The sequence below is a fragment of the Neovison vison genome, chromosome 3 (assembly GCF_020171115.1).
Source record: "Neovison vison isolate M4711 chromosome 3, ASM_NN_V1, whole genome shotgun sequence".
NCBI lineage: Eukaryota > Metazoa > Chordata > Mammalia > Carnivora > Mustelidae > Neogale > Neogale vison.
Window position 1 is genome coordinate 129,418,360 of NC_058093.1, and position 144,179 is coordinate 129,562,538.

Here is a 144,179-nt window from a genome sequence, read left to right on the forward strand (position 1 = left end):
CAATTTGGGACTCACATTCGGATAATCATTTTAATGGTTAGTGAATAAATGACCTTTTATTTGCTGATTACTCAGTTCTACTTAAAGTCAGTAGTCACATCTGACAACACATCTGATTGCTTGGATTCCGGCCAAACTGGCTGCAAAGAAATGATAATGATCTTTCCTGTATTTAGTTTGGTCAATTAATTCTGTTATGGAAAAATGATATAATCATGTACTTTTACATTTAACTAGGATAACCAGAAGGATGCATAACACAATTTCTCTAGTCAAGCTTTGAACAAAATTTGTTTTCAGCATCAACCAATTATCTCTCAAACCACTTGTTTATATAGGTAAAATGATGTACTTATCTTTTTTTTTTCTAAAGAAATCCATAGTTTAGCTGTGTAAACAGACATATAAATGGTCCATCCTGTAAAAATGTTCTTAATGACGTAAGATAAGACAGAACAAAATGCTAACTGCCTACAGAGGAGAGAGTCAGGAACTCTGCCTGAGGGAGTGCGGTCCACCCAAAGGAAGAATTGGGCCAAGAGAGTGGGTTGTGGGGCTTATGAAACAACTGCTAGAGAGCAGTGTGGCTTGCTTGTTTCAACTGAGGGGGAAGGAGTTTGATGAGATAGTGGAGAAATCCAGTGCTCACACGTACACCGAGTCTGTACTGTACATGTCTGAATACTCCTACGCACACGTACCAATAGCAAGTGTCTTGGTTTTCTTCTATTTGTCTGTGGTTAGGTATGTGACTCTTTAAACATATAACAAAACGAGGGAAGTGTGTGTATGAGTGTGTGCGGGAGTGTGCATGTGTATGTTCACGTAAAATCATGGACGGCATTGGTTCTTTAGACGTGGAGTTTAAGAATCAAAGCAAATGAACAAAGGAGAAAAAGAGAGACAAAGGGAAAAGCAGACTCTTTTTTTTTTTTTAAAGATTTTATTTATTTATTTGACAGAGAGATCACAAGCAGGCTGAGAGGCAGGCAGAGAGAGAGGAGGAAGCAGGCTCCCCGCTGAGCAGAGAGCCTGATGCGGGCCTCAATCCCAGGACCCTGAGATCATGACCTGAGCCGAAGGCAGTGGCTTAACCCACTGAGCCACCCAGGCACCTGGGAAAAGCAGACTCTTAACTGCAGAGAACAAACGGATGGTTACCAGAGGGGAGGTGGGTGGGGTCGGGTGCAGTTGGTGATGGGGGTTAAGAGTGCCCTTCTCTTGACGAGCCCCAGGTGATGTGTGGAATTGTTGAATCACGATACAGTATGTTTGAGGTGACTATGACACTGTATGTTAATTACACTGGAGTTAAAATTTTTTTTAATTAAGCCTAGGGACCCCTGGTTGGCTCAGTTGTTGAGGTCTGACTTTTGATTTAGGCTCCTGACATGATCTCAGGGTCCCGGGATACAGCTCACCCCGTAGGGTTCCCTGCTCAGTGGGAGTCTGCACCTCTCTCTCTGCCTCTGCCTTTCACCCTGTTTGTGCTCTCTCTTTCTCTCTCGCTCACTCTCTAACATGAATAAAATCTTTTTTTTTTTTTTTCTCACCATAGCACATACCCTCCCCAATGTCCATCACCCAGCTACTCGATCCCTCTGAAACCCCTCCCCTCCGGCAACTCTCAGGTTGTTTCCTGAGGTTAAGAGTCTCTTATGGTTTGTCTCCCTCTCTGGTTACATCTTGTTTCATTTTTCCCTCCCTTCCCCTATGATCCTCTGTCTTGTTTCTCAAATTCCTCATATCAGTGAGATCATACAGTAACTGTCTTCCTTGATTGACTCATTTCTCTTAGCATAATACCCTCTAAATAAAATCTTTTAAAAATTAAGTCTAATAAAATTTAAGAAGACATAATGTTTTAATACTCTATTTTTGAGCAGGATCCTTAATATATGATTTATTTAAGGGGCTATAAATCTAGGTTCTATCATTTATCCATTATTAAAATTCAGATTGACAAGGCTTTGGTATGAAACCACAATGTTGGGGGGGGGAAGGCTATAGAATGGCTTCCTTGAAATTTAACCAATAAATGAGTCAATTTTATTTGATCTGATGCTAGGTATAATAAGTAGAACAACTTTGATCCCACTTTACAAATCTTGTATAACACCAAGTACTTAAAAGATAGTTTAAACAAGTAAACGTTTACTTGTATTTGGTGGATGTCTGTCTATATTTATAACTATTTTTCTATCATCCTTTTCTGCCATTTTCTATTTTTTTCCAAAAACTATAGTTATTTTGTTGTTAAGAAAGCATTCGTATCAAAACAAGAGAGAAAATAAAGTATTTGTAACTATCATTTTGAATTTATCATTAAAATTTATTTATCAATCCAAGGGTAGAATGAGGATGGGAAGATCCAGCAAACAGTCTTCAGATGTCAAAGGTAAATAATGATTATAGATTCTTAAAAATGCCAAAATGTTTTTTAATAATATAGCAATTTAATACTAATGACTGTAGTATTTATCATGCTAAGTATTACAAGGTTAATGATTTTGCATATTATATGATTCAATGAATACTATCTGATCTGTTTACTACTTTTTATTAAAAGTTCTCTTTCTTTCTTTTTTTTTTTTTAAAGATTTGATTTATTTATTTGGTAGAGAGAGAGAGCGTGAGCACAGGCAGAAAGAATGGCAGGCAGAGGCAGAGGGAAAAGCAGGCTCACCGCCGAGCAAGGAGCCTGATGTGGGACTCGACCCCAGGATGCTGGGATCATGACTTGAGCTGAAGGCAGCCGCTTAACCAACTGAGGCATCCTGAAAAGTTCTATTTCTTAAAAAAGATTTTATTTTTTAAAAGATTTACTTATTTATTTTACAGAAAGAGAGCAAGCCTGTGCTCAGGGCTTGATCCCAACAACACTGAGATCATGATCTAAACTGAAACCAAGAGTTGGATGCTTAACCAACCAAGACACCCAGGCGCCCCTTAAAGAAAGATCTTAACTGTAGGATCTGTATCCTCATACTAACTTCCTTCTTGGCATATGCCCGTACATGCACACACATACCCCACATATTTGACTACACAACAGGCTTTCACATTGAACTAAAACCCACAAGTAACATTTTTAGGTAGGGAATCAGATAATTATTAGCAGGTATTTTAACAGACACACTAGTACATGAGTGTGTCCAATATTCTGATAACGTGCCATATTCACAATGTTATTCTGAATATAATAATGAAGTCACACTTTCATACAATAATAAAGACATGTTTTTCACACCACTCAGAAATCTTGGAAAGTTGTCCACCTCATCATGCTTTCTTCCTATTCAATTAATCCTCAGTCTTTATGGAAATCAGTACCATCACCTGGGAAACTGACCCGAATGCACAGTCTAAGCATATTTGCCCTCTTTCTCATTAAGTTTGCTGTCTGTCTAGCTCATAATGACCCCAGGTTGGGAGCGGTAATTAAGTGATTTGGTTTAATAAAAGACCTTCCTTTTTAGCTCTTGCTAACTGGCTTTCGCTGAACAGCTCTCACGGGTTTGTAAAATATAAGGAAGGATCTCACATTTGCAATCAAAATAAATTAAATCCTGCAACTGAAAGCTGTTTCCCATGAAAGCTCCTTTTAAACTCATCAGTTGAATGTATAAGCTTAATAATAATTTATTTGCTTACTTATTTATTCACAAATATTGTGTCTTCACAGCTATGCATACACAGACTGTGCACGTCGTCTCCTTATCACGGCATATCTATACAAGACTGTGATTATTTACTCATGATTAGTAGGTGATGAACAGCTTTCAGTCAAGGGCTTCATCATAAAATGTCCTGATGCCTTGGACTGGGACTACTTGATACCGGACCCTGTAGAACATTAGCAGATGAGATCCACTAAACAAGACCTTCAGAACAGATGATACATCTCCTACCTCTTCTACTAAAATAATATTCTGTAAATTTTCTTCGCAACACATCATGGTTTAGAACCTAATTTTTGGTGTGACTGTAGTTTTCTAACCTCAGACAACTTGGCTAGGTAATAAAAAGAATTGTCAAACTTCATTAACTTTAACACACACATATACATGCACACATGCGTACACATACAGGCCACAAATGTCAAATGTGAGACGATTAGTAAATATAATACTTTGGGTCTAATTCGTCTGTTTTTCTTCCAATAGCCGTGGAAATATTCATTTTAATTTTAAAGTTATCATAATTTGTAATACCCTATATATCTATTTCAGATTTTGGAAAATGTTAGGGAACATCATTTTAGAACTTGAGTTATTTTCACTAAATGACAGATGACCATCTATAGATGAAGGGGGAAAGAGTTCCCTTGTGTAAGAATGACTTTAGCATGTCCAATTCCCAGCACACTGGTCTCCTATAGTCAAAGTTCCGTGGAAACTTACCATAGTTAAATACTCAAGACAATTCATTCATAGGCCCAAGATTCTTGCACACAGCACAACTATAGTCACAAGACTTGATCACATCTCTCCAGCAGCAACAGTGGAGAGTCTGGTACCATGATCCAGAGTCTGAAGTGGTGTAAGCATGTTGAATGTCAGTGGTACTACACCGAATAATTCCTAGCAAAAATTCATATCCACCTGGAATCTCTAGAATGTGACCTTATTTAGAAACAGGGTCTCTGTAGATGTAATTGTCTAAATTAAGGTGAGGTCATACTGGAAGTGTTGGCCCTAAATCGAATGACCATTTGTCCTTATAGAAAGGCCAGGGGAAGAGACATACTCATGGGAAGAAGGCTACGTGAAGAAGGATGTCCCAGGATCTCTGGCTGTCACCAGAAGATGAGAGAGAAAGCACCAACCCTGTCAACCTACTGATTTAGGACCCGTAGGAGCAGAACTATGAGAGAGCAAGTTTATGTTGTTTTAAGCCTCACATTTAGGGTAATTTGTTAAGGCCATCCAAGAAAACTAACACAGATCTTGATACCAGGAAATGGGATTCTGTAGTAACGAAAGCCTGTGAGTGTAGAGAGGCTATGAAATTGGACAATGGGTGAAAATTGGAAGAGTTTTTTGGTGTAAAGGAAAAACTAGTTTCCGTAGAGACTGTTGGTAGAAACGTGGAGGTTAAAGGCAGAAGGAAGTGATGAGGACAACAAAGAAAATGCCCTCTTAGAGAATCCATACATTGTCATCAAAGACTATAATCACTAAAGGTGCTGCTGGCGAGGTCTTGTAAAGAAATGAAGGGCGTTATTGGACACTGGATGAAAGGGATCCTTGTGATAAAGTGGCAGAGAACTTGGATAAGCTGTCTTCTAGTATAGGATGGAAGAGAGAACTTGTAAATAATGAGCTTGGATACTTACCTGAGGATATTTCCTGGCATCATATAGAAGGTGTGGCCTTATTTCTCCTTGATGCTTATAGTAAAATGTGAGAAGAGTTAGAGAAATTGAGGAACCATCTTATAAGCAAGAATGAAGCAGGATTTGATGATTTGGAAAATTCTCTTGTCTCTGTTTTGAAAAAGAAAAAATGAGAATATATGTTATAGAGAGAACATCAAGGGTGGACAGCCTTTTACTAAATAATAGAGTAAGTTCATGACTCTCTGATCCAATCAACCACCACAGCAGGAGCCAAGAATAGAGATGAGGTTACCAGGAAAGGAGTTGTCCTGCATAATCCCCTGACATCACAGACCAACAAGATTTTTAAATGTTGAATCAACAAAACCATGGCCAGCTTGGATTGCAAAGGAAGGAGGATGAAAAGAAGGAAGCAGGCTGCTCAGGGGCCTGGGGATAGGCCCTTCTTGAACATAAAGCAGGGGCTGACTGTGGCTTCATGGGCCCAGTGAACAGATCAAACCATAGGTAATCATTATCAGACCTTGAAACCTGAAGAAAATTGCCCTGCAGAGTCTTTTGCTTTGCGTGTCTCTATTTTTCCCATTTCCTCTCTGTGGAATGGGAATGTCTACCCTATGCCTGTCCCTTTGTTTTATTTTGGAAGGAGATAACTCATTTTCTAGTTTCACAGGTTGACAGATGGAGAAAAATGTTTCCATGGGAAGGATCATATCCAGAGTCTCTCCATACTTGATTTAAGTGATTTACATGATAAGATTTGGAACTTCTTGAATTGACATTTAGATTTGATTTGGGGTTTATTATTAATTCTGGAATGGGTTATGAGTTCAGGAAATGTTGGGATGGATGTCAATTTTGAAGGGCCAGAAAAAACACACTCTACTGGCAGAATAGCGCCTCTTCCAGTTTGTGTCCATCTGGAACCTCAGAATGTACAAAGTGTACAAAGGTAATGACTTAAGATAAATCATACTGGATTGGGTAGGCCCTAAATCAAAAGACAGTTGTGCTTATAAAAAGGATTTATGAAGACACACAGAGAATAGGACACCGCGTGATGATGTAGTGATGCTTCTATAAGCCAAGGAATGCCAGGGATGGTCCACACACCCCCGGAAGCCAGCAGGGAGGCATGGAACAGACAGATGGTCCTTCACAGTTTAAGCTTTAAGGACTTAAATCTACTGACCCCTTGATTTCAGGCTTCTGGTCTCCAGGACCATGAGAGAATCAGTTCTTGCTATTTGAAACCACTTAGTTTCTGGTGGCTAGTTATGGTGGCCCCCAAAAACTAATACATCAGTCCCTGTCACATCTACAGCTGCGACTTTAATGCTTAGGACCCAGGACTGTGAGGACACCAGCCAGGGAGGTTCTCCCTTAGGGAGAATTTACCTAAGCTTCTCCACAGTATCCCTGACTGTCCATTTTGTTGTGAGTGGCCTGCAGACCCTTAAACTGATGCTCACCTTTTGTGTGACTACAGGACCCAGACAGCAGCCTGCAGAGATATAAGCAAATGTAAGTTCCTGCCATGACTTCTCCAAAAGCCCTTGTGATCAACAGCCTCCCTTGCCCCCAAGACCCTCCCCTTGTGTTCTTCTTATCTAAGACCCCTCTGGGGCTTACCAAAACTGCTCTTTTAGGTTTGAATTGATCCATCCAGGCTTAGCTCAGGAACCTCAAAGCCCTTCACCCATGGACCCTAATAACGACATGTGCCCCAGTCTCTGCCTCTCTCTGGTTGTGCCCTGTCTTGACCTCACTGTGTGGTCCCTTGAGGGGTGGGTGCCACGTACTTCCTCTAGGACCTCTGAGTCATAAACTTGTCTATTTGTTGAATCACAGCTCGCTGTCTGGTCCCTGGTGCTCCACTTAAGAAATGTTAACTTAGCAGCATCGTGACATCCCTCAGTCTTAAATTCTGATGATCTAGATCAGTGCCAGACCCAGGGTCCTACCATATCATACTCCTGTCCAGTACCTTCTCCTGATGGGTTGTGTCCTTCTCTCTGAATTGTGGTCTGACTCTGGCAGATCTGTAAACACTGTCCTAGAAAGCTATGAACAGCAGGACCCTTTTCCTGTGTTATCCAACTCAGACAGACTTGGCTGGTATGCTGTCTTCCTTTGTTTGTTTAGCTTGACAATGGATTCTAGGAACTGGGGGGGAAAAGTTATTAATTTTTCATACCTTAGGCTTTCCCAATGTGCATAATTTCTATTTATTTCTTCTGTTATTGTGGCTAAAAAACAATGTGACTCTTTTTTAAATCATTTTGTCAGAGAGAGAGAGAGAGAGAGTAACAGAACAAGCCCACATAAGCAGGAGCAGAAAGAGAAGCAGACTCCCTGCTGAGCAAGGAGCCTGATGCAGGACTCAATTCCAGGACCTTAGGATCATGCCCTGAGCCAAAGCAAGACGCTTAACCAACTGAGCCAGACAGGCGTCCCAAGCAATGTGGCTCTTATCTTCAGTTTCAAATATATATTAAGACTGCAGAGGTGTAAGTCTCGTGGTTTCTTTCTGTAACTGACTTTCTAACATCAAAATAAAAATGTGAAAACCTCTTTATCAAAACTGTTAATTTTGGTAAATGATCTATCATTGCTTAGGAAAACCAAATAAAATAAATAGTATCAAGTATTAATGTTTATGCCTCCCTTACTTGTATAGAGGCCCCATCCCCATTTTGTAGTAAATATTTTTAGTAGCTATCTTTCCCCTTTGAATTCCCTAATTATTTTTTATGTAACGGCTTTGCCAGTGTTGCTGAGGACAAATACACATTACTTTGAGCACACACAGCAAAAATATTTTGCTGATGCTCTCTGATTTTTGTCCTTTAGATAGTTTGATCTATTTTTAGTACTTTTATTAGTCCTGTCTAGAACATTTGTTTTCCCATGGACATACAAATATTATGAAGCTGTGAGATTTTATTCCAGGCACATTTTTTATTTCTAAAAATACATCAGGACTTCAATCGTTCAAATTTCCAGGATCAGTAACACATGAAATTATTGCCTATGTCTGTGAGTCAGGCAAGAAGCTGGTTGTGCAGGGATATTTTGAACATTCTTCCCTTCACCATAAAAAATGGAATGATTACTTTTAATTGGGCAAAGTTTGATTTGATTTCCCATTTCAAAATATCAAATTAAAAATACTCATCATCCTTATACATTTCATTATTCACAACTCTGCTCCAACATGACTTTAGATCTTATCCTTTTGATTTCAGACTCTTAATGATAATATGCTTATCTTATTTGGAGCCACATAGAAATGATCACCGTTGGTATTTCTCTTTGAGATGAGTAGGAAATTCCCACTTAGATGTGGCCTAATATCATTGCTGGGAAATGGGACCTACTCCTGATCAACCTGCATTACTTTCTTCATTGATGTTATCAAGAAGCTACTTGAAGTTTTATCCTAATACACTCAAGGAAACCAAAAACATATTCTTAGATGGAATTTGCAGAAGATAAATAATACTATTATGACTGTACTTTTGATGCATGGGTCTCACGTAATTTATATCAATGCTCTCCTTTGATATTAAGAGGCAGATTTAGTGGCATTTATCAAGGCTGTTTAGACCAGAGGAAAATACAGAGAACCCTTGGTCCATAGTGCAGAACTCTTTGTATTTGGTTACTGTTTGTTTTCATTATTCTAACTTGCAGGAAAGGCATGATAGTAAGTAACTAAGAGAGTGGGGCAGTAATTCCTCTTCAGCTTTCTCCAGGCAGCAGCAGAGCTGATGCCGAGACTTGGTGACATTTGGAACCCATCACATGGCTTTGGTTTACGTACTTACTGCCCTGGCGAGCACCGCTACTGGCAGCGGATGGGTGTGTGTGTGTGTGTGTGTGTGTGTGTGTGTCTTGGCTGCGGTGTGAACTATTCCCTCATGCAGCTGAGAATGAGAAGATTGGTCTCATGGTTTGGAAGGACGTATTCTGCACTTAACGTTCTCTGCAGCTCTCTTCCTGGCATCTGCACCCACTCCGTTAACACTTCCTGCCGTGTGTGTTCTGTCCACATATTCCTAGAAGCTCAGCTGATTGGTTTTCTGGTTTACTTTTCCCGGATACTTGACACTATCACGGCAACAGCAAAAGGGAATTCGTCCTTCTTACTATATGGAAATGGGCCTTGTATTTGTTTTCTATTGATTGGTAACAAATTATGGCTTAAGACATCATAATACATCCTTTGACTGTTTCCGTAAGTCAGGGCCTCCCCGGGCTTAAATAAAGGTATTGGCCAGCGGTGTGCTTTTCTGGAGGCTCAAATCAGAGAAGAATCTTCAACAATGTTCCCTGCTTCTCAGCAGATTTCATTTCCTTGTGGTCATAGGACTGAGGTCCTTGTGTTCTTGCTGGCTGCTAGAACAGCTCCCTGAGGTTGCATTTAGGTCATCACTCTATGGTCCCCCGAAACTTGGCAGGCACCTTAGTTCTTCAAGACCATCAGGAAAACACCCCACCTTAGTCTGCTGAGACAGTCTTGTGTAATGTGGTGGTATCATGGGGAGTAAATACTGTTTCTTATTCACAGATGTTAACCACTTTCAAGGGTGTGGTTTTTATAGCTGGTACACCAAGGAGCAGAGAGTTCAAGGGTCATGTCAGAATTCGATTTGTATCATAAGTAATACACTGCAGTTTGCAATAACGCATAGATGGGAATGCTAGCAACATGGTGGAGTAACACCAACTTAGGGGATTACCCATGGGTGAGAGAAAAGTTGAGAAGTCCAATGGAGAAGGTCCAGCAAACTGCTGAAGCAGGAAACACTGAAGAGGGTGAGAGCAATATCTTCATTAACCCAGGTCCCCTCCCTCATCGTCGACAGGACTCGGGGCCAGGAGAGACCTTCTTGGCCGGTGACGTCTCCCATGGCGGGAGGCGAGGGGTGGAAAGTGAGATGTGAGTGCCAGGCTTCCTCAGCTGTGCCAGATGCTGTCGAAGAAGTCTACTCTGCAGAGTGCCACACATGTGGGGGCAAGGAGTCATAGGACAAGAGCAGCCAGGTGTCCTCTGGGAAGGCACCAGAAGGGCAAGGGTCCTACTAACCCCTCTGCGGTCTGAAGAAAGACCAAGTGAACTATAGGGTACCATTTAGAAAAACAAGCTAGGTATTATTGGAGTCCCAGCAGGAGAAAAGAAGGAGAAAGTGTACGAGAGTCATTTAAAGATATAACTCCTCAAATCTGGGAAGAGATTTGGACACACAAGTTCATGAAATGCATAGGTCTGTAAACAATTTCAATGCAAAAACATCTTCTCCAAGACATTTTATAATAAAATTATCTAAAATCAAAGACAAAGAGAAAATCTCAAAAGCAACAACAACAACAAAAGAAAAAAAAAACAGAAAACAAGAAACATAAAAACAAAACCTTCCTCATATACAATGGAACACCAAGCCCCATCGCCCCCATAACGCTGTAAGCAGATTTCTCAGCAGAAGCTTTGCCGGCCAGGAGAGGGTGGGGTCATTCTCCTAGTTATCTGGTGGACAAGACATGCTCCTCAGCTGTAAGTCAGCATCTTTGTGCAGTCATGCTTTCAGAATGAGTTATGGACAAAGTTGGCAGAGTACTTGGATATTACGCATTTGCATAATCCCATGATTCCTATCCCCGGAGTTGCTCTGACGACAACCAGCACCAGTGGAAAAGATGGCTGAGTCAGATATGTCTCCATGCCAAGGGGCCAGCCTCTAGGTGGCAGGTTGATTATGTTAGAACTTTTCCATCAAGGGCACACTGTGGTTCTTCCTCACTGGAATGGGCACTTCTTCTGGTTATGGATCTACCTTCCCTCTCCACCGTGACCAGGTTTTAATAGGTAATTAATTAGTATATTACCTTTTAAAGGAAGCCAACACGAATATGCATTTCCTATTGGCAAGGTCAAGTACTTTACAATCCACCACACTCCTAGTGCCCATCCCAGGTCTTGGGCCATTAGTAGAAGATCAATAAGTATTTGTTGAAATGATAGATACATAAAATGCATTAAGGTGTCCTAGAATAGAAGCAGGTGGGAAAGAAAAGAGGAATATGAAGTTAGGGACTCATGAAATGGATCCCCAAATGAGACTAATACAAAAATCAATTTGTAAAAACCTTTCACGTTTGCTGTGAGTGGGCCATGAAGTTAGCTTTCAGCCTTCTAGAAGCCAACCTGGAGAAGGAAATGGTGTCCATCTCATAAGTCACTGCATCCATAACTCATGGGCTCCATAGGTATTCCTGATTTGGAAACATCTGATTTTAGAACATCCCTTAATATTAAAGGTCTATTTCGATCATAAGACAACACAGCATTTCTTTCAAGGACCCTCATAAATTATACAGTATTTAATGAAATCAAAAACATCTACTTTTAGAACATCTCTCGATGTAGGTTTCTGGAATAAGTGCAAGAGACACAAATGTTTATGTGGCCATCCTTTTTCTTCTCTGATTCAATCAAGTGGAATATTTTAAAGATGCTTTTTTTTCCCCCAACTTTTCCACTTTTACTGATAGAACATTTCTTTGAATAAAAGTTACTTCAATATGTAAAGCAAATAAAAAATATACTGCAGGGGTTAAAGTACAATGGTAGTATTTCCAGGGCATTCCCTTCAAATTTCCAGTGGAGAGCCCTGAATTACCTCCGTGGCACATTTCAAGGAATACATAAAGCACAGGTATTTTGAGCAATTTTATTGTTATTTCTGCTGACTTACTGAAAGCTAACTAGCATCAAAGAGCATGAGATGTTTACTGTCTTTCAAGTGCTTGGGGTTTAGCTATCTGAGTTCAAATAAGCATAAAAAATACAGGGAAGAATAATAATATCCATTTTTGAATACGTATAAATGTGGGATACCACAACAAGTATTTTACATATATTGTGTCATTGATTCTTTCACAAAAGCTTTCTGAGGTTAAGCTCTATGTTTTTAATGTATAGATGAAAAACCGATTCCCTTATATATTATATTGACAGAGGTCACATATCTAGACAATGTAGTTACAATTAAATCCAGGTCTGTTTGACTCCAAATCTGTGCCCTTAATGTGCATCTAATATGATTTTTTCCTATATGACAATGAAACTGGTCACAATAATAATAATTTCTTTTTAAAATTAAGATGTAAGAATAAATCTGTAAGCCTGGCCAGAATTTTCTTTAAAAAATATTTTTGGCCATTTTAATTTACATATACTGGATAATTGGAAGCTTCAAATTTTATCATTCAATGCTGATAATAATCTTGCTATGTAAACTAGAATGTTCTTGGTGAGTATTTTAAAATTAATTTTTATTTTATTTTATTTATTTATTTGACAGAGAGAGAGAGCACAGCAGGGGGAGCAGCAGGCAGAGGGAGAAGAAGCAGGCTCCCTGCTGAGTAAGGAACCCAACATGGGGCTGGACCCCAGAACCCTGGGATCATGACCTGAGCTGAAGACAGATGTTCAACCAACTGAACCACCCAGGCACCCCTTAAAATTAATTTTTATTTTATGAATAGTGCAAATGGTTACACAATAACACAACATTTTACTCCAGTGGCTCACCAATGACGCAGTTTTAAGGCTTTCTGGAATTCCTTATTCAACCATTCAACGATTCTCTCTCTCACACTCAATACACACACACACACACACAAACACACACTGAGACAGTACCTTGTGTGCCTGTAGTTTGATTTCATTTTAAATACTGTTATGTTTCTGTACATAATTTATTTATCCAATGCTATGTTGATAGATGCCTCGCAGGTTTTCTGATTGCTTCTATGGCAAACAATGTGTCAAAAAATACTTCCCCTGTACACTGTTGTGCTTTTGTGTGAGTTCATCTTTAGACGAGATTCCTGGAAATGAAACAACTGGTGTTTGGAAATGAGTAATTGAAAATATGGCAGCTACTACAGTGTTCCCTTCAGTGAAGTTGAATGTATTCTTTTTGCATGTGTATAAAATTCTTATTTATTATTTTGGGGGATGAATGTCATTTTTAAAGCAAACACAGAGGTTTTTCATATATGATTTGAAAGAACTCTCTGTATTGTAAAGAAATGTATCTTTTAGCATATATATTGTGAAATTTTTTCACATTTTTGAACGTTTTTCTTGGTACCTAAGAAACAGTTGACAATTTTCGCTCTGCAAATCCATAGGTTTTGTTTCATTTCATTCCTAGGTAGTGTATATTTTTCATGGCTACTATAAATTTGAACTTGATCCTATATATCTTCCAGCCTTCTGTTTATACATTTTGTAGTGAAAGTTATTGATTTTATATATATTAAATTTATAACCAGGCATTGAATCTTAGTCCCAAACAATTTTAAAAAGATTTTTTCATATTTTCCAGAAATAAAATAACCATTTATAACGTATACTTTGTAATTTTAAGAGCATATTTATTTTAATTACATAGTTCATACATAAATACATTATTGTGGTAATGGCTTCAGAGAAAGGCCTGAAGAAAAATGCCAAAATGCTGTCTTTGAGAAAATCGAAGTTATTTTTCTTTAGTTTCTCCTACCAGTATTTTTGCTTTAAAATATATATAAGTAACTTAGAAATGTATAATTTTATTGTAAATAAGTATATAATAATAACCTGTAGATATTATACTGCAATTATCTTTTTTCCCTACACAGTTACACCTAATTTAATTATGTAAATACATATTTTTAAGTACCTGCTTAGTATTCATATTTTGAAAGTGCCATTTTTTATTAAACTTATCAATTTGACAATTCCCACCAATGGAAATTTAGATTGTTTTCAACTTTACACTCAAAACAATCCTGAGTGATCATCTCTTTGCAGACCTTCTTGCATATATACGATTTTATTCTCCACCCCACTTCCTGATTCACATGATGTAAAAAATCGGTTTGGATGTTCATTTTGAATTCCAAGGCGTATTTTCAGGTTGTCTTGTAAAATATCATTTCTTTGTGGCTGCTTTCTCTTTGGGGAAGAACCCCATCTCCACCTGGTTTGGGGCAGGGTGTCGATGTCAAGTTAGGTATGTGATTCAAATGAGAAAAATCAATTAGGTTTCAGATATACAAATGAAAGCAACTTTGACAAAAAACACAGAACTGAGAGATTAAGGAGGAGACACCGAATTTCGATCATATCATTTGAATCTCTGAGTAAGTCAATGCTAACTGCACTCCTCGGCTTCCTGATTCCATGGGCCAATACACAGTTTTGTTTAACCTGAGTTCAGATTCTGTACATGGTGGCCAAGAAATCCAGACCAATATAACCTAAGGCACATAAAAGGAAGAGTAGAAAGAGACACTGAGACATGTGGTGGTCTGAAAAAGAGGGGGAATAGGGCGTATTATTTCTTTGTCCTCAACTAGGAAGTTTGCACTCTTGTTTGTTTAACATTAATAAAACGTCTAGCAGTTTGTCACCTACAATAACTTGAGACTCATATTTTTGCATACCAAATCTGAGGCATTAGAAAATTTAGTAAAATGACTTTGACATGTGTTGACTACTTCTTGCTACATTTAGTAGAATTTTACAGGAGAGAAACTATGATCAATCTATGTTGACATATCTGAAAACAGAGGAAAATTAATCCAGTACAACCTTGACAAAAGAAGTCTTTCAGCCTGGTGTGAAGTCCAGGATGGCGGACCTTTGTATCATGAAAAGCTTTGGTTAAAAGAAACAATTAACTCCTCCCTCCCAGCCCCCCTGCCTCAAATTAGAGCCTAGAAGCAGAAAGACAGGGAAGGTCTTAGGAGTAGGGAGGAGCTAAGGGCAGATTGGAAGGCAGTGGCATCCTGACTCCTTCCCCTCTCCTTCTATAAAGAATAAGATGTCTTCTGGTGGTAAGGGAGATGCCCCCATTCTTCAGGAGACAGTTTGTGGCTTTTCCAGTATTAGTACATAAGAGGAGGGTTCTGCAGATAAACAGAAATCCAAAAGCAGCTGCTAAAATGGCAGAAGACCCCACATTGGCACCTAGATCAGGAGTGGCAAGCTGTTTTTGTAAAGAGCTCGAAAGTAAATAGTTGAGATCTTTCTGGGGCTCAGTCTCTGTCACAAGGAACATACTTCTGCCACTTCAGCGGGAAAGAAGCTGTAGACACTGAGCAGATGAACGAAGGCTACGGTGGTCCAAGAAAAGTTTCTATGGATGCTGAAACGTAAACGTCACATAATTTTAATGTAATGAATTGTAATTTTTCTTTTGATTGTTAAGTACAGTTTAAACGCCAAAAAAAAAAAAAAGAAAGAAAGAAAGAAAGAAAGAAAAAATGTTGATAGCAGGCTACATGAAATACAGCCAGTGGAATAGCTTTGGCCCAAGTTCACTGACCCCTGGGCTGGATAATCACTTTAAGAGGCAGTTGGGACCCCAGAAGCCCAGGCAGTGTGTGTGATTGCTCAGCCTCCAAGAGAAGTTTCCTAATCCTCCAAACCTGCCCTAGCAGGGGTTGAATCTCTCACACAGTGTATTTCCCGAAGAAGAAAGTGCCCCCATTTACTCTCTGTGCACAGGGTGGGGGTGTGGAGCGGGCAGGGATTATCTCTAAGGTGCAGGACCGCGGACAGACTGGTCACAATAGAAAGCATTGGATTGCTACAATGGCATCTACTCTTTGTTACCACTTTTCCGCAAATATGGCAACATAATGTGTGATTTCCCCTGTTCACCTTTTCTAACTGGCAGTTTTCATTGCAGTTATTTTGTTTTCTATATATTCCATGATCCTAGGCATTTTATGAAGTCTTTATACCCATTCTGGAGCCACAGATTTTCAGATCACAAGAAGCCAGTGTGGGAACTAGGAGAAATGGACATCATCTAGTGATCTGATCTCTGGGTTTGAACAACCGGGCTCTTATGTCATTTAACTGTCCCCACGTGGGGACGCTGTTAAGAAAAGGAGGAGGTCTGTGAAGGTTGAGCTATCAAGGAGCAGCACCTGAAACATCTCTGAGGTCTGCTGACCACTGTTTCTCCCTGCTGGGATTCTTCTGGTCTCCCTGTGAGCAGCAGAGGGATAGCAAGACAAACGTGCTTGTCTCTCTGCTCCCAAATAGTATTTTTTTTATATTTAACCTCTTTCACTTGTCTAATTGTCATGACTAATACTTCCTTCATTTACTTTCGCCATTATCACTTACCAGTAGCCAATGAGACACAGGGATACTCAAGGGATAGGGAAGCTTTACTTTCCTGAACTTGAGCTTGGAAGTTGCGTCTGATGGGGAAGCATGAAAAGACAATGAAAAAAAAAAAAAAGCACCATAAGTTTGACTTTGAGAAAAAATTCCCTTGCTTCGAGGTAACTTAATTAGGCATAAGGAAAAATAACAGGTTGTCTTGTTTTAACAAATAAAGAATCTATACAGAGGTTTAAAATGAGGCACCTTAAAAAATACAGAATAACTTTGGTTTTGAAACATATTCCCTACAACACTTCTTTTTTAAATCAGATTGCAGTGCAAATTTCTCACTGTCATATATTTTCCTTCTTGGGGATATATATCTAGATATGTTGTATATTTGTATATTTATGTATCTTGTAAAACTTAGGATCAAATACCATAATAGTTTATTGATTCACTGTTAAAATATCACATTTTAAAATAAGACTTTTTCAATATTATTTCTGTCACCAAAGTTTCTGAAGATTAGATGAATATAAATTTAATTTCTAAAAGTTATGTTTGACAATGTAAGAAAATATTTAAGAAGATAAGTGTTAGGTGCCAGTTTTGTGATCTGGCTTCTATTCAAAACAGCTTCTCCTGTGGCTGTCACTATTTTTAGTATGATTAATGATGATGAGATGCTTTTTTCACAATTTATTCATTTATCATTTATTCATTTATCTTTCAACGGAAAGCTGACAAGTAAAGGCAGGACCTCTATGAATCACTGGGTAGGATTACTTTGGGACTCCGTAGGACCTGCTATTCACGCCCCCAAATCTAAATGCAGAACAGTGTATTGTTTTTACACATCTTTGTCTCTATCTTTATCCATTGAAAATGCCTGTGAGTACCCATCCTTTGTCCTGAAGCAGAGTGGTTTGAATGAAACTCCTCTTGAAGGCAAGGTGCAAATCTCAACTTCCTCTTGGGTTTGACATTCCTTCCATCTGCAAATAAGGAATCAAATATTCTTAACAGAGAACTGTGTTCCATATAGAATTCCATATACTACTGAGACAGTGAATTCACTGGAAAACCCTATTGAGTAAAGACACAGGCACACAGGGCTGTAAGGAAAGGTTCTGTGAACACCAGACTGCAGAGAGGGACCTGATAATGATTTTTAAAGCAGCGAATGATTGCTGTAGGAGAAGTGGCAAGCATCTGTTTTGCACTTTTATGAAAGAACAAAAACAAAGGTAATAAACCAAACCTCTAATTTTAGGAATTTATATAAAAGATAAGGAACTATTTACTAAAAATTAATACTGTAAGACTCTGGGGAAAAATTAATACTGTTAAACCCTGGGAAATACTACATAGAGAGATGATATGAGTGTCTCTTGACTTTATAAAGCAGCCTCACTGGACTTTTTATTTTCTTACAGAGGGTCAAACATCTGTGAGGGTCACAATTCTGGTGGGGTCACCTCCAGTGTCACGATTTTGCATATAGGTAGGTTTATATAGAAAGTTACATATATGTCAATATATGTGCATTTGTAAAATTGGATACTATATCTCAAGATTTTAAGAACGATTACCTTTGGACCAATGGGTAATTATAAACTTATTCTTTAAAGTTTACTTTATGGTACTAATCAAAATTTTACAATAAACATAAATTACATGTACAACTGTAAGGGAAGTGTTTTAAAAATAATATTTAATGGTATATGGGGAACATATAGCAATATATTTTTGCAAAATAAATTTTAAAGCCACATAATTTTTTGCAATATTAAACATTAATATAAACATAGATGGTTTAACAATTAAAATTCCAGATCATTACTATCCTGTAACCCCTCTCGCTGGAAGGTTTCATGAAAATTTTCATAAGAGAATTATTAGCAGAAACAACAATGAAACTTGGTGCTGGGCTTGATGTGAGGTAAAGGAAAAGGGTCATGTTCTAGAGGATTTCCTCTTTCCTTTAAGGAGGTAAATTGGTAACGTTAGAGTCTACTGAAATGGGGAAGACTTGAATGTAGCCAATGTTGAATTCAAGTTGTCTTTAAGATAGTTAGTTCGAACCGTGTAAATAGTGGTATATAGGAACCTAGATTTTATAAACAATATCTAGACTTCAGATATAAATGAGATATTGGAAGAAATAAAATTATGGGAATGGCAGGAATAGACCTAGTCTCATTCACTCACTATCTTCCATGATTTCTATGTATAACATGGTCTTAGATACAGGGGAATACAGGAAAAAAAAAAAAAAAAAAAAAGGAAAAAAATGGAAGGCATTTATTTCTTAATTTTCCTGGAAAGAGAAACAAAACCAAAAACCTTACCAATGCACAACTCTGAGGGGCTGAGGGATGGGTCAGCACTTCAGAAACACACCATATTCATTAATGTCATCAACCACCAAGTTTAAGGTATCTGAGGACTAGTTAATGACACAACTTGAGTTACCATTTCCATAATGCTTGATAGGCTCCAGGTTTCTCATGAAGGGCTTTTGATACTGTAACTAACTTAAATCTTAGAGCTGCCCTAGGAAAAATTATTCTATCAGCCACATTTTTGTAGAAGAAAAACCTAAGCCACAGACAGGACTGTCCATAAATTCATGGGGTTAGCATCTGAAAAGGAATGCCAACCAGCATACTCTACTGGGCTCGGTTCTCCAGGCTGTGTTACAGACCAAATGGAAGGATGACTCTGAATAACTCTTCATCAAAAAGTACATGGAATCAGAAAACAACAGCAAAAAAGTAATATGATCATTTTATAAAGCCGTTTTAGTGTTCATTCTTAAGGTAAATCCACATGAAGTGATTAAAAAAAATTATTTTGAAGTAAGAATATGGGGGAAATTCCTCGCAAGAATCCCAGCAGAGTCAAGAAGGGGAGCGGCCTGTCAGCAGGGCTGCTCTTGCGAGAAGGGGTCGGAACCTGGAGTCTATTGCTCAGGGGCCTCTCAGTGGTATGAGAAACAGGTACCAGGAGAGCCGGTGTGGGAGGACACAGAGCCCGAATGAGAGAGCAGGGTGGGAAGGAAAGAAACCTCGTGCTCTTATTTGGCAAGCCCTCTTGCTGCCTGTCAGGAAACCTGTTCCTCTAAGAAATGCCACGTGTGTTTGGATTTCCTAAAAAATGTCGTGAAGATCAAGTTACAAATTTAGGATTTTGTGCAGGTAAAAGAGCCCAGTCTAATGTGGAATCAGAGAGATGCAAGAATTCTAGGAAATTACTAGAAACTTAGTTCTGGTTGATCCACATTTCTAAGGGGTCAGAGAGAAACTTCATACACACACACACACACACACACACAGAGAAATAAGGAAACAACAACAAACCAGTTTACAACTATGGGCAAGTCACACAGGAATCTAATGCCTGGGGAAAAAAAGAAAGAAAGAAAAAAAAGAAAAGAAAAGAAAAGAAAAAGAAAAAGGAAAGGAAGAAAAAAAAAGAAAGAAAAGAAAAAAGGAAGGAAGGAAGGAATGAAGAAAGAAACAAAGAAGCAAAGAAACAAAAAGAAAGGAAGAAAAGAAAGAGAGAAATCTAATGTCTGGACTGTAGCCAGGACATCATGTTCCTGAAAAGGGACACAGAACTGTTGATACTACATTATGTTTGCTTTTGGGGCACCAGGTGAACTTACTATTAAATATAGTTTAAAACGAGGACGTTATTTCTGTGAATTGCAGTAATTAGATAGCTAACCTCGTTTAATAAAGTTGCTATGAAATTAAGTATTTCCTGAATATCCTCTTGAATTATTTGACAAAATGTTACAGAAATTACTAAATTCACTTCTAATTCATTCAAGATAGATTTTATTAATGAAAATTTCTGAGATTTATGTACTTAGCGTGAATAGTGTGATGGCACTAATATTAAATGTAACATAATTTAATATAAATATATAAATATAATAGTATTAATTAAATAAGGTAAGATAAATAAATAAATATAAATTAAATGAAATATAAATTTTAAGTGTCCAAGGAAGTCGAAGCATTTAAAAACTTTCTTTTACATGGAACATGAAATGGGAAGGAAAGAGGACCACTAGATTCAGGAATGTGGAAAAATGCAAAGCTGTTTTTGCTTCAGCACAATCTTGCTGGGCGAGGCTTGGCATCCACGTGTCTTGATTCATAAGGAAAACAAACAAACAAAAAAAATCAGAATTGATTTCAGCTTTGCTTAAAACAGCACTTCACATTTGCCATACTTACCTGCTGCATTTTGAAAACTGCACCTGCGCGCCCGTTCAGAGTTTTCTAGACATGCGCAGAAATGACAGGGACTCTGCCCTCCCTTCAGCTGTGCTCAGCCTTGGCGTGCCCTCATTACTCACTGTGCACAAGGCAGGCCCGCTGTGAGAGTGATTCCAGTATTAAAAGCTGTTGTCACCACATTTTATTAATGCTCCCCAAGATATTCAGTGATTTCTACACTCCCTTGAAATTGTAAAAATGAGCTATCTAAACTCACGCACTTCTCAGGGAAAAACTATCAAGTCATTTATTAACCCCGCAAGTCTAGGAAAAATCATCACCCTGCCACTCCCAGCCTATAAATTCAGAGTTTAGGATTGAAATTAATATTTATTGCTGAAAGATATGCGCTGTAAATACTTTTTTCATAGGTTGAGCTAGAATGAGATATGTCAATGTCATTAAAATATGGTTAAATCTTGATATTTGATTAATATACGAGGTTCACAGAATAAAAGTTTTAGGATGATTGTTAAAATACAAAGGAAATACAAAATGCTGAAGTAAATAAAAAAGTTTCCTTTTTTAATTCTTTCAATGTGTTGTGAGTTTACATATTTAAAAGTATCCACTTATCTATTTATCTTCTATCATCGATTACCTGTCTATCATCTCTTTATCGTTCTATCATATCTTCTATGTATCCGTCTATCACCTACCGTCTAGCTCGCCAACTGTCCATCTATCTAATCTGCGCATTTTCTTCTTGGACCAGAGATCTCTGCTGGACGTTCACACACGGCGTTATCGAGAACTTGTGGTCCGCCTGGTTTTATAGCATCTTCACACTATGGCTGACACTTGTGTTTTTGCTTGTTTGTTGTATTTTTAAATTTTGACAAGTAGCCTAGGCTCCCTCGTCTCAATTTTCCAAACACAGAAATTTTAAACTTAAAGAAATGTCAAAAATAATACTACCATACAAATTAAAGAAAATTGCCGTAATCAGCCATATTTGTCTTCCCTCTCTGTCTCACCCCTGCACACTCCCCCACACACATGGTGATATATATGTACACAGAGGTCACCCCACATCCTGTCCAAAGCAGAGGTCACCCCACATCCTGTCCAAAGGCACTGGCATTCATCTATTGAAGAACGAGGGCAATGACCTCCCTTTAACAATAATTTCCTGAAGAAATTATTACATGCAGAGTTGCAAAAAGCAGGGTTTTCTCCATCTGTTCTACATTAATTAAATAGTAGTTTTCTTGAAAAAGAAGATTTTCATCCCTCCCCATTTTATCCCTTATACTGTATCATGCTATGGATACTTAGATTTTTGAATATTTAGAATATCCACCAATAGCAGTACATTTATCAAAATTAAAAAAAAAAGTTTAATGTCATTTAGTATTGAGTTCTCATTTGAATTTACTCAATTGCTGTGAGAATATTTGTTCTCTTTCAAATTCAAATCAAGATTTAATCTAGTTTTAATCTTTTCGAGTTTTGGACTCTTTCTTCTCTTTTAGCCTTGAAGGGGCCCACACCTTGCTTAGGACACTGACTTTTTAAAGGTTTATGAAAGGTTATTTTTCTTATAGACTCTTTCTCACTCTTTGTTTGATTCTCTTGATGTTTAATTCCACGGTTCATGCCTGACTTTCCTACAAACCGGAAAGAAGTCTGGAGGCGTGACTATATTTCATGAAAGTATTGGGGATTCAGGGGTGATTTTATGCATGACTTCACTGCATTCCGTCAGGGACTGCTCTAGTAGATTTCCGCTGTGTGTGATGCTCCATTTGACCAGTTGGCTGATGGTGGTAAAGGGCAGTTCCCTCCGAGGATTCTTTGAGAGTATCACGCATCTGCATTTCCAGTTCTTCTTGTCCTCTCTACTTCAACAGCCCGCTGATGCTCTTAAAAGGTGACTTTTGTGTGTTTTATTTGTATTTCTTCTCATTCCCATTAGGACCTTTGGCGTGCTGCAGGCTACTCTGTTTCACCCAGATCAGCAGGTTTCTTTCTTTTGATTTGCCTCTTTAAATTTTGAGCCTTTTCTCTGATTTCTGGCATGAGGAGCTATCACAGACTAGTGTTGGCTCTTCCCCAGACTTTTAATCAGACATTTCCCTTGGAGCTCCTGATTCCTTTTATGGGGAGTGGTAGATAGAAGTGAAGCCGCAGTGTTCTCATCACAAAGAGAATGTTGTTGCTTCCAGCCTTTTTAGTGCAGGGTTTTGATTTTCCTGCTTCTAAATACCTCTCAGATATGTTACTGGCCTCCATGTCCATCGTTTGGACCATGCCTCATCTACTCTGCACACTTCATGAACTCCCACCTTGTTTGCTTTCTGTGTATTCAAGAGGAAAACCCCATGTCACAGTTACTCTTGGATCTAGATGAAAATGTGCAGCATGGTCATCAAATGTCACACTTCAGGCCTCTCCCAACCCCCCAGGTTCCAACCTTATCTAGGGTCATTTTCTCCTCCTTTTCAGACTCTGCCATGATGTTCATTCATCATTCATCTTGTCAGGTACTATGAAGTCATTACTGATGGAGCTTCAAATCAGTCGTTCTTTCTGATTGGAATGCTCTTTTCTCTCCCCACTCCCAACCTTTGCTTTTTGGATACAGGACATGTAACAAACAAAAGCATATTAATTATGTTTGCCCAATTTGAGGGATAATTAGAAATGACTACTGGGGACTCACCACCTAACTTGTCACGGGGAATGCTGGGCCTCCTACATAACTATTCATCACCATGTTGGACTTTATGCTGGAATGTCTTTGCTTTATTTGACTTTGTTATCATAAGGGTAAAGATCCTATACCTGATTGTTTATATATACATATTTATAATATTTATATGACCAAAGTCATTCTGTTATATGTATTTCTCTGCAACCTCCCTTCATTGGAAATTTTATTTTTAAGATTATTTTGTGTAATTTTGTTGCAGTTTATTTTCATTGCTTTATAATGTTCTGCTTCATAAATTAAATTATCTATCCTCTTGCCAATGGAGTTGTCATTCCCTAACATTTTCTTTCCTTCCTTCCTCCGTTTCTCTCTCCCTTCCTTCTTCCTTCCTTCCTTCCTTCCTTCTTTCCTTCCTTCCTTCCTTCCTTCCTTCCTTCCTTCTTCTTTCCATCCTCTTTCGTTCTTTCATACATATCCCATGGGAGGATATCATGTTTCTGTCCAGCACATTCTTATGAGTGAAATTGTTGGTTCATAGACAATGGAGATATTCAACAATGTTAGATGATAACAAAACCTTCTAATGATTTAAATTATTTATATTTACAGAATTTTAAAATTATTCTAATTTTCTTGTGTTCTCAAAAACAAATGATGTTGCCTGACGTTATTTTTAGAAATACAGTGTTCTTAAAAATCATATATTATTATGTATTTAATATGCCTTATATACATTTTCCTGATTACTAATGACAGAAGTCAACATTTCATATTTTTATCTGCCATCTATGTTTTGTTTTTTTTTTTATGTCTGAAATGCCTATTCATGTTTTTATTTTATTCCAATGAGTCATTTGTCATTCTCTTACATTTTTTTTAATCTAACATATATCTGGGATTCTGTACACTGATATTTCACTGGCTATATTACATTTTTCCCTCACTTTGTGTATGTGTGTTTTCATCTTATCTATCATGACATGTGATAAACAAAAGCCTTAAATTTCTAGTTACTTTTATTTATATTCTACTGGGGCACCCAGGTGGCTCAGTTGGTCAAGCGTCTGCCTTTGGCTCAGGTCATGATTCCAGGGTCCTGGGATGGAGCCCCTCATCAGGCTCCTTGATCAGCAGGGAGCCTGCTTCTCCCTCTCCTTCTACCTTTTCACTCTGCTTGTGCTTTCTTTCTCTTAAATAAATAAATCTTTTTAAAAAATCTTACTTATATTTTCCTTACAGTTTGTATTTTCATTTTTTTTAAGATTTGTTTATTTTTTTAAGATTTATTTATTTATTGGAACGCCTGGATGCTCAGTTGGTTAAGTGTCTGCCTTCAGCTCAGGTCATAATCCCAGGGTCCTGGGATCGAACTTGAGTGGGGCTCCTTGCTCAGCGGAGAACCTGCCTGTTGCTTCTTCCTCTGCCTATTGCTCTGCCTACTTGTGTGCTCTGTCTCCCTCTGTCTCTGATGAATAAATAAACTAATTAAAAAGAACACATTTAAAAATATTTATTTATTTATTTTAGAGAGAAAGAGAGTTTAAGGAGAAGCAGAGGGAGAGGGAGAGAATTCTCAAGCAAACCCCATCCCCTACCCCGCTGAGCAAAGTGCCAGGTGTGGGGCTTGATCTCATGGCTTTGTGCGTATTTTTGGGCTCTCTCTTCTATTCTATTGTTCTATTTTACTATCTGTATCCATATATATGTATAATCTTAATTACTCTAATATCTTAATTCCTATTTGAATATTTAGGTCTGGATATTTGATTGAAGAAGATCATCTGATTAGTTATTTTTCAGAGTTTTCATGACTTAGTCTTTTGTTTTTCTAAATACATTTTAGGATAATCTTATAAACTTTTCCAGTGGGAGGGATAAACTACTCTACTAAATTGGGATTTTATTAACTCTATAGTGTGTTTGTGGTAAGTTGACATCTTTACACTTTTTTTTTTTCTGTCCATAATTGCAATTTCTTTTATTAAAGGCTTATAATGATCTCTGTAAAATCATGTCTACCTTTACTCAGATTTGTCCTTTTGTACCTTATATATTATCTTTTATTTGTTGGTGAACTTAATTAACATTTTCTCCCAGTTCAATACTATTGAATAGAAATACAATCAACTTCTATATTGATATCACAACTCAAACTAGTAAAATCTATTTTTTTGTCTAAAGATCGTTTGCGGCTTGGCTTCTGTCTACATAGTCATATCATCTCTGAACTTCCCAGAAGCACTTCTTCTTCTCTGATCTTTACACTCATGTTTTTTGTTTTTTATTTTATATATTTACTTTACAAAAAATTTCTACTGCAATGTTGAATGTAATTTGCTACAGTAAACATTCTGTGAAGTTTCCCCTTCTTTACTTTAAAGTTAACTACTTACCTTTTCTCTGTAAGTACCATGCTTGCAGAAGACCATGTTAGAGCCCCATTTTCAGATTAAGGAATTTGCTTATTGCTTATTTCCTGCAAGAAAAAATTACTCATATTCTTTGAATTTTTTCCAAATACTTTCTCTGCATCTCATTAACGTTTGGTGAATCTTGGGTTGTTGATGTTCATTTGTGTCACTCATTTTTTAAATTAGTAGTGACAAAATTTTCTCAATTTGTTAATATTTTGCAAAAACTGACTTTAGTTTTGTTGATCCTCATTTTTTCTGTTTTACAAATTTCTGTTGCTCTTATTTTACTTTCTGTGTTTTAAGATTGATTCTCTTCTTTAATTTCTTAATTTAGATGTCCTATCTCATTAGTTTCAGGAATTTATTTTCTGCTGAAGATGCTTAAGTCTAAAGTACTTCCTCTAAGGTTTTAGTTATTTTAAAAAATACATTAAAATATTTTTTTGTTCCCTAAGTTTTTCAGTTATTAAACAGTTATCAAAATTTAACCCCATTGTACATTTTATTAAATTTGCCTACCTGATTCTAATTCTTTGAAATGTGTTAAGCTTTGATATGTGTCCTACTTTGATCAAAATTTATATATGTTATCTGTGCTGAAATGTATTTACATGCATTGAAAGAAATGAGTATTTTCCAATTGGTGGTGAAATGGTTTTTGTATGAACATGTGTGAAGCTAATTAGCTATGTTGTCCTGACTTCTTTATAAACTGTGATTTTTTTTTTTCTGGTTGATTTATCAATTATTGAGAGACTGCAAGACTGTTCTCCACCCTAGATGCCAATGGCAAGTTCAGGTTTATCTCCTGTTCTTTTGATCTACTGGCTAAAGGTTAGAGACTGCCATGACCTCCTCCTTGAGCTCAATTAATTTGTTAAAGTGGCTCACAGAACTCAGAAAACCTATTTGTTCACTAGAGTAGCACTTTATTACAAAGGATTTTGAAGGGTATCAATCAATGGTCTGATGAAGAAATACAGAGGTGAGCAAAGGGGGTTCTGAAGCTTGTCTTTTATGGATTTTTATTGAAGCTTTATGGAAGAATTGATTAAAGCATTGGCCATTGGTGATTGGTCCAACAACCAGCTCTTGTCCCCTCCCCAGAAATGTCTAATCCTGTAATCACATGGTTGAGCTTCTTAGGCAACCAGTCTTAATTCTTAGGTGTTTTCCAAAAGTCACCTCATTAACCTAACAAAAGATACTTTATGTGTTCATTACTTGGGAAATTCCAAAGGTTTTAGGACATCAGTTCCTGAAAAGAAGGATAGAGATAAAATATATATTTCTCGTTATGAAATCACAGTGTTGGGATGTGTAAAGTTCTTCCTAATGAATTGAATCATTAATTCAATTGTTAGTTTCTAGCAGTGCTTTTAAAATTAATAGCTTTTTCCCTCCATGTGTATAGTTTCACCCTCTCGACCCCCCCTTTTGGGTCTGTGTTTAGTAGCTGTATATATTTTGCCATTTTTTTGCTCCCAACTTTTTTTGTCCATAGGCTTATAAGGCTCTTGTAAACTGCATAAATTGATGTTATTGTTATATATTGACATATATCAATCATTTATATTTATTGCGATCATAATATATTCAAAATTACCTACACTGTTCTCTTTTGCATATTCAGCTTGTTCCACTATTTTGCATCTTTTAAATTTTTATTCCTTTATATTACTCTGTTCGGGTATCTTAAAAATTATTTTTTCCTTTAACAAATTTAGAAAAATCACAATTGATTTTTCCTTTAGTGAGTTTTTCAAGGAATTTTTGCATGCACGTTTAATCTAAAGTATAAATAATATTTACTTTCATGCGAAAAATACAGCCTTCAAACGCTTTGAATCGACATCTCCCTCCTGAGTTTTAAATATCACATTTTAACACTTTACATCTTGAGCTTTTCATGTTTATGTTTCCTTAAAAAATGGAACTTGTTGCCTTAATCACTTCAGGAATATTTCATCTAATATTTCTTTTAATATTGCCCCCCCCCCTTTAAGTTATTCCTGCAATCTCAATTAAGTGAACGTGTAACTTCCGGTTCTCTCTTCCATTTCTTCAACATTCCTCTTTTTTATCTGTTTGTTTCCCTGTGTTGCAAATTCAATAATTTCACTGAGATTTGTCTTTCAGCTTACTGTTTCTCTCTTTAACTGTGTCTAATCTATTGATACACTCAGGGGACTTCTAATTTCAATTAATAACTTTTATCTCTAGAACTTCCATATTTTCTCATATTTTACAATTTGAAAATGACAAACCAAATTTGGGATTATTTAGCGATATAGTCATGTAAGTTTAATATTGTTAACAAACTTGCTTTTTATGTTGTCTCAATCACTAAGGCCTATTTTTCATGAGGATTCTATGATTTTAGTTAGTTTATTTTTTTAATGTATGTTTCTTCAACTTTATCTGTGGGACTCTTTCAGAAAATCAATTAAAGTTTGTTTCCTTTTGAATTCCTGCTCTGTATCCACTTTGGACATTCCAGATTTTCTTCCCTTCTCTTTCCTTCCCTCCTTCCTTCCCTTCCTTCCTTTTGTATTTAACCATACATTTGTTTAAAAGAGTATGTGATTCTTTTAAGATATGTGATTATTTGTTGATATCAGTTGCCACTTCATAACCAATTTTTTAGAAAGTTTTGTTTTCTAGAATAGGACAGTACCAGGCATATAATAAATGTTTTATAAATATGTATGACAAAACATAATCACATTCATATAGGAGTCTTTTCATGACATGCTACTCCTTGGTAACAAGAAGTGACAATACCTCCTCATAGAAGAAAATGTTTACTTTCTAAGTTAGCTATGTATATTTCAGTTTTTTTTTCCCAATTTATTTATTTTCAGAAAAACAGTATTCATTATTTTTTCACCACACCCAGTGCTCCATGCAAGCCGTGCCCTCTATAATATCCACCACCTGGTACCCCAACCTCCCACCCCTCCCCGCCACTTCAAACCCCTCAGACTGTTTTTCAGAGAATTGAGTCTCTGTTTTCTTATCTCTGGAAAGATAGAGAGGTCTTCTTTAAGTCTATTAATTTATTACAAATACATAACATTTGGATGATAGGCACAATAAAATGGATATTAAAAATTGAGGATGTTTTGGGGCGCCTGGGTGGCTCAGTGGGTTAGGGCCTCTGCCTTCGGCTCGGGTCATGGTCCCGGGGTCCTGGGATCGAGCCCCGCGTCGGGCTCTCTGCTCGGCAGGGAGCCTGCTTCCTCTTCTCTCTCTGCCTCTCTGCCTACTTGTGATCTCTGTCTGTTAAATAAATAAAAAAAATTTTTTTGAAAAAAAAAATTGAGGATGTTTTTAGTTAATATAAAAGATAACAGTTGCTAGTAATTGTCATTATGCATGCCAATAGCAGGTACTGTGACAGCATAATACATTCTTGTCTCTGTTCTTTGGGGCATCTAATTTAGGTACTCTAGAAAGATTTAATATAAGAAAAAAATCACTGGTATTAAAACTGATTACAGTAGAAGACAATATAAATTCTAAGAAATAGTTCAGAAATAAACATTAATCTCAATTAGGTAAGTAGGTCCTTACAGGGGGAAAGCACCAAGTTCTTCTTTGAATTTAAGGAGTGATAATTTTCAAGGAGACCCAAAAATGAGTTATTATCAATAAGCACTTACAATGGTATTCCTTTGGCTCTTTCAATAGACTTAAAGCACAGACAGTCTTTATTTGAAAATGCCCACTTCACTAGTGACATAGAACTGTCTCGGGTGATACTTCACTCTCTCACTAGGAAACTCCTTTGAAAAATCTGCCGTCTCTTAGACTCATGTGAGCTCAGAAGTGAACATTCAGAAATGATGGCAACTCCTGGGGTTTACAGAAACTGAAGGAAGTCTCTTAGATAAGTCCTGGTTAACACAGGAGTGAGGCCCCCCCAATCAAACATAACTTTGTCCAATTGCTGGTTCATTTTCTAAACTTGACTAAAATTTTAATGATGGAATGATTCTACCTTAAGTATTACATAGTTGCCTTGAATAGTTAAAAAGTTTTTCTAGTCTCCATGAGAAGGAGATCATGTATAATGAAATAACAAGGGAAAAAAATATTGAGTTAGAGGGAGGTCCAAATAATACACAGAGTTCTGGGGGTGACTAGACACCCTCACAGTCATATGTACAACGTGGCTGGGCCATTTGAAGTGCTCACTTCAGTAGTGAAACTTTAATGGAAGCCACAGGAGAAACACAGGGACAGGTGCAAGACTGGGGCGCGAGTAGGGCTTGAAGAATTGAAGGTGAGCATCCAGTGTAATAGACACAGAGGCGGTCCTTGGGCAAACAAGCAGAGAAGACTCACTTTATTTTTTTGAGTGTGAGCCTCAGTGTCACAATAGAAATCTCATCATTTAATAAAGAGGAATGATATTAATGCACATTTAAACATAAAATCGATTTAAAATGTGACTCTAAGGTGAGAAGCAGTATAAAATAAAAGTTAATTTGACAGCAGTGTTAAAGAGATTGAAATCAATGCCAATCATCTCAATCAAAGGCTGTTTTGTGACGAGCTGATTAATACAGAATATGCTTGAGTTGGAAAATTCTACAAAATGAAATACATCAATTCTATGAATATGTTAAAAATATGATTGCTCTCTTGCTTTAAATTTCTCAGAGAGAAAGGACAATATATGACTATAAATAAGCCATTCCTAAAAACATATTTAATCTATGGTTTTAATTGAAAAAGGAAAATAAACTGCAAAAGTCAAAATATTTTTCTACTGTTCATTTCATTTTTAGAAATATAATTGCTATCTAAAGTTCTAGAAGTATTATTATTTTTCTGGAAAGATTTCCAAGTAATTGTATGAAGAAAAGCAATCAAAAGAAAAAAAAAAATAATCCAGAGAAAATTGAGTGGAGAAGTTTTAGTTTTCCAAAAAACTAAGTGATATATTTTTATATACTCTGACTTAAAATTAAAAAGCAAAATATAGAAGTACCCAAGCAATTTTGTCAGTATTTGAATCTGTGGAGGCGTAGGGCATGGCGTGAGCTGCTAGAGAGCCAGAGGACAGGGATACATTCCCAACAGGCATTTTGCTCATCTCACACATTTTCTGAGAAACAAGTTGAATTCAGAAAATGTATGTATATATTACAGAATAAGTCATGTTAAAAAAAAAAAAAAGGGAATAATTCCTGTCAAGAAATAAACAATAGGATAAGAACTGAGAACAGACAGCTAAGCAAATAACATTTGTTAGAAATACACTTGTGCTTATTTAATTAGAAATAAAACACAATTCACCCCAAGGTCAAAGCATGGCAATTGTTTCTGGGTTAACCATTAACCTTCCACGGCATGGGCTTACATAAAACTTTATGATTGATACACTGAAGAGCTAAATTATTCTAAGAACCTAAAACAAATAAAAGCAGGATCAAGAAGTTTTGTTATTTTTAAAGTTTATTCACTCATCTATCAGTCCCTTCGGAAAACCAAGACGGGGTTAGGGAGGCCTCTCAGGGGCCCATTAGGGGAAAGGAATGCTGAGTATGTAACTGCTAGGATTAACCCACATACATCTTAAAAGACAACCTAAGGACAGATTAACAAAGATGTAAAAAATATAGGATGGACTTACAAATGAAATTAGAAAGATTTATGATATTTACTTTGGATAAAGAGGAGACAATCAGCAGATATAATGAAGCAGATATTCTTAAAGAAGGTATAAAAGCAATTACAAAAGGCTTTTCAAAGCATCATTAACTTTTTTCAATTGAATTCTTGATTAGTAATTATAATTTTTGTGGACAAAAGTGTGAATTAGTTATAGAATTAAGTAAATAAACTTAATTTTAACTTCTTTTTTCTTTATAATTTCCTTCATTGTGAAAAATAGACCTAACTGACTTTGGCACATGGAAAATACTCTTCAACATGTAAAAAATCAGAATGTAATAGAACAGAATTCTCTTGCCTACTTCTACTTATCCTGTCTCATCAAGAAATTATAAAGCAATGAATTTAAAATGGGTCAGATGAAAGCTATTTAAACTGTGATATATATAATCAATTCAAGTAAGTTAGTGCTACAGGCTTATTGAGACAAATCCTTTATCAAGATATAATGCACTAATAAGAATAGAATGTGCAGTTACTGTAGATAATGCCTTGAAGGCAATATAATTTACTTTATGATGTTCCCATCATCAACACGTTTCCCTTTGCCCACTGGGCACACACCACTGCAGTGAACAACGCTGGGTAGGTAGGGAGAGAGGATCTATCTTAAGTGTGGATACAACTTCCAAGGATTTACAATCTGGGGAGATGCAAATCCTTTCCTTGAAATAATAAAAAGCATTTCCATATGAATTAGTCTTCTAGATGTAATAAGTCTCCTGGAGATTTTTCCCTTGCAATATGAAAAAAATGGGTTTGGAGAGGGCTTTCTACTATGATTATGTGTTTGTTCGTTTGTTTGTTTCAAACATAGGTAATCAAAAGGCAAAATTCTGACACCTTAATTCTGTCACATGCCTTCACATGTCATGGAAGGGGACTGAATGGAAGATTCCGAGGTACAGCGGTACACAGAATGGTATGACACAACAGTTTGCTTCGGCTGAGGAAAAGTTTTGAATGGTGCATGACAAGGTTGAAAAATCGAATTTTATAAAACAGTGAGGATGAAGTGACACAACAGTGTATTGTCATAAAATTTGAGTATTTATTCTTTTCAGAAGACAAATTCTTATTAATTTGGAAAGAGATTGTGTTCTGGACATGTAAATTGAAAGTTTTTTTTTAATTTTTTTTAAATAAACATATAATATATTTTTATCCCCAGGGGTACAGGTCTGTGAGTCGCCAGGTTTACACACTTCACAGCACTCACCATAGCACATACCTTCCCTAATGTCCATAATCCCACCCCCATCTCCCAACCCCCCTTCCCCCAGCAACCCTCAGTTTGTCTTGTGAGATTAAGAGTCACTTATGGTTTGTCTCCCTCCCAATCCCATCTAAGTTTTTTTCTATAAAAATATTCACACCATAATATAGGTAATGTTTTGGTGATAAGAAATAGAGCCCCCTTCTAGTCCTTCATGGGTACCTACCATTGTCAGAAGTGAAACAGATGAAGAGTGGCATTTTGCTCTTTACTTCAGTTCAACATGTTAAGTTTTGTGTCAATAATGTGTGATATAGGAATTCAAAATAGTTGCTGAGCACTATAATGACATTGGCACTTTTCAGATCTTGGGATACATCAGTGAATAAAATGGGCAAAGATTTCTGCTCTTTGAAGTAATATTCTAGCAGAAGACACGGATGAATTAAAAATGTGCCCAATAAATACATTTGTTATGCAGTATGTTAGATATGTGCTATGGAATAATAACAAGAAGAAGGAAATTTGGCTAAGAAGGATCAGGAAAGCCAAGGGAGAAAAGGGCCATTGTATTATCTTAGATGCTTAGGGAGCCCTCATGCAAAAAATGACCAAAAACTCAAAAGTGAGGATATCTAGGGGACATTGTTTCAGGCAGAGCAACAAGGCAGTGCAACCCAGCTAGAAAGGGAGAATAACCAGTGTTTGAGGAATGGCCAGAATGCTGTGTCCCTGTGGTCAAAGAGAGGAAGGAGTGATTGATGCGTGGGAGAGAAGATCAGAGAGCTTTGGTAGGGGGTGGGGGCTAGATTGTAGGACTTCACACACCTTGGGAAGGATTTGGGCTCTACTCTGAATTAAAAGGGAGGCATCAGAGAGTTCGGAGTGGAGAAGTGACAGGGTCTGACTTATCCCTTAAAAGGTTCATTTGGTTCTCTGTGAGGAATAGATTGTGGGGCAAGAAAAGCAGCAGAGATGAGGTGATTGCCATAATCCAACAAATGATGACTGATGATGGTGCATGTCCCACGGGGTAGCAGATAAGTTAGTTAAGAGTGTTCAGGGTCTACACCTACTCTGAAGATTGTTCTCTACATCTTTTGGACCATCCTTTGCCTGGTTGAGGCTAGCCTAAGAGAAGGAAGACCAAGAAGAGCTCTAATATTTTAAGCTAAACAAATTTAAGACTTGAGTTCTGTGGGGGAAAAATGGAAAGATCATCAGTTTAGTTGAGGTTATCTTGAGTCTGAGATTATCTCTGTGAAGATGTTAAGCAGTGGCTTGGATATATGAATTGAAGAGGATGCTACATTGAGGCAGAAGTATAATTTTGAGAGACATGAGCATGAGGATGACCTGTAGAGCTGTGAAACTGGATGAATTGTGGAATGAGTATACACTGAGAAGAAAAGTGATATTAAGACCAAGCACTGGGCACTACAATATGAAGAAGTCGAGTCAAACCTTTAAATAAACCAAGGGACAGTAATCAGTGAAGTAGGAATACAACCAAGAAAATGATGTGCTCTGGAAATCTACTGGAAGACTGTGTATCAATGAGGAAAAAGTGGCCAACTGTGTCCATTTCTATCATTGGGTCAAATAAAGCATGATAAAGAACTGAGCATTCATTGTAGCTGCATCAAGGCCACCGATGATTGTGTTGAGAGCAGTTTTGATGGAGTGGTGGGTTGAGAGAAAGTAAGAGGAAATTGAAAAAGAGAATATAGAGAATGCTTTCTAGAATATTTGCTGCAAGGGGAAGAGATACAGAGTGGAAGTTGGCAAGAAATAAAATTAAAACCTTTGGGGTATATTTTTGTTTATAAAGAAGAAAGTACATTTTGTAACATATTTTTGTACTGATGGGAATGCTTTAGTAATGAGGTAGAATTTGATGATGTGGGGATAGATCTGAGAATTGCTGGAGCGGTGTATCTAAGAAAAGTTTCCGCTCCTTTCCTTCAGAAAGGAACAGGGGTATCTCATCTACTCTTGGAAGCATATAGGGAATATGAGAAGCCCAATGTTAGTAGATGTTTCAATATGGTGGTGACAGGCTATGGGATTTCTCTTCTGATTGCTTTGATTTTCTTGGAGAAGGAAAAAGCAAAGTTATCAGCTGAGAGCAAACATGGGAGAGAAGATATAGAGGTTTGAGAAGAGACAAGATAATTTGAATAATTGTAAAGAAAGACCAATAAAATGGAAACATATAATGTAATTTGCAGGTCATATTGAAAAACCATATAGGTCTGGGGTCATTGATTTTTATTTAATTTAATTTAATTTATTTATTTACTTACTTAGTGATCTACTTGTCATTATATTTTAAACCTTTTATTATGTACAGTTAGCCAGCATATAGTACATCATTAGTTTTTGATGTAGTGTTCAACAATTCATTAGTTTTTAAAATGAGGTCACTCAGAGTGATTTTGATCTTCTCTATCCAGCTTCAATTTTAGGAATACAGGTAGAATCTGAAGATTTTTGCCAAGTGAATACAAACAGGAAATGGGGGGTGGGGGACAGAAAGGCACATCTAAGGAAAATGTGTAAGAGCTGAGTTGAAATTTCAGTGAGACTCTTCACCCTCCTGGAGACGGACAAAGAATGATGGAAAGATAGTAGGAATAACAAATTCGATGCCCTGCTGGTGTAGAAAGTGTGTTGGGTTTAAGAGACAAGTGGAAGTTAGCAGGAAGGACAGGTGGTTAGGAGGCAATGAGGGATGCTTTGAAGGTTTTAGGTAACAGCAATTTCTAGGATATGGCCCTGGAGCAAGGGTAAGGATGGTAGAGGAGAGGAGAGCAAAGAAGCCACAGGTCAAAGTGCAGGAAAGACCTTCTATATGTAGAGTGAAATAACCAAGAACTAAATGTAGCAGCAGATGTATTTCTTGTGTTGTACCAGAATTATCCAGAAATGGTGGAATTAGCTGTGACCTAAGAGTTAAGAGATGACAGAAACAATGCAAGTAGTAGGTAAAATAATAATGAAAACAACAAAGACAACAGTAAGAATGTTATTTGAAGGGAGGAGGGCGAATTTTCTGGAAGCTGTTGTGAGACTCTTGGAAACCCTTACCTCACCTCCTGGCCCAAGGACACACATCATTGGGAAGCAAAACAGCCATGGTTAGAAGACACAAGGGGAACAGCATGTGTGGGGCAGAACCAGGTTGTCCTCAGAACAGAAAGAGGTGTATTCCAGAAGAATAAGATACAGGGCTTTGCTGAAAGTACCCTTGACTTCTACAGGGTGCAGGTTTTCAGAGGCTATAGACAAATAGAGAAAAGTAGCAAACAGAGGTAACAAGTGCTTTACGGGGACCGGAAGTTGGAGCTCCCCTGTTGGCTGCCCTGAACTGGCCTAAGGTCTTACTGAATTCTTGACAGGGAGCATTGCAAAGGCTCTGAGTATTAGGGGCAGGGACAGTGAGTGCCTGTGCCTTCGTGGTGGACAATGGGGTTGCCAGAATGCATGTGTTGGGCTCACTCATGACCTCCTTTGGGGAAAGTACATTCTTCTTCTAAATAAATGTTTTTCATATTGATCTCTGCCAATAGACTTGAGAAATTTTATGAAGTTAGATTATAGTAAGTGTCTCATCTTTATCTTAGACAATGTGGCTAAATGTTTCGGAGGTGTTATTTGAGATCCTATTAACATGAAGTGATTCTGTAAGGAACTCCCAATTTCAAATTCTAAGGAACAAAAATAGTGAAATGCAGACATCATTTAAATTTATGTGTAACTGAAATTTTATCCCTAAGTTTTAAATTATAATTCTGGGAGGTCAGGCATAATGATGTTTTAATAAAACATTCTATTAGGTTTTAATCTGTATTTTCAAATTTTCCAAGTTTTTAACCAATTTATTTTGTAAGTTGTTTAAATAGACATTAATTAATTTCATAGAATGTTGAACTCTGAATAATTCCAGGGATGCCAGGAGTTTATGTCAGTAGCACATACTTGAAAATCAGAAATATTTTATTTAAAATTTCTTGTTTAAAAATTCATCACGTAATAATTAATTCAACTCATTTGGGATGAAATTTTCTACAGTAATTGAGAATTAACAATCTATTATAAAAGAAGGCTATGAATTATACATGTGGAAGCTTGTATGATAATTCCTTACAAGAATTTGTAGGAGTGCAATGTTTTGTGTGCCCAGGCACTAAATGCCTTTTTTAAGCATGGTTGGGCAGAAACTCATCCCCAACTATAGATACACCAAACTGTACTTTCCAATACTTAGAGCTACATCAAAGTGGTGTGATCTACATTAGATCTGGCAGATATTCTGCTCTGGAAATAGAATGCAGAAAATAATAGTGCAGAAAAGACGGGGGTGGAGATCGAAGCAGGAGAAAAGAGAAGGGAGAAGACAGAGGGGAGAAAAGAAAAGAGGCAGGAGGACAGAGGGGCTCTTTTAAAATTGCGGCTGGTTGGAGGTCATAGGCACAGAAGATTTCAAGAAGCAGTTGTCAAAAAGGTCGACTCCAGGATCCCAGTGGTGCCAAGATTGAGGTCTGCCCATCTTGCAGGGGAGGCTTGTGATGTGAAGGCACAATGATGGTGTTCTGACCAGACTGTCATGGGGCACGAGTTTTTCACATGCAGGCTTGTCCCTTTTCTGAGCCAGACTGTCCCTCCTTGACCTTAATTCTGAGTTACTCAATATCACGAAATGGAAAAGCGGTGAATTAAGTTATCACACGGCCTAAAGTACAGAGTTCACGTCAAGGGTTTAGGAGAAGGCAGGGTTGTCCCCCTTCACCCCTGCAGACAAAACCCGCATCCCTTCTCCCTCCATCTCAGGCTTGCAAGGCTGGCACCCAGGGCTCCTTTGTCCTCTGGCTTTGGGTTGCTTTGTACCAGAGGAAGGCACGAGCAGAAGGCTGGACCCCAGAAAATGGGGTACTTGGTTTCCTCCTTGCTGAGCTTTCCTTTTAGCTTCTACTGGGGCCAGCAATCCTGGTGCCCCCTGGCTGTATAGACTCATCACCCCAATCCCTTTGTCATCACAGGACTCCCTCTGCATATCTCTGTCCCTCTGTGGCTTCTGCTCTTCTTGTAAAGACAGGAGTCTTATTAAGACCCCACCTCCTCCAGTGTGAGTCTATCTTCATTTATTAATTATATCACTTGATGAATTGTATCTGCAACGACCTCATTTCCAAATAAGATCACGTTCTGAGATACAGGGAAGGGCATGAAGTCTGGGGCCACCCTACCTATCTCGACACTTGTTAAGAACAGCTTTCCTGCTCTTTCTAGCCTGAGATGGAATGATTCATCTGGCTCACAACTTTTAAAGCACTCCCTTAATTAAACTTTCCCTTTTGGCCCTCTGAATGTTCTCTTTCCGGTTGGGATCCTGACTGATCCAGAGACCCAGTGTTAAGGACTTGAAGAATCCAAGGCCCTTGTACTGAAGGGTGGGGATCCCATTTTTAAAGAGAACTAGGAAGCTGAAAAAAGAAGGAGAATGAAACCCTCAAAATCTTAAATCCCTCACTCATGTAATAGACCAACCCAAGGGCTTTTCTGTAACCACTGAAATAATTTCTGATCCCTTCCAGCAGTGGCAGAAGTACTTAAAAAACAAACTCAAATATTGATTTTGCAGGGGGCTGAGGAAAAACAGCATAGTTCACAATCTTGCAAGGTCTCATAAAAATTTAGTACGTTGATGATGAACTAGTCAGAGCCTTGAGCTTGAAAATGACAAAATACAGGAAGATGAGGGGGCTCATCAAACTCGAGAAATCAAACTCGGCACCCTAGTAGACCCTGATGCCAGACCATACCTCAGAGGCCTTTATAAAGGACTTATCTCGTTGATGGGAGAATGACTATATAGAAGGAGTTAGTTATTTATTAGTGCAAGTGTCCTTACTAGAGACTCTAGATTCTAAGTGCAAAGTAAGGCACTGGGAAACTTCTAGTTATTTCCATGACACTCAAAATTGTTGTTACAGTGAAAGAACCCAAAGACTTCGAAACACTGTAAGACTGGAGTGGATTTAGTAAGTGCAATCAAAAGTCCATCTCCTGGGGTGCCTGGGTGGCTCAGTGGTTAAGCCGCTGCCTTCGGCTCAGGTCATGATCTCAGGGTCCTGGGTTCGAGCCCCGCATCGGGCTCTCTGCTCGGCAGGGAGCCTGCTTCCTCTTCTCTCTCTGCCTGCCTCTCTGCCTGCTTGTGATCTCTCTCTGTCAAATAAATAAATAAAATCTTTAAAAAAAAAAAAAAAAGTCCATCTCCTGGGGTGCCTAGGTGACTCGGTTGTTAAGCAGCTGCCTTCAGCTCAGGTCATAATCCCAGGGTCCTGAGACTGAGCCCCAAATCGGGATCCCTGCTCAGCGGGGAGCCTGCTTCTCCCTCTCTCACTCCCCCTGCTTCTGTTCCCTCCCCCTGCTTCTGTTCCCTCTCTCACTGTGTCTTTCTCTGTCAAATAAATAAAATCCTTAAAAAAAAAAAAAAAAGTCTGTCTCCTAATGAAGGGCATCATTTTCCACATCCTCCACAAATGCACAGTGGCAGAACTGTGTTCCCAGGAAAGCACTGCTGGGCTGTACTCTGCACGGAGACTGGCTCTCTGAAGTCGTTGGGAATGGGTGGGGCAGGGGTGAGATAAGGCACATGACTTTTTACATTAAGCAATACTGCTTGCAGGGTGATTACAGAGTTTTGAGGCAATGGTTAATTGGTGATTGGTTCCTTGGAATAATCATCTTGGGTAGTGCACTAAGGTTACATTATGCTTATATAATTACCCAAAACTCTATGTCTACAGGATAGATCAGATGCACCAAAATAGAGGATCCCATTTTCTGATTCTTTCACAATTCTGAGTTGATTGAAAAACGCTGAGCTTCTGGGATGAGTGGTAGAGCTTAGTAATCCAGTTGTTTGGGATGGTGGGGGAGGCTGTGCATGTGTGTGAGGGGAGGGTATATATGGAAACTCTGTACTTTGGCCCAACTTTGCTGTGACATGTAACTACTTTAAAAATATCTGCTAAGGGGCGCCTGGGTGGCTCAGTGGGTTAAGCCGCTGCCTTCGGCTCAGGTCATGATCTCAGGGTCCTGGGATCGAGTCCCGCATCGGGCTCTCTGCTCAGTAGGGAGCCTGCTTCCCTCTCTCTCTCTCTGCCTGCCTCTCTGTCTACTTGTGATTTCTCTCTGTCAAATAAATAAATAAAATCTTTAAAAAAAAAAATATCTGCTAAAACCAAACAAATCGACCACCTCCTGGAGTATCACAGTTACTTCCTGTGGTGCCACTGGGTGATGCCAGGTGCCCCCACCTGGCCCAATGCTGCCCCTGAGACCCAGATGACACACTGAACCCCTCCCAGGAGAGTAATAAATGTGTTATTACTATTGTTTTACAGCATTTAATCCAGTCATCAACCTCCCTCTCTCTAGGACTCAGACATGCTTCTTCAGGAAGCTGGAGGTTCTACTCACCTGAAGGCTTACACAGGCTCACGAATGTCAGAACTTCAAATGTGTCTATTGCTACCGCTTCTGGAGGCTTTTGATTTTATGTGAGGATTTGTCCCTTGTCTAGAGACTCCAGTGGCCGACTTCACACCTCACTGGAGAGTTGGCACACTCCTGAACTGCTCTGTACTTCCCCTAACCATAATGAAAACCCGGGCTAAGGCGCATGAGTCCCTCAAGACCAATAGACTTCTGTGAGGTTTTTGCAGAGGTTCTGGTTCTTTCCCATGGAGCCTGAACCTGAGAGATGTGTGACACCACAGCTCTCCTGTCGTCGTATGGAATCTGAGAGACACCAGCAACTCCCCAGGAGCTCACGGTTATGTAAGCCCACAAGTTAACTGTTGAAGCTACTGACTCATGTCTCCTAGCTGGTCATCACTGGATGTTCTATTGGACTCATGTCTCCTAGCTGGTCTCCGGTCATTTCAGTTTTCATCTTTTGCACAAATACAGGTCTCTATTAATTATTTCTTTGTTGGAACAAAATACAACTTTAAATACATATGTACATTTATATCTGTAAGGGTATATAACTTCTGTTTCATACTGAAATGTGTCAGAAAACCAATTTAAAAATTATAACCTGGGGTGCCTGGGTGGCTCAGTCCTTAAGCAGCTGCCTTTGGCTCAGGTCATGATCTCAGGGTCCCAGGTTTGAGCTCCGTGTCCACTCCCTGCTCAGCGGGGAGGCCGCTTCTTCCTTTCCTTCTGCCTTTGCTTCCCCTACTCATGCTCTGTCTCTCTCTCTGACAAATAAATAAATAAATATTTTTTAAAAAATAAATGAAAATAAATAAACATTATAATCTGTAAAAAAGCATCTATTCATCAAAGATTTAAATATACAGGAAATCTAAAAAAATTTTCAACCTTCAAAACTCTATTTTTCTATTTTGGATGGCTCAGAACAAACCAGTGTTATATCACTGTGTTCTGCATATAGTAGATACTTTTGTTATCAGTTATGATCCGAGAATTTTTGCTAAACTAACCATCTAGAAATCAATGCAATATTTTTAACAAAATGCATCCAAGTTTTCAATTTAACTAAGTGGTTTTTAAAAAAATTCTACTACATGAAAACTAATAAGCAATTCCTATATGTCTCATTCATAAATTTTATGCATTATTTATCTTAGAAATATTTTTTATAATATAGCTGACATAGCTATAATTTATAGTCTGTAAAGTTTCAGTTTATGAAATGTCGTTTCTGACTGTCCTTAAAAAATATTTAATAACCAAAACTTGCTCTTGAAAAAGAAGCTATACTTTACTTCTCCCTGGAGAACCAATTTATCTGTTTACAAAGTCCTTTGAAGGAACTTATTTTGTTTAGCTTTCAATTTACCTGAGCTTTATGAATTTTGATTATCAACTGTTTTTTTTATTATTATTATTAAAATAATGACCTTGTTATTGAAGAAATTCATGTATTTCTCTTTGTTTTTCTAAGGTTGTGCTTTCCTCAATACCTTCTCTTAGAAAAATCCTGACATCTTAGCATATCTTCCCCCAATTTAAAGTTTGTTTATATATTATTAATAAAATCCAGCTTTATAATTCTGAGGAAAGTCTAAAAGTCTTACATTTAAGATTTGAAAATCAAATATTTTGAAAGTCAAATACAACTTCTCCTAAACAGTTTATATGAGTGAGGTAGAAACTGAAAAAAAAATAATAGTTTCAATCTCTTCAAAATTAAAGGTGAATCATAACAATTATATGATTCACCTGAAGAGAAGGTTTCTGAAGAATTTTGTCTTATTCAAAAAATCTAAAGTTATACTGTCCACAGTGGTGGCCAGTATCTACATGTGAATATTTAAATTTAAATCCCATGGAATTAAAGCAAAATGAAATAAAATCCATTTGCTTCACTGTCTTTGAGTGTTCAACCTGTGGTTACACAACACATGTTGCATCATCATCGGATGTTCAACTGCACAACAGTGATCTAAAGTATAATGGGTTTGAATTTTTCCAACAATAGCTATCAGAAGGCATTTAGATCTTGCTCTCTTAAGTCATACTACATAATACCATAATGTCATTAACACTTTCATTACAATTTATATGAAATCTCAAAAGAAAAACTCATTATAACCTTCTGAAAGCACTCAGTGTATAATTTCATAAGAAGTGGATAAAAGCTATAGGTTAAAATTGAAGGCTCTGGGGGTGCCTGGGTGACTCAGTCATTGAACATCTGCCTTCAGCTCAGGTCATGATCCCAGGGTCCTGGATTCAAGGCCTGCATCGGGCTGCCTGCTTGGCAGGAAGCCTGCTTCTCCTTCTTCCACTCCCTGTGCTTGTGTTCCCTCTTTCACCGTGTCTCTCTGTCAAATAAATTAAAAAAAAATCTTTAAAATTCAAGGCTCTGTGTGTTCTAGGGAATAGCACTGTGATGTGTAAATGTATCAGTCACTCAGGTCTGCCCCTTTGGTAGTGTGCCTGTGAATCTCTGTAGTGTCTTCAGCCCAGCGTTTCAAGAACTAAGGTGTTTCTGGAAGATGTGCAGTAGCGTCTGAGGACCTCTATTAACCAACAGGACTTCTGTGGTTTAATAAAATGAGAAGGATGAGCACCGATTTCATCCACAGTTTTGGTTCATACTTACCCTATTGTATAAATAATCTTAAGACCTATAGGAAAATCCCTATTTTGCTACTAGATTTAAATAACTTTGAAGGATAAAACAGAAAGTCACGTCATTGTTTGGAAATGACAGGGGCTGAAAGAGGAATTAAAGGGCAGATGACCACCGTCATGCAAGTAGTGTAAAAGTTGGAACTGAACATGAGTTCACGACTATCAACAGAAATCAAATGAAATCCAGTGTAGGTGGTTGGAGGAACACTGCTGTGTGAGAAGATGAGGGAGAAGAACATTCCAGGCAGAGGAAGAACCAATGTAAAGACCTTAAGGCAGAAGTGAGTTTGCTTTTGTGACGGAACAGGAGTGTATCCAAATGCCTAGAGCACAGTGAGCTGGAGAAGAATGGCATGAGAGTAGAGATAGACGCAGTCACTAAGTGTTGACAGATTATAAAGAAAGGAAGCGTCGTAATTTATGAGTCAGCCGATGACTGCGGGGCTTCCTCATCTCTAACTAGGTGCTTTCTATCGTCTACGTCTCTATTCTACATCATACGTGTGTGTATCTATGTTGAGTCTATCTCATGTCTGTATCTGTTATCTATCTACATCCTGAACATCCTAAAATTCCAGATATTGAGCACCTAACCACTTAATTGGCAATAACAGATGAACTTCTAGTAGATATCTCAAATCTTTAAAAAACAGATTTTCTCTTCTCCTGCCTAATAATCTCCTCTCCGATATACCTCGCTAAAGTACTTGTATCTAACTCCAGGCGTTACTCATGAATTCTCTCACATTTAATTAATTAGCAAGTCATGTCAAATCTATGACGAAGTTATATTTTAAATGTATCAGCATTTGCTTTTTCTTCTCATAATGCCCTAGGCCAAGCCACTTTGATTCCTTTTAGTGAACCTAGGCTTGTGCCCATACCCATCCAGTCTGAGCCTCTCTGGCCTTGTGGCATCCTGTCACAGATTTCCACCTGAACTCCTGCGTACGCCATTCCACCTCAGCAGCCTCCATAATTAAACTTCACCCTGTCGTTCTCTTGCTCATGTGGTATTCGGGCCAGGGAGTTCAGTGAATCACTGAAACAGTCATAACTTTGTGGCCATATATCCAAGATGGTGGGGGAATTTGCAGATATGGTGCAAAGCTCAGCTATGTTGCGCCAGAGAGAAGTGGCAGGAGAAAGAGAGAGAAGAGTCACATGTGCAACAGCAGTGGGCTATGCGATTCCAATGTGCACTCTCACTGGGAGACAGGCCGTGAGATCCACACTGGGCAGGACACCTGCCGGCTTGTCTCCATTCGTGGAGATAGAGAATGCATAGAGAGGGCCATATGCAGAAACCCTATTAGGTCATCATTTAGCTTTGGATCATCAGCAGGCACCGCACATCATTATCACCTGTGAAATTCATTGTTCATACAGGGCCTCTCCATAAATTCTGACCTAGTGCATTTGTGTGGGTGTAAGTATTTGGGATTTTACAGTGTGTCATTCCCAGTAATTATGATGTTCACATTGCTGGGAATTATGAAGAAATGATCTTCTTCTTAATTATATCATCAGGTATAAATGTTTTACATTCCCACTTAACTTACATTATTATCTGTATGATATTGGATGGTGCACACTCTCCTTTACATAACCTAATTATAATTAGCTGAAAACATTTTTATCAGCTGTATTTTCAGTTCTTCCCCTAAAGAGATAAAGTCAAAATCCAACACCCAAGGTCACTTAAGCTTTCAGTGTTAGACTGAGAATCTCAAATATGGAGTGGGTAAAGATCTAGTTACACTTCTTCCTGCCCAAAACGTCATTCAATTAATTGGAAATAATCAATTAAAATTATTTTTAACATTTTTTTTTATCAAATCAGACTCTTCATCGAATTTATATATTGGCATTTGGGGATACCAAAGACCCCCTCACTCCAGCATAGAAGAAAGGTAAGAAGTTAAAAAGCCAGAAACTTGTTGTGGGATCTACAGTATATGGAGGCAGCTTCTAAGGTAATCCCCACAATCCCTGCCGCTGACCCTGAGTAGTCCTTCCTGTTGAACACCAGTGGGTTTCCTTACTGGCTTCTTACTAACAGCATGTGGCAGAAGTGATGGGAAATGACTTCTGAGAATAGGTTCTACAAAGACAGTTTTCTGAGCTTAGATGATAAGAAAATTGTAGGTTCCATATTGGGATATTTCCTTTCCTCAATCATGATTTTCTATTGCTCACTTCTGGGGAGGCCATCTGCCCAGATGTGAGGTACCCCTGCAAGAGTCCCACATGTGACAGCCTAGGCCTGCCTACCGCCAAGAGAAGGAGCTTAGAAGTGCATTCACTTCCCACCAGTTGAGATGTTGCATAAAAGTACAGCCCTGGTCCATAGCTTGTCTGCAGCGTCTTGAGGGACCTTCCCACAGAGGCAGCCACAGCTAAGCTGTACTCAGATTCCTACTGTTTGAAGCCATGAGATAGTGAGTATTGGTTATTTTGCACTGCCAAGTGTTGGAGTAATTTTAAGTTGTCTAGTAACAGACAACTAATATCCATTCTATGAAATTAGCATTGCATATTATGTACTGCTTCCTGGAAATCATCTTCTGTTTATAAAACTTTGTCAATAGTTTTTAAATATTATGCACTGACAAAGAGCAAATTCTGATTCAGTGAAATAAATAGTGCTGACATTTACACAGATCAAACAAGATGGTATACATATGTACTTCTTTTTTTAGGCTGTTCATGGGAGAGATTTTTGTGAAAGCATTGTGTGTACAATTCGAATTAGAGATGCATCCAAAATTTCCCACATAGATAATGATTTTTTAAATTTTTTGTTTCTTTTTCCACCTAATATCTTTCTACTGCATGTATATATATATACTTCTGTACTCACACTTTCCTTCATCTATATATTCACACTCTGTGTGAAAAGAGCAGTTCTGTTATACTCATCCCTTATCTCTGTAGTCACAGAAACAATCATGAGTCAAATTCTAACAATTCAACACCAGGAATATTCACATAATCACTGATTACAGATGTTATTCCATACGCTTGAGACAGTGGGTCTAGAGGTACCAGGCTATCAGCACTGTTAAAACAGGAATATTCATGATATACACTTAGTGTCTAGTTTGAAATCTGCACAATGGCTGGCCATGTAGTTACATGAATAGATCTATTTAAGACTTATAGATCTTAAGATGTGAATGAGCTGTGCTCAGAAGAGAGACCTTGCATGTGTCTTTGCTGTTTGAGGCTGGAGAGAAAAGTGTGTCATGTGGTCCTTACAGAAAGGAGGCTTTAGAAGCCTGGGAAGGACCCTTCTGCCATGTTCTCTGTATATATTTTCCCTGCTTTCTTTACATTATGTGTCTGCTGTAATAACATGTAATAACATGGATGTAATAATAACATCCATGACTTTAATAACCAAATCACTGGGTGGTCATGAGACCCCATTCCCTATTACAAAATTTGCTACAGATAATGAGACTTCTTAAGCTTGGAGTTGGCAGTCTAAGTTACCGAAATATTTTATCATTAGTAGCATGACAGTTACTTTGCTTCTAGGACTGCTTAGACCAACCTTTGCTTAAAAGGCATTCACATAAAGGCACCTGCGTGGCTCAGTGGGTTAAGTGTCATCCTTCAGCTCAGGTCCAAGGGTCCTGGGATCCAGCCCCATGCCAGGTTCCCTGCTCAGCAGGAAGTCTACTTCTCCCTCTCCTTCTACCATTCCCCCTGCTTGTGCTTTTTCTCTCTTTCTCAAATAAATAAATAAAATATTTTTTAAAGGCATTCACATACACATTAAGATGGTTATCATTTTTAAAAAGTGAAAATATTGGTGAGGATATAGAGAAATTGAAATCCTAGTGCATTGCTGGTGCAGATGTAAAACGCTGTGGCTGCTGTGGAAAACAGTATGGCAACTCTTCAAAAAATTAAGCATGGGATTACCATATAATTCAGCAGTCTTACTTTGAAGTATATACTCAAAAGAATTGAAGTCAGGAAGTCAAGTGGATGTATGTCCATGTTATAAAAGCAGTATTCAAAATAGTTAAGTTAGAAGCAACCCAAGTATACATTCCCTTCCCTTAAAAGGGAAGAAAATTCTGACACATGTTTCCATATGGAAGATTTTGAGGACATTATGTTAAGTGCAATAAGCCAACCACAAAAAGACACACACTGTCTGATTTTACTTACATAGAGTTCTTAGAGTAGTCAAATTCATAGAAGCAGATAGTAGCATTGTAGTTGCCAGAGGATAGGGGAGAAGAGATTGCATAGCTATTAATGAGTTCAGACTTTGTTAGAGAAGATGAAAAAGTTCTGGAGATGGTTGGGGTGGTGTTGGCCCAACAAAATAAATGTACTTATTACCACTGAGTTGTACACTCAAAAATGGTTGAGAAGGTACATTTAATTTTATGCATATTGAAAACAATATTTTTAAGGGTAATTTTATTCTGGCCTGGAAGTATCCTTAAAGTATCCTTAAATATATATATTTGATAACCCTATCAATCCTATCTGTCCTATCAAATATATATATATATCCTATATTGCTATCTATCCTATCAAATATATATATTTTTTCAAATACGTATTTTATAAACTTTACAAACTGTGCTAATAGGCCAAAGAACACTAAGATTCATTGTTTAGGTTGTCACCTTCAGCAGCTCTTTGACTCTTTAACTGACTGCACCGCGCTCATAACTGATATTCCAGAGATGGGCGTTCTTCTTGCTACAGGCACCCAGTTGGAGGAGAAGGAGGAGCTCCCAGCTGTTTGGATGCCTAATGTAATCAGAAGCAAACATCAGTATGCAGAGATGTAAGACTGGAAAAGTGCTAACTTACTGCATTTCTGAGAGAGGCACAAATGTGGAAAATAGGTATTCATGGGTTGAGACTTCTATGATGCTATCAAAACGATAAATGTCAAGTCCTTCCCCAATTATTCATACCAGTATACAACCTCAAGACAAAACATGAAGATCAGGGTAATAAGTTCTCAAAATTTTTGAGTCTCAGGAACAAGATCTGAATGAATATGTAAGGATTAAATTTTGAAGACTTGATGAAAACCACTGGACCTTCACTTACCTTGAATACATATGGTCAGGCATCATGAAGAGTGTAATTGCAATGACGGATTGGATTATCCTACTTCTCTTTAATATTTTTTCTGCTATTCAATTTTTTTAATTAAACAATAGACTATCTGGATATACTTAACCATCTGTGGCATTCACTGCTTCCCTCACCCACAACCAAATGCTTTCGAAGTTACATTAACACGTCTCCAAAATTGTTCTTTAATGAATCCTTCTCTCTGTGTTACAAATGCTTTTAGTTGAGAGCATTAAAATCTTTTATCTGGAATATAGAGAGGCAATTGTTATTTTTAATTCCTCGTAAATCTCATCCAAATTCCTTATTGCTCCTAAAGTTGTCATTTTAAGAAGAAAGATCTAAACCATTCTTAGTGGAAACCCTCCATAACTCTCCATAACCACTAGGCAAAACCAAAACTCTTTGACTTGTTGAAAATATGCCCACTTTATGGTCTCACTTATTGACACTTTATTAATTTTACCCTAGATTCTGTCCATATTAAGCTACTTGAGCTTCTCTGAGCTTATCATGCTTTTTATGTCATTATGATTTGACTTGCTGTTCCTTCATCCTTTATTCCTTATATGCTTGGAAACCTTCTTTTCAAGTATTTATTCCTGTATTACTTATATGAAGTCTTCCCTGACTCTTGTCCTATTCTTTTCCCTTTTAAGCCAAGCACAGTGTGTTACACTCAATTGTGGCCACTTCTCTTAATAGCCATCACAATGGAATCTAAGCATGGGAACACATCTTGTCTTCATCATTACACTATGATCCTGTACAGTGTGCGTGTATGTCTTTGTATCTCAATGTCTAGCATAATGTTCATATTATGGAAAGTAATAGGTATTTAAATGTACCACTGCATTCCTAATTTGTTGGCAGAGTTGATGAGATGTTGACTTATGATGAGAGTTCACTCATTCATGATGGAATAGAATTATCAGGATTGCTCAGAAGCATATAACCTATCATCACTCAGTAGATTCAACCTGTAGGAATATTTAGAGAAATCCCAAAATGCCAGCTTAAGAACATGCAATAAACCAATTGCCATTGATTGCTGCTCTTCCTGGCTTCCTAAAAATCAAATTAAAATCCATCCATTGTTTTGTTCATTCAGCAAGTATTTATTCATGCATTACTATGTTTTAAGCACACATGATGACACTGAGATGACAAAGATGACAATACCGCCAACAGTACAGAGGTAAACCATACCCTCACTTAGGTTGTGTTCCAGTAGGGAAGATACAAATGCTCAAATCAATATATAATATAAATACATAATATAAAGTTCTATGAACCACAGAAGCTGAGTAATAAAGTTTGTAGGAGGGAAGAAAGAGGTGTATATAAATACTCATAAGTGCAACTGTCAGTAGGTGATGTTTGAGGAAGGACTTGAACAAATAAGAGAGAAGCTGTAAGAATCTGTGGAAAGAGCATCCCTAGCAAGGATACAAAGAGCAAGTACAGAGACTTCCTCTTGAGGTGCCTTAAAGTGGTTTCCTGAGAAGAGAAGCCCTCGATGAGGATTCTCATTCCATGGAGAGAAAAGGGAAGTGAGGGAAACAAGGGAGGGGAAGCAGCTATGAGAAAGTGTGAGGGTAGCTAGAAAGGAGCTTCAACCCAATTCCATAGGGAAGCTCAGTTACAGAAAGTGGACCCCCAGGTTAGTCCCATCTTGAAGTAGTCTTTGGTATTTCTCTGTCAGTCATGAATGAAGAATATGCTCCCAGACTGCAGATTATTAATTTGTAGGAGAGGCGTTCCTGGGCTGGTTGGGAAGTGGAAGGGAAGCTATGTAATGCCAGCCAACATATCACTGTTGGGGCATGGGTATACCACTTACACAGTTGAGAATGAGTTTGAATTTTTCAGCTAAAAGCAGAAAGGCAACTTGGCTAGAGAGGTGAAATGTATGCTTGAGTCATCTGGGAAGTTATTTTTCATGTTGGTTTTTAGTTTTATTGATACATAATTGATAAATTACAGTCATGTATGTCTAAGGTGTACAAAATGTTTTAATATTCATATACTTTGTGAGATGATTACCACAATTAAGTTACTAACATACCCAAACCTTATACAGTTACCATTTGTTGAGGTGAGAACACATATCTACACTCAACAAATTTCAAATATATAATACAGTCACATTTTTCTTCACGCTTAACAAATTTCAAATATATAATATAGTCACATTTTTCTTCATTGCTCAGAGGTTCTATTTTTCATTTTCTGAGGAACCTATATTATTTATTGTTTTCTCTAGTAACTGTACAACTTTCCATTCCCACCAACAGTGGGCAAGTGTTCCCTTTTCTCCACACCCTCACCAATCCTTGTTACCCCTTGTCTTTTTGATGCCAGGCTCTGTATTAGGTGTGGGGTGAGATCTCACTGGAGTTTTGACTAGCATTTCCCTGATAGTGAGTGATGCTGAGCACTTTTTTATATACCTGTGAGCCTTTTGTATGTCTTCTCTTTTGAGATTTGTCTGAGGGCTTTTTTTACTTAAAAAAAAAAATGGGTCATGTGGTTCTTGCTATCAAGTTCTTTGAGTTTTTTATGTATTTTATGTATTAACCCCTCATTAGATATGAGGTCTGCACATTTTCTCTTATTCTGTAGGTTGTCTCTTCAATACAAAAGTTTTTTTTTTTAGTGTGTTGCAACATGTGTCTGTTTTTGCTTTTGTGGGCTGTGCACCAATCTGAGAATTGAGTGTTGATTATGAAGGGGGGAAGAAGGAGTCAAGAATTTAGGCTTCATCATCCAGTGATGTTATCTATTCAGAAGAGGAAAATGAGGGGGGGGGCATGTTAAAGACAGTGAATTAAGAGTTCAGCTTTGTGCATGTTAATTTTAAGCTACTTACTAGAATTCTAAGGTAAAAATCCCATCAGGCAATCAGACACAGAAGTTTGAAATTCAGAGAAGTGGAAGCTAGAGACAGGAATATGGCAATCACTAGCATTTAAATGATGGATGAGAACAGCATCGCCTCTGGAGCAAGAAATCATTTTTGAAAGACAAGGAACCAAGAAATACATTCTGGGGCACTCCAGATTTTGGAGTTGCTGGAAGGGAATGGAGAGTCAGCCAAGGGACTTAAAATGAGACACTCCTGGTTTCTGTGGAAAATCGGCAGTGTGGTATCCTAGATGCTAGCAGAAAGGAAACATTAATCATGGCCAATGGGGCTGAGAAACAAATATAAAGATTAAAAATAAAGAAATGGATTTATTGAAAATGGCCATCATTTGTGACTTCAGTGAGAACAGCTTCAGTGGAGAGCACCTGGGTGTTTCAGTTACTTAAGTGACCACCTTCAGCTCAAGTCATGCTCCTAGAGTCCCAGGATCTAGTCCAGCATTAGGCTCCCAGCTCAGCAGGGGGTCTGCATCCCTCTAACTCCCCCCGCCCCATTTACTCTCTCTCAAATAAGTAAGTAAAATCTTTTTCTGAAAAAAAGTTTCCATGGAATGTGTTCTTATCACACACTGGAAGAAATATCTAGTTTCAGGGAAATGAGAAGAAAATGGGCAATGGTAGGTGAGGCTTCAAGGCACAGAGAAATCCTCAGGAATTTTACAGTTAAAAGGAGCCAAGAAATATGAACATGGCTGAAGGTCTTGGGCTTTTGTTTATTTTCCCCAAAATGGGAGATATTAGGATATTGTGTTTTGAATAATCTATTTTTTTTTTTTTTTTTTTTTTTTTTTTTTTTTTTTTACAAAAAGGAAATATTGGTGGCAGATGAGAAAGGAGCTGTTTATCCTCAGGAGCCAAGTGCAGACTTCTGGTCCAGACAAGGTGATGCGGACTCACTTCTCCCTGCTTCTTGCCTTGAAGATAACTGTGTATCCTGAAATAATGCACATGAGGAATGGGGGCATGAAGACGTGTGAGCTCACAAGACAGGATGGTGGCAAGAAAATAGGGCACTCGGAATTAAAATCTTGGATGTATTTGATCATCAGTAATAACTCAAGTTTTGCTTGAATAAGGAGGCATGGGATAGCAAAAAAGATTGTTGAAAAGTAGTAGGGACAAGAACTACCGGATCAGGAGATGCAATCCATAATCTGTGTGGATGTTGAAATGATCATAAAAGTGGAGCTGGAGAAGCAAACAATACAAACAATTACGGTCCAGATGATTTGGTGGCAAAATCATTATTTTGCTCTGGAAGAGTCATCTTCATCTCTGTTCTCTGAATAATGAACATCATCATGAGGTCATACCTATTCTGGTAACAGAACTAATATTGTAGATGAGGTTTCTAGTTTTGTTGAATACAGACTTTATGTGTAATTCTGAAATGGATCCAATTAACAGTTTCCTTTGAAGGAAAAATTTTAATGATTTAAATATTCTTTAAAACAGGAAAACTAATGTTTAATTCAGAAATTAAGACTTTTGATCATGCTTTTGCAATTCGCTATGTCTGAAAAATGGATAGGCATCATGCTTGTTTTTACTCTTTGCCTATCCACTGTTGCAGAATATAAATGTTAACACATTGTCATATCAAGTGCTTAAACAGAAATTAGATATGCACATTTGGGACACACAGTTCTGAAGTGATAATGAACTCGGATGATTTGAGAATATTCACATTTATTACTGGTGCTGACCATATCTTGGCATTTCCTCTAGCCTCTATTTTGTTCTCTATAGCATCTGCTGTTGCTCTATTTCTCTGCCCTTTATAATTTAAACAACACAAATACCTGCTTTGCCCTGTACTGCATATTCTTTGTCATGCTCTCTTGTCTCTTCACACTATTCACATTTTCTGGATCAGAACTATTCTCCTTGTCTCTCTGGCTAATTCATCCTTCTAGGCACAGCAACATCTGAGGTCCTCTCAAGCAATTAGAACATCCCTTATATTACATTTCTTGTAATGTAATATAAGGTGCTATTTTCTGTTAGTGTCTTTTTTTTACTATTATTATTAGCATCTGACATCTTTAAGGCATGGATTATGGCTTAATTATCTTTTGTCCCTGAAAAACTAATACGGTGCCCGAAACATAGTCCTGGGATCAATGAGTGGATGAATAAATACATGAATGAATAATACTGTTCTTTACCAGAATCATTTCTTTCACTAAAGTAATTTCATGCAAACATTTGAACTGAAGTTGGAAGGGAACTTGGAATTTATAATGACAAGATTAAGAACAGGATGTTTAAAAGTGAGTAATAAAACATGAGTATATGGAAAGGGTAAAAATAAGATGACAGTACCATGGTTGATGAATAATTCTATTTTTAAAAGTAGATCCTTTAAGAAGTATCTTTTAAGTAATGGAGAGTCTATCTTTAAGTTGTACATTTTTTTCTAGTGACTTTCTCTATGATCACTAGATGGTGAAATAGGAATAAAACCTGTCAATGCACAATGTTATAATTAATTGCAGGATGTCACCCATACGGCATATCTAATTTCATAACTGGTTTCAAAAAACATTACTGTAGGATACTCTGATATTCACAAGATACAGGTTTTATTTTTTTTTAATTTTTAGTATTCCCAGCTTCACAAATAGCACTTAATCAGGCCCCAAATGGCATAATTAATGACCAAAAATTAAATTATGAACCCCTGATTTAAATTTTGCACCCTTGCGCATGTGGGTGTCTCAGTGGTTTGAGCATCTGCCTTCAGCTCAGGTCGTGATCCCAGGGTCCTGGGATCAAGTCCATATAGGGCCCCTTGCTCAGCAGAGAATATGTTTCTCCCTCTTCCTCTACCCCTGCTCACGCTCTTTCTGTGTTTCTGTCTCTCTCTCTTAAATAAATAAATAGAATATTTTTTAAAAATGTACCCTTTTTACCTACTAGTAATCTTGGCCCCATTGTTTCATTGTTCTCTCTCCAGTTTTCTTATACCTGTAATTGGCTCAATAGCATACCTTCTAATGATGCATCTGTGATTCGTTTCCTTCTCTGTTTCACTTCTCCATCCCCTTCTCCATGCTTCCTGAGCTCATACTCTAAGTAAATCAGCCAAGCTTATCCTTTTCTCAGAGTCTACTTTTGGGGAAGTCCAACCCAAGAAAGCTAGCATGGTCAGATTTAGTGTGGGTTTTGCAGACATCATCAAGACCTCCTCAGGTCATTGAAAACATGGCTACTTGAGGAAGAATCAGATTGCAAAGCAGAATAAACATGTCACAGTTTCATCATGTATTTGGTCATGAAAAGCAAGCTTCCAGTTGAGTAAAATAAAGCTGTAGTTATTTACATGAAATAGAAAACAAAGAACTTTGTACATATTATAAGGGGATGGGTTTTAACTCATGTGCAATAGAAAATTATGTAAAATAATGTAATGGAGCAGCTTGATCTTATTCATATTTGTGTGGGTAGATGCATGGAGAGATGCTGGGGGATTATTTGCACAATACATCTACAAGAGGTTGCAAGATTGATTGCAGCAGTCCCAAAAGATGGGCAAGATGAGACTAAAGAAAGTTTTGGAATTTATTAGCAATGGGACTTAAAAAAACTGGATATTGTGATGGATATTCTTTTTTTAAGATTTTATTTATTTATTTGAGAAAGAGAGTGGGGGGAGTGGCAGAGGAAGAGGGAGAGAATCTCAGGCTGACTCCACACTGAGTGGGGAGCTCTTCGTGGGACTTGATCTCAGGACCCTGAGGTCATAACCTAATCCAAAATCAAGAGTGGGATTTCTAATGGACTGAGCCACTTGGATGCCCCTCATGGATAGATATTCTTGTTTTTCTGCTTGATGGAGTGGGAGTAATACTCAGAGACATTTAATAAAATATTGCTTATAGGAAGAGAAGTCAACTGAAAATAAAGTGGGTTATGAAGAACAGTAGAGTTCGGTTCAGGGTTGGCCACATTTAAGTTTGAGCTGTTTGTCTATTACCTTGTAGATGTTTAAAAGAAACTCATTTTGAAACTCAGTGGTAAGGTCATTATAATATTTCAAAGTATTGATGGAAACAGTTGGAAAAGCATCATAGTTTTATCTTTGTTTATAGATGTAGGAAAAGGAGTTAAACTGCTTAGGGCATAGAAGTGCAGGACCACTTATTCCACATCTGAGAATAGGAAATGTTAGTTCCAAAGCCCCCCTGTTTTTCACTATGAGAGTGATTTTGAAGCTACAGTCTGTGGTGCCTTGATGTTCAATGGTGCTACTTCCAGGCCAACATCCTTACTTCACAAAGCAGCTCTACCCTTGCCTGACTTACCTGATTGACTGTGGCAAATTCCATTTAAGTGATTCTGGAGAGAAGGGGTAAATCTGCTGCTAGTGAAATAAAAAATTAAAATACATTAAAGCCCACTGTACTTTTGCAAAATACTATTCAGGAAAGCATAGTAGAAAAGCATGGATAAAACTCTTGAAAGTAGAATTATTTAAAGGACAACTTTAGGAGAATGGTCTCATAGTGATAATGAAGTTGTGAGAAAATTTACTTTATGATGGAGATATTTGACAATTGACCATTTATAAACATGGATAAAAACACGTATTTATAAAATTTTCCTCTTCATCCCCATTTACTTTCTGTATATATGCCTATGCATATATATGTATACAAATGAAGAAATAAAATGTATGCTGAGAACATAAAATCAAATAATAAGATATTATTAATAGACCAAGTGCATTAATCAACAACTAAATCTGTCTGTGCCTCAGTAAAAATTAACAATGTTCATTTAAGTGATTAAACTACCAGAGTTGTATAGGATGTAGTGAAGAGTGGATATTGTTGTATTCGTTTCTTATCAAGTGATCTTGTGATTTTTCACAAATATTAAATGGTTTTGTAATTCCAAAGAAAGATGGGAAGACTTCATTTTTCACAGGAAACAGAATGATCATTCAAATTGGATACTACAGCACTTTATTGCAACCCTTGATTATCTTCCATCTCATTAAAAAGCTGTTGAAAAATAATTTATTATTTTGTTGCTAACAGATAATAAAAAATTCATTTTTGCTAATGGCACAATCAGATTATATTTTATTGCTCAATTTTTATTGGTCTTGAAAGGATAGTAGATTAATTACATATATATTTCACTATCTCAGAAACAGAGAAATTATATTTGCTGAAACAGGGCTTACTTAGATTAAATAGATTTTGCCGTATTTCAATTGAAGGATTCCTGAGGCTGAAAAGTAGATGTAGCAACTCCAGTACTTAATACTTCCTCTTGAATATCATATCCACCTAGGCAATTCATATAGAAAATATAATTATGTTCTTCTTAACACATGCAATGGAACTTAGATATTTTAATATTTGTAGTAGTCGACAAATTAAAGGCAACCTCCAAAAAAATTCATAAACAGACAAACAAACAGATTATTAATAGCCTTCATATAATGAAAGAAGAACCTTTGAAGGGTTCGCCTGAGGAGAATGGAGGACAGACAACAAAAACAGAGGTTTTACTAGTATTTTCTGAAATTAATTTTCCTGGAATTTCCCACTTGTTTATCCACACCATTTCTATAGTACACTCAGGAAAAGCATGGCAACTGAAAGGTCTTAGTAAACTCTTGACCTGCAAAGCATCCTTTAGAGCATACATGATCTCCTTAGTATCAAGGAGACCAAGATGGAACATGTAAAGACATGCTCAAAAAAAAGGAAAGAAAGACAAAAGAAGGAAAAGAAAGAATACTCATTATGACTACTATTTACCTGTATATTTTACTAGAATGCCTCTTTCCTGTATCTTCAGATGTCTTCTGGGTAGTCAAAATAACTCATGGTGAGGGAAGAGGATCACCTCCAAAGAGATGTGTCTCAATGGTATTATACCTGTGAATATGTGCTACAGATTGATTTCTGTTCTCCCAAAAGATGTTAATTCCCAATTCCTTGTATCTGTGAATATGGCCTTATTTAGAAATAGGTTCTGTGTAGACTATTGTGTTAAGATGAGGATACTAGGTTACGTCCTAATTCAATATGATCATGTCCTTATAAAAAAAAGGCTCATGGATGGATGGATACCTATGGAGGGAAGAGGAGGTGAAGGCACTGAGATGAATACCTTCCACAAAACATGGAAGACAAGAGGCCACCAAGAACTGGAGAGACACCTGAAACAGAGCACTGAATTGCAATCCTAAGCAATAAATCCAATGTTTCTGTCACATAACAGAGAGAATCAATTCCAGATACTTGAAATTTTTGAATGAGCTCACCTTAGAATAGGATTACCTGGATTATGTGGCTGGGCCAACCTCATCCCTTGAGCTCTTAAACATGGAAGAAGACAATAGAAGAGCCGGCCAGCAGAGCACAGCATGAGCAGGACAGGACCCAATATTTCTGACCATGAACCAAGGAACTGTGCAGCTTCCAGTGCTGGGAAAGGTGAGGCACCAGGGAAAAGAACGAGCATCCATAAACAAATGTGGTCGTGCTGACATCTTATTTTTAACCTACTGTGGCTAACGCTGGACTTCTGACTTTTCTAAGATAATGAATTTTCTCTATTTTAAATGACAGAGTCCATGGTAATTTGTTACAGCAGTCACAGGCACTTAATATCTCTCTGTAAACTCCTGCTGCAGAGATCTCACGGTGAGGTTTAGGGAGAGCAGCAGCATATATAACGACCTTTGGCTTAGCTTTTTTTCTGTGATAATGCTCATAATGAACAGACCACAAGTCTCAGTGTCTTACAAATAATTTTTCTTTTCCTTAGTTCAGTGGATTGGCTGAGGTAGGTATGCTTCAGTCTGTGGGTGTATTTCAGACTTACTCACACTTATTTATAGGACCTACCATCCCAGGATTCAGGCTGAAAGAGCGTTAGTCACCCAGGGGAAGGCCTTCTCATGGTCAGCGGCAGGAGTGTGGAGAGAGAAGCAGAAACATGTGCCTCTTACAGTCTTAGTTAGGAACTGGCAATTGTAACTTCATCCCACATCCACTGAGCAAGATAAGCACGTGGCCAAGACTCACGTCAGTGGGGTAGGGAAATGAGCCATGACAAAGGCAGGAAGAGAAGAAACAATCACAGACAAAAATAGGATCGACCACACCTAGTTTTGTCTCTGGAACAGGGATCTTCCTCAGAAATGCAACCTGCACATTTGCTTCAGGAGAAAAATCAACAACCCACAATTATGCCATGGCAGGCTGGATGGGGGGAATCTAGGGTGAGCAGGTTAGTCAATAGGGGTGCTACGGACTGAATTATGTCCTCCCAAAACTCAGATTTTGAACCCTATCCCCAAATACAGTTACAGTTGGAGATGGGGCATTTAAAGACAGAACCAAGACTAAATGAGGTCATAAGGATGGGTCTCTAATTGCACAGGATGATTTGTATTCTTATAAGAAGAGGGGGAACTACCACAGGTGCACACACACAGAGGAAAGGGCACAGCAGGAGGAAAACAAAGGAGAGAGGCTTCAGGAGAAAAGAGAATTTCTTTCCAGCCTTGAAAATTGTGAGAAAATAAACTTCTATTGTTTAAGAACACCCCCCCGCCGACCCCCTGCCCCACCAGTCTGCATTATTGCATTATGGCAGCCCAAGAGGGCATACAAATGGAATCTATTTGTTGTAAATATGGAATTTTTTTAAAAAATCAATAAAGGTTAGTGTGCTTTTTTTGTTTGTTTATTTTGTTTTTATTACTGTGGGTCAGCAATACCAAATAACATTAGTGCAAAACTGATCCTTCTCTCTAGCATGGAATTCTCCCATCCTGTGATACAGCACTGGTAGTATGACCTGAAGATGTGACTTCTCCATTTCAATCATGATGGATGTAGAATTTGCTGGAGATTTGTTCAAGATTTATGCAAAGGATCATTATTTTATCCTACCATGGTTTGCACTCAGACTATAATTTTCTGAAATAAATGGAACGGTTTCTTTCGACACTGAATGACATAGCATAATTACTTGGAAACAAAGGAGAAGTGAATTAGGGAAAATGGCAATACCAACAAACATCTTAAAATAAGAATATATTTTGTTTTAAAAAGTGATATAATTTACACACATATAATTTAATGTGTCTACATAGAAATGTTTCCAGCAACATATTGTCAAATATATTTTAAAACTCTGTTTTCAAATATTACAGATAAAATAACTTCTGGTTGCTTGTCTTAAAATTTGGTAAAACTCAAACATTTCATGTGTTCTTATTATTCAACATTGCCATTTCCTTTCATTAATTCACTTTATATTTCTCTTTATCTCTTTCAACACTGATGACAATTTGTGCATTTTTCATAACTCTAATCTTTCTTCTCAACCACAAATAGAACAACTGATGGGTGATTGTCTAAAGAATTACTCATTCGTTGCTACTGTCTTACTTCCATTTCCCCCTAGCTTGGAAATAAATGTATTCCATAATTAATCCCTTAGGCATGTTATTTTCCACAACTCTTTTGTCATATCACTTATTTATAACATTCATATTCAATCAGTATGGTTAAGTATTCCAGATATTATTTTTTCATATAATTTTTGTAAGAATATATAATATACCCAAAGCTACAATTATTGACCCTGCCCATTTCTACTCCAACATAGTTCATTTCTTAGTTTCCTCTATCTTTACAAAACTATTTGAAGCTGAGCTCCCCTTAATGGGCTGCATTTTATTAAACAACAGATAATATTAAGTCTTTGTGGTGTTCTTAGCAATAAAGGAAGAGAATGCTCCACCACACCAGAAATCATCAGAAATATTTAAGCCTCTTAAAAACAGATTGCAAAAAGTTAACATAATTTTTAGTCATTATCTAAAGCCAGATGATGTTATGGGAAAAAATAGCTTAGGAAGTAGAACAGTGTTAAAAAATAATTCCATATAGCTCTTAGGACTTCCTGTTTCAGCTCCCACATGGAAATAACTTGGAAATATTGCTCCTGTCCTTACAATGGTAAAAACTGGAGAAACTGAAGATCAGTGAGTCTTTTGTATCAACTGTAGAAAACTGACTGGCAGAGTCATCATCCTGCTATCTGCTGTGACAGGTACCTTCAAAAGGACTAAGCTGAGATTTGCTTATACCACCAGCTGACTCACTAAGTTCAGCCTCATGAGACCAGAGGGTGAGCCCACTGGAAACAGGCTGGATTCCTGATCCGTGGAAACTGTGATAATGAACCTATTTGAGCCCACCAAATTTGTGGTAATTGTTACACAGCAACAGAAAATGAATACAGAAATATACAGACATTATATTTCACTTTTCATACCATTTCATACCACATTTCATATAATAAATATACCATTTGTTAAACTATACAATCTATATAAAAGAAAATTGTATTAAATGTACTCTGGTGCAACAGAGATGTTTGTTTTTACAATTACTACATTTTATGTAACATTATTGAATTAAAGTATAAAAATAAATCATTTATGTTCTGATCTTGTTTTCCTATTTGATAAACTCAATTGTCTCTATGAGCCCTTTGAAATAGCACTAAGATAAAATGCTTTACTGTTACAGCTTTAAAAGAAAACATTGTTAATTACTAAAAGGCATCATATGTCTTGGAAATAAATGATTTGACTTCCATAATTGTTGCCTCTGCTCTGATTTTGACATTAATTTGCCAACAGAAATCACGATAACATTATGTAAAAATAAGCACTGTAAATGGAAGTTTCCTGAAGCTTTCTCACCATTGCATTTACCACTACAGAAGAGTAAGAGAATAGCAGTGATTTTCCCTAAGATATAAATGCGGAAATGAGGGGTTTAGCCTGAGGACGGCAAAATGATTTGTGCTGATAGTAGTTCAGCAAACAGTAGAATTTCAGTCATAGGAAAAATAGGTATCTAGTATGATCACCAATGAAAAAGGGCAATTCTGTTTTTATAGGATTGTTGAGTGGATTACCAAGAATTGTCATGTCCACTGAAAATTATGTAGAGCAGTGGGTTCTTCAGAGCACTCTGGCCACTCCGCAAGCATTAAACCCTAGGTATAATGGCAGGTACTCCACATTTAGCTACAAGGATACAGTTAGAACTTTAATCTTCATAAAAGTCTCATCTCTCCAAGCAGACTCCAGTAACAAAATGAAAACCTTTGGATAAAGGTCAGTTCCTTTAGGTAAATTTCAGTTACTAAAGAATTACAGTGGTAATGAAGCATTCTTGGAGACAAAGTAGGAACTGAATGCTAATGGATAAACATTTGAAAAGAATATTTTGTTACGGATGCAAGTGGTAAGAATATCTACATGATAAAGTGGAAGATGGGATAATTGTATTCAGGGCAGTAACATTCACAAATTGTTTCTATTACATCCCTTCTGTTGGGTCAAAATAGGAGACATTGTGAGAATACAAACTTGAGAAAGGTAGAGAAATTAGCCCACACTCGACTTCCATCACCCAACCCGATGACTTGGGGAATTGGTTACAGGAGGTCAGTGCATTGAAAATCATTCCAGGGTCTCCTAAGAGGAACCTGTGAGGTTTTAAGGGAAAAGGAGTAACAGGAGGGAGAGTGAGCAAGGGAGAGGAGAGAGCTCCAGCCCTTTCTCCATGGGATAGGACATTTTTGTGTCTTAGATTATGAACCATTAAGACTTGTGTGAGGAAGCTTGGTTTCAGGGGAGCCTGGGCAAAGGTCCTGAGTGTTTTGTTTTTAACCCACTAGTCGCTGACCCAACCAGGCTGTAGAGCCTGTTAAAGCAGGAATAATTTATCAGTCTAAACACAGGCAGTCCCCTCTGTTTGAAAGTTCATGCTATGTTCTTTCGCTACATCAGTACCTGCTTTTGTTAACTGCGAGAAACCAGAAGAGGATTTTTAGTTTCACCGAAAAAGATTAAAAGCAAAAACAGCGTTGGGCCTTTGTTTCCCAGGGGAACAGGTACAGAGGCCGCATTAACCCAGCCGCGGGAGTGGCGCCCCCAGCGCCTTCCACGGGAACTACACTCAACACCTCAACTTCAAGCCCCCAGAGTTTGGAACTTTGCGAGCATCTGAGCTTTATCTTCATTGATTTTGTGCATCTGTTAGCAAGATGTGTTCTAAAATATCAGAAAAACAAAAACAAAAACAAAACTAAATGAAATATAAGAGAGGTTATTTTTGAGGGTCTGGAAATGCCCAAAACGTTTTCCATTTAAATTAATGGTGACTACTTCTTCACTTTATGCCACTTTGGTTTATCAAAGTTATCATAGGAACGCTCTACTTTTGGATAGCAGGGGAAGCCTGTATGCCTGCACAAATGTCTATAGACTGATTCCAGCAAAGGTGTTTAGAACTTGAAATAGCACATTAAAAATAACTAGCTAGCTCTTCATATACATTATCTAGGCCCTAAGTCAGTACTAGGCTTCTAGACCTCCCTGGAAAGAAACCCAGGTGTGAGAAAACCCTTTTACACACCTGCATTTTAGTTGGGTTCCACTTCATGTTCACTTACCCTTACAACCTTAGCCATACATCTCCCTCTAGTCCCTAATTTTCTCTGGAATTCCAGATATATTTTTGATAATGTGCTAAATATACACATCGTTGTCAACTCTCTATATATCATATTACAAATATGTATACACATATTGTGCATTCCACAAAAACACTTCAAATCTACTTTTCTTAAATATAATATCTTTAGTCCAAATGACTTCTGTCATCTTGCCCGGTTTGGCTATATGGCAAAGCAGGTATTGTCTTAGCTCATTCCGTAATAACAAGAAATAACAGATGTAGTGACTAAAACCCACAAACATTCATTTTCTCTCCGTTCTGGACACTGGATTTCTGAATCAGTGTGTCAGCACATTTGGGTTCTGGTGAGAGCCTTCTTCCTGGTTCACTTCACTGTGTACGTACGTGGCCTTTCCTCTGTAGAAACAGAGAGAGAGAGAGAGAGTGAGCTCTTTCTGGTGTCTCTTCTTACAAAGACATTAATCTTCTCAGATGAAGACCTCAACTTTATGACATCATTTAAACTTAATTATATCCTTAAAGACTCTATTTCCAAATGCAGTCACACTGTGGGTTAGAGCTTCAAAATACAAATTTCGGGGGTACCACAATTGAGTTTATAACAGGTATCATGCATGAAGAGTTGTAGATAGATAGATAGATAGATAGATAGTAATTCCACATATGTGAATGCAAAAGAGGAAAGGAGAAGGGAAAAGGAAGGAGCAAGGGAAATCCCCCAAGTTTCATGTATTAGAAGTAACTGTTCTGTTTTTAATTCCATTCTGTTCTATGATGCTTAATAGAAATGTATTTTATCCATTTCTGCTGCTTTGTTTCTGTATCAGTTCTCTTTATTACCAGTAGATTCTCTCCTGGTTCGAAGAAGAGCCAACCTCCAGCAGCAGAAACTTGATTTTCCTGGATAAGTGTCCTTGTCCTCTGGCTCGTGTCTGCATTTCGTGGCCGAGACATATGGCTTCTCTGTGTACAGTTCTTTGTCATCAACCCCTCAAGTTCTCTCTAATTAAGACTCACCATGATTCAACAACCTGACATCTTAAAAGTCGTATGATTTTCCAATGGAGTTGACATCATTTGGTTTTAAAGACAGTTTTTTCCCCCAAAATAGTGTCCTAATTTTACAGAGTGATGAAATCGTTACATAATCTGTTATTTACCAACATGTCATATTGTGTTTTTCATCTTTCAACCTTTAAGGAAACAACGTTAAAATAGTTTTCATAGTGTATGTACACTGTAAAATTATGTTAAAATTTGTGGAGGCATCTCAAGGACTCAGTGAATGGATTCTATAAGGGATACTCCTGTCTTCCTGAGAAAAAGTGCTATGGGGAGTGGAGGTTCTGCCTGCCACTATGTCTGTGACTAAGGACGCAAGGTGAGGGAGACTGATGATTTCTTGGGGGTAACAGCAGCTTCTGGGTTTGACTGGATGAAAACTGATGCATGAAAAACCCTTTGCTTCAGACTCAGGTGAGGCCCGAGTTACAAACAGGAAATCCTGAATAAGAGAACTCAACTACTAGCTTAGAGGGCAAGTGAGGGCTTCAGTTCTCTGTGGAAAAGATCTGTCAAGTGAACCAAAGCAGCCCCTGCAGATTTGGACTTGTTCCTCAGAAGCCCGGGTGATTAAACTACAGAGAGCATTGGGTAATCATTGATTCTGGAAGTGAGGGACAGCACTAAACGCAAAGTGAGAGAATCAAGTACTTTCAAAGTGGAAGAGAGGAAAAATGTTAGCGTTTAAATCCAAATGTTCTATGGACAGATTACTTTCCACACAACATTACGTATTCATATTGTCTTTTAATGCATTATATTGTATCATTTTAAATTTCATAGAAACTCATAAACATACTATATAAAGCGTGTGTCTAGAACACTTAAATATCCATCTTTGAAATGGTTAATAAATAGGTATCTAATATTTTTCCTGAGACTGAGAAAATAATTCCCTCTGTATTATTCCTGCTCATTTCTATTTTTTTTTAAAGATTTTATTTATTTATTTGAAGGAGAGATAGTGAGAGAGAGCATGAGCGAGGAGAAGGTCAGAGAGAGAAGCAGACTCCCCATAGAGCTGGGAGCCTGATGCAGGACTCCATTAGGGGACTCCGGGATCATGACCTGAGCCAAAGGCAATCCTCCAACCAACTGAGCCACCCAGGCATCCCTCTGCTTATTTTTATATGGTTACGGTGATGTTCCCTCACTGGAGCTCAACCTTCCTAAAAATGTGCTCTTTTTCCTGTTAAATGAACCAGGTCCAACTTTCACCAAAGACAGTATAAGCAGATATGTGTTGTATCAGCAGATCACTGAAAATATGTTAGCATTCCCAACCATTTTCCTCTGGATGATAGACATAAGAAAGTAGAATGTGCTTTTGTGGCTAACAATGAGTATATGTTAAGTCTATAAGACATTTTTTTTTTTTTTAATTTTCCTTTAGTGGTTACAGTCATACCTTTGCAATTTCTTTTAACAGCATTGGCAGGAGTCACGTAGAATGTCACGACAAACAAAAGCAGCAGGGGTACTAGGATTCTCCCCTTGAGTGATGACAATGAGACAGAGGCCACGAAAAAGCCCTACTTAAAACAACTTTCAGAATCTGGGTAACCAAACTGTCAAACACCATTACCTTATTCTATATTTTTCTAAAGATAAGAAAAGAAACTGCAGTCCATCTTCTAAGTTAAACTATTTATTTTTATATGTTTAGAGATTTGCATGCCAGCTATAAAAATTATTAGACATTTCCATTTGTTCTTTACCTCATTTTGTCCTACAGAAGCATTTTGCAAAATTATTGTGCAGTATTATGAAGATGGCAAGGTCATCCATAGAGTCAAACACAGAAGTGACCACCCCCACTTGTATAAGGCGTGCACCTGCTTCCTGGGCCCCGGGGATGGCGGGTCCCTCCACCAGCATCCTGCTTGCTTGGTCACCACAGTGACACACAGTAGGCTTTATATCCTGTAGCTTTCTTCACTTACTTTGGTTCAGGATCATTTTTAGCTTTCCTCAGGCCCATGTCTTTCTATATACATTTTAGAATAAGCTGTACTATGTCTACAAAAACCCTGCTGAGATTTTAATAGAATTTGTTTTAAATCTATAGATCAATTTGGGGAGAATTAACATTTTTACTGTGTTGCGTCCTCTAATACATGAACATGCTATGTCTCCATTTATTTAGGTTTTCTTGGAATTCTTTCAGCATTTCGAAGTATTGGCATACATATCCTATAACATATTTTCTTAAATTTATCCCTAAGCTTATGGTTTCTTCTGAGTGATGATAAATGCTATTGTGCTTTTATTTTCGGTTTCTCCCTCCTTACCATTAGTATATACAAATGTTTCTCCTTTGCTCCTTGATTTGTACTCTGCCACCTAATAAACTCACTTATTAGTTTTAAAGATCTTTCTCTCTTTCTTTCTTCCTTCCCTCCTTCCTCCCTTCACTTCTCTTCCCTTCCTTTTCTCTTTCTCCTCCTCCTCCCTTCCTCCTCCTCAGGGGTATCTGTGTCGACAACCAGGACATCTGCAACTAGGGACAATTTATTTCTTCCTTTTCAATATGTATGTCTTATATTAATTCTTTTGTTGCTCCTTGTAGTTTTTATTACTTATGGTTTAGTCAGCTTTTTGAATTTGTGGGTTTATGTCTTTTTCAAAATCTGGGACATTTTCAAACATTATTTCTTAGAACACTTTCACCCCAGTCCCTTTCCATTTTCTCTCCGGCAATCTAATGAGCTGGATCTTTTGTTCGTGTCCCACAGTTGCCTGAAACTCTGTCTTCCCCTTTACTTTTCCAGTCTAGTTTTTCTCTGTACTCAGATGGGAGAAATTATTTTGATGTTAATACCTTCATCCTTGTCTTCTCTTCTTCTCCACTCTACTCTTAAACAAGTCTGACAAGTTTTGTTTTGCTTTGGTTTTTTTTTTTTTTTTTTGACAGACAGAGATCACAAGTAGGCAGAGAGGCAGGCAGAGAGAGGGGAGGAAGCAGGCTCCCCGTTGAGCAGAAAGCCCGATGTGGCGCCCGATCCCAGGACCCTGAGATAATGACCTGAGCCGAAGGCAGAGGCTTTAAACCACTGAGCCACTCGGGTGCCCTGCTTCATTTTTTAATCATAGCATTTTTCAGTTCTGTAATTTTCATTCAGTTGTTAATTTCAATTTTTGGTTTTCTTTCTTTCTTCTTTTTTTTCTTTTGCTGAGATTGTCTTTTCATTTCTTTCAAGATCTTTTGCGATTAGTTGCTCAAAAATTCTAGATGGTTCATCCTTAAAAATCCTGCTCAGGGGCACCTGGGTGGCTCAGTGGGTTAAGCCGCTGCCTTCGGCTCAGGTCATGATCTCAGGGTCCTGGGATCGAGTCCCGCATCGGGCTCTCTGCTCAGCAGGGAGCCTGCTTCCTTCTCTCTCTCTGCCTGCCTCTCTGCCTACTTGTAATCTCTCTCTGTCAAATAAATAAATAAATAAATAATCTTTAAAAAAAAAAAAAATCCTGGTCAGAATTCCAGCACCCGATTCATCTCAGTGTTGGCATCAGTTAACTGTTTTGTTTTTGTTGTGCTTTTATTCAGCCTACAACATTCCTGGTTCTTGGTATAATAGCTGACCATTTGTTTGTTTGTTTGTTTGTTTTTAATTGTATCCAGAACAGTTGGGCTATTACATAAGGAGGTTCTGGGTCCAATTTAGATTTTTATTTGAATGTGTGGTCGCACCGTTGAGGTCTAGTATCCAGATCCTAACCCATTGCCAAGTCGTGGGTCCAGTGACAATCTAATTATCAGAAACTTGGAGGAGCAATTTGGGTTTGATGCAGTGTTGTGTCCTTGGGCCTGTCCCTGGGCTCTGCTGGGGGGTCAGAAAGGACTTCCTCAGGCTAAGCTACCTGTCTCTAGCTGGAGAAAGAGTCTCTTGCCCAAGAGATTAACGGAGCTTCTTTGGAGGCACTTCTGGTGGGACCCCTTGCCGAAGGCTCGGTGAGGAGTACAGTCTCTGGTCCAGTGGTCTAGCCAGGAACACACCTTCCCTAGACTCTTTGTCAGGGGCCCTCTGATCAATCCTTCTTACCAGTATTCCCAGGCTCCCCTGACGTTGTTGATGGGATTCCCACCTGAACTGCTGGAAGCATGAGTGTACTTGGTCCATCTTCTGTCCTTTGTTGGGGACATCTGGAAAGCTGGGCCCGGGTCACTTCCCTCTGTGGGAGGCAGCTGTAGGATTCTCTGTTCCTATGATGTTGCTCTAGTCCTAATGTCCCTAACCATTTGCTTTCCTCTTTGCACACGGCAGGTTTAACTTTGGTTGTCTCTTACATCATCTTCTGGGTTTATATTTACTCTTAACAGGGAGGATCAGGGAGAAAGGAGTCTCCACTATTTTCTACAGACAGGAAGTCCAATGTTATGTTGCAAGGTACTTACATTGAGCCTTGCTAAAACATAATCACACACTGTACAATTGTCAGTCTTAAACATGTTTTCAGACAGGATTTCTCTGTGAAATATCACATACAAATCCTTATGATTCTAAAATATGGTCTTGTACTAGGAACTTTAGAGTAAATGCTATAGAAGGTTTCAGAGTATATGCAAATGTTCATTTTGCACTTGTGAAAATTATGTTTATTAATACAGGTTCTTATATAACTGTCCTTTAGATTTTTACATGTTTGATGATTCATCATTGTGACATATCACAGCACAGCTGGTTGCCAGGAGTGACATTATAGCAAAGATTTATATAAAATATCTGAAAGTTATGTAGCTATAATACTTATTCCACGGATAGCACCATCAATACCCACATTTAGGATAATAGCTCAGGCAGAAAAAAAAAAATTCCACAAAGAAAAACTCTATTAATGAAACCACTTGTATTCAACATCTTTGCAAATGAAATGTGGCTATAAAATTTGCATCTAAAAATATCCAACATCCACAAGGAGTTAACATTTGAAATTTGAAAGTCAAAGATTAGTTTAAAATAGGTATTGGTTGGAAGGGCAGAAAGTGTATACATTATCTTAGTGACTTAGTAAATCAGCTTTTTATTTTGATAGTTTTAGACTTATAAAAAAGAATGCAAAGACAGTATTTGTTAGTAATTGCAAATTAACTTTCTAAACTATTAAGTTCTTGCAGTTTATTGTGTTATAAAATTTGGTTTGATTGCATTTATAATTTGGCTGATGACTAGAAATTATTAAATTCATGCTACCAGTGGATGTAATCTTGCATTTATGATATTGTAGAAGTTAGTCAACATGTATTTTGCTCTCTCTGTATTACTTCCAAGTAAAATTTTGATTGGAAGACTTCTTTTTAGTATGAGTGTATATATGCATATTGTTGCTCTCTTGTGCGTTCAAAGTTTACAAAATAAACAAGGAAGACTCAATCCTTAACATACTTCTAGCTTTTAAGGGTTTTTTCTTTAATGGCTCCATAATGAATAATATATAAGATCTTATCAGAGAGATTTTTTTAGTCCAGAAATTCCACAAGAAACTTGGAGAAAAATCAGTTATTTTTATTTTTTACATACACCTAATGAGGATTGGAGAACCAAAGGGAATGGCAAGAGTGAGACACACTATTTAGAGAAGCAAAGAGCACAAATTGTATTTCTTTCTTCTTTATGTTATTTATTACTTTAAATGCTTGCGGCCTTTAGCCTTTCTTGTAAGATATTTCAAATGAAGTGATTAATCATTCTATTGCTTTGACTTAGAATTCTGTGTTGGAAGTAATGATATTTCTCCTTCACCTTCGTTAGTACTCTCAGTCTTCACTTTGCTGGCCATTGTTGGCATGTCTGTGCCTAGATAGGACCAGAAGAAAGTGTGAAACAATGAATTTTGGAACACTGAAAAAAAATTAAATACAATTTTAGAAAGAAGAAGGAAGTGCGATAGTATAGTCCCATTGAGATTCATTTCATTATCTAAGCAGTGACCTTCTTAAAAAATAATGTATTTGCTAAAGTGTACAAGGAATAGTCAGATGTTCTTTAATGTAATTTCTAAATCTCTCTCTATTTTATTTACAAGAAGCTCAAAACTAAGTGGCGTAAAATGTACTTTCCATGATCACACGATAAATAACACGGATGAAGCTTGAGGGCATTATGCTAAGTGAAATAAGCCAGTCAGGGAAAGACAGATACATACAATTTCACTCGTATGTGGAATTTAAGAAAAAAATCAAAGGATCAAATGGGGGGGGGTGAAGGAGAGACAAGACAGGCAAAGAAAGAGACTCTTGGAGAAAAAACAGTTGGTTACCAGAGGGCAGGGGGGTGGGAGGGATGGGAGATATAGGTGATGGAGATTAAAAACACTTACCAAGATGAGCACTGAGTAATGCATAGAAGAGTTAAATCACTGTATCGTACACTTGAAACTAATCTAACACTGTATGTTAACTACACTGGAATTAAAATTAAAAGCTTAATTTAAAAGAGTAAAAAAAAAAGAAAAGAGATCACACAAGTAAGTAATGAATTTAAGATGACCTTTACAGTGTGTAGCTCTGAATTCTAGCCAATAAAACAATAATGCAATGAAAAAATGATGCTTCTGTTCTGCCAGAGCAGTCTAGGGTCTCCTTAGATTAAGGCCACAGCTTGCAGAACTAGCCCTGCAGATATTACTTGGGGCAGAGAAGATATTATTATATTATGGGTGGTAGTTAGGTAGCAAGAAAAATTATGTAGTGAAAAGAGCCCAGCATTTGACTTCCAACAATGAAAATATTTTATCCTCAGCTTTCACATCGGTAAAAATGGCATAACAATTCTATATCTACCTGACTGTCATTGAAAAAAAAGCATGTCTAAGTATTAAATTATGGCTTATAATAATAAACGTGATCTTCAATGTGAGGTCCTACAATTATTTTATATTATGATTGGCGCCAAGTCAACCGTATTTTATACAACCAAATTACTCGAATTTTACATTTAAAAGCATGAGTTTTGATCAAAACAGAATGAATGAATCTAATAATTTAATTTGCAGGTCAACCTTCTCATATCAAAAATGACAGTTTTTAAATATCTTTAGTTGAATTATTAGTTTTTATTTTAATCTAACAAATGTGATTATGTGTATTATAAAATTGGAAAAGTACAAAATATTTTAATAATATCTGGAAAACAAATTTTGAATCTATGCAATGAAAATACATATTATAAATGTGATATATATATATATTTTTTTTTTCAAGTCCACATTCAAGTTTATTGTCAAGGATACATCACTGGCAGTGGAGTGTCCTTCTAATTATTTCCTTCTTTGTAACATTCTGTCCAGCTCGGCTGTCTCCCTTCTTGTGATGTGAATATGGACCAGTGAGTTCCTTTAGTATTAATATCTCCCCGCTGTCAATTTCACATCACTTTACAGATGTCTGCTTAGCTGTTGCTATTTTTCTTTAATTGAGATATAATTGTCATACAATATTTTGTCAGCTTAAACTGTGTGACCCATTGATTTGATACATTTATATATTACAATACATTCCCATTGGAATGTTATCTAACACCTTTATCACCTTACATAATTACTGTATCTTTTTTGTGGTAAGAACAACTAAAATTTAATCCATTGGCAACTTCAGAGTTTATGCTACAGTATTATTGTCTGTAATCTCTATGTTCTGTGTTAGAGTTCCAGGACTCATTTACCTTCTTGTTGCAAGTTTGTACCTAAGCAACATTTTGCCAATTCCCCCAGCTGCCAACCCTAGATAATCACCATTCTCCTCTGTTTTCAGAAGTTTAGCTTTTCTAGATTCCACTTATTAGTAATAAGGTACAGTGTTTGTCTGTTTGACTTACTTCATTTAGGATAATGCCCTCAAGGTCCATTCATGTTGTCACAAATGGCAGATTTCTTGCTTTCTCGTGGCCAAATAGTATTTCATTGTACTTATGTACCTCACGTCTTCTTGATCCGTTCATCCTCTGACAGACATTTAAGCTGTTTCCATATTGCAACTGTTGTGAATAATGCTGTGATGCACATAGAAGTGAAGATATCTCTTTGAGATCCTGATTTCATTTCCTTTGATCTATACCCAGAAGTGGGATTCCTGGATAATACGGTAGTTCTATTTTTACTTTTTGAGGAAACTAGATTTTGTTTTCCAACGTGGTTAAAGCAGTTTATGTTCCCACCAATAGCCCACGGTCTTTCCTGTTCTCCACATCCTCGCTCATCAACACCTGCTATCTGTTTTATTGATGAACACCATTCCAACAGGTGTGATGTGGTACCTCTCTCTGATTTTGGTTTGCATTTCCCTGGCGATGAATGAGAATCTTTTCATATACCCATTGGCCATTTGGATGTGTCTTATTGGAAAAAAAAAAATCTGTTTAAGTCCTCTGTCATTTTTTTAATCAGATCTTTCTTTTCTTTATTGAGTTGTATAAGTTCCTGATGTATTTTGAATTTTAATGGTTTATGCAGTATACCTTTTGCAAATTTTTCTCCTAGCCCATAGGTTGCTTTTTATTTCTTTCTTTTAATTGTTTATTTTGCTATGAAGAAGCTTTTTGACTGATGTAGTCCTACTTGTTGATTTTGGTTTTGTTGCTTATGCCTTTCCGTGTTGAGTTCCTTCAAAATTGCTATTTTAAATCCTTTATCAGCTGGATTGCAAAATTATTTTCCTTTGAGCTTGGTTATAGAAACATATTGCTATTTTGGTGTCCTTGATTCATCACGTTCCTTGTAGTTTTGTGTTGTTGGTTTCATATTGGAGGCAGCAGACCCCTCCTGAAATCTTTGAAAAATAGATTGAAAGCACAAGGATAATATCTGACCTAATTATTACAAATGGGAGACTACACATAAACAAGGACAGATCCCCTCCTATGAATATTTATAACTATTGAAGTTGGAATAGCAAATTTATTCAAAATCTTTAATTAAACAAGAATGGTAATGGACATTCTGCACCTGTGTAGATAAAGATATAGGTAGATAATAGATAGGTAGAGAGACAGACCTGATACCAACACCTGATAAGGATGTTGAAGACTAAGGATTGCTCTCTTTCATGTATAAAATCCAGGAATATAGGAAATGATAGAAATAATAATTGTTTTAAACTGTGGTTTAGTCCAGGAATGTAAGGATGTTTGAAAATACTTAGGTCAATGAAGTAGTCACCAAATTAACAGAGAATGCAGGAGAAAAATGCAAAATAGATTATCAATTTGTTAGATCGGGGAAAGTGCATGTGATAAAATTCAACACAAATTCATTATTTATAAAGATAAATGCATACAAAGAATAGAAGGATTTATCCCTAATCTGAGAAAGAGTGTATACTAACAACTATATGTAGCATAATACTTAATATTTCTTAATTGGTCATATCTCAAAAAATGTATCCCTAAGATTGGGGAATGATACAGATATAGACTATCTTCATGTCTCTTCAGCACTGCATTAAAATAGTAATATGGCTAGAAAAAGGCACAAAGGGGATTAAGAATTGGAAAGAAAAAATAAAATGTCAATATTTTGCAGATGACAGCTCTGTGCTTCTAGAACCAAAGGAGGGGTGTCTGGGTGGTGCAGTCAGTTAAGAGTCTGACTCTTGGTTTTACCTCTGTTCATGATCTCAAGGTCATGGAATCAAGCTCCACATTAAGCTTCACAGTAAGCATGGAGCCTACTTAAGATTCCATGTCCCTCTCTACCCCTCCCTGACAAAATAAATAAATAAATTGTTAGAAAATCCAAGGGAATCTTCTTTTTTGGTTATTTTTTTAGAGAAAGAGAGAGCATGAGAGTGGAGAGGAGACATAACAAGGGTCAAAGGGTGAAGGAGGAGAAAGAAAATATTAAAGCACACCTCCGCTGAGCACAGAGCCCAATGCAGGGCTCCATCTCACAACCCTGAGATCATGACCTGAGCTGAAGTCAAGAGCTAGATGCTTCACTGACTGAGCCACCTAGGTATGGAGAAAATCCAAAGGAATCTTTGAAGTATTAGAAATAGTAAGTGAATTTGCAATGTTAATAAACACATGGTTAATTTAAAGTTAAAGAAACATTTTATATAGCTTCATCAGACATAAAGATAGTGAGCTATTAAAGTTATAGAATTTACAAAAACACCAAGAAGCATTGGTGACATTCTCCTTCTGCTTAAGGTACAGCAAGCTCAAAGGGACACAGCTCCCACTGTATCTATGAGAAGAACTCTGATAACCCACAGAACATTAACTTTTCCCGAATCCATCAGAATCTTGGGGTCACAAAGCAAACAGGTAATCTAAATTTTAAAAATGGACAAGACCCTCTGGGGAAACACTAGAAATGGTTCAGCTTTGGCAAATACAAGAAATAGAGGTAACCACCATATAAATAGGTAAGAAGACTGCTAGAATTTTTTTTTTTTTAAAGATTTTATTTATTTATTTGACAGAGATCACAAGTAGGCAGAGAGGCAGGCAGAGAGAGAGGAGGAAGCAGGCTCCCTGCTGAGCAGAGAGCCTGATGCGGGACTCAATCCCAGGACCCTGAGATCATGACCTGAGCTGAAGGCAGCAGCTTATCCCACTGAGCCACCCAGGCGCCCCAGACTGCTAGAATTTTAATGAATCATTGCAGATCATGTGGGGGTTATCTTGACACCTAGATAAACACTTGGGAACTCGTACACAAAGGATGTTTGCAGTGAACTGCAAGCTCTTTTTGAAGGATGCTCATGAGAAGTCTGGGGCAGTGCAGGTGAGTCAAAATACTCACACTGGTGGTACGTGCACATGAAGTTCCGCCCTCTTCTGGATCATTCTCTAGTGTTAGGTACAGCACTAAGGGTCTGGATGGTGGGCGGGACACATATCTTCCCTCAGAGCTCAGTCAAATAGCCCCAGCTTCTCCGGGAGAAGAGGGGAGCTCATGGGGCATGCCTTCTGGCCCTGAGGCAGGGTCAAACACTCCCCAGCCTGAGGACTTGTCCATTACCCAACACATCATTGTAGACAGATGTACTCTGCCAAACAGGAAAAGTAGACGCAGAAACCTCTGTAGATATAGAAGCTACAGAGCTCTGGCCCCGTAAATTGCTCAGACCTACAGATCTGTCCTGACAAGAAGCAAAATTGGGGGGGGGGGATATATATATAAAATCAGAGTTTGTCATATTCTACTTTAGCTAAACATGATCCAAGTTATTTGTATTTGTTGACATAAAATGAACAGGTAATGATTAGTCTGAAAAAATTTCTGGGGAAAAAGAATGATTCTACTTTTATAAAAGAAAACATGATCTTTACTGAAAATATGCTGCACTGGGACTTTCGCTAATGTATCCATATGCAATGAACCTCAGGCATATAATTTTGGCAGATTTAACTAAATAGAAATTTCTTTTGTGAAAGACCAATTTTCAAAATTGTAAATGCACTTTGTGACCTGATACAGATAATCAAGCATTTTCCCGGATATCAGTTCTCCAGTGGCTTTTGGCAGGTACCCCTGTCAATTTCAAATGCGTCAAACGCAAATAGCAGGGACCAGCTATGGTGCTACCTTCTGGGGGAGACAGAGTGTTTTTGCATGTCTGAAAAAAAAAAAAAATCAATGCAACCCTAACACAGAGGTTGTTGTGATCCACCTTTTCCAAGTCTCATATTACCTGTGGAGAAATGGAGGAAGGTTTTGCTTTATGAATATAGGTAATAAGACCAAATAGAATTTACTGGAATTCTTGGACAGAGGTCAACAATGGACCAGCTCTAACAGCCATAGTGTGGTTCTGCTACACAGAACTCTGTAGACAGTGTCCCAATAATTGTGCAAGTAAGTTATTCATTCTCCATGTTTTCTCTAAAATTTAGTTCTAAAATTTTAAAGACAGCAGTCCTTTTCCAGAATGATTTTACTGAGACCATGTACTTTATGGGCATAATTGACTATAGACACCTTCTACTTGGTATAGGGAGTTAAAGACCGTAGCATTTTCACATGCATTGTATCGCATGTGCTTTCCTCCCATCCAAGTACTAACCAGACCCGACCCTGCTTAGCTTCCGAGATCAGACGAGATCGGGCGCGTTCCGGGTGGTATGGCCGTAGACTCGCATGTGTTTTCCTAATAGTACTGGGAAGTTGTCCCCTTAACAATACAAAATGGGACTTGTAGAGATATTAGGTGAGTTACGTCAGTTCACAGGACTTGAAAAGCATAAAGGTGGGAAGAGTGTCCATTCTTCTCCCTCTTAACCACTTTCCCAAAGCAAATACAGCACTCCCTGATGTAGTGCCTAAAACTCCTGGGATTTGAACAGATGTGCAGTTGGAAAAAGTTAAGCAGGTGACTTATATCAGTTACATAATGTAGACCTCTCTGCCTTTCTGTGCTAGCCAAAGTTATTTACCAAAATAATTACTTTGCCTTCTGATGCACTTTGGTTTCAGTTACCTTGGAAGAAATATCTGCAACTGTGTTAATGAAGATATCCAAGTATAATCTTTTGCCAGGACTTTGGATCTCCAGACCAATTGGGTTGGCCTCATAAGTAAGAGGATTCTTTATACATGATTACCTTCTTATACATTGTCCTCATTCTTTATATAAGTGAATGTAAAGTAAGTGTACATGCACAAATAGACCCTTGCTAAGGATCAAAAATTGTCTTATTTGTAAAAAAGTGCAAGGACTTTAATATTTATAGTTTGTGACATTTTCAGCTTAAAAATATACTGCAATATTTGCTGCTATATGGTCCAAATGAGTTAAGGATACCAATTTTCACATTCATTCATTCATTCATTCATTTTTCACTTTCTTTTAGATGAAAATGAAACCATAATGTCATTTCTGTATTTAGCAACATTTTGTATCTCTAATATGAAGTATTTCTATGGAATAAAAATCTTCCTAGAGAGATGATGTCTCAATCAATGTTATTTAGAAATTCAAAGCAATGAGTAATTGTCAGAGGAAATTACTTTGTGGCACAAAATGAATTTTAACTACAACCTCCATACCAAGACCGATAAAAATACTACCATAGAATATAATGCCTTTCAAGTTAGTGAATGCATAAAAACACCTGTATTTGTTTAATAAAAGCATACATGTCAGTTAATATTTGTTTTTAAAAAGACATAGAAATCTATAATCCATTGCAATATGATACCCCATGACATAACAGGTATTGATAAAAATCATTTTTCTCTAGTTAGGTCACCTTATGCACTTGTAGATTGGTAACTGTCATTGCAGAAGTAAGATAAAATAGTCCAAACAGAAAAGCACAATATTAAAAATAAATAAACACAAGAGTCTAAGAATAATGATTATATTTGGTGATAAAAATATGCCATTCCCAGACTTCTGTATTTCCTAGAGGTATAATATACCGCCTAGAGACAGGTCCACGGCACGTGGAATTACAGCAGAGACCTGAGGATTTTAGCACTGACTGTTCAAGTGCCTAGGGATGAATTAGCACTGTGTTAATGTTATAATAATGAAATTAACCCAGTGGGGATTTGAAGACATACTTTACAAAACAATTGTCATTCTTTTTTTAATGAATAGTTTTATTAACATCATCACTGTTATTATTACATTAAACTGTCACTATCGAGAGCTTCTTTTTTTTAGATATGTATGAAAGTCGAGGGCTATTTGAGGTGCTAAGTCTGCTGATAACAGTCTTTCTTGATTTGGGGGTCTCCTGACCACTGTTGAAGAGAATTTTGGGTCTATATTTCCAGAAGGATCATAGGGGAGCTCATTAACTATTAGTTTCTAGGTTTCTTAATCTCTCTTTCTTTCTTTGTATTCAAGGGATTCCCCCCAACCCCTGAGGCTTACTTACTTATCTCAAAATGTACCTGCGATGTCACTTGATTTGTTTTTTATCCTAGCAGTGTTGAAGAATGTCTAGTCGCTAAAGAGGAAAAATGGTCCAAATACTGTTACCACATTGGTTGGCTCAGGTCACGTGTTCTGCCAGTAGATAATGGGTCCTTAGGACAGTCTCTGGTTTATAAATGAGGAAACATACAATGAGCACGGTCAGAGTGTTTTCCTCTCTTTTTCGAGACAAGTCTTTCTGTTTTCATTCAGAGGATGGCGACTCTAGTCGGAGACTGTGACCCTTGCGTGGATTAGGGGAAATGTCCCTCTCCCCTCACACATAAATAATCAGAAATTACCAGTACATACTGAATTCTGATATTTAGCTCTAAAATGATCACTGATTTTGTCTTTTTTAGTAGACTCTCAGGGCTATTGTAATGGTGCCTTGGAGAGGACTCATGAGGCTCAGCTTGTCTGGAAACATCTCAGAAATACCTTTTTCTTTTTTCCTAGTTAGGGATAGCATTCTTTCTTCTCTTGCCTCTTTCCCTTTGCACTAACTTGTTGCTCCCTTGTGATGCCGCTTTTATTTCAAGAAGAGCAGGTTATTTTAAGTCATTGCTATTTGTATTTATTCAAAATAGCACTTAAAAAAAAAAGCTTAAACTATTTTTTAAAAGATTTTATTTATTTGACAGACAGAGATCACAAGCTGGCAGAGAGGCAGGCAGAGAGAGAGGGGGAGGCGGGCTCCCTGTCAAGCAGAGAGGCAGATGCAGGGCTCGATCCCAGGACCCTGAAATCATGACCTGAGCCGAAGGCAGGGGCTTAACCCACTGAGCCACTCAGGCACCCCAAAAGAACACATTTTGAATAAAGTCCAAAATCCCCAAAGTTACTTTACACTGTTATCCAATCCACACACATTTCCTTACTTAGAAGGGCAATCTGAGGAACTGTCTCATTATTTGATTCAAGTTTTCATATTGAAGGATTTTAAATTACTGTTTCCCAAAACACAAGATCACTTATGACATATTAATTGTATCTCTGCAACATGCAAAAACAGGTCTAGTGTTAAGACAATTGCAAGAAATGCTGAGTTGGATTTTTCACAATAACCATTTGTTAATCTGTGTTGTTCTCCAAGACAATTATATATAATATAGTTTTCCCAAGATTATTTGATCATGTAACACTTCTCCCCCTAGAATATCCCTGGAAATAATGCGTTAGTGGGGTGCCTGGCGGGTTCAGTCAGTTGAGTGTCTGCCTTCGGCTCAGGTCATGATCACCCGGTTATGGGTTCAAGCCCCTTGTGGGGCTCTCTGCTCAGAGGGGAGTCTGCTTCTCCTTCTGCCCCCACCTGTCTCGTGCTCTCTCTCTCACTCTCTCAAGTAAATAAATAAAATCTTGAAATAAAAATAATAAATCAAAGCTGATATTCAGTGATCCTTTATTCACATTTTTAATGTTTTGAAGTCAGATATTTTAAGATTATTCTAGAATAATCAGGTGAAATGGGGCAGTTAGTCCTGTGACAACTTCAGGTTTTCATGGCTTAATACTCAATATGTTCTGGATGATTTCTGGTACATTTCTGAAACCTGTTAAAAATTTGTCCATTTCTAGTCATTTGGCACCTTTAAAAAAAAAAAAATCCTTGTTTCGTTTGTTTTTAAATCAACGGTTGGTTTGAATAATAAAGAAAGGAACTTGGGGTGCCTGGGTGGCTCAGTTGGTTAAACATCTGCCTTTGTCTCAGATCATGATCTCCAGATTCTGGGTTTGAGCCCCACATCCGAGCTCCCTGCTCAGTGGGGAGTCTGCTTCTGTCTTTCCCTCTGCCCCTTCCCCACAGCTCGGGTTCATGCTTTTTCATTTTTCTCTCTCAGATAAATAAGTATAATCTAAAAAAAAAAAAAAAAAGACTGAAAAGAACAACTTTCCTTCTTGGAGATGTAAATCACCTTATGAAAGATGGTGAGCAAGTTTGGAAGATAGAAATTAGCAGTCATAATTTCCACACTATAAAGTTGTGTCTCTTTATTATGTAATCTTTTATCCTTCATAACCAGAACCAACCCAGTGCCTATAAACACATATATACATATAAATATATTTATGCATAAATGCATTTTATTTAATCAGGAAATTCCCATAAACAAACAAGTTGCACATACATAGATATTTTTTGGAAAGAAAACACTTTGAATTATCCAAAAATAATTTACCCCCTGCATAGTTCCAGTACAGAAATTAATGACAGTAGTGCCTATTACCATCTGCTCTATAGATGCCTTGGTGATGCAGTCATAAAGAAAAGTAAATACTCCTTACTACTGCAAAATTATAATTTTTAAGTGGCTTTCTAGATATGTTTTTCTTCTTATTCCCCTTCATAACATCAAATAGTCTTGGTATTAAAACAGAACAAAGAAAAGAACAAATGTCACAACAAATGCCTCTATTATATAAGCAATAGAATCTGCTTGATCCTATGATCTTTCATATACTAAAAATAAACTTATTTTAAAACAATTTCTCTTTTTTGATTATTTTCTTTGAAATTATAAATCGTGTGTTGATTGCTTCTAAAATCACGTAAAAAAAATTGAAAATAAATTTTTAAAAAATTTATGTAGTAAAAAATACACCTCTATTTGTTTGTTTGGTTTTTTTGTTTTTGTTTTTGTTTTATCGAGCAGCAAGGTTTATGCCTAAAAACATAGCCAATACCTGAGAAAGGAAGAAAAAATAGAAACCAGGAGCAATTCTATTTCCGTTTTTTCCTTCCCCATAAGACTTCAAAATTATTGGGGCACCCGGGAGTTTTAGTGGGTTGAGTGTCTGACTCCTGATTTTGGTTCAGATCATGATCTTGGGGTTGAGGGTTCAAGCCCCATGTTAGGCTCTATGCTGAGCATGGAGTCTGCTTAAGATTCTTTCCCTCTCCCTTTGCCCTTTCTCTCCATCTCTCAAAAAAAAAAAAAGAAGAAAGAAAAAAAAGAATTTAAAATCACAAGGTACATAAAGAAGTAAGAAGCACATTTCTCTTAACTAGGCCATGAAGAAAATGTGAAGAACAAAGTAAAAAGAAAAAAATAGTGTTTTATTATATTAACCCATTTGAGTATTTTTCTAAAGGTTTTCTTTAATTTATTTGACAGAGAGAGATGTTAAGATCTCACAAGAAAGTAGAAAGGCAGGCAGAGGGCAAGGGGGAAGCAGGCTCCCTACTAAGCAGGGAGCCGGATGAGGGTTTCAATCCCAGGACCCTAAGATCATGACCTGAGCTGAAGGCAGAGTCTTAACCCACTGAGCCACCCAGGTGCCCCTTGAACATTTTTTATAAAAAAGCATTTTTTTTGCCTATCTACCTATGGATAATCTACTGTGGTTAGTGATGTGCCCTGGGGGCTTAGACTGATCCAATCAATCCTAGACAAGTTTGCCTTTGTTGTAAGGGTTAGATAATGTTACTACAGCTGAAGCCAGGGCTTTGATTTCAATCACTATATTGTATTATAGAAAAAAAGACTCCTTATTTCTCATGGGCTTTGGCATCAGTTATATTAGTAATAAAATCAAAACTTATCAGATGGGTTAAAATTTGGGGGGGAAACCAGTTTAAACATACAAGCAGCTCATCATCTAATCTCCTCCCAACAGATAGACTGGCTTGATCTCCATTTCTGCCCATCTTTCCTCGAAGTACAGTGAGGTGCTTGATGTTTTAACACCTGCCATAACAAGATTAATGTCATTGCTCTGGACTCAGATTTCTGCATTCAAATCCTAACACTGTTAGGAGATTCGTGATATTGAGAAACTTACTCAACCTTTTTGAGGGTAGGTATGTGTGTTCTACTCTGTAAAATGGAGCTATAAGCAAAGACAATATGACTCCACGCACTCGAAATACCCAATACAGGCAAATCTACAGAGAGACAACAAATTAATAGCTGTTTCAGGCTGGGTGTGATGGTAAATTGGGGTAAGGAGGATAAATAACGGGTACTTGGCTTCTTTCTGAATGGCAAAAATATTCTAAAATTGACAGGGTTGTAGTGCACACATATGTGAACACCCTGAAAATGCTGGATTGCTCACTTGACAAGGGTGAGATATATGGTGTGTGCAATAAAGCCATTCAAGAAAAAAACTTACTTGTGTCTACTTCTTTTGTGTGTGTGTTTTTCTTTTTAATATCACTGTCTCTCCAAAGAAAAACGTCCGATGATCTGATAAGTTAGGTGCATATAATAGATAAATTTTAAAAATGATGATGGCGCAAGAAGATGTGGTATATATACACAATGGAATACTATGCAGCCATCAAAAGAAACGAAATCTTGCCATTTGCGACAACATGGATGGAACTAGAGCGTATCATGCTTAGCGAAATAAGTCAAGCGGAGAAAGACAACTATCATATGATCTCCCTGATATGAGGGAGTGGTGATGCAACATGGGGGCTTAAGTGGGTAGGAGAAGAATCCATGAAACAAGATGGGATAGGGAGGGAGACAAACCATAAGTGACTCTTAATCTCACGAAACAAACTGTGGGTTGCTGGGGGGAGGGGGGTTGGGAGAAGGGGTGAAGGTTATGGACATTGGGGAGGGTATGTGCTTTTGGGTAAATTGGAAGGGGAGATGAACCATGAGAGACTATGGACTCTGAAAAACAGTCTGAGGGGTTTGAAGTGGCGGGGGGGTGGGAGGTTGGGGTACCAGGTGGTGGGTATTATAGAGGGCACAGCTTGCATGGAGCACTGGGTGTGGTGAAAAAATAATGAATATTGTTTTTCTGAAAATAAATAAATTGGAAAAAAAAAAAGAATTTAGAAAAATCAAACAAACAAACAAAAAATGATGATGGCGTAGACTGCATAGATTCAAGGGAACATGGGTTTTAAGGGTGGTTGAATCAACATTGATCTGGTGTTTTTCCTGTAAATGTAAATCCTGATCCTGAATCGGTTCGTGGGGAAGTAGACTATCGGGTCAATGGGCTATCTTGTCCTTCCTTCTCCAGAGATTATGGCTACTAGGAGTGTCTGATGTATGTGGCTTTCTGGATATTCAATTACAAATTATTCTAATTCAAGGAATGAAAGCAAAAATTGAAATGCATGAAATGATCACTAAACTTTTTTTTATTTGGGGTTGATTTCCCAAGATTTCTTTTAAAAAAGGAAAATTCAAGAATAAATGCTTTTTGACTCTTGAACAATTTCTCTTTATTTTTTTCCTTTTCAGTTGTTTGTGATTGGAAAATCAATTGTAGAAGATGTTATTACATGATACCTGAAACCCTATCCTCACACCTCTTATGACACAAATGGTTTTCTCATCTTCCTCCAGGGTTCCCGGTAAAATGTCACCTCTGATTCCTCTGATGACTCTTCTGATATTTTTCTTTTCATATAGTTATTGGTGTTTCCCTTCTACTTCTGTGACCATCCCATTACACAAGCAGTTAACTCAAAATTTCTTGATAGCAAGGGCTGGATTTGACTGATCTTTGAATCTCTGCCTGGAGTAACTCAAATGTTTATGTGAAATTAAAAAACAAAATAGAAGAAAAATTTTTAAAAAGCCACACTTGACATCAGTGTATACAGTTTTTCTATTCATTCTTAAAATTAATGGGTGCAATATTAAATTATTCTGTTAAATTCAATAACAGTTGATTGGAACAATTGCTTTATAAAATCAGACGTCAATAAAGGTTTGGGAAGATTAATTCATAGAAATATGAATTATATATAAAGCCATGCTTGTTAGCTTCTACAGAGTGTTACCAGAAATAACTTAGAATTTCATATTTAGAGATTTTAACTCTACATGTAGGTATTATCTGTTCGAATATCCTTTTGCTTTAAGAACTAGGTCTCTCACTTGCCCACTTTTTCAGCTTTTTCTTTTTTTCAATTAAGCAAAAAAAGTACCTATTTCATAAAGGTAGCAGATCTACATATGAAATAAACATATAATACAAGTGCTCTGTTTTAGGAAGAGCTACTGTTCCCTTTACTATTATAGTATCAATATTGTAGCTCATAACCTGAAAAACGGAGGGGGGTGCAGTCCTCTCTCAAGCTCATTTGAACACTGGGTGGACACCTCCTCCCTTTACAAGGGCTCCAGACTTTTGTCCTTGGTTCCTCATGCTGGTGGCTCTGGTTCTTTCCTACTTGCTATTAACCCCTCATAATATTTGACTTGAGAGCATTTTATTTTTTTTAAGATTTTATTTATTTATCTGTCAAAGAGAGAGAGCAAGCACAATCAGGGGAAGTAGCAGGCACAGAAAGAAGCAGGGTCCCCTCTGAGCAAGGAGCCTGATGGGGGACTCCATTCCAGGACCCTGTGATCGTGATTCCAGCCAAAGGCAGATAGATGCTTAACCCACTGAACCAACCATGCCTCCCAGAGAGTGTTTTATTTAGCAGACTTTGCTCTGTCCTCAGGACAACACAAGTTAGATCAGGTCAACAGAGAGCAAACACTGGTAGTCCTTGGGCTGTGCCTTCTGCAGGAGCTCCCGGTGCTGGAGCCTGCTAAACCTGCACTTTGCTGAGGACCACAGCTCCCTCTTGCTGACTCTCCTAAAGCCACAAAGAGCAGTTGTTTGCTGGGACATGTTTCTGCAAACGATGGGCTAACTTCATCTAAAACTAAATTTTGATGTGCACTTTAACACAAATACAGTGTAGAAACTTGGAAACTTTGAAACTTTTGATGGAAGGATGTCAAGTCAAAAATTACATTTGCAAGCAGAGGTGGTGAAATACCAGGTCTGTTGCTTCGATGTCTATGTAAGTGGAAAGCTTCTCCTAAGCCAGATCCTCGCTCTAAATGGGGGCAAGAAGACCCAGGAGAAGTCATGCCTTCTTAACGTCCTGGGAACGAATTTCTTCTCCTCACAGATGATTATTGAGTTTTCCTTGTTGCCGAGTGAGTCTGTGACTACACAGCAAATTGCTACTACAAAAGTAATCATATTGACCAAATCATGTACTTTTTCACTTAAAATAAGTTACCTGATAGTTTGGAAATGATCATGAGTTTTTTAAATGGCTCTAATGTTGTGTTGAATGGGGATATTTGAAATTATTCATCCAAACATAGCACATGAACTAAGAGGTGTTTTAGAAATATGATTTTATTTTGCCCATTTGTATGTGTTTATCCAGCTCCTGTCATTATGGTCACATGCATCCATGGAGAGTGTATGACAACTTAATACTTCTATTCCACTTTTTTCGTCTTCGTTTTACTTCTGCCAACTCACAGGAAGTTGGATATTTTAAATATATGTTTTCTATGCTCCTTTTTTTTTTTAATCCATAGAAGGGAATTTTTAGAAATCCAAGCTGTGATGAGAAAGTGATCCTTGCAGTTAATAATGCTATACAAATAAAAATTTGTCTGAGCCGAATATTGTCTTACTTTTTAAATAGTATCAAGGTTTGAGAAAATTGGATATTCAGTAACTTGTCATTCCCTACACATGGACCATTTTTTAAAATGGAGAGGCATTTGACATTTTATCCAAAGTCTCCTCGAAGGATAGACAGAGAAATGTTCTATTTCTCAAAAGAGAGTCAACAGCTTTCTTTTAAACACCCTGGCTCTTGTTATAGAGGAATTTAATATCAGATGTGTAGACACATACTCTACATCCTTCGAAAAGAGGGCTATGGATTGCCCTTTGAGATACCAAGTGTAAATTTAGACAAAATGTAATATCAAAGAGATAGACAACATCATCTTAAAGGCACGGCAACAGCAACAACAAAAAATGACAGCAAGCCTGTTTCATCTTGTCAAGGAGATGTGAGAGTTACCTGATACATTATAATGAACATATCTAAAATATAAATGTATCAGTCACTAATGGTGCTTAATGATCTATGGAAAGTTCTTAAAGGTAAATCAAAGAGGCGAATGCTGGTGATGCCCATGCACAGAGGTTTAGGTTGAAAGAAATATCCATCAGTCTTTGTGAATTTTAATCTATTATGTAAGAAGAATGAGGAAATGCATACCTCCTTTAATTCTGATGACCTTGAATATTTGCAATGCACAACTAATTTTCATTGTTCTTAATCTCTCCCCCTGGAAAATTTGACTTTTTTTTTTTTTTGGCAACTTGTGTATCATGAGGGAATTCAATGGTGTACCCTAGTTTATCTCTCCCTGCAAATTAATATACTGATTCTCTGGTGTTATGAAGCACTCTCTTGAGATGTTTAACTTATATCTGTATCATAGATAAGGATAAATTCTGAGTGCAGAATTTTTAGCTGAATAATGTTAAGCCTGGGTATGGGTGAAGTGAACCAGGAGTAAAAGCACCACAGGGACTGAAAAGTCTGTCTTAATTTTCTCTCTGTTTTTCATTAATGTTTCTTAAAGTTGTTCAGGCTTGTACAAACTGAAAGCTGCAGAAAGGGACAAGAACAGTCATATCAAGTGATTCAAAAGCTGAACGCATATGTTGTGGGTCTTTGAGCTCAGGTGGAGAGAGAACCTCTGTGCAGTCACTCTTGTGGTTCCCTAGAATGAACTCCCACGAGACCATGATATTTTGATTTCTTATTCAGAGCAGTTCAGATATATATATATATATATATATATATATATATATATATATATAATTAACACTGTGTTTCCTTTCCCCTGTCAACTGCTTGTGAGAATTATCTAACTAGATAGGAAACAGAATTCCCTCAGGAGATAACTCCTCTCTGCTGTGGTCAGTAGAATTTCTATGAGGATATCTTCTCTTCTCTGTGGTTAATAGAATTTGTACCAATATAAACTACAAATGATCTATAAGACTCAGGGGCCTGGGATGTTCCTCCGGTTTTATTTCAATGTGGAAAGTTGTTTTATATATGTCAAGCCTACTACTGCACTGTCCTGTGTGGTTTTAGCAAGTAAACTTTTCTCCCAGCTTCATGACATGGGGCAGCTTTGCAACTTGGAGTGAGGCACCCTTTTGGAAGTCATCCTTCCAAAGAGTCTGGGAGATGATCTGCTGTCTCCCTTAATGACTACCTTTGAACAGAATGGTTCCCGGACCCTTGAGAGAATCCTGGGTTGTGATACTGCCAAGAGGCTTTTAAGAACATTGCAAAGGAGTAGAGACATAATTCACAACAAATTTTCTCAAATAAATGCTCTAGGAAAAGAAGAGGAGGGATCTCTGTAATTAGGACATATGGAATCTGTGAGGACAAGCGAAACAGAGGTGAGGATTCCAGCGGCAAGAAAACACTTATCTCCAGTCTAATCAAGTTGGTGGGAAGGTTAAGGCAGTTTGGATCAATAGAAATGTGGATCTTCTTCCTTTAAAAGCCTCAGTGTGAATCCTGTGTACCCCACCCTCCTCAGACCCCATAAACAGACAGCTGCATAAAGACTTCCTGTAGTCACCAGCCTTCAGAAACATCTGAGCCATTATCTCCACTTACTGGAGCACACTTTCCATATCAAAGGTACTCATGCTTTTGTGTGCAGATAAACTGCGATCCTACCTCCGTCAGACAGAGGACTGTGGAGTTTCTGTAGTTACAGCTAAGATGCACCTTGAAAATATTTATTTAGTACTAATTTTGTGCTCTCCACCTGGAATAGGGTTTCAGTATGTGCTGATCAAGAAGGCCAGCCCATAACCTCTAGGTACTTAGAGTCTAGTGGGAAAGGCAAATGGGTAACAGGCAATTACAATACAGATTGATGATTCTGCAATGTGGTAAATATAAGGGGCAATGGGAGACCACAGGAAGACCACAGAAGCCAAATTTCAGTATCAAGAACTATTAAAGGAAGTATTAGTATTGGACAGACAAGTCAATAGTAATGACAGCAAGGACTCAAGGCGTAACATATGCCAAGAAGAAAGAAGAACAAGTATTACTGCATGAGATAATTTTCATTAAATAATGAAACTCACATATGAAATACAAACAGTGTGCGAAGACGCTTAAAATCATGGTGGCACATTTATACTGAATGGAACTGTGACCCACTGACGAGCTTTAGGAAGGAGATGATATTGATGGTCCCATTTACACTGTGGAATGATCACTCTGGTGGAAGAATGGGAGGGTATATCTGATGGATCAATCCTGGTAGCATGGGTACCATTACAAGTATTTTTCAGTGCATTAAAGCAAGAGGTAGAAACTGCACATTTTGCATTTCTGGTCAGTTATCAACCACCAAGTTTTTAAAATTCAGGACTACCAAGGGTGATCACAAATTTGAGTCCATTGCTCTTCTGTCAAGTTAATAAATATTCAAGGGATCCTCTCTCTTTTCTTCCCTTCATTACCTTTCCTTCCTTTCTGACAATGTAATCCCAAGTTACCTGGTGAGACAGCATGAGGTAGAATGTATTTCTCTGTTGGGTAGAGGGTTCCATATTGTCAAGGAAGTTCAAGGGGTCAGTATTGTTGTGTATCCTTAACTGATTTTCTGCCTTGACCTTTACCAAGCATTAAGAGAATGGTGTTGAAACCATAAATAATGATTCAGGTTTTGTCTATTTTTTCTCACACTTCTGAGTATCTCATGTATATTAAATATTAAGGCTCTTTTATTAGGTCCACAAACATTTAGAATTGTCATGTCCTTTTGAAGAAAGAGCACCTTTATCATGAGGAAATGGCCTTCTTTTTGCCTATAAGTCTCTTTGCTCTGAAACACATTTTATCTAGTATTACTATAGCCACCCCAGCCTTCCTTAAATTAGAATGACATGGTTTATAGTTTCCTTTCCTTTCCTCTTGTCAGATTTGTATCCTAACATTTAAAGTGAATGCTTCTTGTAAGCAGCATGTAGCAGACACTTTTCTTTTACTCAACCTGACAGTCTTTTCCATTTTAGTTGGAGTGGTTTTAATCCTGTTAACATTTAATGTGATGTTTCATGTTTTGGGGTTCAAGTCTACCAATGTGGTATTTGTTTTCTGCATGCTTCAACTGTTCTTTGTTCCTTTCATGGACTGTGTTTTGACAAATGGTGACTTCTATTTTTTTAATGATTTTTCCCTCTTTATTTTAACATTTGACTACTGATTTTTATAAATTCTTTATTATCTCCATGGCCGACTTATTTTGTTTGTTTTTTTAATTCACCTTCTCTTTGTCATCTAGCTAGCTAGCTAGCTAGCTGTATGTTTATACTAGTGATGTTCTCTGATGTAGTTTTCTTCATGAGTCTTGTCCTTTGAGTTTGTTGAGGCTCCAAAATATTATGTGTTTTTGCCTTGATAAATTTGGAAACATCTCAAGCAATATATCATCAAATACTATTTCTGGTTCCTCCTATCACCTGTCTTTCAGGGTCCCCAATTCCATAAGTATGCATATGTCAAGCTATTCAAGCCTGATACTCCTTGCTGGTTTGCTCCTTTTGAGTTCACAAACTTTCTCTTTGATCATAGCTAATCATCTGTTTATTACATCAAGTGCATTTGTCACCTAAAACAGTATATGTTTTACAGGTATTATTTAGTTTTGTGTGTTTTTAATATCTTTCATATCTCTGTCTGTTCATTCTTCTTTCTGTACTTTCTGAACATAAGGAACAAAGTATTATAGCTATTATAGTGTTCTTGTTTACTAATTCTATCACGTATATCATCTTTTGGTAAGTGATATTTTTTTTTCCTGGTCAAGAGTTCCTATTCTTTTGCATACATAATCACTGTTTGGGTGCTGAGTATGGTTATATTTAGGTAAATATTCTTGAACTTTATTCTGAGATTCACTTAAGTTATTTAGAAACAGTTTGAGCTTTTCAAGGCTTTTAAACATTGCTAGGTAGAATTGTATCACCCTTTATTCTAGGACTGATTTTACCCTACTACTAAGGCAAAGTAAGTTCTTCTGAGTACTCTACCCACTAGTCTTTTTATTAAAATACTTTCTGCTCTCTCTAATAAGAAACATGAATTATTTAGAACTCTGGTGACTCTTTCTTCTATCTGGGAGGTTTTTTGTTTGTTTGTTTGTTTGTTTGTTTTTCCTAGCCATGAGTAGTTTCCTCACAGATATGCATTAAAACCTACTCAAGGTGGGGAATCCAGGTATTCCTCTGCAAATCTCTAGATCTCAATCTCTCTCTCTCTCTCTTTCCTATTGAGAAGCTTGCTCCTTTTTGGTACTCTACTTGGCAATCTCTGGTTACCCTGGCCTCCCTGCATTCCCAGCTCTATCTCCTCAGCTCAGGAAGGCATCAAGGACCTGCCTGCATTGCCCTGCCTGTGGACTGGAAATTGTCTCTGCAATAATCTGTGCATTATAGCACTCACCTCATTTGCTTCCCTTCTTTCAAGGACTTGCATTGGCTGATGCCCAATGTCTGAAACCATGGTTCCATATATGTTGTCCAGCTCATAGGAAGGTAAATCTGGTCCCTTAGACTCCATTTTGATCAGGTCCAGAATTCTGTGCATCAAGTCCCATTTTTCCTTAATTTTATAACTTTTAGTACCTAGCCATGACTTCGTTTTATTCTGTCTCTGTCATGTTTCTTTTTTCCTCCTACAATTGACTTTTATCTGCTATTACCTATTCTAATATTTTAAAATCAAAATTATGCTTTTATTAACAAAACTTGATTTATTTAATTTTTAAGTAAGAAACATTTTATGTTATACTCCATAAGTATTTATTGCATGAAATTTATATGTATGTGATTTTTTTTCTTTCTGTTTTATTTTGAAGAGAATAAATATGTGATGGTGGCATGCAGACTGAAATCCACTTTATAAACACTAGAAGAGGGTAATTATTATTATCATATTTCCCTTTGGGAACTTCATTCCAAACCAGGTTTAGAATAACAATGTTTTCCAGAGCCATGACTTCTTACACAATATCTAATGTTCATTGAACTCTTATTTGTCAGACACTCTTTAATAGCTTTGTATATTGGGTCACTTATTCTTCAGAACAAATATATGGGATAGGTGATTGTATTAATCAGGGCTCTCTAAAGCAACAGAACCACTAGGATGTGTGTGTGTGTGTGTGTGTGTGTATGTGTGTGTGTGTGTCTGTGTGTTTAACAGAGATTTATCATAGGAATCGGCTTATGCGATTAGGGAAGCATGAAAGTCCCATGATCTACAGAGGGAGTCCTCAAGCTAGACACCCGGGAGAGTCAGTGGTTTGGTTCTGGTATGAAGGCAAGAGAACCATTGTGTAGTTCCCATCTCAAGGCCATCAGTGTGAAGACTCAGAAAGAAGTGTTGTTTCAGGGTGAGTCTAATGGCAGGAAAATAAACAAATGTCCTAGTTTGAAGGCAGTCAGGTAGGAAGAATTCTCTTCCTTCAGGGTAGAATTTTTGTTTTGTTTAGCCCTTTGACTCATTGAATAAGGACTGCCCATATTCCAGAGAGCAATCTGCTTTACTCAGTGCACCAACTCAGATGTGGATCTCATCCCAAAACAGCCTCACAAGTACATTCACAATAATGTTTGACTAAATATCAGGGCACCCATGGCCCAGTCAGGTTGACTCATAAAACTAACCACAGGGGTTGTATTATCTCTCTCATAACCGAGGAAGCTGACTTTCAGTAAGGTAAATTAGTTGGCATTAACAGATGAGTTTTAACTCTGCTGGTGTGTCCCTAGATTATACACTTAAATTATTCTGCTGTGCTCCTTCCCATAGAATTTCCTGGATATTAATTAAAAACAAAACAATAACAATAACAATAAAATTTTAAGACGTGTCTCTTCAGAAGTTAAAAAATAGGAATTTGAACTTCAGTAATAATCATGAACAGTCTTGATTTTATTTCTTGCATGTAAAGGGACATCAGAAAATTTAAGTTCTTATTTCAAACCTGATCTAAAAATCTTTAGGTGATGTTTTCTACTTAAGCATGAAGGAATCTATTGCACATTCATTGAAAATAAAATATCTACTATCATACTCAGTCCACATCTCTAATAAAGGTAGGAATGAGTAGAAATACCAGTAAGAAATGAAAAAAGAAAAAAGGGCCTTAATTAATGAATCAACAACAAAAATAACAAGAATAACAATCCCTTATGTTTATCCAGAATACATAGTTCTAATTTTCATGGTAAGTTTCATTTAGACAAAAGATGAAGAGGTTATTTCATCTTTTTAAATCTAAAATAACACACTCTATTATTAGCATATATTCAAATTATTATTACAATGGACATCTTAGTAAAGGCTACTATTCTATATATGTTGTTCTCATGGCAATAAATAATAATAATTTGTTTCAAAGGACAGTCTATTCTGTGTTGTTTAATATTAAGAGAGACTAAGCTCTATTTTTTAAATTTATTTATAAAAGATCCTTGTTAAAATAGAATAGCTGTGTAACCTAGTTTAAAAAAAATAGCACAAAAAAATGAGGTTTTACTAATTAGGAAAACAAGGAAGAGTTGTCTACTAAATGGCACATTCCCAGGTGAGATAGTTCTGGCAACAATACTGTATATTCAAATTATCATGAGGACATATGGTTTCTATCTTTTGGCTTATGCAAGTGTTGATCTTTTACATTTTACCTGCAGCTATACCTATAAAACCAGAGTGTTTTGCTTATGAAATTTAGCTTCTTCTCATCATTTTCCATTGGATAGGAACTGTCATAAATTTTCCGTTCATGTATGTACTTAGGAAAAACTGAACTTAAATGAATAGTGGATATACTTCAGTTTGGTTCATCTTATTTATCTTATTATGATTTATACGTATATTTTCATATTTTTGAGCAAAAATCATCTTCATATTTTAATGAAAATATTATAATTTTCTTAGTTATGTTTGGATAATTACTCTATTGTTTTTCTTCTACTTCTAATGGCTATTTGCTTTGACATATGTGCCGGCAGGCTACAAAACAAAAAATTAAGTAAAATATAAAAATATAATCACCTTACATCTTTCAGAGGATTGCTTTATACAGAAAGCATCTGATTTTGTGATCACCTTTCACATATTTAAGTGAATTAATTTGCTCCAATCTCTATGCTCTGACCTAAAGTATTGAAAAAATACTAATGTAATGAAGTTAACGGGAAAGTATGACATAGAGAAGTTTGATGCTCTTCAAATATACTTAAAGACTGGAAAATCTAAACAGCAGAAGGGAAAATTCGTGATTCCCAGGGATCTGGCCTCAGTTTAGCTCCTTAGCTAAAGAAGGAAACTTGTTTCTAGACTTCAATGAACCCGTATGGGAGCCACCCCCTCTGTTGTAAGCACCACCCCATCCCTGCTGCTGGGGAGAAACCAAAGTTCCCTCCTGATGATGCCCAGGAACATTGAAGTCAGCACCGGCACTTTCCTGCTGAAATACACACTCACCTGTGTGTCAGTAAGGTGCTGAAGCCACCTGTGGAATAGTGACTTCTACCTCCTTCTTGCCCCCACGCTCCTGGGCAGACCCTCAGTAGGAGGACACAACAGCCAATCTGCTGTCAAGGAAATCTGGAAATGTAATTTGGGAGTTTCCAGACTCAGGCAGATTACAAAGGAGAAAACATGGGACTGAATACCGATGGACGATAATGGGCAGCGTGCTCTCCGCATAGTTAACCCAGAACGACTGTCGTAGCAACTTAATTATGCTGCTCTCGACACTTTGTTTTGTTGACACGTAGAAAATCTCAAGGTTACAAAACAGTAATCAAATCAATCAGTTTTAATGGTGCTTCCAAATCTGGTGGCAAACAGAATCAGCATGTTGTAATGCATTTTTGATTTATCTTTATCATAACATTTGGAAAGGTCATCAGAAAATAATTCTTATTTGAACATTAAGCATATGTAAAACAGAAAGCTAGGATTTGACTCTGATTCCTAGCAATGATCTACTTTTTTTTTTTTAAAGATTTTATTTATTTATTTAACACAAATATACACAAGGAGAGAAGAAACACAAGCAGGGAGCCCGATGTGGGGTTGGATCCTAGGACCCTGGGATCATGACCTGAGCCGAAAGCAGACGCTTAATGATCTATACCCCAATGATCTACTTTCTACCAACAAAAATCACATCATATCATTTATTTCATTTAAATGCTTCACTAACGCCTACCACATTATAATAAAATCCAAAGGCATCCCCTAGCCTCTAGGCGCCGCGATACCTGGCTTGGTGTATAGTTTGGATGTCATGTAATGCCCTTGTGAGCTTATACACCATGCCCTCCGACGTTATCCCCCACAGTAAGACACTCCTTAGGGGCCATGTCACTAACTCCTTGAAGTCTACATGCTTCTTTTCTGATTGTTAACATGATTGGATCCTTCTTATGTCTTAAATGTTGTCTCAAATCACCTCAGAAAGGCCTTCCAGCCAAGCTCATTGTGATGCGCTTATCCCACTACGAAAGGCTGTCTTATTCCTCAGCTTTATTTTTAATATCACTGGCCATTATCTGATTTACTATCCATGCTTATGCATTTGGCACATGTATTGTCCCCCACCCCTTACTCTAATGCAAGTACCACAATGGCAACAATTTGTTTCTCTTGATGACTGTACTTTGTTAAGTATATCCAGAACAGTTCTTATTGTGGGCAAACCACAAATGTGTATGAAGAATGATTTAAGAAGACAGTGAATGTGTGACTCTCACCTTACTCAAACATTACTTGTGATAGACAGCACCATCTGAGTGGCCAAGAAACATTTTCTTTTCTCCCTCTTTTCTTAAAATCATGGATGAGTGTGATAATACTCCTAGCAAAATAACACTTAATTTTCCAGACACCTTTGCAATTAAGGATGATGATATTTCAGAGTTCTGACTAATGAAATGTAAAGTGGAAATCTGTATGTCTTCTTAATTTCTAATTGTGTCTGGTGATACCTGGGAAAATTTCTTTCCATGATTAAGTGCTGCCTATTTTTCACTGATGCCTCATTTAATCTCCTCCTACGTGATCCATGGATAGGAGGTTGAATGATATGATGCAAATGGTATATGTCTAAGGACTTCCATATTTGTAATGACTGGAATCTATATTTCCATGCTCCAATCTCAGAGCTCAATGCCGGAGCATATATATCAACATCTAGCATCACTCCTTGGACCTTTCTCTGCTAACTCTATAATAAGGATCCGCTTAAATCTTGGAGTGGGATATGCTACAGACTAAGTAATAGAACCCATTCAAAACCCTTTCCTCTCTCCTTCCTTTACTATGGATGTTATAAAACCAAAATAATCACCTTTCTAGACTCTTTTTCCAAATAACATTGGTCATGTGAAGTGTACCTCGCTGAGGAGATATGATTGAAAGTTCCTAAGAGTAGTTTTCCCTTCCTATCAAAAAATGCAAAGATCCAGAGCATAAGTATTAAGCCCTTCTAACCAATTTTTCCTGCCTGAGATATAGTTGCAACTCCTGGATGTACAGCATTCATTCTGTGACCAGGCGGATGAGTGCCATAAGCTTAGGATGGTAGGTTAAAAAGATAAAACTTGGTCCCTGGTAGCACTGGCATCTGATTGAACCCTGAACTTTAAACCTGCATATTTTTTTATTGTTTGTTTCATGGTAGAAAACTAATTCTATAATTGTTTGAGCCAGTTTTTGTTGAGTTTCTTATTATTTACACCCAAGCTCCAACTTAACTTCAATAGAGTTTATACTTAATATGATGAAGAATAGGAGTCAGATAACTATGGCCCAAGGACCAAATCCAGTGGGCCATCTCTCTTGGGAAAGAAAGTTTTACTGGAACATGGACCACATGTATGTGACATCATGGATATTTTGAAAATTCCTGAAATTAAACTATGAAATACTTGAGAATATAAACATCTTTTTAGTTCTATAGCCTTGTACTAGCCATCAGGTCACCAACTAAATGTAGTGACTCCTGTTTATCTAAGTTTCTTTTCAAGTTTTATTTATTTAAGTGATCTCTACACTCAGTATGGAGCTTGAACTCAAAACCCCAAGGTCAAGAGTCAAATTCCCTTTCAACTGAGCCAGTCAGGCACTCCTTTCTAAGTTTCTTCCTCTCTCAGTCTCTCAATGTGTGTTAACAAAAAAGCAATTAAGTAATTTCCTTCAGTTAGCTAAAGAAAAGTCAGAAGGCCATGGTGAATAAGAGGCATGTGGTAGTTAAGAAAGTTCACCTGTTAATATTTGAAAACCACCTTGAGAGTGCTGGATGTTTCCAAATCCCAATGCTAGGTTTTTACCTGTCAGACCATTTGGGTGCACATACTGGGAAGGTAAAAGGAAGCAAAAGATAAAAAAGTTGTATATCAAATACATAGGAAATTGGGAACAAGACTGAGTTTGCACAAACACCAAACTGAACAGCCATAGATGATATCTGCTATTGATTTTGAAGGCAGTGAAGAATTACCATAGTGGTACCTAAATGAGCCGTTGTTTCTGTTTACAAGGCGGTGTGTAAGGAGGGCCACTATTCATTCCTTCAACTCTGCATATGACGCAGTTATACATCACAAGAGGCTGAGACCCTAGCTCCTCCCCTGGATTTTAGACTGGTCTTGTGACTTGTTTCAACCAATGTAGCTCACTGGAAATTGTGATTTGACCCTTTTGGGCCCATCCTCTAAAAAAAAGTAGCTTCTTCCCTCTGAAGAGAAGCCAGCTATGATGTAAGAAATCCATGTACCTCATGCTGTGAGGAAGCTCAAGGTAGCCCCAGGAAACATCACAGATGGAGAACACCTGAGAAATCCAGCTGACAGCTCAACTCCACTTCTCAAGACTATGACCCCATTCAAAACATTCCAGTGAGCTCTCAGTCATTTGAATGGTCCAGCTGCAGGCCAGGGCATGATGAAGTGAAGAAAGCCCTTCCTGCTTCCCTTGCCCAAATTCCTGGCCCAGAGAATTGTGGGGGAAGAAAATGACTGTTCTTTTAATTCACTAAGTATGGGGTAGCTTGTTATCATAATAGGTAATTGAAACACCAAGTGATCAGTTTTGTTTTACTATATCCACTGCTTCCTTTAGTATAAATGAAATCCAAGTGACCATGTGAGCCTTGACATCTCACGTCCAGGAGCCCAGATTCAGCTTCTGAGCTGAAGAAGCTCAGCTTCTGAGCTTGAGACTGTCCATCTAAGCCTGTGTGCATTATTTCTGAGAGATATTTATTCAGAAACTTGAATTACTAGTAAAAATTTATTCAGATGCTTTGCAAAACATTTCTAGCAAGTTCTCAAGATATTACCCTGGTGGACATAATCTTCAGGGACAACACATTGCATTCATTCTAATTCATTCGAATTTTCTTAATAACTTACTATAAGCTTGCTTCGGGCAAAAAAAAAGAATAAGCTATGATCCATACTTTTACATAGCTTATACCTTGTCAAGGGCAGCTACCTTATTTACATATGATGCATTAAGAGCTATAATAGTGAGAAAATAGACTATAAATTGTTACTGCATTTTTTTTCCCAGACACTTTTTCAAAAATTTCAACTTAAAATCTGGTTACATATGTACTGAGAGTCACACTAATTGGTCAAAACTTTTTGACAAGCATAGACACCTAACCCAGGGCAAATGATTAGACACTTGTACTTGTGAAATTTGTTTTAGGACCCAGGGATATGTGTGGGTTTCCTGTGAGTTCATTAATGTGAAGGTTTTGAGTATCTGTGAAGGCTGTTTGGCTGTATTCTCAGACCTAGAGAAAACTGGTGTTCAGAGAGAAGAAACAAGGGAAAACACACACACACACACACACACACACACACAGAAATGCACAGACAAAATACTACATGGACCTTGAGGGAGAGAGAGAAAAAGAACATGAAAGCTAAAGCTATCTGCGCTTCCATCTTCTGATCCCTCTTGAGATCTGACACTAAATCCAGCTCTGAGTCACCCAGTGTCCTTCCTGTTCATTCTCCTTGGTTTCCTAAGTTATCTTGAAGTTAACATTTTTGTGTCCTAAATTTTATGCAGAAAGTGAACACAAAGAGAATGAAGAAGTCTGTTTCTTTTGAATAGATGGGGCTAGGATAAACATAACCAAGCCCTTGAAGGTGAATTAGGCAGTCTGGGAAAACTAGAGGAAGAAATGGAGGATGAGGAAAAACTGGAGTAAGCCTTACCCCAAGCAGTGCAAGAACATGGCTTGTTTGGAAGACACAGCTGTTTCTGTATGATCGGCTGCACATCTGGGGGCAGAATGGCCAGAGGTTAGGGTGGAAAGGAGCGCGATAGCAAATTTGAAATGGATTATAAAGATCATGCTAATGAATTCAGCAAATCCTTATTGGGTTTGAGGATCCACAGAAGACATTACAAGGAATGTAATGACAATGCATCTTCTATTTTCTTGTGAGTATAGGCAAAGGCAACTTTTGAAACTTTATCACTCTAATTGGAAGATGCAATAGCACATGACTTATGATTTGATTATGGGTATATGTGCTTCTTGTTGGCATTTGCATTCTGGGCAGAGAATGGCTGCTGTAGGATATAAATATTATGCAATTTCTCATGCAATATGTATAAACCAGTAATACTGCATTTTCTACACAAAGGCATGGTTGAAGGTCTTATTTATTTTTTAAGTGACTAAAGGGAATAAAGACTGGTCATATTTCTAATGAATTAACTTACATGTGCCGATATACTAGACTTCTTGAGAAATATCTATGATTCCTAATGGTAGCTATATTTTTAATGTCTATTATTACTTTTCTTTTAGTAGAAAGAGACAAAAGGCATACAGTCTCAAGGACATGCACACACACACACACGCACACACACACACACACACACCAGATAGTAACTAAGGATGTGATTTTGCCGAAGCACTTATTGCCTGACGTGTTAGAAGTTATTTGTCATGTACTACAAAATAGTATTCTAAACCAGTGTCCTACATTTGCATATTGTTCAACACCCATGATGGACAACCTCACTGCAAACTGGGCTAAAAGCACCATTTATCAACTTCATCATACTTTGCATCATCCCCTTTCTCTCTTGCAGTTACAAACTTTATGAAAGGAAGAGTAACTTTTTTTTTTTTTTTGGGAAGTCTCAACATTAACCTCAATACAAATGTCTTCATTAGGCGTCAAAACAAAAGGCACTGCAGAGTTCTTAAATCAAATCTAGTAATGTTTTCCATATTTCTTAGATTCCTGGCCAAGGCTCTAGTCTTTTTCAAGTTTGTACCAATGTCAGCGAAAGAACAGACGAGGTAGACAACTTAGAAGGTCAGCTTCTGCTTATGCTTATGGTTAAGATGTATTATACACAGAGATAAATTTTTGCCCCTAATGATACCAAAAGGCTCTGTTTGGTTCACATAATAACCCTTTAAAAGAGAAATAAAGTCTGAATTTAATTTTCTTTACTCTGTTCTTTTCTATGTCAGTGTCTCTAGATTTTCCTACTATTCACACAAACTCTAAATCCATTGTTGTTTGTATTACTGACTTTTCTTAGAGTTCCATATTTTTCTTTTACAACATAACAATAATTTGGTTGATGAGTAACTTTTTTATCTTCATTTATAAGTGGTTGTGTCTATCTAAATAATATGCATTTAAAAACTTATGCAAATAAATATTAGTTTCCATTTTTATGTGTGTATTCTAGTATTTTGTTTCTTCTCATTTTGCCATGTTAACAAGCCCATATTTCTCAGAGATAAATTATAGTCTTTACACATTTATCTAGCACAATATTTATGGGGGCATATTGTTGCAATCCCTTCGATAATATTACAACATATGTTAAATGATATTTGCTATAAGACTCAACTGCAGAAAACTAATGCTAATACTAAAATTCAAAATAGCATGCATTTATAAAGTTGTCTGAACATATTTTTATGATGTATCGCAAGATTATTTCAATCACACTTTTTCTACTAAATTGGTGATTAAGAAGGTATCAAAAAAAAAAAAAAGAAGAAGAAGAAGATATTACCTCTATAGGATTCTTGACTGATTAAGACAAATTAGAACTGTCTACAAAAGGGTTAAATAATGTTAATATAAAAACACTGCATATAAAAATAGCAATAATGAATCTAATTCACAATATGCCTCAAACTCTGAAGTACAGTAAATAATGTCTTTTCTTCCCAGACCTCTCATGGGGCACGATAAACACCAGGCAAAAGCAAATCTAATACAATACTTAGGACTTATTAAAATTCTCATTGAAATTCACTGATTATCTACAAAAGAATGTATGCTATAAGATAGTATGTGGTAAATAGACATTATTTGTAAAGTAATGGAAAAATAAAGCAGGGTCTACTTTTAGCATTGATGGCCGAGGAGCTCTGGGTATTTTCATTTCAATGAAGAGGAAACATGTTATTATTAAAGATATTTGAAACTCTCGTTATGTAAGTTTATTGCTTTACCTTATATAACAACAATACTGCGGCTGACACTGAAAAATGTCATAATAACACAAGAGGTTATTATAATATCACATTAATAAATGATAGCAATGTGTTGGACACTGCACAAGACAAAATTTATAGGCATATTTTCTGTAGAAGGAATTTTTACTCTGTACAAAAAATAGCTAAATTTCAGTTTCTTAGATGTTGTTCTATGCTCTATATGCTTTATCTCATTTGTTCATCACAACAACCTCTTTTACATATGAAGAGTCCAAAACTCAGATACATAGTTTGCCTTGAATTGCACATCTAAGAAATTGCCAATAGCAGATGAAGCCTCAGGTCTGTGTGGGTTCATCATAATTAGACAAAAAAGATAGTTCTGCAAACACCTGGAAGAATAAAAGATGAAACAAGGTAAAACCAATAAGAACTTTATTTGATATTCAGTCTCATTATCAATCACATTTGAAGATTCTAAGTGTCTTAATGGAAAATACTATTTGTGGAACACTAAACACAAGAGCTCACTAGACAAAAAGCCTGTTATCTACATCATGGAGAAACTTCCAGGGGAACATAAGCTAAATTTTATATACAGACATAGAGATTCTAACATATGGGGTCTAGAGTTCTATATTTTTATAGAAAAAATAACCTTTAATAGTATTTTTTGAATATCATAGATGTCTAATAGACCAAAACTCAGCATTTTTTAAATGCATGAGGGGTGATCTGTTTCTTTCCTAAGAGAGAGGCTCAATCATGTCTGAATGTAATCAGTAACTATCACACCATCTTGCTACCAACCTGAGCATGAAGCCAGAGTATCGGAATAGAAGGACATGGAGCTCTCAAACTCTTTGGTAGCGATCCATCAGAGTTCCCATTATAACTCTTGTAGCTGGAATTGGTCACACACTCAATACTTGGGGCGATCAACGGGAATAAGTTGCCATGCTGGGCTCAGTCCAAACATGCTAAGCTAGAAGCTCAACACCCTTCCTGGAGTCAAAGGACCTCCTTTGGTCACCTGAAGAAAATAAAGCTTGCTTACCAGGGAAGCAAGGGGCTTGAGGGAGCAGATTCTCCCTGGAGGAACAATGCTTTGTAACTGCTGTGGGCTTCGTTTACATGAAGGGAAAGCTTTTAGCACATTGCTCATTATATAGTAGCCATTTCATAGATGCTAGCTATTATTATATCAACATAATTATTACTATTATGACCAAATCAGTAGTGTATTCCTCTTTAGTCCTATGAACATCACAGTGATATTTTCTTTCATTAAACACGGAGAGAACACTCCCTTCTCCCACTACTACATGTTTCTTTCTCCCTCTCTCTCTCTCTCTAAATTGTCTATCTATCTATCTATCAATATGGCTTTTTATTATAATTAAATAATATGAGATCTATTTTCTTTAAAAAATGTACAGTACAGTGTTGTTAACAATGGGAACTATGTTTTACAGTGGATCTCATAATTTACTCATCTTGCATAACTGCAGCTTTATACCCACTGAACATCTCCCCATCACCCTACCCCCATGGGACCTGGAAATCACTGTTTGACCCTCTGCTTCCATGAGATTGATCATCATGGATTCCTCATGTAAGGGATAGTCATGTAGTATTTTTCTTTCTCTGTCTGGCCTATTTTGCTTAGCATAATGTCCTCCAAGTTCACCCATGTTACAAATGGCAGGATTTCCTTCCTTTACGAGGCTGAATAATATTCATTTTTAAGGCATAAATACATATATACATTTAAGAGATGATAGGTAGATAGAAATTAAAGTTTTTTCCATGTCTGCTATTGTAAAATAACGTTGCAATGAACATGAGAGTGAAGTTCTCTATTTGAGATCCTGATTTCAAATCTTTTGGATGTATCCCCAGAAGTGGGATTGCTGGATCATTTTGTGTATCTATGTTTAATAGTTTAAGAAAACTCTATACTGTTTTCCATAAACGCTGTATTAATTTACATTATCACAAGGGTTCTCTTTTCTCTTCATCCTTCCTAATAATTGTTACCTTTTTTTTTTTCTTTTAGGTAATAGCTGTTCTAACAGGTGTGGGGTCATAGCTCATTATGGATAATTACTGGATGCTGATTATCTTTTTACATATCTATTGGCCAGGAATTAAATGGTCATTTCTCCAAAGAAAATGTACAATGACCAACAGGTATATGAAAAGATGCTTAATATCTTGGCTTTCTTAGGTCTACAGAAACTCATATAGATTCAGTTCCTCCCAAGTTCTGCAGCTGCTCCATATTCAGGGCTAAACCTGGTACAAACTATCGTACTATTGACCTTGTCTCTCGAATCTTATTCCACAGGCGCCACGCAACAAACCTCTAGGAAAATCTCTCTCTCCATGAAAATGTCCTTATAGCCCTGCCTGTCTTCAACATGCTGTTGCATATCTAGACCGTCTGATTTTCAGTTTGGAGCCCCTAAACCATGGCTTTCCTGCACATATCTAAAAAGCTCTACTCTCACTGTATATCAACAAAGGGGACAGATTCCTCCCTCCTTGATTAGCCTGACACCTATTGTCCCAGTGAGATGCATTTTTCATACAAAAGTGTTTTCATAGTTAAAAGTGAATATATACATAGGATACATAATAACAATTAATACTTTGCTGCATTCAGTTTAGTGAGTTTTCTTGGTCACCTTGTTTGTCATGACAGATGCGTTTTGATGGAAGAGAAGAGGCAGGACTGATGTGAAATTTTTACCACCATTTATACAATGCGAGCCAACTCAGGGCACTCTGTGGGAGAGCCCCCCACAGCCAAAGGCTCAAATTTACAGGACATGATCCCGCGCCTAGGAGGAATCATGACATTTGGGTCTTCTCTGAATAAATTTTTTAAGTCATCCTAGGTTTGCCTCCAAAAAAGGAACACTTCATGTTGGTTGATAACTCTCCAATTCATTCCATTTTACTTTGAATAATGGGATTCAAAGATCCTCACAATTCTGAAATGAAACACATCTGAGGCCGCCTAGTATGGGGATGAAACATGAAAAAGCTTCTGAAACTTTTGAAATGGAAAATGGAAAGGAAAAAAATGTGCAGATCAAAATGCATTTCATGTTCAAAATTTTCCAAAGAAACATACTTCCTGAAACTACTTTTCATAAGTTAGTTTCTGGTTTCAATTGGTCAGTATAGGATAACAGAATCAATCAAACATTACAGTGTTTATTGCAACTTTTGGGGAAAAAAAGTACTCTTTTCTGAGTTTTTAAAGATGAAAATTATCTGTGGCACTATTACCATCTATTTTACGTAAAATATGCATTTTATTTTTCAACAATTGAAAGTTCTCATTTATTTGTTTTTTGAACACCTCTGGACACAAAAGTGACTAGTAATGCAAATAGTGAAATAAAGTAGAGTGTTAGAACTCTCATACGATATCATTGTGATGATTAATTTTATGTGTCAGCATGGCTGGGCCGTGGTGTCCAGCTATGTGGTCAAACACTGTTCTGGATGCATCTGTGAAGGTATTTTTAGATGAAATGAAAATTAAAATGGATGAACTTTGGGTAAAGTAGATGGCCTTCCCTAATGTAACTAAACTTCAACCACTAGGATGAAGGGAACTAGAATAAAAGCCTGACCTCCTCCCAGAGAGAGGCAATTGTCAGCAGACAGTCTTTGGACTTATGCAGCAGATTTTGGAGTTGTCAGCCTCCATAATCTCATGATCCAATTACTTATAACAAATCTGCGCATATGTGTGTGTATGTGTGTGTGCACACGTGTGTGTATCCCATTAGTTCTTTTCTGGAGAATCCTGCCTAATATATTTATGTAAGTGGCTTTGGTTTTTGCAAACAAAAAAGGGGTAAGGTTTAGAAACTGACATTATTTCCCATATGAAATCAGAACTTAGGTGAAGTCATTAGTATTCAAAGATGCTTGAAGTAATGTCACATGTTATATTTTTAATTATTGAATTTTTACAGTTCATAAAGAAATAAGCCATGTATTCTTCTAGAGGGAATATAAGACAAATTTTTCCTGGTAGTTTACCTGATAGTACGTATAAACATAGTATAATAAAAAGCATATTACCACATACTTATTAGAATGACCTAAATCTGGAACACTGACAAGACCAAATGCTGGCAAAGATGTGGAGCAACAGAAACTCTCATTCCTTGCTGGTAGGAATACAAAATGGTACAGTCTCTTTGGAAGACAGTTCGCTAGTTTCTTACAAACTCAACATACCTTGTGATCCAGCAATCACAATTCTTGGTGTTTACTCAATGGAATTGAAAGCTTACATCCATATGAAAATCCGCACTTGGATTTTATAGCAGCTTTATATATAATTGTCAAAAGTTGGAAGCAACCAAGGTGTTCTTCAATAGATGAATGTAAGTAAATTGTGGTCCATCTAGACAATGGACTATTAGTACTGAGAAGAAAAGCACTACCAAGGTTTGAAGGCTGTGGAAGATGAACTCAAAGGATTACAAAGCAGATATCTGCAAAGTTAACTGACACCATCAACTTCCAGAAAACAAAACAAAACAAAGAATCATACTACTATTGTTGATTAAATTAACATATTTAAAAGGAATGCTGTGAAGATCAGATTAAGAGGTGTGCAACTAAGAAGTTGAGGAACTGAAATAACATTTGTTCAGAACTGAAAGTGTTTCTGGGGCACCTGGGTAGCTCTGTTGGTTAAATGACCCTTGGTTTCAGCTCCAGTCATGATCTCAGGAGCCTGAGATTGAGCTCTGCATCAGGATCTGACTTCAGTGGGGAGTTTGCGTCTCTCTCCCTCTCCCTCTGCCTCTCCCCCCACATACATGCAAATGCATGCTCTCTCTCCTGCAAATAAATAAATAAAATCTAAAAAAAAAATATGGAAGTGTTCCTGTAAAAGAATTCATTAAATTTGAAAATTATCATTTTCTATCTGTTCCTTCTGTAAGAATTTTCTATCTGCAAGAGTTCTATTTCAAACTGATATACATTCATTTCACTTATAGCTTCTGAATTTAAGAATAACTAAATGAGAGACTATGGACTCTGAAAAACAGTCTGAGGGGTTTGAAGTGGCGGGGGGGGTGGGAGGTTGGGGTACCAGGTGGTGGGTATTATAGAGGGCACAGCTTGCATGGAGCACTGGGTGTGGTGAAAAAATAATGAATACTGTTTTTCTGAAAATAAATAAATTGGGGAAAAAAAAGAATAACTAAATGATAAAGATAAACATAACTTGTTACTATACACTAATACATATTCAGGTTTTTTTAATGCACATTTTATGCAGTTTTTTCATTTTTTTATGCACTCAAGAGTGGGTTTCTAAATAACTTTCTGTATTTACTGCATTAAGTGGAAACTTAGGCTTAATGCTTCAATTAGCCACATTTCAGGATTCAACTTGAAATTCCCTGAACAAATAATTTACCTTGAATGTGGGCAGGGAAGAGTTAGCAGAGGGTTTGCAAGGTTCCCCCTGATTCTTCAGATTTGTCTGTGACCTGTGGCCTTCCTGTCCCTCATCAGACATCCGAGAAACATGCCACTGGAGTTGACTGGCTGGAATAAAACTCTGAAGACTGTAGGCACTGTTCTGTACTTAGCTCTCATGTGGGAAAGTATTCTTGTCAGCTCTAGATTGGTTATTAGAAATCAGTTTGAAATTTATGGATTTCTGGTATATAACTTTCAGGAGTATAGACATAAATCAAGTAGGATTTGTAGCTATATAACTATCAAGTTATAAAAACAGAAATACTTTAAAATTAAATGATTTTCTTGTACCAATCTCTACCACATGAATTTTTATGTCATCACTCTAAAAAAGGGACTTTATGAAACTACAACCAGAAAAGTCAGGGTATAATGTTTCGCTATTCCTTACCATTGTTAGTAAATTTTTTTTTTGTTGGGTGAGATCTGTAATTACACATGAATCTGTCTTACACTATAGCCATTCATAGTAGTGCAAAAAGTGCATTTCAAAAATATTTTATTTATTCATTTGCGAGAAAGAGAGAGAGTATGAGAAGGGAGAAGGTCAGAGGGAGAAGCAGACTACCCGTGGAGCTGGGAGTCCCACATGGGACTCGATCCTGGGAATCTGGGATCATGACCTGAGCTGAAGGCAGTCACCCAGTCAACTGAACCACCCAGGTGCCCCAAAAGTGCATATTTTTGAATGCTAATCTAAGATGATCACCTAAGTGTGTGTGTGTGTATATATACATACATATGTATATATATGTATATGTATATTTCAGTATAACTTACAATATATAAGTGATGATTATAATTATGATATATAATTTATATTAAATATATAAATATAATATATTTATATATTATTTGATATATAAATTTGATTTCTAGAAGCATGGGGGCTTTCATTTTTAATGTGCTGTAATTTGACATGAATAATATCATGTCTTATTTTTCATCAAGAATAGTCTGGTTTGGGGCGCCTGGGTGGCTCAGTGGGTTAAGCCGCTGCCTTCGGCTCAGGTCATGATCTCGGGGTCTGGGATCGAGTCCCGCATTGGGCTCTCTGCTCGGCAGGGAGCCTGCTTCCTCCTCTCTCTCTCTCTGCCTGCCTCTCTGCCTACTTGTGATCTCTGTCTGTCAAATAAATGAATAAAATCTTAAAAAAAAAATTTTAAGAATAATCTGGTTTGGGGGTACCTGGGTGGCTCAGCGGGTTGTGTCTCTGCCTTCATCTCAGGTCATGGTCTCAAGGTTCTGGGATCAAGCCCTAAATCAGGCTCTCTGCTCAGGAGGGAGCCAGCTTTCCTTCCTCTTTCTCTGCCTGCCTCTCTGCCTACTTGTGATCTCTCTCTCTCTGTCAAATAAATAAATAAAATCTTAAAAAAAAAAAAAAGTATAGTCTGTTTTGGCAGTTGAGAAAAGGATATTAAGCATTTTATTGTTGTTGTTTTTCCCTCATTTGGTCTAGATATTTTTTTAATTTTTTCTTGGTTTGGAGCCTATTCCTGAGCACACTATTTCTTAGTAATGAGTAGTAGTCTATACATATTTTACTCCAGTTACTAAGCTTACACCATCCTATTATATGTTATTAAATGATCGGTCAGCATTTCAGATGCAACAATAATCACATATCAGTAGGAAACATGAAAATGCTGTTTTGCAAAGGAGAATATAATGACATTTTCCAGCTGTGCCAGCACTTTCCTGTAAATTATTGAGTTTTATTTTACTTTTTAATATTCCTGAATTAAACATTGTCATATAAACAAATAGCAGCTAATCTTTAGCAATAATAAACACAAAGTAAGAAGAGTTTTTCAAAGTCATCTAGTAAGAAAGTGTAAGTGGCTCTGTTTAAGTAGGTAATTATTTCCTTAGATTCAAGGGTATCTAATAGATTTAAAAAAATGGATTTAAAAAAATTTTACTTATCTCTCAAGCTCATTTTAGCTGTTCCTCTTAGCAAATAAAGATAGTACAACAGGTTTCAGCCAAAGTATATGAAATTTACTATTAAAAGTTAAAACTATATTCTACCTATGAGGAAAACTTTTTAAAAATGTTTTCAATTAGATATGGAGTACAGTGATAGGATATAATTTTGTGCTATTAGTCTGTGAATAGAGACGTGTCTTGATTTATTTTATAAACTCTCTCTTTCTTTCATATTTATACATGTATTATATATTTATATAATGTAAGTATAAATTAATATAATTTATATAAATTATGTTTAATATATATAAAACATAATATATATATCTCCAACATACATATATATAAACATTATATATATATATATATATATCCAACAAGAAATACTTGGTTTTTTTTGAAGAACAGCAATATGGTGGTGGTATTTGAGCAGGGCAGTTTGGTTGAAGGAATGTGTGTGTGTTATCTAAAGTTGATCCATTATCCTTCAGATTTCATTGTTCAGATGATATTTTGTTAGAATCATATTTATACCATTTTTTACCATCATTGAAAATAAGTGCCCAGCATAATCAAGCAGAAGATGGATTAGTAACACAATACTTTATATCACCTGCTATATCCATCCAGAAGAAAAAGAGGAACCATGTGTATATCCTATTTTGTGACCAGGAGTAGAGGTCTAGAGATATTATCATATGTATCTATTTTGTCCATGCTATCTCAATAAATATGCATCCTGTTTGTGTGAAATATATACGTAAACTAATATTCAGGTAAATTAGTTTGATATACCTCAATTTAACTCAGAAACCATTATGTTACAATATACATATATATATAAATATATAAATATATTTATACGATATTTTGATAACAATGATTTAAGGTTGGCTCTAGGATTGCAATACACCAGCTGCAGTTGATACTGTGTTTTAAAGTTTTTAAGCTTTATCATGTACTGAACATGATTATTAATATCTGGTTTCATGTTCAAATTAAGGTTTTTGAATAAGCTCTTGAAAGGGTACTATTGCTATGTCAATTTATCAAAGAATAGTTTGACAAAGGAAATATATTCTAGTTAATGCAGAGACCATCAGAATTTAAGAAATACTAATGTTACAAATTATTTTGCACTATAGGACTACTAAACTAATGATTTTTTTCATAATGTAACAATTATTTTTTATGTGGTTATTTAAAACATTCATGTTTTCTTTCTCTATACTCAAGTGTTTTATTGTCTTCAAGTATGTGCTCCATGATAATATAGATAGTACTTCTGCTTTCCTTTCATTCTTCCCTTTATGTAAGCCTTCCATTTTTCTCTTTTTAACTAGAAATATTTGATCATTATTATATTCATTAACTTAAAGTGCCAAATTCTTTGGAAATTTTACAGATCTTTACTGCTAACATCCATGGGGAGGGAATAAAAAGGACAAAAGAACAGAACACACACCTTTTTTTTTTCCTACTTGGGGCTGAAAAAATCATACGTATGCAGAAAATTTTTATTTTAGAGATAGAAATGAGCCAAGTTTGTGCTTGCATTTTCACTACTGGGGATATAGTAGAGATTTTAATTCAAGCAAAATCTCAAATTAAACAGTTTCCCAGAAGAAAAATCAGAGAGAATTAGAGGAGTAGCAATACCTAGGAGAAGCATTTCTCTGTGTGAGATTTGTATGACTATTAATGTTTTGTTTTCCTTTTGCTGTTGTTTCCAATATTTTATAAAATGTTACATATATAGTTATTTTATAATTTATATCTAAGAAATTACATTTCTAGGGGCACCAGCGTGGCTCAGTCTGTTATGGCTCCAGATCTTGCAGGTTATGATCTCAGGGTTGTGAGATGGAGGCAGGAGTTGCACTCTGCACTTAGTGGAGAGTCTGTTTGAGATTCTCTTTCTCCTTCTCCCTCTGCCCCTCACCTGCTCATCTTCTCTCTCTCAAATAAACAAATACATTTTTTTTAAAGAAAAAAAGATTCCATTTCTGTTATCCTTAGTATGTTCAACAATCAAAGTATATGGTTGTTCTTTCTGTTGTGTAGCCTATTTCCTAGGTGTTTCCTGATGATAAACTAGGAATTCATATTGATATTCTCCTACTGTGTTGAAAACCTGGAGGAATAAATAGAGGCTGTTTCCATGCAACAAAGATTTGTAATTGCCTGTAGCCCAAGGCAGAAGTTGATACCAACATGGGTACATTACCTACTTCGTGGTAAGTAGGACCCCCTTGCTATCCCAGCATTAATCGTCCAAAGCCACCTTCATCATCAAGCATCCTTCTTCTCTTGTTACAACAGGCAACTATTCTCAATTCTACTGGCCAGAGCTGGTTTCATTCAGAACCCTTCATTGTCCTGTTCATATATTGTTATTCTTATGTCCTATAATATCAAACTTTTTCTCTCTTTTGGGTCATTTCCCCAGCCATTATCTATTGAACCAAATCTTTCTGGAGTCATCTACTTAAAAAAAATGATGCAAATCAATCTCAATAATACATTCTTCTCACTTGATCTTGGCCAAAAGGCTGAGAAGCTCAACAATAAATTAATCTTAAGATGATGCTTTTACTTTCTGTCATTCCATTATTTCTGCTCACCATAACGCAAATCTATTATAATTGTTTGATATCTACTTATTTCTGTTTGCTCCTCAATCATTCAGTCTTCTATATCTCAGTTTCCTTTACACTAGGGAAGACCATGTAAATAACTATGGACCAATGACATGCAAACAAGAATGATGTGACATCTCTGTAAAGATTAGACTCCCAGCCACTGACTTTCTGTTTTTCTCTTCTTGAATGCTAAGAGCAAAAACTCGAATCTTGAATCCCTCTAGCAGCCCTTGGAATGTTCATCTCTGCTATTAGATAGACTAGTTCAACTTTCATGGCATTGACAGAGGGGTTTGTGCATGGCTTGCACAAGTTCAAATTTCTCATCAAGATCTCAAAGTTCATGTTCAGTTTGCAGACAAAATAATAACTGCCTAATTTGTTTTCAAAATACAAGTCTACTAATGTTTTGATTGATTGATTCACAATGTGAAATGTAAATGTTCTGTGCAAATATGTTAAGAAGTTTTATTTTTTATTGGTGGTTGTAGAAAACACTACATTACATATGTTTTTACAATGACAAGAAGAGTTTCTTCCCTGATTTTCTAAACACTTAATAAAATATCTCTCTGACAGTTAAGATTTGTTTCTTCAACAAGTCATAAAACTGTATCTCCCCTGAGAAGCTACCTAAATGATTTGGCTAATTCAGATTCTGTTTTAGTTTCACTCATATGTATTCCTTGAACAAGCAAAATTTTATTATACCCTTAAACTAAGAGAGTTTCTTAAGAGATACATAAATAGAATAATAGTTTTTTTTAAAAGAATATAGGTCATATAATGCATTGAAATTATCTTATTTGTGTATATTTTATGGCTTTACATGTGTCTAGTGTCCCTTTATTGAATATTTTACTAAGTCTTAGCTACTATACTATACTTAAGACTTATAATTATGGGGGTACCTGAGTGGCTCAGTCAGTTGGTTAAGCATCTGATTCTTGATTTTGTAATCAAGAGGGCATGATAAGTAGTGTGAAATGTTGCTGAGATAGCCAACCTTGTGGACTGGCATATGTTCATTAAAAAATGGGGCACAGAGATCATTAAACATCTTATGAAAAAGATTTTTTTCAAAATGATGTGTTTACCAGATGGGGTAGGATTAAGGAATGAGGCAAGCCTGGGCATAAAAACAGCTTCATCAACTCTCTTTAGAAATCTGTCTATCAACAGTGTAAAGAAAGATAAGGTAGGAGAATATAAGATGCCAAGTATGGAGCAAGAATGTATTTTCAAAGATGGCAGGGATTTAAACATATGCCACATATTTAAATGCCACAGGATGAAGATGAGTGTAAGTTTCCTATTCATTTATTACCTACTATATTCCAAGCACTGTTCTAGGCACCTGGGATACATCAGTAAACAGATACTTCTGCCACCATGAGGCTTATCATCTAGGAAGAGAGAAACAGCAATGAAGTGGATTATCATTAATAAAATTTTCTCAAAACTGTGGAGGAAGTTTGTTTCTGAAACATAAGTAACAACAACAACAAAATGCCTGTAGAAAGTAAAAAACACTTACTAATACTGTAATAGGAATGGAAGAGAAAAGGATACATGTAGATACAAGTGGGCTTAAGGACTATAGCTCAGGTATGCCGACATATATTCCTTTGCTAAAGAGCAAGATGGTGGGGAGAGGTGTTCTGAATAGTGCAGTGGGCCAGCAGCCTCCAACTGCTGGACTTTTGAGATCTATGGCCATGTTCCCACCAAGGCCACACATTCCCTGTGCTGTCTCCAGTTAATGACTGGCCAGAGGCAGATGATAAATCTGAGCCCTTTCCAGCCATAATGGAAAGTTATGCAATCCTCCTTATTAATCCTTATTGCAATAGGCAATCCTCCAATGGGCAGTTTTCATCCATGGGCTCCCCATTGGTCTGGTCAGTGTTAAGATAATAAGGACAATGGGGGCCCACAGCAATAGAGACCAGGTGGTGGGTTTAACTGCTGAAAGTCAATAGCCCACAATATCTACAAGGTCAGTGAAGCATCCTTGGAGCAAGGCCCACTAAGAGTTGTGGAGATGGTTCATAGGATATGGCATTATCAGAGGCGGAGAGTAGAGATGCTACTTCACATCTAAAAATCAAATTACGACAAGAATCGAGGAGACTGCAGGTGGTCACCCTAACAAGAAGTCATGCTCCGTTGCTCAATTAATGAATCTGAGCCCCCCAAATAAAAGGATCTTGCAAAAATCACAGTAAGTAAAGATTCGCGGTAATGTAAAGATTCTCTGTCTAGCAGTGTCAAGCAGTATGCTAATTTTGGGTTAAAAACAAAAAAGATGCCGGTCATATTTACATTTTTATCAATTTGCTCAAGATGTAGTAATAAACACCAATGTGTAAGTGTCTATTTAAATGTGTGCCACCCTAGACTTCCAGCTGAACTTAGGAAGACTTCATAGAGGGTTTACCATTTGGCATGGGTTTTAAAGGATAGTTATGGACTCACTAACGAAATACGAGCAGAGGTTAAGACCTCTAGCAATACTGTGTGGGTGACATTTTGAATGTACAAATGGCTTATGGAGATCGTCTATTTCTGGAAATATTATTTTAGTTTTCGATAGGCCCCAGATACATTTTGAATAAGAAGGAAAAAACATAGTATATTCCCTGAACGCAGAAACTTTACCAGATTTCTGGGTCCTCTTCTCAAGTGTCCTACTCTATTGTATACACAATATCTCTCCAGCACACTTCTTTATCAAAGGTAGCTGTTTGTTCTTGCCCAAGGGTGTTGATGAAAAGTGCTATTTACGTGCAAAAGAAAGAGCCAGCATTATGCAAAATATCTTTTTCACAAACTACAAAAGGCAAGCCAGATTACATCGTTTAACCATTAAAAAAATAGTGTTCCTTCTTTCCATCATTGAGTTACAGGAGAAACCATTGTGTAGATTCTGTGCAGAATCTGAGGAAATATCACTGTACAGTATTGTTAATACATCTTCAAATTCTCTGTTCGGCAAGTGTTTAGCTACTAACATAATCTAAGAAAAGTAGGCCCTGTTGTATTTTTCCATTGGTCATGCTTCATTGCATTTCCAAATATATTTTTCTAAGATGATAAATTTGAATTCTAACTCCAATAAAACTTTGGAATCTCCACTAACCAAAAACACTGTAACAAATTATCCGGCCCAAATTCTCTTCTTCGATGGGTCATGGGGACCTTGAAATTTCACATAGGGTAGTCTCCAGTTCTATTAAGAATCTCTTGAAACAAAAGTAAAACAACGTATATGAAAAAACAACTGCTGTATTTAACATAGAAGATGCATTGATACCAGCTATCTATAAAAATTCCACCAAAACAAAATGTAATAACATTTTATTGATATTTTTATTTAAATTTTTACTTTATTCTATTTTTATATTTATGTTTAATTTATTTCTAATCTTAATTATAATTTATCTATGCCATTAATAGGATAGGGCTGGATTATATATGAATATACACATATAAATACATATATATGTATGTATATGAGTGCACACACACACACACACACACACACATATATATATGTAGGTCTGGATGTTAAAATAATAAACTTATTGAAATAATACAAAAATAAGACTTCTAAATATGATTTATTTCTTTGTTTTCTTGATGCCAGTATTAAAATGGGAATGGTCCAGGCTTAGATGGATTTCCCTGAAAAACATTCTGTGTTCTGAAGAGATGTAAACTTCACTTTTGGCAATAAACTCCAGGAAGGATTTATTACTCACATCCTTATAAACAGGTAACTATGACACAAGCCTATTAAAATCCCAGTAAACTATTTGTAGATATTGACAACCTGAATCTAAAATGCCCACAGAAAGGCAAAAACCTAGAATAGACAGTACAAACCTTAAAAGTGAACAAAGTTGGAGGACTCATGCTATCTGATTTCAAGAATTATTATAAAGATACAATAATCACACAGCATGGTATTGGCAAAAGAATAGTACATAGATCAATGAGGCAGAATAGAGAGCCCAGAAATAAATCCACACAAATATAGTCAACTGCTTTTTGACAAAGCGTCCTCAATAGAGGAAGGGTAGTCTTTTCAACAAATGGTGCTGGAACAATTGGATATTCATATGCAAAAAAATAAGCCTAGTCACAGACCTCATATCTTCCACAATAAGTGACTCAAAGCAGATCTATATCTAAGTGTAATATGTAAAATAATACAACTTCAAGGAGAAAATGTATGTGAACTTGGGATTGGTGATGCATTTTTTAATACAATGCACAAAGCATGTTACATGAACAAAAAAAGATATTATTTGGAAGGTATTAAAGTTAAAAATCTCTGCTCTCTGAAAGACCCTCTTGAGAGAATGAAAAGGTAAGGCATAGACTGGGAGAACACTGTCAAAACACATCTGAAAAGTACTTGTACCAAAAAAGTACTACGAACACTTAAAATTCAACAACAAACAACAAACATCCCGATTGAAAAATGGGCCGAAGGTTTCAGCAGGCATTTCACCAGAGAAGATACATAGATGATAGAGAGTGCATGAGTAGATATTCGATTTCATTTGTCACGAGGTAAAGGCAAATGACCTCACTGAGGTACCACTATACACATTAGAATGACCCATATTCAAAAACTGACAGTACTACTCGCTGGTGAGCTGTAGAGGAACAGCAATTTTCACAGCTTGCTGGTGGGAATGCAGACTGGTACGGGAATTTGGAAAAAATCTGGCAATTCGATGCAAAACTAACCCCAGCCATGGCATCCGGTGTCCTGAGCACTTGCCCAACTGATTTAAAAGCATAGGTCCACAAGAACCTACATGCAAAGTTTATGATAGTTTCATTCATAATTGACAAAAACTGGAAGCAACCAAGATGTTCTTTGACAGGTGAATGGGTGCAATACTCTTCAGTAGTATTGTATTAACACTCTTCAGCAATCAAAAGCAGTAAGTCAGCCTGAAAAGGCTGCATGATGGCATTTATAGGGCACTCTGCAAAATGCTAAACCATAGGAGGGTTAACACCTCAGTGGCTACCAAAGATTCAGGTGTTGGGGAAGATAGTGCAGAGTCAATACAACTTGGAATCTTTGTAAAGTGATGAACATATTCTGCAGGCTACTGTGATGATGTGTATACTTCAGTGTGCATTTGTCCAAGTGTATAGAAATTTATGGAAAAAAAGAGAATAAACCCTAATATTTGCAAGTAATAACACTAAGGAAAAAAAAAAAAGCATTTAGGAAGGTAGAAAATCCCATGATGCATTGCAGAATATGTCAAAATGGTCTTACTGGTTTTAAAAATGCATGAAACAATATCACTGAAGTGATGAGGGAGTGAAAGCTGCTCACCGAACATCACAAATGAGTGAAATGTGTAACATTAAATGTGAAAGAAACCTGACCTAAGCCCGGTATCATGGGTTAGAAGGCTGTTTCTTATGGCAGAGACAGGCTAACACTACTGGTGCTTCTGGTGTGTATTCGAACCCAACAACAAAGTTGAAGATGGCCCCAAGATGGCAGCTACCAGTCTTCCTACCACTGGAATGACACACCAGGTAGTAAGCATGGGAGGCCAGTTGTTGTGTGATAGCTATTAATTGTTTTCACATTTTTAAAATTAAAAAAAAAAAAAAATCAGGAGCAGCAGCAGGGTATGTGGCCGTGACACCTAAAACATTTATTATCTGGCCTTTAACAGATGACATTTGTGGACCCCCGACCTGAAGACTGGGATTCATTTTTCTTGTTATTAAATCATGACAGCTTTGCCTATGAAGACAGAATTGTGGTTTCAGAGAAACGAAAAATGAAATTGGTTGTAACCGAAAGGGATCAATTTGTGAGCATCACACCTCAGAAAACGGCAACACTGGAAATGCAGCAACAACAAGAAAGTCTTGGTTACAATGAGGAGAAATTACACTTGGGACTTAGAAACTGTCAGTGTAGGTAGACATAGAAGGACAATTGGAAGAAGTACTAAACATTTCCCTGAGATGTCTCATGGATGTAAGCAGATGCAAAAAAGCCTTAATTGCATTCAGAGAAAAGCTCCAAAATGAGTCATAAAACATCTTTCTGGGAATAATCCAGAGGTTAAGATGGCTCTTTCATTTCCTCTTGGTAAAGAGTCCCTCATGATAATTACGTGTCCTCTCTGTGGAAAAATTGCCTGTCCACGGGGGGCAGTGGGGAAGGGCAAGAGAGAGACGGTGTGAGGCATTTCTGTGGTGGGGTCCTCAGCTGCGATCTCAGTTGTGCTGATCCTTCCCTGTGCCGGTCCTTCCCACTCTGCTTTGAGTTTGGTTGTGTCATGGTTTTCTTGCTTTATTTCACATTTGATTCAATGTGAAAGTCTTTTTATTAACCAAATATTTTACACTCTTCTAATTTATAGACATTGAACCGTGGTAGAATAATTTACTGTCCTTCTTTTAGTCTTTGATGAAGTTCTAGAACATAGGTGAGGTTTGGTGGGGTGAGGTCTTGAGACGATGACCAAGAAAGAATTCTTGAGACATCTTTGGTGCAAAATGGTGGTTTATTAAAGCACGGGGACAGGACCTGTGGGCAGGAAGAGCTGCTGCCCCAGGGATGTGAGGAGTGGTCTATTATATACTTGTAAGTTAGGGAGGGGATTAGGGTTGGCATAAGTCTCTAAGGGATTTTGGAAGCAAGGTTTCTAGGACCTTGAGGGGCTAGCTATTGTCTGGGGAAAAGGTTATTTATTACCAGTAATAAAACCTTCTGTGAGACCCTTCAGAGACCCTTTAGAGACCCTTCAGTGGGCCATATGCTTGGGAATGATTCTTGATACTATTCTGGAGGTTTAGAGATAAAGTTTCTTAAAGGAATTGTTAAAGTAGATTTACAGGATACTGGTTGGGGGTAGGGCGTTGCTCAGGCTAGGATTGTCCTTTGCCCTTAGCAAAACCTCAAGGTGAGGGCAGTTGAGTCCCTAGAGGAGAGCCACTCTGCCTGTTTCAAGGGCTTGCTAGTACGTAAGGAATTTTAATGATTTTCTTCTGCCTCTGTTTCCCACATCATCTTGACTGTCCTACTTTTCTCTCAAATGTTTACTTTTGTATTTTGGGGGGATTTTTTAAAACCTGTAAACGAAGAATTGCCATTAATAATTTTTTCAGGTGTTTTCAAACATTATTGTGATTTTTTTTAAATCCAGGAATAAAAAAAAAAAATATCATCTAAGCTTTCAAACAAAAAAGGAGGGATTAAAACAAGAAATTTACTTCCGATTTCCCTAAGATGTTAATAGAGTTAAAAGATACAAGGAAACATTTGTAATCCAGTAATTTGTTGCTCATTCGGAAAAGTCACATAAGGGAAAAGAAATCCAGGGGCATTACCGCACATATGCAGGATTGTTAATATTTACCTACCCAGAACCATGAGCATATTTCTCCCAAAATGTTTTTTTTTTTTACTTGTTTTAATTTTTACACTTACATTAATGGTTTAATTGGTTGTCTTACACATTTAGAACTTAATTTTCTATATATCATGTGAAGAAGTAAAAAATCACTTTTCTGTGTGGATAACTAATTAACTCATTAGCACTTATCACTTAATATCATTTATTAAAAATATCATCTTGGGGCGCCTGGGTGGCTCAGTGGTTAAAGCCTCTGCCTTCGGCTCAGGTCATGATCCCAGGGTCCTGGGATCGAGCCTCACATCGGGCTCTCTGTTCAGCAGGGAGCCTGCCTCCTCCTCTCTCTCTGCCTGCCTCTCTGCCTACTTGTGATCTGTCTGTCAAATAAATAAAAACCTTAAAAAAAATAAAAATAAAAATAAAAATAAAAATATCATCTTTTCCCAACGAGACGATAATGTCTTCTTTGGTAAAAAGCAGAGGAGTGTTTTGGTCTCATTACCATGTTCCTTTGCTCTTTCTGGTTTCTTTGCACTATTTCCATATATTCAAAAATACTATAGCTTTATCATTAGTGATGAAAATTTAAGTTTTCCAAATGTATTCTTCTTTCTCAAGATTGCTTAATTTTTTAGAATAAAATTATTAATTTCCAAAAACCCTCTTTGGATTTTAATTGAAATTGCATCAGGTCTACAAGGCAATTTGGAAGACATCTTATCTATTTAAAGTACATAGCATTGGGAATGAGCAAATGGTCTTAAAAAAGCAACGCATGGGTGGGTCTTGCCTATCCAGTGAGGGATGAAACTGGATCAGATAGGAAAGAGTGCAAGCTCTCCATGTACATGAAGTTCAAAATGAGTGAAAACTCATCGGGGCAGTGGTGAAGGGCAGTTTTGGATTTCTGGTGGCAACCCTATTAGTATTCATCATACAACCTGCCTGTTTGTTATGATTTAATGAGATATTTGAATGTGTGAACTTTGAAAATAATAGTAATTTAAAGCATTGACAAACCACCCTGATGAAATATAAAATGTTCGTCAACAATAGTACCTTCTAGAGAATTTAGGTACAAAAGTAAGATGAAAAAACTGTTTTCCTTTTAGTGAGGTTTTGAAACGGACTTTATAAAGAAAATTATTAAAAAACCATACCAGGTATTCTAAGGTATTGAAAATTATTCTACGGCCTTGGGAGCACATATGTCTAATACAACGGGAAAAGTAACAGAAATAAAATATGAAGATATTTCACCGTTCCTGGCTATCATCTTGTTTGGCTTAGGTTTGGGGCCTCTTGGACATCCCTGAGCTAAACAGGAAATGATTTTTGCATGTTTCAAACACACTTGAGTAATGTAGATTCCAAACCTAGAAATGAGTTTAAACTCCCCGGGGTTTGAGTTCCATTTACAGTTGGCAAAAATGTGCCTTTCAAAAAAAAAAAAAAAAAAGCAAATTCCTACTACCTGAGCTGTTGGAAAATGTGATAACTGCTCTTTTGAAAGATCTTGAGCCGACATAAACCACCTGCTGTGGTGCTCAGCAGCGCCAGGAGAAATGGGATAAAAGAACACAGAGGACCCGAGGAGCACTAAAGGCTTCAAACTCTGCAAATTGAAATCTGGATAAGAAGGAAGGAAGACAGTATCCGAGATAAAACATTTTGCTTTTATATGTCTAATTCCCAGTTCCAAATTACCTTCTAATTTATTTAAAAGTTCGAAATTGTCCTCTCTGCCTTTGGCTGGTTAACAAGTTTAGGTAGGAGACCCTATGTCTAAGAGAATGATAGACCTGTGAAAACAGATTTTAAAAGCTTGAGAAGTGAAAAATGAATATTCTTCTGCTTTCAGGAATGATCACTTACTCTGGAACAAGTACGGGAGATAATGCCGAAGACACCAGTGATGGGGTTTTGGAATGTAGGTGAGGTTCAGTGGAGTGAGGTCCAGAGCCGACCACCAGGAAAGAATTCTTGAGACGTCTTTGGTGCAAAATGGTGGTTTATTAAAGAGAGGGGACCGGAACCGAGGGCAGGAAGAGCAGCTGCCCAGGGGTTGCGAGAGGTGGCTGATTCTATACTGTAAGACTCACAGGATTCTGGAGGCCTTGCATTGTCAAGTTGAGGTGGTTTTTCCCTCTGGCAAGGCATTAACACTGAGATAGTTGGGAGCTTCTGGGAGGAACATTATACTCTGCCCACTTCAAGTATCGATCAGTGGCTGTAGATTGTTAAGGACATTTAATCGTATCTGCATTTCCTTTGGGAAGCTTTGTTCTCATAGATTGGAAAAAAAAACCAAAAAACCAAAACAAATATTTGTAAACTGAGGGAGACTCCTGTCATGCAGGATTGTGATCTCCGTAAATTAATGATTTGTTTATCCTTTCCTCAGCTTTAGGGCAGCCAGGAGTGCCTGGGGAATGTGGCCTATATCCATCCTATCTGCAGGGGAAGGGATGGGATGGCTTGGCAGGAGGGATGCCAGCTTCTGCTTTGTCCTCAGTTTGTCTTCTGCTCCCTCATCGCCAGGAAGACCAATTCATAACTACGGGGACGCCAAAGACTAGTTTCTGATGGTACAGGAAGCAGTTCTGAGGGACATCAGCCAGCCTGATGACAAAAAGTACTGGCTCTGACTGTGCTAAGCTGTATTTGTTAAAACACACAAGAAAAAAACATATTATCAACTCTGAATACCCTTAGGCAGGGCTGGTATTCGACTGTGGTTCATTTGCATGTCCTCACCAATGGTTAATATTCACGATTTTCCCAATTATCAAGTCTAATATTGATCCACTTTTAAAGCATTTTAAATATTACCTTTGCTTCCTGGCAAGTCCATTATCATAGATATCTACTCCAGATTATAAATTCCTTGATTGGCAAAAGCCTTCCTTAAAAATGTAAGGTTACAATCATTGAAGAATCCCTCTAATACTTTGAAAAGATTCAAATTTAAACAATATATGAACTGCTTCCAAAGGAAAAAAAAAAAAAAAAAAGAAAAAACTCAATGACTCCTGTTATTTTTTCCTTCAAATGCAATGTAAATATATATAAAGGTAAAATTAGGAACAAATGCTTGTTCTTAAATATTCAAATATTGCTACCTGATACTTCAGTGCTTTCCCCCATAGGACTCTTTTGGCCTTTTAACTGTATAGTCTCCTGTGTAGTTGCTAGCCCCTGGGGACCTTGTTGGGCAAGACCGCCTGGAGCCCAAGCCCACCAAAAGATAAGTTTTGCATAAAATAAAGCGTCTTACAAAAATGTGTTTTTTTGTTTTTTCTTTTTTAGTTTTTTTTAAGATTTATTTATTTACTTGACAGAGATCACAAGCAGGCAGAGAGAGAGTGAGGAAGCAGGCTCCCTGCTGAGCAGAGGGTCTGATGCCTGGATCAGGACTTGAGACAGAGGCAGAGGCCACCCAGGGGCCCCTCACAAAAAGTTTTGATGTGTGTTTGTATTTTCCTGTAGAATAAGAAAAGTGTTCACAGTGAGGGCTGTACACAAGAGATTGCAGGGCGGGGGGCGGGGGTAACTATGTCTCTAGAACTTTGGAGACTTCCACTCAACATTTTGGAAACACTCTCGGGAAACAGAATGACCCCCAAATGGAATTTCTAGGCGGAAAAAAACCAAACGCATAGAGGATCACATCCTTCCCTCAGTGCACTGCAGAGGCAATAAGGGCCTTTAGACCTGACCAAAGCATCATTTCCACACCGGGATTTGTATATCATTGTTGGTATATTCTTTATGGGTAATAATCCCAAACTGGAAGTATTCTAAATGTCTCCCACTAAGTGAATGAATAATCAAAGTGTGTATAGTCACTTGATGAACAATAATCAATAGTACCTCTTAGAACCAGATTTTAGAATATTATATTGAGAAGAAAACACATATAGTCAGAAATGCATGGGTTTAAATCTAAATTCCACAATAAAAGAGCTGCATGACGTTAGGCTAGGTATTTAAATTCCTTGAGGGGTGCCTATGTGGCACAGTCTGTTAAGCAACTGACTCTGGGTTTCAGCTCTGGTTGTGATCTCGGGTGGTGGGAGGGAGTCCTGTGACCGGCTCCACGTTCAGCAGAGTCTGCTTGAGACTATCTCCCTCTTCCTCTGCCTTCTCACCCTACTGTCTATCTCTCTTCTTGCAAATAAATAAATAAATCTTTTAAATCAATCAATCAATTCCTTGAGAATGGTTATTTTTGTCTGTCGATAAAAGTAGTATTAGCTATCGCGTGACTTTTTTTGTGAATATTAAATAGCATAACTTTAATTACATTAAATAATAACCATTTCTAGATTCAAATATATTCACTCATGTGTAAATTAACACTGAATTATAATTTCCTTTCTAAAATTATATATTGATTTAAATAAAAGATTCAAGAGAATTTGTAAGGCGGTACTATGGCTCATCTAATAGCAGGGGGCTTTTTGTGGTCCCTTTTTATTCTGCTTTATATTTAATGAATAATGGAAAACTGAGTTGCAGCCTCAAAATCAGGAATCAGGATTTGTCAAATAAATTTTGATACTCAAATTGTAAACAAGCTTACTCTTTCTCATTTGGGGGCATTAGTGATATTCTTAAGTGTCAACATATTCTTTATTTTTTCTAACTTAATTTTCACATTGTATGTTTTTAATCTAGAAAGTGAAGATATTTTTACTATATAGAATGTTCTTTGCAGTTCACATGAATAGAACTACATGAAGTGATTTATAGAACACAAGAATGTTTTCCCTTCCTTTTTTTTTTTTTTTTTTTAAGATTTTATTTATTTATTTGACAGAGAGAGACAGCAAGAGAGGGAACACAAGCAAAGGGAGTGAGAGAGGGAGAAGCAGGCTTCCCACTGAGCAGGGAACCAGATGCGGGGCTCCATTCTAGACCCCGGGATCATGACCTGAGCCAAAGGCAGACACTGAACAACCGAACCACCCAGGAGCCCCACTTCTTTTTCTATACTGTGTGAAAAACTATTAAAAATAGGATAGAGCATTTTATAGAGAAAAGCAGCTGGTTTCCAGAACTCTACTTATTTCTGTCATTTGTTCTGTGCAGTATTGTTTTCAAATGGTGCATCGGACTTCAAAATGGACATAGAGAACCAGAGAGAAAGAGTGAAGGTGACGTTAGCTTCTCATTTGCTGGCTCAGTGGAAGGAGGCACTATTGAATGAATTTGTATTTAAGCTGCCTTGAAGTTTGGTGCAACCGTTCTTGGAAGCCTAATATTTGACTGTTTAATAATATTGACTGGTAAGAAATTACGAAAATATCCTTTTGATAATGTCATCAGCGGGAAATTGTTACACATAATGGTCATGCACTAAAATAAAAAAAGTACTTATGATTATAAATATATTTAAAGGGTTAAAAAATATAAAAATGATTCTATTATTTAGGATCTCTATAAACAGGGATGGAGTCCTCAGTAGGGCCTTCTGGAGTTTCTATTATGTTCCTTTGGGCAATGACACCATAAGGACTTGGTAGCAGTGATGCTGTCTTATCACAAGAGCAGTGGATTTTCCTCCCAGAGGTGATGTGGACATCACCCATCTTCAGGACACAATTTACCTGCCGCCTACAGTTATATTTCATTAGTACCAGAATCAAAATAAAATGAAGGGCCAATTGGTGTAATTAGTCTTGCTTGGATCATTTCAATAACTGTCTTTACTAGGAAGACTCATCCAGCCTCTCCAGACCTTTTTGTCCCCCTTGACCACGTGAAATGAAATGATTTCTAAGATCTCCTGTAGATCTAAAAACCCTGATTACATCAAGCAGTTCCTCATGAAGCTATTCTAAACAATGAATGTTCAACCCAGGCCTTCCCAGAAGCGTACACCAAGATTAAGAAATAAACTTACAAGACCTTTTCTGGGGGGTATGTGCCCATGAGTTGAAACGGAGAGGGAAGAAGAATTGGGGGGGTGGGGGTTGTGGCCTGGGGCAGAGGGCAAGATATTGTTGTAACAAGCATGCAGGAGAGAGGGCTTGTAGATTGGAGTGACTTCTAGAAAAGTCTTGCCAAGGCTGGTGGAGAGTTCTTGTCAGAGTTTCCAGTCAGAATGTCTTGTCTCCTAGAAGTGTTTGCCTCAGTATCCCTAATGTGCTCAGTGGTTGTCTGGGAGCCATGGCCTGTGGGCAGTAATGAATCCCAGAGCCCAGTAACTGTACCCTTACGTGTAGTCTTCACAGCAGAGAATATCAACATGTTTTCATTGTTGCCATAATCGCTTTGAGTGCAGAACAGTTAAAGAATTACAACCTAAATGTACTAATAAACATATAAAGAAATAGAATAAATGAAATATAGATACTGTTCTATATTCATTATAAATTAGTCTTTAGTGACTTACTGACCATGTGAAACACCGTAGTACTTCTCCTTACAACAGTGCTCCTTTAGGTATGGTGCGTGAGACTCTGATGTGCTAACTGCAAACCTACACAACTTTAAACCTTTGTGATTCACGTTCAGTAAACCCTGAGTGACTAGCTAAGAAAGTTTTATGATACGTGGTCTCAGTTACGAATTCCTAGTTAGATCTTTGCGTATTTTATTTTGAAATAGGGTGTCCTTGAAGTACAAAATTTTCACCTCAATTATGCTATTTGGCTTGCTTGGCTGACGGCTGGTGCTGAATCCCTAGACGTGCTTTATTACAACTGTTGTCACACAAACCATAGGAGACTCTTAATCTCACAAAACAAACTGAGGGTTGCGGGTTGGGGGGGATAGGGTGGCTGGGTGATGGACACTGGGGAGAGTATGTGCTGTGGTGAGTGCTGTCAAGTGTGTAAACCTGGTGATCACACACCCGTACCCCTGGGGCAAATAATACATTATATGTTAATAAAGGAGTAAAAAGAAAAAAAAAATGTTGTCATAGCTTACTTTAATAAATTTGTGATGTTACATTGCCCAAACTAATTTACTTGAATAATGTGGGTAAAAATGAGTTTAACTATGAAGATGAGATCTCTTTATTAAACATCGTCACAACTAGAACTTAAGACAATACCTTCTCTATTAATTTTGACAAGTTTCCTAAATGCCAGTTCATGGGTTTGCAACTATTATTCCAACATCTTTGAGAACATTTTGTATTACTTTGCTCATTAAGCAGCTACCAAAAAAGTGATTTGACCTAGGTCAGACACTAATTGGGACTACTGTCTGTATTTGGGTATATCTGCCTTTGGAACAGCCACAGCTATAAAATAAAGAGCCTTTTTTTTAACCATATTTTTCCAGAAAAATTATCCCTTGGAATAATCTAATAATGATACATGCTTATCAAATAAGTTTTGTAACACAATTAATTTTATTTTTTATTTTAGTGGACTTGTATGTCTAGTTAGATTGTAGTGTTGCTAAGGACTTTTCTTATATGTCATTGTACAGTGGGTATGTGCATAGTTGCACCTGAAATAACATGGGTCTGAACTATGTGGATCCACTTATAGGCAGATTTTTTCAGTACAGTATAGTACCATAAATATACTTTCTCTTCCTTATAATTTTCTCAATAATGTTTTCTCTTCTCTAGCTTACTTTAAGAATACAGTGCATTTTATATGTATATAAAATGTGTATATATAATATATATTTATTTTATATAACATATAATATAATATATCATAATAACATACAAAATATATATCAATTGATTGTTTATGCTATGTTTATGTTATGTAAGGCTTCTGGTCAACAGTAGGTAATTAGTAGTTAAGTGTTTGGAGAGTCAGAAGAAATATGTGGATTTTTGATCATCTCAGGGGTTGGTGCCCCTAATCTTCACATTGTTCGAGTTGAGTATAATATGGGTGATGTAGCTTTTTCTTTCTTCCTTTTTTTTTCTTTTCTTTTCTTTCCTTTTTTTTAACAGAATTCCCTCCATTGACTACCACACAAAAGGATAATTCACAGATTTTAAAAACATATATTAAACAATTTCAAATTATTTTTTCTATGGTGTCTAAGGATATTTTTGTTAACTTTTAATAATTTGAATAACTTACACTTTTTAAGGCAGTTTTATAAAATACTGTAACCAGACTTTTCTGAAGAGCTTCCCATAAGCAGCTCTTTCCTCCATTTTCACATGTTCATTGACCCACTCAAACTGACCATCATCTCTCTAACAAACTGCTCCCACTGGGCTGAATATTTTCCTTCCTATATGTAAAGCCAGCAGTCAACTTATTAGTCAGGGTTTTCCAGAGACACAGAACACTTACTTCCTTATTATGGGAATTTATTATGAGGCATTAGCTCCCATGATTACGGAGGGTGAGAAGCCCCACAGGTGGCCTTCTGCAACCTGAGAAGCCAGGAGAGCTGGTGGAGTAGTCCAGGCTGAGTGTGAGAATCAGGCGAGCTGGTTGTACATCTCAGTTCAAGGGCGGGAAACCAATGTCCCAGCTCAGGTAGGCATGGCAGGTACAATGAAGCCAGCTTCCTCTTCCTCTGCTTTTTTGCTTTATTCAGGCCCTGCATGAGTTGGATGAACCCCGTCCACATGAAGGAAGTCAATCTACTTTACTGAGTCCATTGATTCCAAAGTTAATATTTTCCAGAGATTCCCCCTGCACACACAGCCAGAAATAATGTTTTAAGGGCTATTTGGACACCATTTGGTCCAGTCTAGTTGACATAGAAAATTAACCACCATGGTCACTTTTCTTCTAAATAAATAGTAGAATAGTATGTGCTCAAGTTAACTATACTATCTTTCTCTTTTTATTAAAAAAAAAAGAAACTGAGAAATATTGAGAAAAATGAAACCACGAACAATTATCTACCTTTTACCCAGATTTATCAATTGTGAATTTTTGACACATTTTTTTTTTATTTGCCCGCTTTAGTTTTTATTAATGGATTGATTTTGTTGTTGTTGTTGTTGTTGTTGTCACTGAATGACAACATTCATTATCAGGCTTTAGCAGGGTTTGCTCAAAGTACACACGTTGGGCATCCTTGACCATTGTTTTGGGCTGTTTTCTCATGTGGCTCTAACGGAGCCTACCAGGCACACTGGTGGCTGCATTCACAGCCAATAGGCAGAAGTACACCTTTGTGTCTCCAGGCAAGACCTAGCCACCAGACTTCTAATCCATGGGCTCTTCCCACCAAGCTCAGCCTATCCAAGGTGACATCTGTGCTATGTTCCGCAGCCTGGTCTAGCCTGTCTTCCTTCATCAGTTCTATCACATGTTCCTGCTGTCACATCAGTTTTCCTTCTGCTTTCCCCAAATCCAATCTGCCCTCGAGTCTTGTTGATTTTACGTCATAAAACTTTGTCTTTTTATGATCTCTCAACTTTCCAGGAAAGCTTATTTGCCTCAAGGAAGGGAATGATGTTTCACTGCAGAAACGAAGCGCCAGGAGTCTGACATCACCGCACTGACCACAGCCTCAAAGCCAGTCCAGGGAGGTGCAGGTTGCTGATAGGTCTGTATCTTCTGGCAGCGGCGGACCCAGCTGCATGAGGAGATGATGTCTGAGTAGGGCATGGAGGACAGGAAACCAGAAGATGGTAACTTAGCGGCCTTCTTTTCCTTGGTCAAATTTTCCCCCAGGTGGCTTTAACTATGCTACAATTTTAAAATACACCATGGAACAACGTTCAAAGCTGCTTAGGAAGCCAGCCAGATCTCATGGACAGCTTTTAGTCCGTGTTGGGACGTGCTGGAGAGTCGGCTTGTCGTCCACTGGCCTGAACGTTGGCTAGTCAGGGGAGGCCCAGCACCAGGGAGCCGGTGACCAGAAGCTGTCATTCATTCTGCTGTTTCAAATGCTCTTTTCTAATTGCAGGTCTGGTTATGGTAAAATCTCTGCTGTAATACCCACTGTTCTTTGATTGGGGATTTAAATACCAGTGCAGCTTTGCCGGCTGACAGGTGCCACACCCTCTCCAACACTCCTTCATACATGGCCCGTCTGCTTTCCTTGTGCCCGATGGATCCTTTCCCAGTCCTTGAATTACCTGTCATCTGTCTCTTCCTGAAACAGTTCACTTCCCATTTGCCTGGTTACCTCCTGCTCCTCTTCCTACCCATTATCACTTTCTCAGAGAAATTTCCCCCCAAACTTTCTTGTCTTGAGTCCAAATTATCTCATTATATGGTCTCATGACATAGCATAACCATCTGGGATATTATTTTCAGAGTTTAAATTTTATATTTATTTGTCATCTTCTCTGAGTGGCTGTTTTCTCCCCGGATATATATTCATAACTAAGAAGCCAAATGCATCTATTAATTCCTCTGTTTAATTCAACAGGGTCTCACTGCTGCACAACCTAATCCTAGAATTTGATGTTTTTGAATGAATAACTAAAATTCTCAATTTCAAGATTAAAAATTGAGATAAGACCTTTGACACTTCCTGGGGAAAAAATCCTAAGAGCAAATATCTTCCTCATAACTACTTATCTAATCCACCAAATAAATAAACAAAATATATTTTAGATGATTTTGCTAGATTTTTCTGATGTCACAAAAGGCAAATAAGGTCGGGATCTAAATGTACCAATGATTAAGCCACTGAAGTAGTCCCTGTAATCCCCACTATTGGTTTAGAGCAGGATGAGCAATGTATTTTGGTTTCCTTTCCTTCAGAGTGAATGTTCCAGCTAAGGATTTTAATTGAAGCTGGTGGTTGGTCAAAAAAACATAAAATAAGAGTATTCTTTTCCTTTGACTTCAGAAAGAAAATATCAGACCGCAGAGGTGATTTTTAATGAAACTATTGTAAAGAGTTGGTTGCTGCCATTGATTTTTCCTAGCAAAATACCAATATACGAGTTGGTATAATTTGAAGCAATTGTGCTATATTGTATTCCCCATAAGAGCTTTTTCTCTATCTAAATAGGAATTGAGTCTCAACAAGAAAATAATCTTTGAGCAAATCATATTTGGAAATATATTCAAAAGAATAAAATTGATAATATTTTGGACTTAATATAGTTCATCTTGCTTTTGAGTACAATTTTATATGCCTTTTCATATTTGTAGCTATATTTTCTCCCCCAAAATTGGCACTTAACTCACTTGAAATAACAATATATTGAAAAATAAACCTTTTTTGTAAAGTGTGCTTCCTTCAGACAACTCTAAACATTTGGAAAAATTCATGACTATCCTCTGAAATAAATACAATAAAGGATAAATGTGTTAACTGCATTTCATATGGTTAAAGATTATGTGTTTGGAATTCATATTTAGCTTTTGCTAGACTCAGAAACAGGTTTTCTCTAGTTAGGAGAGGCATTTCTTGCTATCTTCCACTCATGTTCATATTGTCCAAACTTAGACCACTGATGTACGAACATTTTAAAACACTCAATTCTACAGGAAATATTTTTTTGTGATCCAGTGTTTGTCAAACTTCAAAAATAGTTTTTGAAATTAATTATTTTGCAGAAATATCTTATTTTGTTGAGCAGGCTATTAACGCTATGCATAGTAAGGAATTATGGGTAAATGTGATTATCTCTAATATTTTGTAGTCTTTAAAATCAGGGTGACATGGGACATCCTTCCTCATTTTGTCTCTCATAAAGTTTATTAAATTGGAAGCAAAGAAGTATCCTGCCTTATTCAGTCTCACCTACTTTGTGTGGGTTATCATATTTAGAAATGATAGGGAATCAGAATTACAATCTGTGGAGCTAGGATATGAGTCAGATAGGAAACGTACCCATACAGATACAAGTGTCGGGGGACAGAATGCTGTGTCTCTGTCAACATGGATTTTCACAGTGGGACCACCGTGACCATCATTACGAGGGATGTGCATATGAAAATATGTTAGAGCTTTTAGTACATATTGTCAACATAGAGTCCTGCACTTATCTAAAGATGTTATAAATAACGAACTAAATGATGTTTATGCAGCTACCAGTTTCCTGGTTTCTCCTTCCTTTCCTTACACGCACTATTGCTGGTACCCTCCTGATTTTTGCTAGGTTACGATTGCTGAAGTGACCTCAGGGCAGCGTACGCACGCTGTGATCTTTATCCTGTTAAAGGGACAGATTTCTGACCTCTAAGTTGGAGGATTTGATGGGATGGTCACTTGCAGCTATTCCTCTGTATTTCATCATCTTGGTAGAAAAATTAAGAATACGTATTTTTGTGGAGTCAGGCAGGCCCAGGTTCAAGCATTTGCTTACTTACTATGTGGGAGCCAAGCAAGTCAAGACATCTAAGAAAACCAGGTTCCTCATCTGTAAATTGAAAATAATACTTCTCTCATTGGATGTTGCAATCCTAGGAGGATAAAAATATACCCTCAGAATACTGTCTGCCACGGCAAAATGACTGAATGAATGATACTGAATCGACAAGAAGCCCTGTATGTGTGGCAACAAGATTAACGTCTGACATGTGCCTAACTCTACTAATCGGGCCAAAGAAGAGAATGGTGGAAACTGTGGTTAATGGAGGAAACAGACTCCTCAGATTGTCAGGTGCTATGGAGGCTGGGGTGGGGAAACACAAAGGCCAATGAAAAATAGGTACATATATTATATACAGGCAAGTATATATATGGATATATACGTATATATAAATTATGTATAACCTTGACCTTGAACAGCATGTCAGAAGTGCCACACCCTCCCGCACAGTAAAAAATCCATGTGTAAGTTTTAACTCCTCCTTCCGTTGACCTAAAACCTTACCGGTAATGTCAACAGTTGATTGCCACATATCTTATATGTTATATGCATTATGCACTGTTTTCATACAATAACTTAACCTACAGAAAAGAAAGTATTATTAAAAAATCATATGAAGAAAAATAATACGGAACCCCTGGGGCTAATAATACATTACTTGTAAATAAAAAATTAAAAAAAAGTTAAAATCATATGGAAGAGAAAATATATTTATTGTATCATACTGTGTTTATTAGAAATCTGCATGGAGGTGGATCGGTGCTGTTGGAATGTGTATTGTTGAAGGTCAACTGTCCTTACAGACTTACGTATTTCATAGTCTTTTCTGCATATATACATACAGAAACTACAAATAGATATTTAGTATGTGAGTATATATTTTGTATTAATTGCATAAATAAAATAAATAAATACAAATACATATATGTGTGTTTATCCATAGATTTATTTTTTTTCCTGGGTACACGTCTAAAAAATAAACAGAATGGACACTGACCATTGTCCATCCCCTCAGACCCGCAGTTCGGACCACCCGCTGGGGATTTCCAAATAGCTGTCATTATGCAATACCCAACATTTTAGAACTAAAAATACATTTTTCCAATGATGTAAATCACATTACTCTTCTTTATGGACCTGATGGGTTAGACTGCCTTCCATTTACCAGGTTTTACAGTAAAGTTAATACTTCCAAGGTCTTCAGGCCTCCAACCCATCCACATTGTTCAGTTTGGTCTCTGATAGTAATAAGGAGGGTAGTGCTGAGAATTTTGCCTCTGAACGCCCATATTTTGGACCACAGTCTTTAAAGTTTTCAAGTCTTCCCAACACGCCAGAAGCACACAGCTGTGCCCTCGCTTGCATCACTCGCTCTGGGCTCCCTGCTCCCGGACACCTCCACTGTCACGGTGCTCAGGCCGCAACGGCCTCCTCACCTTTCTTGGAACCCCCAGGCGCCCTCCCCTTGCCAGGTGTTTGCGTTTGCTTCTCGGTTAGCCCAGAAGACCTCACCACACCCACTCCAGCTTCACACAGCAACAGCCCCAAAGGGCTTGGAGCATCTGCAGCCAAGTCCCGCCCCCGCTGGATCTTCCCTTACTTGCGTATTTAAAATCCCCGTGGTTATCGCAAGACCTTCCCCTCCCTTCCCCTCCTCGGCTCCGTGGAGCCTACACTGACAGCACAACGCATTCGTGCACCTGCTTTTAACCACACGTGTTTCCTCCCAACCGTGACCAGCTACAGGCAGAGCTGTGTGCTGATCTTGTTAGACGCTTGTCCCCCAGACCTGGAGCAGTGACAATAGCCCATGATAAACAAGTACCTCTTGGATAAATGCGTTCTTGTGGTGGCACTGAAAATATGGATTTCGGCACCTAGTTCAGAAAACTCTAGTTCAAATAGAAGGACAGATGGGGAGTGTCATTGATTACACTGAGCCCTGGGCCATGGCTGTTGAGAAGGTGTGGATTCCAGCCCGGGTCGTCCCGAAGCCCCGAGTTACCGCCTCGTGTGGCTGAAATTGCTCTTCCGTTGTGGTCAAAAGAAGCGCGGTCAGTGCCTGGCCTGTGAGCCCAGGACCGAGCACCTTTCCTTTCTGGCTCGCATCCTTCGCTGACTGGAGAATCATCAGAAACTGATCAAACGTCAGAATGTTGGAATGTGTCATTCTGGAAGGTGAGCAGGCGTGTCCTGGCCTCTGTCCTCTTCCCCTTCAGGATTCTGGTGCTTCCATTTTTCTTGCTAAAGCTGTTCTAATTCAGGCCTGTTTTACATTTTGCCTGGAAGATGGCAATTAGTTTACTTACATTTTACTGTCAGTAAGAAGACACATTTCAAGATCATATATGAATGCATACTTTAAGTAGTTAACATATTCATATAGTTATATCCATACATTTTTTAATAACTAAGAATCATTACAGAATAACTCTACCTGGCCTTGTTATTTTATTATTTTAATATAGTTCTCCGTGGTTTGTTATGTATAAAGTGGTTATGCAACTGGCTAGTCCCTCATTAAAAACTATGTAAGAATAAATTATTCTTTTCAAAATATCCAACATGACCAATCCCATACAAATTTTTAAAATAAGGGCTCCTGGGTGGTTCAGTTGGTTAAGCGTCTGCCTTGTGCTCAGGCCAGGATCTCAGGGTCCTGGGATCCAGTCCCACACTGGGCTCTCTGCTAAGTGGCGAGTCTGCTTCTCCTTCTCCCTCCTCTGCTCCCCCTGCTTGTTCGCTCTCACTCTGTCAAATAAATAAATTAAAAAAAAATCTTTAAAAAGTTTTTTGAAATAAAGAGGAGTCACACCAACATTTATCAGAAATGGGTGCCCATGGATGTGTATATAATTTTGGTTGGAGTATATTTAGTAACCGTGATTCACAATGACAAAGGCAGGATGACCTAAAGCAGTAACATCAAGACTCTATAATTAAGTCCTTCTATAGGCTGAAACATCATACATTTTGAAATAGAAGTTAAAAAATTTAGGCAAACGCTGAAAAGAAATTAAAAAAAAAAATAGGCAAGAGGAGTTCCAACACATAAGTAGGGAAGGCGTTCATGGTTTTTGAAAATCGGATAGATAGGTAGATAAAGGCAACTTCACAGGTACCCACAAAAAACTGTGGACTTTGAGAGAAAAGCTGTAGGAGTGACAAGAAAAAAGGGATGTAGATTCTAATTAGTTATGTAAAAATTGTTGAGTGTCTTTATCAATTCAATAAACACAATTTAAAAGATTGTCCTTATGATACCATACAGTAAATAAAATTCCAATAGGATGTAGAGGAGCCAGCAGTGTTGTGCTTTGCTGCCGATAGGAGTACAAAGTGGGATGCGTATTCGGGATGCGTTTCCCCTACGATTCACTTTGATATGTCTCTGGTCATTTCTTTTCAATAATCTTTTCAGTAATCTCGGACTTGTCCTGAGTTTTAGCTAAAAAACACCATTACAGTGTTTTAAAATAAATATTTACTACATATCAGTAACAAGTCTATGATCTTTACAATAACTAATTTAATCCGGAGAACAAACCTAAAGCCTACATTTTATTACCACCAATTTATTAAAAAGAGGGAAGGCCCAGAAAAGTCATCTTCCCACACTATACATTAATAGGCAGAAGAAGAGTGATTGGAATCCCACAGGTCTGAATTAGACCATGTTCTCCTATCCACTAGGTGACCTTAGAGCTCCAGGCCTGGAAAACAGATAGAATCTAGATAATAAGATAGTATCTTAAACATGCTTTTGATTGTGGGAGTATTGCATAAATATTGAAGCTGTTTTACATAAGAATAATTAGTAAACTAATATTTAAATAAACATTTTTAAAGCTCCCTTACATTTGCTAAAATCACTTATATTTAACTGAATTCATCTAAGATTATGCATGATTTATGAGACCAATTATTTTTAATATATTTTATGTTTTCATCCATTTTTGCACCACTTTCTAATGTACAAATGCCATAATTTGGGGAAAAACTTTTTTACAAAAGAAAGAAGAAATTAATTGAATTTTTACTCTGGGTGGCACATTTATATCTTTACTCTTTTAAAAAATATTTCATAAGTTACAGGTTTATTTTGGAATATAACAGCTCCTGCAACTGACTAGCAAGTGTAGTAATGATTATTATAAATAAAATTCATCAGAAGTCTGAAATCTTCATTAATTTTGCCTATAATGTCGATGTATATCATTAAAAAAATCTGTTTGAACTGAAGTACTTAGTAATTTCTATTTCTTCTTCTTCTTCTCATGATGATGATGATGCAGCAAGCATTTTTTTTAAATTCACGTAGACACACAATGTTACATTAGTTTCAAGTGTACAAGTTAGTGATTTGACAAGTTTATGCATGGTGCTGTGTTCACAAGCTACCACCTGCCCCACTACACTGCTATCACAATAGCACTGACTTTATTCCTTATTCTCTGCTTTTTATCCCTATGACCTACTTATTCTATAACTGGTCTGTAGCTCTCTCTCTTTTTCACCCATTTTGCCTAACTGCCCACACACCTTCCCTCTGGCAACTATAAGTTTGTTCTCCGTGTTTATAGTTCTGATTCTACTTTTTGTTTATAATTTTTTTTTTTTTTTAGATTTCACTTATGAGTGGAATCATACGGTATTTGTCTTTCTCAGTCTCACTTATTTCATTTAGCATAATACCCTCTCGGTCCATCCATGTTTTCTCAAATGGTACGGTCTCATCCTTTTTATTTTACAGTTGTGTGAGATTCCATAAAATATATGACTTTTCTTCCTTATCCATTTGTCTACTGATGGACACTTGGGTAGCTTCCATGTCTTGGCTATTGTAAATAATGTTGCAATAAACATAGGTGTGCATATATCTTTTTTGAGTTAGTGTTTTCATTTTCCCTGAGTAAATGCCTAATAGTGGAATTATTGGATGATAAGGTATTTCTGTTTTCAATTTTTGAGGAACTTCCATACTGTTTTCCACTGTGGCTGCACAATTTACATTTCCACTAACAATGCATGGGGGGTCCTTTTTCTCCACATCCATGCCAACACCTGTTGTTTCTTACCTTCTTGATTTTAGCCATTCTAACAGGTATGAGGTCATATCTACTTGTGGCTTTGATTTGCATCTCCCTGTTGATTAATGATGTTGAGCTTTCTTGGTTCTTTAAAAGAATCTGGTGATAAATTATATAATTGTTAGGGAAAAATCTTCCCATTTAACATACCATGAAGAGAAAGAGGGAGTTCAAAATAAAATTGGAAAGCTATTTGAAGCATTTATAGAGCTTTGATTTAGGCTCAATAATATGATGACTTTTACCTGCGAACATATTATGATATGCAAATAAATGCATGTTTTAAACTATGTGAAAGTGTATAAAACCACTCTGAAAGTATTAGACAATTGTTTGTTCAGATTAGACCAAAATTCCGATAAAAACTGAGAGGAAGATGGACCCACTGGCCCACTGGCTACAATGGAAACACTTCTTCCAGTTAAATCAATGAGTAATGAAGACAGTGCAAATCATTGTCATGCTTAGCAGAATAACTTCATAGGCATTTTAGTATTAAAATCACAGGATTAAACATTTTGTTTATCATTGAAATTAGAACCGAAGCAATGGATGCTAATATGTCAATTGTTTTGCTTGACTTTGTTTTCCATATTTTCTATTTATATCAGAACTCAATATTTAAAAGTAAATAAGCAGGATTTATTATACAATAAATTTTTAAAAAGAGGTACATTAAAATATGAGTTTTACTTTCACACATCTGTACCCATCTACAGACCTCTCAGAAGAAATCACTGATTTCTAGTTTTATCCTGAGTGTGATTTGAATTTAGAGTGGCAGTAGCCACAGCAAGAGTTAACGTACCCATTTATGACTCCTTCTCCTGGTTCTTTCGGTTGGCATGTCTGCTCTTCTACTTGATCTCATCATGACTTGTCATTGCTTTCAAAGAATGATCTCTTAATTCCAAGTTCCCTCATTCTTCCGTTTTTGCAATTTTTTCACTTTGTAATGATCCTATCCAAACCATCAGAGAAGTTTATCAAAATCTCCATTTTCAAATACATAGAAAAACTGAGAATCCCCACCTTGTGCACACCGATGGATACTACCTTCAATATTTGAGCTAACAGTGACCTGTTGGAAGGGTTGAGTAATGATGGGACTAATGAGGTATCCTGATGACAGAAAAATAATTTTCGTGTCGCTCTGATTTTTCATGATCTGAAGATTTTCTGCACTAAAATCTTTTATTGTAAGTAATAAAGACAGATGATCCAAAGAATATTTTAATGTACTGATTCTGTGGCTTTGTATTCACATTTCCAGAGACATTGTTTCATTACAAGAAAGCCCTCAGTTTTATATGCCTTGACTATAACTTCAAGTAGTTTGCTACAGATGGCGGAATCACATAAGTTACAATGGTAGTTTTATTGCTTAAACAATTTTAGCATTTTTCAAAGTAGGCAGCTTAAAAAATTAAAGATATTTTAAATAACCCATCCTCTATCTATTATAAGTTTTAGTAATGATGTTAATAATATTAGTAGCACCTAGCAGTTATTAAATATTTACTAGGTTTTAGCTTAGAGTTATTCTATCATTCCAAGTGAGACTACTGTCCAGGAAAACTATTATTCTGATATTTGGGACAAAAAAAATTGTACTAAGCAAAGTGACATTTAGAAACATTTAGACTGAGAGAGGCAGGAAACACGGACCCGATAACCTGCACTTTGAATCTGCCTTCAAAGTCTATGCCCTCACAATGCCCTCTGGACCCCTCGGCCAGCTTTTATACTTCCTCCAATTATAAGAGCAATTTGGATGTTATAGAACAATTGATCAAAGACAGTGCATGACACACTCTTACTCGGCTCTTCCTTTTTTTCTTTGTCTCAAGCTTTTTTTTAGGGCCATGTTGGATGCTTTACAGCTCTGAGACTTTACTAGGGGGGCAGTTCATAATACTTTGCTGGGGACTAAGCATTTCTCCTAGAAACAATTCAGGCCACAGAGCAAGTAATGAAATGAGAACAAAAAATATTTCATATCGTGGGTCTTTTCCTCTCCTGTACTCCGATAGGTAATTCTTTCCCATAGTTGTTAAAGAGGTTCCTTTAACTTAGTTTCAAAATGTTTTTCTTTTTTCTTTTGAAAGCAACTACTACTATTTCCCAGTTCCTGAGGGAATGATAGGGGATGTGCAGTGTAATCTTTTCTTGCTTTGAGAACAGCATTTTTTTGGGAGGGGGGAGAGTATTTTTCACTGACACTCTTACAAATTATGATTGTTTCTTTTTATGTCAGTACTCAAAAGAAACCCTGGAAATGATAGCTTTACAGATTTAGAAAGTAATGAATAAAGCCTGCAAGAGAAGAATCCCATGGGTGATGTTAGCTCACTTTACTGATGACATTTGACAACAGTTTTGTTTAGCATGAGGTTCCCTTGGCAACTGTTTTATAGGAAAACTGAAAATAGTGAAAAAGCCCTGAAAAATGCACTTTTATTTTAATAACATTGGTGACTTCTGTTTTTTTTCTTTTTCCTTTTCTTTTTTTCCCCTCCTTTGTAATCTGTGTAATTATTTAAGGGGATTGCATTTATTTGTGCAAAGCATAAGTATATTTTTAAGGAATGATGAGATTCCGAAAGTAATCTGGCTTCCATAAATTTATTCTATTGTACATGATTCTTCTGTAGGATTTGAGATGTCATGATAAAAATGGTAATATATCAGATGACCCTGACTTCCAATTCCATGTGTGATAGTAAAGATTTCCTTTTGCATGGACAGGATGTATATTGTAAATAATACCAACAAAGTCCACATGTGTGAAGGAGGACCTGATTGCAACTTTGAACACTGCACCACGGTGATGAATTAGTTCTCATGTTAAAGATCAAATGGCTCAGTGCATGAAGTCTCTGCCTTCGGCTCAGATCATGGTCTCAGGGTCCTGGGATCGAGCCCCGCATCAGGCTCTCTGCTCAGCAGGAAGACTGCTCCCACACCCCACCCCACCTGGTTCTCTGCCTACTTGCGATTTCTCTCTGTCAAATAAATAAATAAAATCTTTATTAAAAAAAAAAAAGATCAAATGGTAAAAATGATTACCTGTTGTACCATAAAAGCTAAGTCAACGTTTTAAGGCTAATATTAAGTCTATACTTAATAAGACTGTAGACACTGGAATAATGGAATATTTCCCAAGTAAAGTCTATTTAAATTACTTACTGGTTTGAGCTTCAGTCTGTAAGCAAAACATGCCTATTGATGTCCAAGGACAACATTTCTTACAGCAGGTGGAGGACCCCTTGGTACTAGTATATACTCCTGGACCTAACAGTTCAGTTACGTGCTTTCTAAGATTCCATCGTGTCTGTTCAAAAGCTGATTATGTCAGCTGACTTCGTTATTGCTATTATTAAGTTGAATTAAATATTTTATAAGCTTATTAACTTTGAATGCAAGATCATTGTTTCCATGAAAATTAAGTACAATGTATTGGAAGAACCAGTTACTGTGAATCTCCAAAAAAGATAGTTTTCAAATTAGATGCTAAAGACACAATTATGGTAACACTTCTAGTGATAATATAGAATGATAGAACAGCTGGCAAACACCCCAGGGACCAGCACTGGGATAGGAAAGCTGGAACTGTAACTGATGAATTGCAACAGATTTAGGTTGGACAATTTGAGAGTTAAAAACTCCAGGAGAACCAGTCAATGGCAGGCACCACAAGATTTTGAGATTCATCTCCAGGATGTTGACTAGATTCCCATAGTAAATATCAGAGAAAAATTCCCTTGGGCTTCTAACAGAGAGATTGGGGAGCGGGGTAGGGGCAGGGGGGTAGAAGGAATCATTTTGAAATACACCAGAGCACTCTGTTCTTGACAGCGCCTTACCACAGGGGAAACTAGTCACCCAGCACCTAACCTGCTGGGTATTGTCAGAGCCTCATGGACCTGGGGAAAAAAAATACCCAATTCCAGCGTACTCTAGCCATCCTGTCCTGCTTGAGAGGGGAGGAAGTACTGAGAAGTACTTATGATGTTCATGGTCCAGACACACCCCCAGTGAAAAGAGTGAAACCTAATCCCAGGACTATAGAACACTTCCCTTTGCCCTGTACCTCACCATTACATCACCAAAGGCCTATTTACATCAGTTTTCTTTAATCCAATACATCATATCTATTTATCAATAAAAATTACAAGACATACCAAAAGGCAAAAAACAAAATTTGAAGAAACAGAGCAAGCAGAGAAACCAGATGTGGCAGGAATGTTGGAATGATCAGGTTGGGAATTTAAGACAATTCCGATTAATATGCAAATGACTCTAATGGATACAATAGACAGCATGCAAGAACAGATGGGCATTGTGAGCAGAGAACTGGATATTCTAATTAACCACAAAGAAGTGCTAAAGATCAAAAACATTGTAACAGAAATGAAGAGTGTCTTTGAAGGGCTTATTAGCAGACTGGACCTGGCTGAGGAGAGAATCTCTGAGCTTGAGGATATCTCAGTAGAATCCTCAAAACCTGGAGTGCAAAGAGAGCAAAGACTGAATAAAACAGAACAGAAGATCCCAGGACTGTGGGGACAACAAATGGCATAACATTCACACATGGGAATCCTAGAAGGAGAGAAAAGAGAAGAAAGAACAGAAGAAACATCTGAAGCAATAATGACTGAGAATCTCCCCAAATTAATGTCAGACACCAAGCCACAGATTCAGGAAGTTCAGAGAACACCAATTATCAATTAGGATTAAAGCCAGAAAAGAAAAGAAAAGAAAGAAAGGAAAAAAAAAAAAAAACTATACCTGAGTATATAAATTTCAAATTACATAAATCAAAGACAAAGAAAGAAATCCCAAAGGAAATCAGAAGAGAAAATACACCTTACTTATAAAGGGGTAAAGATTAGAATTATATCCAAGTTCTTCTCAGAAACCAAGAAGCAAGAAGACACTGGAGTGAAATACTTAAAATGTTCACAAATGTTCAAAAAACTAGCTTAAACTCTGTACCCTATAAAATTTTCTTTCAGAATTTTAGGAGAAATGAAGACTTTATCAGACAAACAAAAATTGATGGAAGTTGTTGCCAGGAGACCTGCTTTGCAGTAAAGGTTTTAAAAAAGATTCTTTTGAGAGAAGGGAGTTAATATAGGTGAGAAACTTGGATCTACGTAAAGGAAGAGCACTGAAGAAAGGATAAATGAAGGCAAAAGGAGATTTATTTTTCTTAATCTTAATTGACCTAACATTACAATTTGTTAAAAATAATAATGATGCAGTTGATTTTATGTTTTTATATACATCATATATATAGCATGCATATATGTGTGCATATATATTTATCTTTTATACGTGTGTGTGTGTGTGTGTGTGTGTGTGTGTATATATATATCTTAAATTGCTTTAAAAAATAAATTCTTTGAAAATCACAGAGGATAGAGGCACCTGGGTGGCTCAGTGGGTTAAAGCCTCTGCCTTCAGCTCAGGTCATGATCTCAGGGTCCTGGGATAGAGCCCCTCATCGGGCTCTCTGCTCAGCAGGGAGCCTGCTTCCTCCACTCTCTCTGCCTGCCTCTCTGCCTACTTGTGATCTCTCTGCCTGTCAAATAAATGAATAAAATCTTTAAAAAAAAAAAAAAGAAAATCATAGAGGATAAGACATGTAGAGCCTGTTTCTCTTGGTTTCTGATTTATTTTATTTTTTTTAAAAGTTGTTTTTATTTATTTGAGAGAGAGAGAGAGCATGGAGGGCAAGTGAGAGGGAGAAGCAGGCTTCCCACTGAGCAGGGAGCTTGACATGGAACTCCTATCCCAGGACCCAGGACCTGAGCTAAAACCAGACGCTTAACCAACTGGGCCACCCAAGAACCCCTGATTCATTTTAATTTTTAAACAACTTCATTGAGACATAATTAATATGTGAAAACGATATATTTAAGATGTATGATCTGATAAGTTTTGACATACATGCACACACACAGGCACGTGCTTGTGAAAGCACGAGCATCGTCAAGCAAATGGAAACATTCATCTTCTGTAAATGCTCCCTCTGGCCTCTGTCCCCCTCTTGTCTCTCTGCACTCCCTTTTCACAAAGACGTCCATGTCAATAGATTACTTTTCACATTAGTTATATTTGAATGGTATCACAGAGCAGCCTCCCTTTGTTTTCCTTTGTTCATAGAGTGTAGTCATTTTAGGATGTGCCCATGTTGTGTGTGACAATAATTCAGTCATTTGAGTTCTGAGTACTACCCAGCGTTATTGGCACACCATGGTCTGTATACTCACTGACTTGTGGAGGCGATCCAGGTGGTGCCCAGCTTGTGGTTATTCTAAATATAGACACACTGGACCTTAATGCACATGTTTTCGTGTGGCATGTGCTTTCATTATTCTTGGATGTGTAGGGCACAATGGTTGGATCATGGTAGGTGTATGTTCAACTTTTTAAGAAATTGCTGAACTGTTTTCCAAAAGGTAGCCACATTTTATATTCACTAGCAGTATGTGAATTTCAGGTCCTCCATATCCTTACCAACATTCAGTGAGGTTTTTTGTTTTTTTTTTTTTTTTTTTTAAGATTTTATTTTATTTATTTGAGAGCGAGAGACAGTGAGAGAGAGAATGAGCGAGGAGAAGGTCAGAGAGCGAAGCAGACTCCCCATGGAGCTGGGAGCCTGATGTGGGACTCGATCCCGGGACTCCAGGATCACGCCCTGAGCCGAAGGCAGTCGTCCAACCAACTGCGCCACCCAGGCGTCCCAAGTGAGTTCTTTTTTTTAAAAAATATTAGCTTTTTGAATGCAGATTTATTGACACCTCAGTATTGTTTTAATTTTCATTGTCTTCTTTATTAATGATGTCTAGACACATTTTTATGCACTCATTTGCCATCCTTACATAGGTGATAAAGTCTGTTTAAATTTCTCATCTGTTTTTTGTTGTTGTTGTTGTTGGATTATTTACTTTCTTCTTACTGAATTATATATATTACAGATGCAAGTTTTTCATCATCTATATGGTCTGCAAATATTTCTTTCAATCTCTGGCAGGTCTTTTCATTCTCTTAATAGTATCTTTTGAAGAGCACAAGTTTTGAGAGGGTTTTTTTTTTTAAGATTTTATTTATTTATTTGACAGACAGAGATTACAAATAGGCAGAGAAGTAGGCAGAGAGAGAGGAGGAAGCAGGCTCCCTGCTGAGCAGAGAGTCCGATGCGGGGCTGGATCCCAGGACCCTGGGATCATGACCTGAGCTGAAGGCAGAGGTTTTAACCCACTGAGTCACCTAGGTGCCCCACGAGTTTTGAGTTTTGATGAAGTCCAGCTGACTACATCTTTTCCATGAAGATTCAGGCTCTCAGTATTTTACCTAAAATATATTTGCCTAACCCAGGATCCTAGGTTTTCTTTTCAAAATATTGTTGGTTAATTTTTACATTTAGTATTATGATCTGCTGTGAGTTCATTTCTGTAAGTATGATATATGGATCAAGGTTCATTTTCATGTGTACGAAGATCCAGTTTTTCAGCAACATCTGTGGCTTGAAGAGAATGAAACTGCCCTTGTGGTGAAAGAGGCATATGGATGGCCATGTGGTGGTGGGCACAAAGTGGAATGTCTTTGTATCATGTAATAAAAGCCCAGTAGAAGCATCCACCATGAGAGAGGTGGACAGAAATAACTGCCCAGCGGAGAGCTTCTGTCATTGTCCATTCTTGGACTTTCACGGAAACCTCATGGGCGCAAAGGTCACCTTGGCAGTGATGGGGCCTGTGTGTGGACCTAACAACGTGTGCTCCCACTGACAAAGACTGATGTAGCTACTCCACTGGTGATGGTCCATGCGACCAGGAATTTAATCCAATGCTAATCCCGTAATGTAACAATCCTCCTCAGGGAAACCAAAACAGCCTCCTGGTGGCAAGTTGATAAGACCAGGCCCCTTACACCCACAGGGGACAATTCCTCATGCTGACTTGGATTCAACACATGTTTTAGATATGATCTTGCATTTCCTACATTTTATGCCTTACCCAGTATTGTTGTCTGAGGACTTACAACTGCCTTTGACCAGGCAACTCCTCGTCACAGCGTTGTGGGGGTGTTGCGTCTTTCAGACAGCACACCACCTAGAGATGGCATGTATTGGGGGGAGAAAGAGGATAGCTTGTTAAAGTTGCGGCCGGGGGACAAACACCGCAGTGAAGGACGTCCCCATCAGGAGGGTAAACCCATGACCTTTATAAGGAACCTGATCAGTTACTCCATGTGAGCAGCTGGCAATTAACATGGCAAGTTCGCCGACTGCTCATTGGAGAGATGGTCCTTGTGACCTAGTGCACTAAGGCTGTCCAAAGTCTTTTCCCAATCCTCATGGAAGTGTTTACTTCAACCAGTTTCTCCGATTCAGGTACCTGTGGATACACCAACGGTGTGATATTGCCCCAAATTATATGCCCCTTCACTGAATGGGAGGACTGGAAGGGGGAGCAGCGACTCACACCAAATCTTTTTTTCCATGAACCATAGGACTAAATGTTCAGTCAGTTGTTTTACATTAGGAACAAATGGGTTTTGGTGGATTTATTGTATCATTGATCATGATTTTATTTTCTACCACTGCTTGAAGGCATTTGATAAAAATAACCTAGCAAGAATTATTTCTCTTATTGATTTTTAAATGCCCTTCGATTTTGGACAGGTTCTGACAATGGGCCAAGTGATGTCAATATTACTTAGATTCTCAGTTAGTAATGTTTTTGGAAATTAAGCTTTCAGGACCACGAAGAACCAGTGAAAACAGGTGTGCTCTCTTGCCTACACCAACAGAGATTTCAGGAGATATAATTTATTTTAAAACATCTTACATATGGTTTCAGATTTGCGTGTTAAAGATTTAAAGCACATTAGATAAGTTGGACCCATTCCCTTCAAACCCGTAAAAGAAAGAAATATCCTCTTTCAAACTAATGCCATCAGCTATTGTAGTAGGAATTGTTGTTTTGTGTTTATGGGCATGAAAAAAGTTGCCAAAGATAAAAACAAGACTATCAGCTATAACATACATAATGCAGAATTCAAGGATGTCTAAGAATTCACTGCACCCAGTAAATCTGTGTCTTCATGCCTCGTGGTATCCTTTCAAGCTATTTCTCTTGGCCAACAAGCCGGAGCTGCGTGGCTCGGACAGTGCACAGGAGCAGGGCTATGCTGGTGCAGAGCAACGTGCTTTTCTGCTGACACCTAGTTCAAAATGTTTCCCGGCCTGAGACCTGTCTGTCCTGCTGTATGGGTGGAACTCCCGGGAGTCAATCACGTGTTTGCAGAGGAGCTGATGCTGACTCCTCTGGCTGCTGTCCCTGGAGCCTGATGATCATCCCTGCAGAGATGGACAGTCTTTCCATTTTTTAAAGAAAAATAATCATACACCTCGAAATATCATGTCAATCTTCCCACCTGCTTGTTTCATTTTCCATTGGATTTCCATTCCAGAAGATGAAATACTGAATTAATTAG